Below are 144,179 nucleotides of genomic sequence, written 5' to 3' on the forward strand. Positions count from 1 at the left end.
GTGGAGAGAGCGACAGGAGCCACAGCTGGAGAGGCAGGACACTGGAAAGAGTGGAACACCAAGGGCTCCCACACCCATAATTTAGCAAATGCCTCCAGACGAGACTGACATCTGTAAGGCCGTGGTGTCCAGAGCTTCCACCATGGCTGGGAACCCTCAGGCTGCCCCGGGCTTGTGGAGTCCTTTGGAGCCTGTCCCAGTTCTTATTACATGTCACAAGGTAGGCTCAGACCACCTCGCCTAGGGGTCTGGGCTAGAGCCTACCACCCCCATCCCTGGACTGGATCAGGTAGAGCTGTCACCCACACAGAGAGCTCTGAGAGGCCACGGGACAACCTGTAGAGATACATGGAAGCCCAGCCTCATACTAGGGGCTGTAGAGCCAAAAAAATGGCAGTTGGCCACAGGGCGGGCTCTAGCCCCTGGAGCTGAGCAATCCCAGCATCCCAGGGAAAGTGGCCCTGGAGCATAATGCCTTTAGTCTCCTGGCTCTGAACCAGCATTCCTTGATACATGGTGGTCCAGTCTTTCCTTGAACCCTCCTCCTGTTATGAGAAATTCTCCTCTCTGAATGTGTGATTAGAAACAGGCCTTTCTGACTCCAGCGTCTATCAACCAGCAAGGGGCCCCCAAATCACTCAGGGGAAACCTACTCCCTTTTCCTGCACATGAAAGGCCTTTGGCTGTCCGAAGGCAGATTCCATGCCTGCCCTCTGCCCCTCCCCACCCTGCCAAACATGCACACATTTTCTGAGCTAAGCAGTGAGGCAAACAGGGAGGGGGCCAATCCAGAGGAGGCCTCAGGGGCTTGGGACAGGTGTGTGGCTGGGCAAGTGAGTGGGAGCTTCTTCAGTCATACTGTGAGGTCAGTTGCATGCTCTGCCCTGACCAGCATCTACGGGAATGATGAGTTTCTTTCTCTTGTTTCCTCTCTCCGCCATATCCCTTGATTTTCCTAGATGTACATATGTGATTAGAATCCACTGACTATAGTAGAACTGACAATTAAGGAAGAAGAAATTGCCAGCCCTGGCTCAAGAGCCATCTTTTCCAACACTTTGCGGCAAACAGATCACCAGACCCCACAACATGACTCGACCTGCATTTAGAATGAGGGCAAACACAGTCACCAATACTTTCCTATTCCTGCCAGGATGAAGGGACTGAGAGGTACAATCTGGCCTCTGACTGCTAGGCATAGTCTCCCTGATTTGCCCAACAACCTGATGTTTGTTGAGGCCTTTGGGTGTGGCACCCCCAGTCTTAACTTTGCCAAGTGCCTGCTTTCCCAAGTGTGAGGTAGGGCCCCGGACGGTCTTTGAAATGAGTGCACAATCTGGAGAGCTGGCTCCCTTCAGTTTCATGGATGTGAAAGTTTCATGGATGTGTGGTCAGGAAGGGCAGACCAAATAGAACAACTTGACCCTGGGAACAAGTCCCACATGCTTGGAGTGCTCATCTTGGGTGTACATGCAATTAGAAGGAAGCAGAAAACTCCCAGTAGAGGCCGTTACTTGACTACTCAGGAAGGCACCAAGGGCCCAGTACAGTGAAGCCTTCATGTTTCTGTTGGAGAAGGAGCACTCAGTTCAGGCTATCAATCAGCCTGAATAGTCAGAAAACGTGTGTCCAACTGAATTGATTCAGCCTTAGTAGGCCCATTGATAGAATAGGGGTGGAGGGATGGTGAGGTTTGATGGTTTCTAAACCTCTGGTGATCTATCACTAGAGTCATGTTTCCAAAGGGCATGCACTTACCTAGGAGGATCTTTTCACAGGTCAAGTAAATAACGGTCCAGTTGCCAGGCCTGAAGTCCTGAGGCCCAGGCCTTGGAGTTACTATTGACAATGGAGCATCCTCTTTTCAGACCGTGTAGCGAACACTTTTTAGAATGGCTTCCTCCATTTAGAAGGAGAGTGAGAATGCTGCATCCAAATACCTGAGTCACAGGGCAGCCGTGTGGACCAATAACCCACGCAGGAGGAATGGGCAGGTGTTTGGAAAGATCCAGAGTTCTGTTCAGAGTTAGGCATTCTGCTTAAAATTGTGTGCACAGGGTCCTTTTTCATGCATGCATACACATGCATCCGTGTGTGTCTGTGTGTGTGTGCATGTGCCCTGTTCGCACAGGGCCCAAGCTCACTGCACTCATGGGATGGAGAGGCTAAAACTCTATAGAGTATGAAGTTATATGGAGAGTGGGTTTTCGTGTGGGAATTAGGCACTGGCTTGGAGAATGGCCCTCTCCAGCTCTCAAGGAAAGGAGCCCTGTTCAGCATGGTAAATGCTGTGGCTGCTGTAGTGTGCAGGGACACTCAGCAATTTGCTTCTGTCCTCAGAGCCTCAGTTTCCTCAGCCATAAAATAAGGGAGGACAAGTGATGTCTAATGCCTCACAGCCAAGCCAATCTGGGAGTCCATATTTAGGACTTGCTTATTAGTCATCTCTCCCCTGTGCCCTGGGCTGTGTGTCCCCCATGAAAATGGCCAAATGAGGCCACATAAAACTCCACATCCAGAAATACTTTGTCAGGCCCCAGGCCTTCTCTAAGGGAGAGTCTCAGCTGTGATCCTGGGGGGTAAGAACAAAACAGGAGCCTGAGCCAAAGGCATGGCTTTTGAACACTACTCACTTTAGCCCAGGTTTGAAAACAGGGTCTTCAAAACAGAGGTCCTTGTAGCCTGGTCCACCTAGCTCCAGTAAGGGGGGCCTGGTACCACTCTCTGGGATCCTATTGTGTGTCTTGTGCAGAGATCACTGAAGGGAAAGGCAGTCCCCTGGGGAGCTGGTTGTGGGAAGAGCTCCATTTTCACAAAACATGGCAGAAGTGATGCTCTTTTGCTGACTGCCTGCAGAATGAACCTACAGAAAAAAAAGCTGTCTCTGCTACCAGAAGGTTCAGCTAGACATTTAATGCTGATGACTCAGTTTCTTAAGTGCAAAATTTCTTTATTACTTTCTAAGTAAAAGCTTCACTCCTTCTTAATGACTTTATGACCACCAGCCAGGCTCTGGGAGAAAGAAGTCCCTCAGTAGCCACCACCTAGGGCCCAGCAGGCAGCGTGCAGTCAGCAGGCACACATTTCCACTTTAAACTCCCCAGGATAGACAGTGACAAAGTGCCATAAACAGAAACCTCCCTGCTTGGAAGGAGGGGCTTGCCCATTTAGCCAAGCTAACATCCCCCAGGGAACACCTGGGGCTTGGCAAGGCATTTCTGGAAACGGAGTTGTATGTGACCTCACCTAGCCCCTTTTACTGGAGGGCATTTGTCTCTTTCTGAACCCCAGTTGGAAGTCTATATTCTCTTGGAATAATCTCCAAGATGCTTCCACAGCATTTTGAATCCACACATGTCTCCTGTGAGCTGGGACCAATAACCTCTGCTCCTACAACATGGCACACCTCTTCCCCTGCATTGCTTGGCTTCATCCTCACAGCACAGTGAAGGATGAAAGATAATCATCCCTGTCCTACAGATGAGAAACTGAGGCAACTATTCAGCGGCAGTGCCGGGCTTTGAGTCCCAGTCTATGAGGGTCCGCAAGTAGGAAGCTTTCTCCCATCACCTCTTGGTTAGCCTGGGAGGCTATCCCAGAAGCCTGATATTCTCAAGCTTGCCAAGGTCTTGGTCTTCACCAACAGCATCCCTCTGGGCTCTGCATGCTGGGGGTGGGGTGGATCTCAGCATCCTCTGAATAGTGAGGCCTTGCAGCTCTAATGAACCTCTAATGCTGGAGGCAGGGTCTGGAAGCCTGGCAGCAGGACTCAGGAAGCCGGGTGGGACAGGGGTGTGGTAGTGAAGGGCTGGGAGGTGGAGAGTCATGGTCAGTTTGGAGGAGGGAGGCAGCCCTGAGGAATGGCAACCAAGAGGGAGAAGATGGAACCCAGATAAAATACTTTAAGGAAGCGGAATTGGCAGAGCTCAGAAATAATTGTGGAAGAAAAGTAAATGGGAGATATCTTAGATGATTCACAGGTTTCTGACTCAGGGTGTTGGGCTGGGGTGTCAATTTGGCGGTCATTGGCTTCTAGACTTAATTTGTCCAATGTGGTGTCTACTAGCCACGTATTACCATTTGAATGTAAACTAATTTTAATTTTTTAAATGTTTATTTATTTATTTTTGAGAGAGAGAAAGAGAGAGGGAGACACCCTCTCCTTCAGACACATCTGAAGCAGGCTCCAGATTCTGAGCTGTCAGCTCAGAGCCCAACACAGGACTCAAACCCATGAACTGTGAGATCATGACCTGACCTGAAGTTGGACGCTTAACCGACTGAGCCACCCAGGCGCCCCTACATGTAAACTAATTTTAATTTTTAAAAGGCTGAGTACAGAGTTTCTGTTTGTGATGAAAAGGTTTTGGACATAGGTAGGGTGATGGATATACAACATCGTGAATATAATTAATGTCATTGAATTGTGCACCAAAAATGGCTAAAATGGCACATTTTATATCACATATGTTTTGCCACAACTTTAAATAGAAAAAAGATTGATTACAATTAAAAATTCATATCCTCACCTTAGCCATATCTCCAGTAATTCAACAGCTGCATATGACTCGTGGCTATTGTATTGGACAGTGAAGACAGGGGACATTTTCCATCACGGCAGAAATTTCTATTGGATAGCGCCACTGTAGAGAGTAACTGGAACCCTGGGGCTTGCTGGGATTGCTGGAGCTGGTGAAGGGAGAGGAAGACAGAGGAGTACTGGGAGGAGCTCCTGTGAGGAGCTCCACCTTTGAGGAGGACTTTGCAGTGGGGATCAGGAGACAAATCCAAAGTGAAAATCCAAAGTGCCAGAGATCCCAGGAGGAACAATGAAGCACATTCCAGAAAATATACATGGCTTGCTGTTGCCTCAAAATAGCCCATGCTTTCCTACCCCTGGGCCTTTCTTCATTGGGTGCTATCTGCTGGGAACATTCCTATTGCCATGCCCACTCCTGTCCAAATGTTGCCCAGAACCTATGGGCCCACATAGCCTCTCCCCCACTGGCTATGAATCCAGAATCTCCCAACCAGAGAGAAACTGAATCAGGCACTGGTGGTGTTTCAGATTAGGAGGACTTTTTACAGATTAAAACCTGAGAAGGGTTTGCACAAGGGAATCTGCTCTGTACCCTAGTGTATATGTGGTACTCTCTCCAAATCCAGGAATGCCGGGCTTCTGGAACCCAGCGGAGAGGAACTGCATAGTGGCCTTGGGACAGGCATGAAGCTCAGAGAGAGGGGGTGGGGATGAAATGCGGTAGGAGGGGAGAGTCCTGCAGGCAACGGTAGAGAAGAATGGAGCACAGTCAACCCAGTGACTGGGAGGGCTGAGTCCAGCCCTGGGCAAGGCTGTGCACATGGGAAGTGCCCTTCTGGCTGCCTGTGGCTGGGGGTGGAAGGGGCTGGGACTGGAGGATGGCCCAGCTGTGTTGCGCTGTAGGTACATCCCACACTTGCATTTAGAGCTCCACCATAGTGAGATGCTGCCAGTGGCGCCACAGAGGCTTGTTTGGTCGCATTGATCTTGCTTATGTTTCTTAGCAGTGCCCCACACATGTACCTGTGCCCCTGGAAGAGGCCTCAGTGAGCCTGCATTCAGCCCCTTGCTGATTGGGGCTCGGTGCAGACATGGGCTAAGCCTCCAGCTGGAGCCCCGGTGCAGGCAGAATCAGCCAGCAACGCCTAGAGGCACCTCCTTCTGCTCTGCCAACCTGGGCTGTACTTTCCGGAAGAGCTGCGCTCCTTGGGTGGGGTGGATGCAGCCAGTTCTTTTGCTTCCTTCACCTGGGCTGCAGGTCCTTGAGGAGCTCGACATGCTGCGGACATAGGGCAAGTCTCCACAAAGACCCCTGGCCAAGTTCAGTGCAACCGGTGCTCCCTTGCAGTGACTAGTTCTGAGCCTGTCCAGGTGCCGGCCGGAAAGGCAGGCAATGCTGGCAGGGTAGAGCCCGGGTTTGTCGGTGAACAGGTGGAGCACACTTGCGAAATGTTGCTCCATGGTGATCCAGCTTAGAGCCACACTCCATGCAGACACAGACTTCCTACCCACCAGCGGCCCTGGCTCACCCACATATCGGCTGTCATTTGGTGCAGAGGGGCTTTCTGTGCTGATCCGGGTGGTGGTCCCTAGCGGAGCTGTGCACACTGTAGATGCAGGCTGCATGTCTGCGAGACAGTTTGGTGTGTTTATGCAGGCGGGGGCTTGGCCTGTCCCGGTACAGGTTGCAGTTCCTTGAGAAGCCTCACTGTTTTGTGGAAGCTGTGTGGGTCTGCGGAGACACTGCCTGGTTCTCTGCAGACAAAACCTCATTCTCTTCAGACGCAGCCTTATTCAAGTTGGATGCAACTTCATCCCGGGCAGACACAGTCTTCTCTTGGATGGATGCAGCCTCATGCGAGAAATGCACCACCTTGTCCTGGGAAGCCATAGTCTGGTTCTGTGCCGACTCAACTCACACAGAGCTTTGGCTTAGGTGGACACAGCTTCTGTCTGCTCACAGAACAGCTGTCCACACAGCCGACTTCCTCTTGTGGAGTCTTGCCCCGTACAGATGTAGGTTGAATCCCTCCTAGACACAGTTTGTGCCTGGGCAGAGAGCCACCTTTCTTGTGGCTGTGGCCTGCCTCAGCCTGCCGAGGCTTATCCTGTACCAGTGTTGTCTGAGCCTCTCCGCTGGGGCTCCTTGCACGTGCACCCCTGCATCTCTATAGGAAGCTTCGCCCAGTGCTGACCCAGCCAAGCACCACCATGCAAAGCTGTGTGCCACAGGGAACCCTGGGAGGTCCTGAAGAGCCACATTTGTAGGTGATGCTGCCTCTGCTGCCGGGTACTGGCCTCATTCCCAGCTGGACCAGCCATCAGTGTATGGCCATGCTGTCTGCAATGGCAGTCTGCATCACCCAGAAGAGACATGGTCCTTGGTGTGGACACTGCCCGTGTCTCCAGGATGGGTGCTGTTCTGTTCGTCCCGCCCACCTCTTCTGGCAGATCTTGGCCTTCTGGGCTGGGCTCCATGTACACGGCACCTGCATCTCTTTGCAGAGTCTGTCCTTTGGGGACATAGGCCTCTTTTCCCCGGGGAGTCTCCTCCTGTGTGGACACCATCTACATCTCCTTAGAGGGCCCGGATCCACATGGATGCAGCCTGCATCTCCTGGCAGAACCTCATGTTATGTGGATGCAGCCATCATCTCAGCACAGAGGCTCCGTCTGTGTAGACATGCTCTTCTGGGGTGGGGCCACCTGTGGATCTGAGCTGCTTCTCATCTACTGCCTGCCTACTGCCCCAGATCTCTCAGGTAACCTGGTCCCTGCAGCTCAGGCCCCCATCCTGCCAGGCTGCTCTCCTTGCTGTGACATCTTCTCAGGCAGCTATAGGCCCAGCTCAGTGCTGGGGCCCAAGTGCCTGTTCAGGGCCTTCACACCCTTGGGGTCCGGACTGCTGCCAGCACAGCCTGTCTGCGTCTCTGCTTTCTCTGATGAGGCTGGAGGTGCTGGGATCTGCAGATACTCCAAGGCTTTCCAAGAATGAAACAAAGTGCTAGGGTGGGCAGCTGAGAGGGCCAGGGTTGCTGAGAGGGGCTGGAGGCAGGTGAGGAGGAGCCAGAGAAGGGAGAGGGAGAGGGAGAGCTGAGAGGAGGAGCCAGCCAGCCAGAAAGGTGGTGAGTAGGTGCCTTGGCTGAAGACTGAGTATTGATACAAAGAGAAAGGAGGTGGGGAAAATCTTGCGCGACTCCCTGATTGGCTCTAGCTCTGGTCAGAATGAAGCCTGGAGAGTTCCCTACGAGGGACTCTACTTCCCCAGCCTGCCCTGGAGGCAACCCTGGAGAATTGTTCCTAAGGAGTAGCCCCCATCTAAGCAGAGGTCCTGTCCAAGTCAGCTGGAGGCCACTGACTCCAAAGGAAGGACCCCCACAGAGAGCATAACAGGCAGTAGCTACACACGTGGAGCGCTCAGGGTTTCCAGCTGGAAGGGACCATAGAGGAAGTGCAGCCTGGCATAAGAGTCAAGACAGAGCCTGAAGCTCAGGTCTAACTCAACCACCTGTGCCCTGAGTCACCTTGGTTGGTCCCTCAACCTCTCTGAGCCTCAGTTTCCTCATCTGTGACAGTTCCATGACCACTAAGATCCCTCCCTGCTCTCACTTTCTAGGATCATTGAAGCTCTTTCATTCACCCCCTTGCTCTGTAGATGGGCATCTGAGCCCTGGGGAGGGGCAGGCTCAGACTCACCCAGCGACCACAGTGAGTTGGTGGTAGCAGGGCTGGAACTCCAATGCCCTGGCTGTAAGTCTGGGCCCTTTTCTTCTGGTCCTTTCCTAGAGCAAGCAAGGCTATGGGAAGGTGGAGTATAGTCTTCAAGAGAAAGGCCTGGGGAGCTTAATCTCTGTGGGCTTGTGATTCTTTCACTGCTGAATCCTCACCCTGCGATGCCAAGAAGATGCTGGCCTTCTTGCAGATCAAGTGGGTGGCAAGCTCAGAGCATCCTTGTTACAGTAACCATCCCCATCCTATGCTCAGGATCCAAAAACATGCCCTGGTGGCTCCCTGGTGCCCAGCCACCCAGCTTGAGGAGGAGGCAGGACGCAGGACATTGGACCCAGGTCAAAGCTGAGGAACTAAAGCCCGAAGAGGTAAAGGAGTAAAGGGGTGTGGGCCTGTGGGCATCTTATATGTTGAGGCAGAATTCCTGGATGAGAGAACCCAAAACACAGCTTCCCACCTCCCTGGCCCAGACCCCTTTAGAAGCAGTGGCAGCCCCCCCAATCCCTTTTGGAAATTAGGTCCTAGAACAGAGCCTTTCCACTACTCAGACACAAGCACCACTCTGTTCACACTACCTGGACCCCAGCAAGCCATGGCACATGTGTACAATTGCAATAGTGATAGAGTACCTAACTCATCCATGAACATGTGCCAAAAGGGATTTATTGCTCCCTCTTTGTTCCATAAGCTAGATATTTAGTATCTCTGTCTTTGAAAACATTCTCAGGAGTACATGCAGAGGTTTTGCTGTCAGCAGATTGCCAAAGAACCAAGGCAAACATCACATACCTCTCTTATAAAAATGTCATGACAGCCTTAACCAACTCTTAGGAGAACCTGCTCACTGTAGTCTCACACTCCTCAAGTCCTTCCCAGTCCTATACCTGGTCACTGGATTTTAAGTGGGCTTAAATGAATGGAGACCTGATTTCCAGTCTGAGCTTTGTCATACATTTGATGTGTCCCATTTACAGGTTCTTTGCACTACCTGGACCCCAGGTTCCATAGAGGTGGCATAAAGGCAGTCTACCCTATGTAAGGGTAACTAGCCTGTACTGTAAAGATAAAGCCATTTTTGGTGGCCTGAGAAGTAGTTATAAAACATGTCAATATCCAAAATAAATCCCAGTATTATGCAACTACTAAGTGGTGAGCAAACACAGAAGCCCCATCAGACAGGTTATATTATCATCAACTTAACATTTTTGATTGATGTTTCATAAATGATTAAATTATTTTGTCATGAATTATTGACGATAGTGAACCCTCTGTGCTAGACACTATTCTCTGTGTCTTATGTGTATTGACTCATTTCATCCTTATAACACCAACACCGACCAAGGTGGGTACTATTATTTTCATCCCCTTTTACAGATGAGACAACTGACTCCAAGACAAGTGCTTTGTGAGTGGTGGGGCTGAGATTCAGACAGGCCATGCACTTTATTACTGCTCTCTTCTGCCTCCAATTCAAACACTTGCCAATTTCTCTTTTCCCCATTACTCTGAGGCATGAAAGATTAAATCATTTAACCTCTTTGAGTCTTAATTTCTTTAACCATAAAATGGGAAGCCCAAAAGACCTACCTAATAGGGTTGTTGCAGGGATTAAATGAGAAAATGTGAGAAGACCCTGTTACACAGCACATGCTCCACACATTCTGACTGTTGTAAATGGAGTACATGGCAGTATTTAAATCCTATTCTGGCATGTGTGATGTGTGCAGGCACATGAATGGTTTATACTTGCTCTTTGGGGACATTCTAGGGACAGTAAAACTTGCTATTTGGGGACATTCTAGTAATGGCTACAAGAGTTTCTGATACAAATGCAACCAAACAAGTGTTGTCAAGCACTTTCACATACATCTTCTGTGGCAACCCATAGACAGCCTTTTAAATTTTATCATTCCTATTTTGCAGAAGAGAAAACAGAGGCTTGGAGAGGCTGTGTGGATTTCCCAAGGTCACCCAGCTAGAAAGTGGCAGAGCTGGAACTCTAACCCAAGTCCAGTATGCACTCTGGACCATCCCTGTCCCTAACAACCTTTCAGGTTTTCTGATAGACTCAGGTATTTTCACTGGTTGATGGTCAGGCTGAGCAAAGGCAGAGGGAAAATGGCTGAAAACCCCGTCCAACCAGTGAGAGCTGGACCCATATATTGCCAATGCATTTGCATCTCCCACAGTGTTCAGACACTTTACCATGACTTTTCTGAACCCATGCCAATGAGGTCTTCCTCAGGGTCCTTGTTTTAACAAAAGGTCTCTTTTAGAGATTAAAAAAAAAAAGCGCTGCATTTCAATTCCATGAGGTCACTCCATACAACAAGATTGGGATTGCACTATCCCTCTTGCCTCCCATTCCTATTGTCCAAAGAGTCTATGTGATTCAAAAATAAAAAATAAAAAATGATACAAAAAGCTAAACAAAAATGGAAATAACCACCCAGATTCATTTTTTTTCTTTTTTAAATAATGGCTTTAATGAGCTATAATTCACATTCCATAAAATTCACCCTTTAAAAAGTATACAGTTCAGTAATTTTAGTACATTCACAAAGTTGCACGACCATCACCACTATCTAATTCCACAGTATTTTCATTAAGCAGTCACTTTCTATTCCCCACACCCTCAGGCCCTGGGGACCACTAACCTACTTTCTGTCTCTATGGATATGCCTATTATGGACACTTTATCTAAGTAGAGTCATACAATATATGGCTTTCTGTGACTAGCTTCTTCCACTTCACATAATGTTTTCAGAGTTCATCCATGTTGTAGAATGTACCAATATTTCATTCATTTTGATGGCTGAATAATATTGCAATGTATGGATATACCACATTTTGTTTATTCATTCATCACTTGCTGGGAGTTTGGGTTGTTTCCATCTTTTGACTATTTTTTTAACGTTTATTCATTTTTGAGAGACAGAATGTGAGTGGGGGAAGGCAGAGAGAGACAGAGACACAGAATCTGAAGCAGGCTCCAGACCTGAGCTGTCAGCACAGAGCCTGACATGGGGCTCAAACTCACAAACCGCGAAATAATGATCCAAGCCAAAGTCAGACACTTAACTGACTGAGCCACCCAGGCACCCTTCCATCTTTTGACTATTATGAATAATACTGCTATGAACATTCGTTCCTAAGTTTTGTGTGAACATGTTTTCATTTTTGGGGGGCCTACACCTAGGAGTGTAAGTGCTGGGTCATATGGGAACTCTGTATTTAACCTTTTGAGGAACTGCCTGTTTCCAAAGTGGCTGCACCATTTTACATTCCCACCAGCAATGTATGAGGGTTCCAATTCCTCCACATTCTTGCCATTTTGAATTTAGCCATTGTAATGTGTATAGAGTGGTGTCTTAGTGGGGCTTTGATTTGCATTTCCCTGATGGCTAATGATGTTCAGCATCTTTTCATGTGCTTATTGGCCATTTGTATATCCTTTGAAGAAATGTCTATTCAAATCTGTTGCCCTTTTAAAATTTGTATTGTCTGTTTATTTGGTGATGTTCTTTATATGAGCTCTTTATATATGCTAGTTACAAGTCTTTTTTTTTTTAAAGTTTATTCATTTATTTTGAGAGAGGGAGAGACAGAGAGACAGGGAGACAGGGAGAGAGAATTTCAAGAAGGCTCTGCACTGACAGTACAGGGCTCAATCTCACAACTGCAAGATCATGACCTGAGCTGAAATCAAGAGTCAGATGTTTAACCGACTGAGCCACCCAGGTGCCCCTTGTTACATATCTTTTATAGAAAGTATGGTATGCAGATGACTTATTATGGTTTTGTTTTTCCATTCTCCTAATAGTATCTTTTAAAAAGCAGACATTTTAAAATTTGATGAAGTCTCATTTATCAACTTTTTTCCTTATAGATTATGCTTTTGATATCTAAGAAATCTTTACCTATTTAAGGTTGCAAAGGCCTTCTCCAATGTTTTCTTCTAATTTTATAGATCTAGGTTTTACATTTAGGTTCATGATGCATCTTGAATTAACTTTTGTATATATTATGTGGTATGGTTCAAGATTTGTTTTTTTACACACAGACATTCTCAGCAACACACCTGGGAGCTCACAGTGTATATGAAGTGATCAGTATGATGTTTTAATATTTACATGCCATTTTAATAAAATGAAAGGATCAAAGCCCCTACTTTTAATATATATTAAATTATATATATTACATATGAAATTAAATATTTATGTATATATTCCACTGAATTGCCTTTAATACCTTTGTAAAAAATCAGTTTTCCATATGTGTGGGCCTATTTCTAGACTCTCTATTCTGTTTCACTGATATATTTGTCTTCCTTGACACCAACACCACTCTGTCTAAAATATAATTTTATAGTAAGTCTTGAAATTAAATAGTGTGAGTTCTCCAACTCTGTTCTTTTTCCAAGTTGTTTCAGCTATACTAGGTCCTTTGCATTTCTATATGAATTTTAGAATCACTTTGTTAATTTCTACACAAATACATCCTAGAATTTTGATTGGTATTGTATTGAACCCATAGATCAATTTAGGGAGGGTTGACATTTTAATAATATGAAATCTCTGTCCTATGAACATGGCATATCTCTCTGTTTACTTAGGTCTTTTTTTTTTCTTAGCAGTGTTTCATAGTTTTTATTGTAGAGGGCTGTCATACCTTTTCACAGGTTCATCCCTAAGTATTTCATATCTTTGATGTTATTTGCTCATCAGTAGTAAAATAGGAAAACAACCAATTTTTAATTTTTTTAATGTTTATTTATTTTTGAGAGAGAGAGAGAGACAGAGTGCAAGCTGGGGAGGGGCAGAGAGAGAGGGAGACAGAATTTGAAGCAGGCTCCAGACTCTGTCTGAGCTGTTGGCACAGAGCCAGATGCAGGGCTCCAACTCAGGAACTGTGAGATCATGACCTGAGCCAAAGTTGGATGCTTAACCAACTGAACCACCCAGGCGCCCCAAACCAATTTTTGTTTATTCGTCTTGTATTCTGTTACCTTGCTAAACTCACTAGCTGCTTTTGTACATTTCATCGCACTTTCCACATAGACAATTATATTGGTTGTGAATAGGCAATCATTGGTTGTGAATAAAGCTAGTTTTACTTCTTCCTTTCCACTCTCAATTGCCTTTCCTCCCTTCCTCCCTCCCTTCCTTTTGCCTTCCCTTCCCTTCTTTTTTTTTTCTTGATTGCCCTGGCTATAACCTTCAGCACAATGTTTTATAGAAGTGTTGAAACTGGACATTCTTGCAGTACTCCCAAATCTAGGAAGAAAGCTTTTATTTTTTTATCATTAAGTTTTATGTTAGCTGTAGATTTTTTTAAATTTTTTTTAACGTTTATTTATTTTTGAGACAGAAAGAGACAGAGCATGAACGGGGGAGGCCATAGACAGAGGGAGATACAGAATCTGAAACAGGCTCCAGGCTCTGAGCTGTCAGCACAGAACCTGACGTGGGGCTCAAACTCATAGAACGCGAGATCATGACCTGAGCCAAAGTTGGACGCTTAACCAACTGAGCCACCCAGGCACCCCTGTAGATTTTTTATAGTTGCCCTTCTTCAGGTTAAGGAAGTTCCAGTCTATTCAGTTTTCTGAGAATTATTACCAATAGCTGTTGGATAGTGTCAAATGCTTTTTTGACCTTCATTGCAATAATATGAATTTTCTCTATTAATTTGTTAATATGGCAAACTAAAATTGATTGATTTTCAAAAATTAGACCAACCTTGAATTTCTGAGATAAATTCTACTTGGTCACCATGTATTATCTATTTTATGTAATGTTGAATTTGATTTGCTAAAATTTTATTCAAAATGTTTACATTTATATTCATGACGAATATTGATCTGTAGTTTACTTTCCTTACAATATTATTGTCTGGCTTTGGTATCAGGATAATGCTGGCCTCATAAAATGAATTGGAAAGTATTCCCTTCTCTTCCATTCTCTGGGAGAGGTTTTTATATTTTCTTTTATTTCATCCTTAAGTGTTTGATAAAATTCACTGATGAAGCCATCTGTTTCTGGAGTTTTCTATATGGGCTAGTTTCTAACTACAAATTCAGTTTCTTTAATAGATATAGAGATATTCAGATGATCTATTTCTTCAATAGTCAGCTTTGGTAATTTGTGTCTTTCAAGGAATGGAAAATTTTCCACTTTTTTTAAGTCACCAAATGTATTATTATAAAGTTGTTTATGATATTATCTTATCCTTTTAGTATCTGTAGAATCTGTAGTGACATCACTTCTTAATTCCCAGTATTAGTAATTTGTCTTATCTCTTTTTCCCTTAGTCATCATGACTAGAGGTTTATCAATTTTTTGATCTTTTGAAAGGATCAGTGTTGGTTATAATGTTTTTTCTCTATTGTTCTTGCGTTCTATCTCCTTGATTTCTGTTCTGATATTTATTTTTTTCCCTGTATTCCACTTACTTTGGGTTTAATTTGCTTTCTTTTTCTTGTTTCTTGAAGTAGAAGCTGAGATCATTGATTTGAGATTTTTTTTCTTTTCTAGCATAAGCATTTAGTGTTATAAATTTTCCTGTATTTAGCAGCTTTCACCAAATTTTTAGATGTTGTGTTTCCATTTTCATCCAATTCAAAATATTTCCTAATTTTTAAATTTCCTCCTTTATGTGTGGGTTATGGACTGTGTTATTTTCCAAATAATTGGGGAATTTTTCAGAGATACTTCTGTTATGGATTTCTATTTTAATTTCATTGTGGTCAGAGAACAGACTTTGTATGGTTTGAATTCTTCCCATTTTACTGGAACTTGTTTTGTGACCCAAAATATTATCTATGTTGGTAAATGTTCCATGTATATTTAACAAGAATGTACATTCTAATGTGGTTGGGTGGACTATTCCATAAATGTCAAATAGATCAAATTTGTTTATAATGTTTAGATCTTCTTTATCTTTAATGAATTTCTGTAAACTTGTTCTGCCGATTATTGAGAGAAGGACATTGAAATTTCCAGATTTAATTATATCTATTAATCCTTGTGCTGTGTAAATTTTTGCCTCATATTAGGTTCATAAGCTCATACATTCTTGGTGAACCAACCCTTTTATCATTATGGAATGACATTCTTTATCCCTATTAACATTCTTTTTTTTTTAAGTTTATTTATTTAGTTTGAGAGAGAGACAGTGCAAGCAGGGGAGGGGCAGAGAGAGAGAGAGAGAGGGAGAGAGAGAATCCCAAACAGGCTCTGCACTGTCAGCATATAGCCCAACATGGGACTTGAACTCATGAATGATGAGATCATGACTGAAATCAAGAGTCAGTTACTTAACTGACTGAGCCACCCAGGCACCCCCTTGTTAACATTCTTTTTTCTGAAACTTACTTCATTCTGAAATTTAATTTGTCTGATACTAATATAGCCATTCCAGATTGCTTTTGATTAGTTTTGGCACTGTATTTTTCATCCTTTTACTTTGAATCTGTTTATGTCTTTATATTTAAAATTCATTTCTGTAGGGAATATACAGTCAGGTTTTGTTTTTAAATCCAATCTGACAATCTCTGCCATTTTATTGTGGTGTTTAGATGATTTATATTTAATATGGTTATTGATATTATTAGATTTAAGTCTATTATCTTGTCATTTACTTTTTATTTGTGCCATATATTCTGTGTTCTCCCTTCCCACACTCTTTTTTATAAACTTCTTTGGGATTACTGGAGTATTTCCTAGATTCCATTTTATCTTCTTTGTTATTTTTAAGCTATCATTGTTTGTTTCATTATTTTTAGTGGTTGATTGAGGATTTATAGGGTGCATCTTTAACTTCTGCTCCACCTTTAAATAATATTATTAATAATATTAAGTAATACTATACCACTTCACATATAAGAATGTCATAACAGTATACCTCCATTTCTCTTCTCTTGTCTTTTGTGCTATTATCATAGGATTTATTTCTACTTATGTTATAAACCCCACCACACTCAATTGTTATTTTTATTTAAATACTCAATTATATTTTAAAGAAATTTAAATAATGAGAAAAATCTTATATATTTAGCCATGTAGTTTCCATTCCCAGTGTTCTTCATTCCTATGTGTAGATCCATTATTTCCATCTGGTATCATTTTCTTCTGTCTGAAGGACTTCCTTTAAAATGTATATTGCCTGCATGCTGCTGCTGAATTCTTATAGTTTTTGTATGTCTGACAAAGTCTTTACTTCACCTACATTTTTGAAATATAATTTTACTGGGTATAGAATATGAGGTCAACAAGTTCTTTTTTTTTCATCCAATACTTTAAAGATATTGATCCACCACCTTCTTATTTGTGTTGTTTCTCACAAGAAATCTGCTATAAATCCTTATTTTTATTCCTCTATACATAAGATAACTTTTTCCTCTCATTGCTTTTGAGATTTCTTGTCTTTATCACTATTTTGGAGCAATTTGATTATAACATGCTTTGGTATAGTTTCTTCATGACTCTTGTGCTTAGAATTCACTGAAATTTTTGAATCTGTGGGTTTATAGTATTCATTATATCTAGAATTTTCTTATCCTTTATTTCTTCAAATATGTTTTCTGTTCCTTATAATTTTCAAGGACTCTTATTACACATATATTAAGTCTTTGAAGTTGTACTACAGCTCAGTAATGCTCTAATTCTTTTTTTATATAATGTTTTTGTGTTTTATTTTGACAGTTTCTATTACTATGTCTTCAAGCTCACCAATCTTTTTTCCTACAATGTCTAATCTTCCATTATTTTCATCTAGTATATTTTTCACTTCAGACATTGTAGTTTTTATCTCTAGAAGTTCAATGTAGGTCTTTTTTAGATCTCACATGCTCAACTTAACTTATTGAACGTATGGAATGCAATTATAATAATTGTTTTAACATTCTAGAATATCTACTCATTCTAGCATCTGTTTCAGTTCTGGATTGGTTTTGATTGATTTATCTCCTCAATATGTGTCATACTTTCCTGCTTTTTTTGCATGCTTGGGGTTTTTCTATTGGATGCCAAACATTATGAATTTTACCTTGTTAAGTGCTGGATACTTTTGTATTATTATAAATATTCTTGAATTTTGCCATGGGACACAGTTAAGTTACTTGGAAATAGTTTGAACTTTTCTAATTTGCTTTTATAATTTGTAAGCAGGACTAGAGCAGTATCAGTCTATGGCTCAATATTTCCCAGTACTGATAAAAGAATCACATGTATGCTCTACCCAATGCCCTGTGAATGAGATTTTCCAGATTGGCAGGTGGGAACAAGCATAATCCCCAGAATTGTGTAAGTGCCAGACACTGTTTCTTCTAATTGTTTCTGGGTGGTTCTTTCCTATGCCTCGGGTAGCCTCTCACATGTATGCACTGATCAATACTCTACTGGATACCCAAGGGAGACTTTTGGCAAATCACTGGAGCATCCTGTCTGTTCAGCTCTCCAGTATTCTTCCCTGTGAAATTTAGCCTCATTTGTCTTCCTGGATTCCTAGTTTTGTTTCCTCACCTCAGGGAAAACAGCTCTTGAGGGAAGGGGCTGTGTTTGGTTTATCTTATATCCCCCAGAGCCCAGCACAGAACCTGGTCCTGAGAACTTTGAAATCCATTCTGTGCTGGGGCCAATGACCCATATCAGCTTTTTCCAGGACTGTTCAAACAGCCTCTGTATGGGTCTCCTAGTCTCACTGCCTCCATTTCAGCGCCATTATCTACACAGTCCCCAGTGTGACCTAACACACCAAGTTTGCCATGTCACGCCTCTGCTCTTAAATATCAGTGACTCTGTATCACCTATAGGATGAAATCCGGAGCCACAACCAATTCCAACCCCACCTCCTTCTGCCTGTTCTCTTGCCATTCACTGCCACCTACTTTACCACAGTAGCCATTCCAAATCTCTTACTCTTCCCTTTAACCCTTCCATATCATCACACAAGCTATTCCTTCTGTTTGACAAATTCTCTGCATCCTTTCTGCCTGGCCATTGTCAGCCATCCTTCAAATGTCATATCTCTTGCAAAAGCTTTCCCCTACCCCTTCCAGTAGAAACTGGGGACCCCCACAAGCCTCTATTAAAGTGTGTTTCCTGACTGTACCACAGGCACTGGCTCTCTGTCTTCCCCCATGTAACCATGAGCTACTGGTGGAAAAGGACCGTAGCTGATTAATTTCTGCATCCCCAGAGCAGAAGCTCAGCAGATGCCCTCTGAATTGGCCAATTGCTGAATCAGTGTTTGTCAAGAGGAATTACTTAGCACGTATGGATCCCTGACACATTTCACCTTCACTTAGCATCAGCAAATGTATCACATTCTCTGTTTTTTCCATTGCCTCTCCAACACCAGGCTTGAGGGGCTGGTGGATTTATCTGAGAGGATGCCCAGCCCCTGCCTGATTCTGTTTATTGATCTTAGTTAGGCTACGATCTGTTACCCAGCTCTGGATAAGTGCCTTTACTAGTCCTTCTCTTTCCTCTCTCACTTCAGATCTGTCAGCCACAGAAATGTTGTTCTTTCCTTCTTTTTGCTTAGTTCATGCCATACTGATCATTTGTTTACCATTCTGGAAGCCCTTGAATCTCTTTCATGACTCCATGGAAGGCTTTAGCAAAAGAGCTATAACACCAAAGGAGAGAGCATGCCCAGCAACTAGCACAGTGCCTGACACACTGTAAGCACTCATTACACAAATGTCTATAAGCAGCAGTTCTCAAATGTAAGCATACATCAGAATCATCCAAAGGCTTGTTAAAACACAAAGCTCTGGGTGCCACCCCCAGAGATTCTGATTCAGTAAGTCTAGAGTGGGGGACAAGAATTTGCATTTCTAACAAGTTTCTGGGTGGTGGTGATACTGTTGGTCTAGGTACCACATTTCAAGAACCACTGGTCTTTGGAAAGTATGTAAATGAATAAATGAAAGGGAACTTGTAAAATTACTCACTGTACCCTGGGGACTGTATAATTGCAATTAGTTGGCAAGGAATGCACATGGTTGCTGAAGGTTGGAGGTAGTTCAAATGTTAAAGAATGGAATCTTGATGAATGCATATGGGACAGGGAGGTTGGGGGGATACATAGAGAAATAAGGGCAGACTAAGGAACAATATAAAGACATGAGGTGACTGTGTGTGAGTAAATTGGCATCCCATATCCAATGTCTCCAGTGATGTTTAGCCAACTCTTACAGATTAGCTGCTTGGTTACCTGCGCCTTAATCCAGATCTAGCCACAAATTAAGGAGTCTGCAGAGCAGAAGAGGATCTAGGCAAGAAAAAAGATACATGCTAGTAAGGAAGTGACATACAGGGCTGCTGGATTAGGTGAAGTAGGTCTAGCATCCTAGAGATTTGTTAATGCAGGGAAGAGAAAATATAAGCAGAAATTTTCATAATTTCTAATTGGTTGTTTTTCATATCTACTGATTCTTATTTCCTTTATGCCTGGTTGGATATATGGGGTTTTTTTTGTTTCTTTTTTAAAATGGATGTTATTTATTCATCTCTTTGAGCATCCTAAACATATCTTTTATTGAGTCATTCTTATTTTGTCATGAGCAAATTCATCTCCTGAGTGTTGACTTCTTTTTTTTTTTTAGTTGACACTCCTAGTATAGATTTCTTCATGTGTTTTGAAATTTTGGCTTATCTCACATAGTTCCACATTTTCTTCTTTTCTCTGCTCACATCCTTTCTTATTTAGCAATCTTTTTTTATTTAAAAAAAATTTTAACATTTATTTATTTTTGAGAGAGAGAGAGACAGACAGAGAATGAGTGGGGGCGGGGCAGAGAGAGAGGGAGACACAGAATCCAAAACAGGCTCCAGGCTCTGAGCTGTCACCACAGAGCCCCACGCGAAGCTCAAACTCATGAACCATGAGATCATGACCTAAGCCAAAGTTGGACACTTAACTGACTGAGCCACCCAGGCGCCCCTCCTGTTTAGCAGTCTTGCTAATAATGCCTCCACCTAGAACCCGAGGGCCCCCAGTCAAGAATCAGGTGTGAAGTTTGTGGCTCAGGGCCTCCATCCTTCTGCAATTTTTGGAGTGCCACGAGGTTTACAGGCAGCTTGAGCCAAGTCCTGTGTTTGTTTCATCCTATATCCATAGGTTTGTAGCTTGATGTAAACCATTGCTCCAGTCAGGGAGTAATTGTAATGTTTATAAACCCTTTTATGAATGGGGAAGCACCACATTAATTTGATTTCAAGCAGTAAAATCCAGTCCGTTCTCATTACCCCACAGGAGCAGAATACCTGATTGTCTCTGTCTGCTTCTAGATCCAGACCTCAGCTGGCTGTGGCTTCATTCCTACTTAGCAGGTATTTTTTATGTTCCATTTTTGGTGCCCTGAGATATTTATTTTATTTTTTTAGTGTTGCTGTGCCTTTTAAATTGTCTCTTTATAGTATATACTTGCCATGCTTTGGTGTGGGTATCTCAAAATGTGAAATTAAAAGACATCTTAACTAGTAGTCCAAAGTGGTTTAGCTCTCAAGAGTCCTTTACTAGTGTTGTTTGGACTCTTCAGTGATTTACAAAAGACTGTATTAGTTTCCTAAGGCTGCCATAACACAATGCCACAAGCTGGACAACTTAAAACAACAGAAATTTCATTCTTTCACATTTCTGGAAACTAAAAGTCTAAAACCAAGACATCAGCAGGGACATGTTCTCTTTGAAGGCTATAGAGGAGGATCTTTCCTTGCCTCTTCATAGCTTTTGGTGGTTGCTGGCAATCCTTAATGTTACAACCACTGCCTCCATCTTCACATGGCATTCTCCCTATATCTGTGTCTCTATTTTCACTTCTTCTAAGGGCACCAGTTATTGGAATGGGGCCCACCCTAATCCAGGATGACCCCATCATAACTAATTACATTTGCAAAGACCCTATTTCCAAATAAGGCCACATTCACACGTTTAGAGCAGCATGAATTTTGGGAGGACACTATTCAACTCAGTACACTAGGCTATTGGCCTAGTGGCCAGCCCTGCTCCTGACTGAGGCAAGGAGGTACTTAGTTTACCTCCCTATTCCCAGCTCTGGCTGAAGCCGTTTGGCTCCCCCATTAAATGATATATTCAAATGTCGGATTGAATTAAGGAATGAGAAGCCATCACTTAACCTTGCTTCAGTCAGAACATTGGAGTTCATGTCCAACAGTGGATCAGTAGCAAATCCCCATGTATGAAAGATGGCAAATGGTTTTTTCCCTTTGTACCCTAATACTCCTGAGCAAAGTGCTCAGGTCCAGAAGGACAGGCATAGTTCTTTCAAGAGGTAACCTGGGAATTCATAGTTGGAAAAGGAAGTCCAAGAATACTTCATTTACCTAGCATCATTTTACCTTTTGTTCTGGCAATAAACAATCCCAAGTGGCTAAACTTCCTGCATTTGAACCTGCTTTGTACTGTATTGCTGTTTCTGCCCCACTGTCAGTGGCCATTTCTGATATCTGTCAGCCTCATTTCTAGTAGCTCTGGTCCTCTCTAATGTGCTGCTTCTACGTGCTACAGGCAGAGACTTGGCAGCAGAACTTGTTAGACATGTGAGTGTAAGACAGAGAGACCGTGTGCAAAGCCTGCAGAGTTCTCTGGCAGAGGAAGGGCAGAAGATATAGGATTATTTCAGCTCTTCAGAGATCTTTCTGAGGTTGATAACTTTATGATTCTGTTAGGTGACCTTGGAATAACTGAAGCTTCACTGCAATCTGCAGCATTCACAGACTTTAAGTTTGGACGCAGGCTCCCATTTGTACCACTGGAGGCCTAGGAAGGTCAGAGTGGTGAAGCTGCGACCAGCCCACAGATTAGGCTCTTCCTGCCATTCCATCTTCCTCTATCTTGCCTTACTCAGTGGTTTCCTCCCAGATGCCTAGGGCAGAGCAAGGCTCCAGGTATCGGACCCTGGGTATCACAGCAGGTAAATTCTAGGGGATACTACAGGCAGTATAGCATGGTAGAAAGAAGGGCCTTCAAACCAGCCAGACCTAGGTTCGAATCCCCACTCTGACCACTTATTAGCTTTATGACTTGGGAGAAATAACTTAAACTCTCTGGTCTTGATTTAAATGTGTATAAAATGAGAATAATAATAATGTGTACCTTGCATGGATGCTTTTTGGGTATAATTAAGACAAAGCAATAAATGCATTTAACATACTGTAGACACTCAATGGTAGCCTAGCATTCATATTATTGATGTTAGTCTTTTTTTTTATTTATTTGTTTATTTTAAAAGAGAGAGAGCATGCACGCAAGCAGGGGAAGGGCAGGGGGAGAGAGAGAGAGAGAGAGAGAGAGAGAGAGAGAGAGAGAGAGAGAATCCCAAGCAGTCTCCTCACCATCATCGCAGAGCCCGACTCAGGGCTCAAACCCATGAACCATGAGATCATGACCTGAGCCGAAACCAAGAGTTGAATTCTTTACCAACTGAGCCACCGAGGACCCCCAGATGTTAGTCTTTTAAATAAAAACTTATTTTATTTTGATAAGAACACTTATAATGATATCTGTCTTCTCAACAAAATTTTAAGTGGACAATATATTATTGCTGACTATAGGTTCAATGTTGTACAGTAGATCTCTAGAACTTACTTATCTTGCTTCACTGAAAACTTTATGCCCCTTGATTAGTAACTTCCCATTTGTTCCTCCCATCAGTCCTGGTAACCACTATTCCATCCTTTGATTCTGTGAATTTAACTATTTTAGATACGTCATATAAATAGAATTGTGCAGTATTTGTTTTTTTCTGTTACTGCTTTATTTCACTTAGCATAATGTTCATTATGTAGCATAAGTTTCATCCATGTCATTGCATATTACAGGATTTCCTTCTTTTTAAAGGCTGAATAGTATTCTTTTGTATGCATATACATTTTCTTTATCCAGTCGTCAGTGGACATTTAGGTTGTTTCCACCTCTTGGAAACTGTGAATATTGTTGCAGTGAACACGGCAGTGCTAATATCCCTGTAAGATCTTGGTTTTGATTTTTTTTGGATAAAGACCCAGAAGTGGGATTGCTAAGTCATATGATAGTTCTATTTTAAATTTCTTGAGAAACCTCCATATTGTTTTCCATTGCAGCTATATCTTTTTGCATTCCTACCAACAGTGTGCAAGGCTTCCAATTTCTCCACATCCTCACCAACATTCACTGTCATTAGCTTTCTTGGTGAAAGCCATCCTAACAGGTGTGAGGTGATATCTACTGTGGTTTTGATTTGCTTTTTCCTGATGATTAGTGATGTTGAGCATTTTTCATATGTCTGTTGGCCATTTGTATGTATTCTTTGGAAAAATGTCCTTTCCAGTTTTTGGCCCATTTTTAAATAGAGTTATTAGAATTTTTGTTATTGTTGTTGTCGTTTTGTTTTGTTTTGTTTTGTTTTGCTATTGAGTTGTGGGATTTCCTTATATATTTTGAAGATTAACCACATATCAGTGATACAGTTTGCAAATGTTTTCTTCCATTCTGTTGGTTGTCTTTTCACTCTGTTGATTGTTTCATTTGATGCACAGTTTTGTTTGTTTGTTTGATGTAGTCCCATTTCATTATTTTTGGCATTGTAGCCTGTGCTTTTGGTGTCATATCCATGAAATCACTGTCAAGACCAATGAAGCTTTTCCCCTATGTTATCTACTAGTTTTACAGTTTCAGGTTAAGTCTTTAATCCATTTTGAGTTGATTTTTGTGTATGTGTAAGGTAGGGGTCAGTTTCATTCTTTTTAATGTGGATATCCAGTTTTCCCAACACCATTTTGTTGAACTGACCATCCTTTCCCCATTGTATATTTTTGGTACCCACGTCAAAGATCAGTTGACTGTATATGTGTGGATTTATTTCTGGGCTCTCTATTCTATTCCATTTTTCTCTGTATATGTCTCTATGCCAGTGCAATACCATTTTGATTACTGTACATTTGTAATATATTTTGAAATCAGGAAATGTGATGCCTCTAGCTTTGTTCTTTCTCCAAATTGATTTGGCTACTTGTGGTCTTTTGTGATTCCATATGAATTGTAGAATTTGTTTCTTCCATTTCTGTAAAAAATGCCACTGGGATTTTGATATGGATTACATTGAATCTGTGGACTGCTTTGGGTAATATGGACATGTTAACAATATTAGTTCTTCTGATCCATGTATATCTTTTAATTTATTTGTGTCTTCTTTAATTTATTTCTTTTTTCTTTTTTTAATCTTATTTATTTATTTTGAGAGAGAGAGAGAGAGTGCACATGCAAGTGGGAGAGGGGGAGGGGCAGAGAGAGGGAGAGAGAAATCCAAGCAGGCTCCATGCTGTCAGTGCAGAGCCCTAAATGGGGTTCAAATTCACGAACCATAAGATCATGACCTGAGCTGAAACCAGGAGTCAGACACTTAACTGACTCAGTCACCCAGGAGCCCCTAATTTATTTCTTTTTTTAAAAGTGATCTCTATGCCCAACATGGGGATTGAACTCACAACCCCAAGATCAAGAGTTGCATACTCTACTGACTGAGCCAGCCAGGGACCACTAATTTCTTTCGGTGTTTTTTAGTTTTTAGTATGCAAGTCTTTTACCTCCTTAGTTAAGTTTATTCCTAGGTATTTTATTATTTGTGGTGGAAATTGAATTGTTTTTCTAATTTTCAGATAGTTCAGAGTTAGTATATATAAACTAAACTAATTTTTGTATGTTGATTTTGTGTCCTGCAGCTTTATTGAATTTGCTCATTAAAGTTATAACAGGTTTTTTTAATGGAGTCTTCAGGGTTTTCTACATATAAGATCATGTCATCTGAGAACAAGGACACTTTTACTTCTTCGTTTTCTATTTGGATATGCCTTTTATTTCTTTTTATCACCTAATTATTTTGGCTAAGACTTCCAGTACTACACTGAATAGAAGTGGCAAGAGTGGGCACTCTTGTCTTATTCCTGGTCTTAGAGGAAAATCTTTCCATTTTTCACCATTGAGTATGATGTTTTAGTTGTGGGATGTTCATATATAGTCTTTATTGTGTTGAGGTTCTTTTCTTCTATTCTTAGTTTATTGAGAATTTTTCTCATGAAAAGGTGTTGAATTCTGTAAAATGATTTTTCTGTATCTATTGAGATGATCATGTGATTTTTGTCCTTTATTCTGTTACTGTGTTGTGTTACATTACTCAATTTGCATATATTGAACCATCCTTGCATCCCAGGGATAAATCCCACTTGGTCATGTTGTAAGATCCTTTTAACGTGCTGTTGAATTTGCTAGTTTTGGTTTGCTAGTATTTTGTTGAAAATTTGGCATCTATATTTATTAGGTATATTGGCCTGTTGCTTTCTTATGATGTCTTTGTCTGGCTTTGGTATCAGGATAATTCTGCCCTCCAAGAATGTGTTTGGAAATATTCCCTCCTCTTCCATTTCTTGGAAGAGTTTAGGAAAGCTTGGATTAGTCCTTTAGTATTTGATAGAATTCACCAGTAAAGCAATTTGCTCCTGAGTTTGTCTTTGTTGAGAGGCTTTAAATTATTTTTTAAAAATTTTAATGTTTATTTTTGAGAGACAGAGCACGAGTGGGGGAGGGGCAGAGAGAAAGAGAGACACAGAATCCAAAGCAGACTCCAGGCTCTGAACTGTCAGCACAGAGCCCAATGCCAGGCTCAAACTGTGAGATCATGACCTGAGCCAAAGTCAGACACTTAACCAACTGAGCCACCCAGGCTCCCCAGGAGAGGTTTTAAGTTATTAATTCAATCTCCATACTAGTTATAGGTCTGTTAAGACTTCTTTTTCTTCATAACTGAGTCTTGATAGGTTGTGTGTTTCTAGGAATTTATTTATTTATTCCAGGTTATCCAGTTTGTTGGCATTTAATTGTTCATAGTAGTTTCTTATGATCCTTTGTATTTCTGTGACATCAGTTGTAATATCTCTTCTTACATTTCTAATTGTATCTACTTACTTCTTTCCGTTTTTCTTATTTTAGATAAGGGTTGTCAGTTTCATTTATCTTTTTAAAAAACCAATTCTTAGTTTTGTTGATTTTTCCTTTTTTTATATTTTTTTATATTTTCACTTATTTCTGCTCTAATCGTTATTTCATTCCTTCTGCTAAACTTAGACTTAGTTTGTTCTTCTTTTCCCAGCTCCTTGAGGTGCAAAGTCTTTTACTTGAGATCTTTCACTTTTTTAAATGTAGGCACTTATTGCTATGAACTCCTCTCTTGGTACTGCTTTTGTTGCATCCCATAAGTTTTGGTATATTGTGTTTTTGTTCTCATTTGTCTTGAGATATTTTCTAATTTATTTTTTATTTCTTCTTTGACTCAATGCTTTTTCAAGACTGTAGTGTTTAACTTCCACATATTCGTGAATTTTCCAGTTTTCTTTCACTGTTGATTTCTAGTTTCATTCCATTGTGGTCAGAAGAGATATTTGGTATGACTTCACTCTTAAATTTATTAAGACTTGCTCTGTGATCTAATGTGATCTATCCTAGAGAAAGATTTGTGTGTGCTTGAGAAAAATGTTTATTCTGCTGCTGTTGGGTGAAATGTTCTCAGTATACCTTTTAGATCCATTTGGTGTGTAGTGTTGCTCGAAGTCTCAGTTTCCTTATTTATCTTCTGTCTGTATAGTCTAGCCATTATTGAAGGTGGAGTACTGAAGTCTGTTACTATTATTGTTTTGCTGTTTACTTCTGCCTTCAGTTATATCAATGTTTGCTTTCCACCTTTAGGTGCTCTGATATGGGTACATATATATTTATAATTATATTTCCTTGGCAGTTCAACACTTTTATCATTATATAATATCCTTCTTTGTCTCTTATAACGGTTTTAACTTTAAAGTCTATTTTGTGTGATAAAAAGCATAGACACTCCTGCTCTCTTTTGGTTACCATTCACATGGAATATCTTTTTCTATCCTTTCACTTTCAGCCTATTGTGTCTTTAAATATAAAATGAGTTTCTTGTTGACTGCATATAGTGGGATCTTCTTTTTCTTATCCATTTTAGCCACTTTTCACTCTGTGTCTTTTGATTGCAATTTAATCCTTTTACATTTAATGTAATTATTGATAAGGAAGATTCACTATTGCCATTTTGCTAATTGTTTTCTGTTAGTTTTGTAGTTCATTTTTCTGTTTTGTTCTCTCTTTCCTCCTCTTCCTCTCTCTTCCTTTGTACTTTATTGATTTTTTACATTGATATGCTTTGATTCCCTTCTTTTTTCTTTTGTGTAACATCTATAGGTATTTTTGTGTGTGTGGTTACCTTGGAGCTTAAATAAAATATCTTATAGTTATTAAAGGCTATTTTAAGTGATAACAAGTTAACTTCAGCAATATACAAACACTCTGCACTTTAATTTCTCCCAATATGCTTTGTTATTGCCACAATTTACATCTATTCAGATTGTGTATCTTTAAATAAATTCTTAGTTATAGCTGTTTTTTAATACTTTTGCCTTTTAACTTTTATAGTATAATTAGAAGTGATTTACCTATCACTATTACAATAATACAGTATTCTATATTTGTCTATACATTTAACTTTACCAATGAGTTTCATACATTCTTATGTTATTATGTTGCTGCTTACCATCCTTTCATTTCAACTTGAAAAACTCTCTTTAGCATTTCTTGTAAGGTAGGTCTAGTGGTGATGGATTTTCTCAGCTTTTGCTTATTTGAGAAAATCTTTATCTCATTTTCATTTTGGAAGGACAGTTTTGCCTGGGTAGTAGTCTTTGTTGGAAGTTTTTTCCTTCACAATTTTGAATATATCACCCCACCCTTTTGTGGCCTGCAAGGTTTCTTCTGAAAAATAAGTTCATAACCTAACAAGAGTTTCCTTGTATGAGACAAATCACTTTTCTTTTGTTGCTTTCAAAATCCTCTCTGTCTTTGATTTTTGACAATTTGATTATAATGTGCCTCAGTATGGATTTCTTTGGGTTCATCGTATTTGTTGTCTTTTGGGCTCTTTGGATCTGGATGTCCATTTCCTTCTGCAGAATTGGGATGTTTTCAGCCATTTTTTAAAATGAGCAATATAGATAGATAGATAGATAGATCTTCTTAATTGTTTCTCATAAGTTCTTTAAGCTTTCATCATTATTTTTCATGCTTTTATTGCTCCTCTGGCTAAATTGTTTTCAATAACTTTTGATTCAAGTTTTTATTTCTTTCTTCTGCTTGGTCTAGTCTGCTGTTGAACCCCTCTAGCAAAATTTTCAGTGCAATTATTTTGTTTTTAGGCTCCATTATTTCTGTTTAGTACTTTTTTTATATTTTCTATTTCTTTATTGAAATTTTCACTTTGTTCATGCATTGATTTCTTGGCCTCAGTGCACATCTTTATGATAATTATTTCGAATTCTGTCAGACAAATGATATAACTCCATTTCATTAGGGTCAGCTTTATCATGTTCCTTTGTTTAGAACATCTTTGTCTAATTCTTCATTTTATTTAACTCTCTGTGTTGGTGTCTGCACATTAGACAAAGCAAGCACCTCTATTAGTCTTCACAAACTGGCCTCAGACAAGAGAAGACTCTCACCAATCAGCCTAGCCAGAGATTCTGAGGGCCTCTACCAACTTTTTCCTTCCCCTACCAACTGTGCTTTTTTTACACTCACTCTGTGCTGAGCAAGGAACTTTGGAGCTATGGCACCTACCAGTCTAAACCACCATCTCCATTTCCCCTAGATGGCTAAACTGCACTGGATCCATCCAAGTTCCACATCTAGCAAGAAAGAAGCAAGTCCTCTGGGTAGATTCTTTAGAAAAGCTGGAGTGCTGGATGCAGAAACCTACCTCCTCCTTCCCCTGAGAGAATCTGGGTGCCAAGGGGTTTCTCCCTGATCATATAGCACTTTACTGGATGCAGGGACTCTGGTAAGAGGGTGTCCCAAGCCTTCCTACTGGCCTTAGAGAGTGTGGTTTTATGTTCACCTGGGATACAGGAGCCTTTCAATTCATTTCTGGATTTCTAACAGAAGGGAATTTGTTCATAAATTGTTGTTGAATTGGTGTGTTTGTGAGGGGAAAACACGGCACAGGGCTTCCTACTCCATCATCTTATTTACATTACTCTGGATGTTAATCTTCTGTTCATCCATTTACTCAGCATCAGAAAATTCTTATAGTTTCCTGTCTTTTCCTCTCTTTTCAGACACAGTAGCACAAGAGACAAACAGCCTTCTGTTCCTGCTGAGAGATTGCTAATAAGCACTAGTCCTCAGCTCCATGAGTTGCAGAATGAGTCAGTAATACAGCCGCAGGCTTTAGGACAGTAGGCATATATGACCAGCTCTCCCTCACTTTGCCTCTGGCCCCTTTTCTCCTAACACTATGACTCTCAGGGCTGTAGACAAGCAAGTCCAAATTGGCAGCTCACCCCTCCAGGGGGACCCAGGGGGCAAGAAGCCCTCAAGCTCAGCATCTCACAAGTACTCAGAAGATATAGGTACAACTGTGTTCTCTACCCTTTGAAGAACTTCTTGAAGACCTTCAGAAGCAGAAGGAAGGTGTTATTCCCTTCCCTTCCTCCTATCCACATCTTCCACCTGCCCCTTTACCACCTCAGTCAGCATCTGAGGAAACAGATGGATAAGCAGCTACTGTTATAGAAAGGCCAACATGAAGATTCCAATACTGGGGCCATGTTGCTGGTCAGAATTCATCAGCCATTTGCAATAGCATTTTTGATGTTTTCAAATCATTTCTTGACTATTTTTTAATCCAATACCCATTTTAGAGATGAAGAAACTAAGGCAAAGAAGGAAGTGGATCCCTGAGTGAGTCAACAGCTGAAGTGGGGCCAGAGCCCTGGTTTCTTGCCTCTTTTGGCTCCTTCCATTCTATGTGAGCCCTGAAAGTTTGGAATGAAGGATTCAGAAGATGGTGACCTGTATGTCTACTACCTGTTAATTAGTCAGCCTGAACTTCTTTGGAGGCCCTAGAAACTCAGGGCTTCACTCTAAACAAAGGACTGGCCAAGATGTGGAAAGGGAAGGCCAATGTCTTCATCCTAGTTTTGTCACTCAAGCTCTAGACTCCTAGATATCACACACTGGCCATGTATGAAGAGTGATCCTGGAGAGAAGGGCACCCAGGGAGGTCAGGAGCAGAGCTTGGGTGAGAAACCAGACCCTCACCTTCTCTGGGTCACTACAGGGCACTTATACATTCTGCCCTGCTATGGTTGCCTTTCTGAGCTTCACTTTCCCCATCTGTAAAGTAGATTTAACATTCTCATCAACTGTCTTATAGAGGCTATTAGAAGGCTCAGAGGTGATAGGGTTAAGTGAGTCATCTGTGATCTCTGAAGTAGTATCTGCACCTGACTTGGCACTCAATCCCATTCATGGAGCAGCTACTGGGAGACAGGTGCCAAATTAGGCATTGTATGTGAATCATCTCCAACTAGGCCCCAGAGGACAAGTGACTTATCCAATGACACTCAGCTGTTCACTGACAGAAATGAGATGAGAGCCTTTTCTGATCAGTCCCAGAGGTCTGACACTAAGCTGGAGGTCATATTGCTGTGTGCATAAGGTTGTTAGATTTAACAAAGAAAGGACCCCAGTTACATTTGAATTTCAGATAAATAATAAACAATTTTTAGTGTAAGTATATACATTGAGATATTTGGAACACAGTTATACAAAAAAATTATTTGTTTATCTAAAATGCAAATTTGACTGGGCATGCTTTATTTTTTTCAGCAACCATATGTGTATATGGAGTTGGCATTGCAGGAGCAGCAGGTAGGCAGGCTGTCTATATATTCATTTTGAAGCATCTAGTCAGCAGGCAATATGCCAGGGAAAGAAATGATGTCCCCACCAAAGCAAGTCACTGGTACTGTTCTCAGCTTGGGGCTACAATAAACTATGGTACTGATGAAAAAGCCTGATACTTTGTCCTGATGAAAAACCCTCACCTAGGCTTAGGGCCCTTCTTTTTCCTTTCCTAACTGTTCCCAAGACCCTATTTTTTCCATTCATTGGGACCCATTTGGGGGTTATTTTTAAAATATTTTATCAAGGATAAAAAGGATATTTTAAAGATAGGCAAAGGTTTAAATTCTAAGTCCATCTAAAGATGAGGACTAGGATTTTTAAAAAGTGTTGCTACCTGTTTCTGGCCAAGATGAAATAACAGATATCAAATTTACTCTCCTTCCTAAACAATCAACAGACAATATATATTTTTAAAAACCAGTATTTTTCAAGATGCTGGATATCAGGTAATGAAAGACAAAGATGGGACACAAATTAAGTGAGTGCTACAACTGTCCCAGCTTATTGCCTAGAGAGAGATGCCAGGCTGTGGGACAGGGAGGGAAAATCCAGAAAAGAGCTTGGTGCTTAGCATATGGAAGGAAGCCTAAGACAAGTACACGATGCCAGAGCAAGTGACTTCTTTCACTTTATGTGTTGTACTAGTTTCCTATAGCTGCTAAAACAAATTGCCACAAACTTAGTGGCTTAAAATAACACAAATATATTATCTTACAGCTCTGGAGATCAGAAGGCAGAAATGATTTGGCAGGACTCCATTCCTTCTGGAGGTTCTAAGAGAGAATCTATTTCTTTGCCTTTTCGAGCTTCTAGAGGCGCCCATATTCCTTGGCTTGTGGCCCCACATCACTCCACTTCTGCTTCTTTCATCACATCTCCTTCTCTGATAACAACCCTCCTGCATCCCTCTTATAGAGACCCTGTGATTACATTTAAAGCTAATCCAGAAAATCTAGGATTATCCCTCCATCTCAAGATCCTTAAGTCAGTCACATTTACAAAGTCCCTTTTGGCATGCCAGGTAACATACTCCTAGGTTCTGAGGATTAGAACATGGACATCATCAAGGAGCATTATTCAACCACAGTGAGAAGGGTGCTTATGTTTTAATGAATAAATGATGATGATAAGGCCATTTTCTTTTGAGTACTTACTATCTGCCATAGAGTTTTGCATTTAACTCTTGCAGGGACCCTAAAAGGGTATTATTCCATCCTTATCCTTTCAGTTGCCAAAACAACCCAGCTAGGAAGTGGGGGACCTGGGGGAAGCTTCTATTCTGAGGGGTATACGTACTCCCTCATGTCTGTTCCTAAACAGCTGACCACTTATGTTACAAAGTTCTATGTTAATATTCCATCTTCTGCATTTCTTTTTTTGAAAACAGCTTTAATGTTTTTGCAGAGAAAAATGATACATGCCCATTTAAAACTGAAAACAATAGTGAAAGTGCAAAGAAAAATTAGGATCACACTAAATCTCATTTTCCAAAGATAACTATTGTTAATGTTTGGCGAACATTCTCCAGACTGCTGTCTATGCATCATAGATATGCTGTTCTATAAAGCACTTAATTTCCACCCTACATCGTGACTATCTTCCCATGTCAGTACTTGTCAACTCCTTAAAACAGGCCAGCTGAGTCAAAGGCTGTGTACATTGTACATGTTAGTACACATTGCCAAACAGCCTCCAAAATGTATCAATTTGCAGTATTTACCAAAATCGCAAGATCTTCGCTGGTTTAGTAAACCTTTTATTTTATTTTTTTTCTATAATTTATTGTCAAATTGGCTTCCATACAACACCCAGTTCTCATCCCAACAAGTGCCCTCCTCAATGCCCATCACCCATTTTCCCTCTCTCCCACCCCCTATCCACCCTCAGTTTGTTCTCTGTATTTAAGAGTCTCTTGTGGTTTGCCTCCCTCCCTCTCTGTAACTATCTTTGGCAATTTGATGGGTGAAAAATAACATCTTTTCTTGGCATTGCTTTGATTATTATTGATAACATCTTTCCACACATTTATTGGCCATCTATACTTATTCTTTTGGGGAATGGTCTATTCAGGGCCTTTCCCTATTTTTCTATTGGGATGTTTGCTCTTTTCCTTATGATTTGCAAGAACTCATTGTGGAGAGGGCTATAAGGCCTGTGTCATATCTGTGGCAAATATTTTTCTCACACTGTGTTATTTTATATATTTTTTATATATCGTGTATGACATAAATAATCTGGTTTATGGCATTTTCTACCTAGAAGGTTTTCATGTATATGCAGTCAAATTAATGACCTTTCTCTCTATGGCTTCAAGGTTTTCTGTCACATTTAGGAAAACCTTCTATAACCCCAAATGAGAATTTCTATAATGAAAAGAGCTCCATGTGTTCTTCTTGTACTTTTATGGCTTCATATTCAACATGGGAAGTCTATGGCACATTTGGAGTTTGTTTTGTGTAAGGATTGAGGTAGAGGTGTGACTATAGTTTTCTAAATAGCTATCACCATTTATGGAGTAATACATCCTTTTAACACTGATTTTAAATAGCACCTTTATCATACACTAAACTTGCATATATACTTGGATATATTTTTGGACTTTCTGCTCTAATCAATTGATCTTTTTTTCCCCCTGTACAGGAATTTTTTGCTTCCCTAGCTGATAGGGAGAGTTTGTCCTCATTGTTCTTCTTTCTGAATATTCATGGCATGTGCTTATTCTTCTTGATGATCTTTTGAATAGTTTTATCCAGTTCTGAAAATCCTTTTACAATTTTTATTGAGATTTTATTGAATTTACAGATCAATTTATGGATAATTGGTGTATTTTCTTTTTTAAATGTTTTTAAATATAATTTATTGTCAAGTTGGTTTCCATACAACTCAGTGCTCATCCCAACAAGTGCCCTCCTCCCTGCCCATCACCCACTTTCCCCTCTCCCCTACCCCCCATCTGCCGTTAGTTTGTTCTCAGTCCTTAAGAGTCTCTTATGGTTTGGCTCCTTCCCTCTCTGTAACTTTTTCCCCCCTTCCCCTCCCCCATGGTCTTCCATTAAGTTTCTCAAGATCCATGTATTTTCAATGTTGACTTTTCATACCCAAGAACAAAGCATGTTTCTTCATTTCCCCATGTCTTCCTTAATGCCCCTTCATAGAGCTTTATAGTTGTCTTTCCTGTGGTTGCTGTAACAAATTATCACAACCTGGGTGGTTTAAAACAACCAGAATTTATTCTATCACAGTCTGAAGACCATAAGTCCAAAATTCATATCAGCAGGCCAAAATTAACGTGTCATCAGGGCTGCAGTCCTTCCAGAGGCTCCAGGAGAGAATCTGTTCTTTACCTCTCCCAGCTTCTAAGGCTCTGGCAGTCCTTGGTTTATGGCTACATCAAGCCAATCTCTACCTCCACAGTTACATTGTCTTCTCTGTGTGTTAGTGTCACATCTCTTCCGGCTACCTCTTAAAAGGATACATGTGATTGCTTTTGGTCCCCCCTAGATAATCTAGAATAATTTCCCTATATCAAAATCCTTAAATTAATCATACTTGCCAAGTTACTCTTTCCATATGAGGTCACATTTACAGGTTCCAGGCTGGGGGCCATTATTAACCTACAACACTACTTTTTGCTACCACTTAGGTTTTGAAGCAGTGTATTCCCATGGCTGTAACTCTTCTTTAAACACCTACTAGTCTCTTTTTTATTAAGCAAATCATGAATAATAAATAAAATTAATCGATTGATTGATTGATCTCTGCTTGATCTAGAGATGGGAGTAAGGAGAGGGTCCTGGAGGGGTACTGTGGAGCAGAGGACAATTAAAACTATGCCAGAACTCACTATAAAGATCTGACTCTTTGATTCCTGAATTCACAAACCTGGAGGTCTCATCCTCTGCCATAGTTTTGAGACCCAATTTCTCAATTGCCTCTGAAAGTGATATACTAACTGGTATGCATTGAACACAAATTCATGTTTTTGTTGTTTTTTTTTTTTAATTTTTTTCAACGTTTATTTATTTTTTTGGGACAGAGACAGACAGAGCATGAACGGGGGAGGGGCAGAGAGAGAGGGAGACACAGAATCGGAAACAGGCTCCAGGCTCTGAGCCATCAGCCCAGAGCCTGACGCGGGGCTCGAACTCACGGACCGCGAGATCGTGACCTGGCTGAAGTCGGACGCTTAACCGACTGCGCCACCCAGGCGCCCCTATAAATTCATGTTTGCATATGCTGAGTGAACAGGGAATTGTGGAGACAGATTCCCTAACTTGTGCCCTTACCCTGAGACAACCTCTTAAAACTGTATTCTTTGCCAGCTTGGAATGCAGAAGGCAGAATAGCAAGGTGGCTGAGTTGGAGTCAAGAAAGCTGAATTTTGACCCAGCTATATTCCTGCTAGCTGGATGTGACTGATCACTTAGCCTCTCTGGGCCTCACTTTCTTTGTCTTTGAATGGGGATGTCAATATCTTTGTTGCCTACCTCACAGGGCAGAGGCCAAGCATGCATGACTTTTACGCACCCGCAAGAGTACAGCTTGTGCAGAGTGAACACTGATGGCCATCTGAGCATGTACTCCCAGGCGGCAAGTGGTGGACGGACCCAAAGTCTGGGCAGGCCGTGTAGAGGAACCAGACCCCTTGGAGACATCAAGGCAGGCCTGCAGTGAGGGACATGTGCTCACATACCACCCCTGTCTCTTAGCAGCCCAGACCTGGGGCCTGGTAGCTGAGAGATTTGCTGCTCATGTTGAGCCTTGTAAATGAATAAAGCAGGTAATTTCACATTGATATGACAACTACAGGAGAGATTTTGCCCATGGTTGCTTTGTTGCCTGGGGTTTCCTTGTAGCCAACTTTAAGGCCACAATTTCTATATTCTTTCTCATCTCTCTCTACCTCCCCATAGAGGTGGGAGTGGTAGGTGGAAATTAAGAAAAATCTACATTCCTTGGGAAGATTAGTGAGTTTGGCTTTTTGGAATAAATCTTAGTCCTGAATGAACACATTGTTAATGTGGTATCTAGGGGAGAGCAGAAAGAAAAATGGCATACTGTGCACTATCTTGGATTCCAGAAAGAGAAAGCCAGTTTGTGAGTGCTAAGGCCTCCTGTTAGCTGGCCTTCTGCTCTAAGGCATCCCTGTGGCCCCTCCTCTGCCCCTCTGGGATAGGCCACCTGAATCCTCAGTCCTCAATTTCTCCAGTGTCATGCCCTGATGCTCCAACAACCACATAAAAGGGCTGTCTTCCCCACCCCAAGCCCAGTGCCCCTAATGTTCTTCTTCCTACCCTGACTCACAACTGCATCCTTCCCTGCTCCCATGCTGGCCTCTGCACTCACTGAGAAGCCACCACAGTGCTTTTAATAGCACATGGCTTCAGCATCTGTGGAGAATAGCAGTGAGGACCATCCGAGTGCTGGGGTGCTGAAAAGCACAGGCATTCAGATCCCATTGCCCATGGAGCATGCAGTACTCCAAGGATGATGCAATCCATATCATCCCCAGGCTAAGTTCCCAGAGGTCCCTAAGACCAGCAAATAAGCTGCCCCAGAGCCCTGTTGGCTGCCTACCTCACCCTCACCTGCTGCCATTCTCCATCATCACATATACCAATCTGCTTCTGGCGCACTGTCCCCATGGGTGCCCTTTCTGTACAGAACAGGAAGTTACTCCCTTCCCACTTGAGTGAACCTTGGGGCCGGCCAGCTTTCTGTGTGCTATGTGATGATTTCTGTCACCCACTCAGGGTAAAATTGTCCCTTGCCTGTTTCCTTCAGGTCCCCAGCCCAGAACAAGCCTCTCTAAAGCAAAGTGAATTGGGTAGAGTCTCCTCAAGGGTCCAGGAAAGTGAACATTTAGTGGTTGTTCCCTGACTAATGCTGACTCAAATCCAAGAATCCACAGTTGGTCTAACTTCCTCATTCCTTAATTGGGGAAACTGAGGCACAGGGAGATCACATTTCTAGTCCTCATCAGGGTTGAATCCAAGTCTCTTGATTTCCAGTCCTGTCCACTCTGTACCTCACCACCCTGCTTGCCCTTTGGGCACGTGGCTGACAGGGCCAGCCTTCCTCAGCTTACCACTCTCAAAATAACTTTGACAAGAACTCAGATTTCACAGTCATGTCAGTGGGGTGTTAAATGTGGGCGTGAAGGGTGGCTGAACAGTGGCATCTTTAACTTATTGGGAGTCAGCCTATAACTGCGAGGCTCAGAGCCAACAGCTGCGAGCCTGACAGGCCTGGATCCCGTGGCAGTGGAGACAGATTCACCTTAGGGAGCCCAGTAACATCCGAATGGACTCCAGTAAAAGAACATGTTTTTTTACTTTGATAAACAAAGGCGTTGTAGGGGGTGGCCATGGGGAACTACCAAGCAGGTATAAGAGTACCTCTCAAGTTTGAGCCCCTAGGGCCTTCCCAGGGTATCTTGGAAACTTCCACCTGCCAGTTGTCAAAGTGGCCGTTAATCCTGAGTACAGAACTGGGGGACTGGAGTGTTCCCTGGGGCTGAAACTGAGACAGGCCTGTAGCAAGAATACTTAGTGTAAACTTATTTGCTCTTCCAAAGCCCAAGCAACCTGGGCACAGAAAGCAGCTAAGCAAAGATGAAGGCCCCTTAAAGCGCTGGGCAGACTGTGCTGCCGTGATCTTGTAATCTCCTGTGAAGAAAGGATTATGGGTCCACCATGCAAACAGCCAGAGGGAGGGCCAACTGCAGTGGTGGCTCTTGAGCTACACACAGTGTGAGAGCCAAGAGGTACAGTGTCGGCATTCTTGTCAACGTCCTTGTTATCATTGTGGCCCTCCAAATGACTACCTGCCATTTAGTGCCTTCTATGTGCCGAACATGTAGTAAGCATTCACTTCTACCCTGATTCTCTCAACCACCCTGTGAAATGGGTATTGGAGTTAGCTATCTTTTATAGATAAGGAAAGCAAGGCTCAGAGAGATGAAGTTACTCACCAGCCTCCCAGCTGGTAAGCAAATGGCAATGAGGTAAATGGGACCTGGCTCTTGTTCTCAAGATATCAAGATAGAGATGGAGTAAAAGGCGAAGAACTCCCATTTATTGGGTATCCACTATGCTCCAGGAATGGTACATGCATTTTTCCGTTTAATCCTCAAAATAGCCCCACGAAGATGTTACTATTAATATCTCCCAGTTTAGGGGTCAGGAAAATGCATTCTGCTAAGTTAAACAACTTGAACAAGGCATCACAGCTAATAAAAGGAGAACTGGGATTCGAACCACTGAGCCAGTGGTTCTCAAACTATTTGGTCTCTTTTGTATTCTTAAAACTTATTGAGGGCCAATCCACAGACACAGAAAGCAGATCAGGGGTCGCCAGGGGCTGGAGGGATAATAGAATGGGGAGTGACTGCTCAGTGGGTATGGAGTTTCCTTTTGGGGTGCAAAAAAATGTTCTGGAACCAGATACAGGCGATGGTTGCACAACACTGTGAATGTAATAAATACCAATGAATTGTAAAATTTTAAATGGTTACAAAAATAAAATGGTTAATTTTATGTCATGTGAATTTCACTTCAATTGAAAAAGAGGTAAATGAACAACAACAAAAATTTGTTGTGGACCCCAAAGAGTTTTTCTTTACGTGGGTTATAGGTCTCTGTGTTAGCCATATTAGCAACACAACTGTTAAAATATTTATTTATCTATTTATTTTGAAATTTTGAAATAGTAAACTTATTTCCTGTGAATATAAATAATATTTTAGGGGCACCTGGGTGACTCAGTCAGTTAAGCCTCTGATTCTTCATTTTGGCTCAGGTCATGATCTTACAGTTCATGAGTTTGAGCCCCGCATCAGGCTCCATGCTGTCAGTTTGGGATTCTCTCTTTCCCTCTCTCTCTGCCCCTCCCCCACACGCACACGTGCATGGCACTCTCTCAAAACAAATAAATAAACTAACTAACTAAATAAATAAGTAAATAAATAACATTTTAATGAAAATAACTGTATTTTCCAAAACAAAATCTCATACTGAAAGGAGTTGCATTATTTCACATTTTTTTCAAATTTCTCTAATATCTGGCTTGATAGAGGACAGCTAGATTCTCACATCTACTCAATTCAGTAATGATATATTCTTATGGTTGAAGTATGTGAAGGAAATCCAGCCTCATGCAGATAGCAATTGGAGAAGGAAGGAATATTTTAATTGACTTTTCATATAATTATTGACACTCTTCTTTGATATGACACCGTTACTCGACCAGTAGTTGTTTCTTACAGGTTAAGTGCAGTGTGGAATGTGAAATTATATTAATGAACTTCCCATACCTGATTCCACTGACCCCCACAGGACTCTCTTATCCTTTGAATGGATCCTTTACACAGCTATGGGTTAGTAACATCCTACTTTAGTCACCTGGGAAATATAAGTGCCCTTGACTTATGCAGAACTTCCCATATGTTGATACATTTCACTCTACAACATCAAAAAAATCACATTTTGTTACCATAACCATCCATCTCATTGGAAGAAGTCTTTTTGAAGTATTGGGAAGCTGTCAACTTGGATACAAGTTTTTCAAATTTTTAATTTTGGCTTTAAAGCTGAAATTTTATCATTGGCAAAAAATACTATCAGTTGTTTTCCTTGAAGTGATGGGCTCACTTTGTTCATTTACGAGAAAATGTCTGCCAAATACCCAAATCTGAATAACATTAGTTAGTCATTCTTTCAAGTAAATATGATGTTCTATGAAAAATCAGCCAATTCAGTTCACAATTCAAAACAATCACACGGCTGCTTTGCCTTGAGTCAACTGTTGGGCTTTGATTTCCAGCAGAAGTGCTTTAAGCCTATTTCCCATTTTGTCACATAGAATTTTTAAAATATGGGTAGTCAAGGGTCAATATTTAATAAAGTTAATTATTACTGCTTTGCTGACAACATTCTTAAGTGAAGCTGGTTTGTTGTTTTTTTTTTTTAACTGCAAGCACTTGGCAGTGAAGAATCCAATGACAGCTAGTACAATTTGGTGCCACTGCCCTGATTCACACTCAGGCATCTGCTGTTTTACTCACTACTGCTTTTTTTTTTTAAGTATAATTAACATGCAATGTTATTTTAGTTTCAGGTGTATAACATATTGATTCAACAATTCTATACATTACTCAGTGCTCACCACAATAAGTATAGTCCCCATCTGACACCATACAAGGCTATTTCAATATTATTGACTATATTCCCTATGCTGTACTTTTCATCCCCATGACTTACTCCTTTTATAACTGGAAATTTATACCTCTTCATCCCCTGCACCTATTTTACCCATCCTCCCACCCACCCATCCTCTGGCAACCATCAGTTTGTTCTCTGTATTTAAGAGTTTGTTTTTTAGTTTGTTCATTTGTTTTGTTTTTTAGATTCCACATGTAAATGAAATTATTCAGTATTTGTGTTTCTTTTTTTAATTTTTAATGTTTATTTATTTTTGAAAAACAGAGAGAGACACAGAAGGAGAAGGGGAAAGGCAAAGAGAGGGAGACATAGAATCCAAAGCAGTCTCCAGGCTCTGAACTGTCAGCACAGAGCCCGATGAGGGGCTTGAACTCACAGACTGTGAGATCATGACCTGAGCCAAAGTCAGACACTTAACCAACACCTAGGTGCCCCTGTGTTTCTTTATCTGATTTATTTTACTTAGCTTAATACTCTCCAGGTCCATCCATTTTGTCACAAATGGCAAGATCTCAGTAATCCCATTGCTGGGTATTTACCCAATGAAAGCAAAAACACTAATTCAAAAAGATATATGCACCCCTATGTTTATTGCAGCATTATTTACAATAGCCAAGATATGGAAGCAGCCCAAGTGTCCATCAACAGATGAATAGATAAAGAAGATATGATGTGTATATACACAATGCAATGTAACTCACCACTGCTTTTGCACTGTCTGTACCAATGTCAGTCCAGTAGAAAAGTCAAAGAACATTTGAGTGTTATTGTGAAAATAGTTTTGACCTTGAAGATCCCCTAAAGGGGTCTTACAGACCTCCAGCACTCCATGGATCTCACTCTGAGAACAGGTGTATGAGGCTATGCATACATCTGCTCATGCCACCTCCCTTAATTAGGACCTTTGATGGCTTCCTATCACCTGTAGAATCAGGCCTGACCTTGGCCCACACTGTTGGCCCAGGACACAGGGTTATAGCCAAATAAGCCCCTCACCATTTTCCAAATATGTCCTTCCATGCTCTTGCCCATGCTTTCCCCTATACCAGAATGCCCTCATCACCATCTCTGGCTATTGAAATACTACTTACCCTCCAAGATCCAGGTCAACTATTGCCTCTTCCAGGGAGCCTTCCAAGGTTTTTAAGTGAAAACAATCATGTTTTCCTCTGAACTTCCTGATCCCACTCTCAAGACATCTTCTCTAGCACTTTGCAGGCTGGTGTTATATTAGAAGGTGGTGTGTCCTCGTCTGTGAGCTCCCCAAAGGCGGACACTGAGTCTTTCCTCTCCGTTTCCCCACAGGACAGCCTTGTTCATCACTGGGGTGGTAGATGTTTGGTGACTTGAACTCCACTGCAGGGATTCAGCTCTAGTGCCCAGAATGTAAAACTTGAAAATGCCATGTGGCTATAGCTGTGAATGCTCAAATCTCAAGGAGTGTGTTCTGACTTGCATCCCCAAGGAATGTCACCATCAGTATTGACACTTGCCCATGCTTCTTAAAAATGATCTTATTGCAGGGGTAGGTACTAATTCTGGGCTACTCCAACCCCATGATTCTTGGCTCCTAGGGCAGGAAGAATCCTCAAAAGGGAGAAAGCCCCCTGGGACCAGATTCTCCTGAAGGTGCTATGTCTCTTATCTCCTGTTTCTCATGTAACACAGTTCATGGCCCTGTGCTGTACCATAGGTCACACTGGAAGCCCAGATGCTCCCCTCCCAGTTTTCCTCAATGGCTTGCAATTCAAACAGGATCATGCTAATGGCTCCCAAAGATCACCCAACACTCTGCTCCCATGTGCCCAGCCCTACCTGGGCTGGAAGACTTTATCTCATTTAGAGCTCACCTTAGGACCTTGTAGAATCACAGTTGATGCCTGCAGAGATGCACTTGTTTGTTTCAAAGGCCAATTTAATTTTGATGCCTTTGGCCTCAATAGTTGTTTCCTGATTTCCAGGAATTGCTCTCAATTTAGCAGTTGCCAGCTCACAGCTCTATGCACCAGCCCTTTGCCTGGCTGTTGTGTTATAACTTCTTTCTCCTCATTGATCATGTTGGCTGGCAGGGGGGTGGAGGGGAGAAAGAGAGACCTATACAGGCTGTGTGTAGCATGACTCATTTGAAGGAGGCGACCTGGGCAGTGGTGACCGAGGGACTCTGAATGAGGGCCCAGAGAACCCAGAGGGCAAGACATGGAGACAGGCAAGGAGTATAGTCAACTGCTCAGTATGAAATGGTGCCACAATGGCGGACTCAGATAAATAATCAGGACCTTGGGCTGCATCAACAGAGGCAAAGTATTCAGAACAAGGGAGGTGAGTGTGCTGCTCTCTTCTGTAATTTAGTGTATAAGGCATGGACTCTGTAACCAGAATGTCTGATTTGACTTTTGACTACCACTTATCTCCATGCCTTTGGGCAGGTTACTTAACACCTCTGAGACTCAGATGATTTGTTTCATCTTTTCAATGAGTATAGTAATAGAAACTACTTTAAAGTAGCTGTCAGGAGGGTTCATTGGGATGCTAGATGTCAAGTGTTTGGCAGTGTCTGGTCTGTACAGCCCCCCTCTGCTGTGCTCTGGCCAGTCACCAACCAGATATTCTGGCTAGTTCTGGGCCCCGCACCCAGAAGGACCCTGTCAAACTAGAGCATATCTGAAGGAGGAAAGGCTGGGAGCAGAAGAACTCCCATTTGTCTAGTGGGAGAGAGGGCATCTACTGATGTGGCTCGCAGGTTCCTTGAGGACGGGGATGGGTGGCAGAAGTGACTACGATGCAGGTTCTGGTGCAATAGAGGGAAGAAGACCCCTCAAGGATTCAGAATCATGCTAGTACTGGCTGCTTTAGCAAGGAGGGAAGTTGAGACTGAGGCTCCTTTTGGCAGAGGCATACCACAAGAGAGTAGATGGCCACAAAGAAATGTTGCAGGAGTGGGAGAGTGTTGAATGGCAGCCAGGCTCAGGCCTCCAGGGTGTCTGGAGTGCAACTTTGTTCTGTGCCTACCCCAGGCTGCAAACTGCAAAGGCATTCTGCTCTGGATCAGCTTACTTTGAGGGGTGCAGACCATTCCTAGGGACCCACGAGTTGCACAGCAGCCAAGGGCATCCCTGTTGGAAGTGCAGAGGAACACCACCAGTGTGTTTGCTCTCGGTGCCACAGCAGCTGGAATCTGGTATATGCCACCACTGCCCCTCAGGGCCCTCAGCAGCCATACAGAAAACAATGTACCACCATAGCTTCCTGAGCAGCTGTGGGCACCCGAGCCGGAAGAACCCCCTGCATTCTTCACTCCAGCCCTCTCCTTTTCCAGTTGAGGGGCCTGGAGCCTGTGGGGAGCAAGGCCTTCCAGTGTCACACTGAGATGTAGGAATGGAGTCACGAACCCTAAAGTTTTGTCCTGCCTTGTGCCCAGGGACCCTGAAGGCTCATTCCCCTTGCAAATGTAAATGAGATGGGCTGGGCCTTCACCAGGCCCTGAGTGCAGCAGGCTTATCCGGGCAATGAGAACCTAGGGGCTGTGTGCCAAGTCCCTGCTCTGTCCCTCACTTGCCAGGAGACCTTGAGGCAGGGCAGCTTCCTCCCATGAGGCCTCAGGTACTCCAGTTCTGAAAGGAGAAGGTGGCAGTTGGTCTTGTCAATGGCCTCTGTGCCCTGATGGCCAGGCTTCTAGGAAGTCAGTGACCTGTGATCCATTGGTGGGGATGGATGGAGTAGGGTAAACGTGGCTCAAAAAAGATATGTCCAAGCCCTAACCTCTAGATACTGTGAATGTGCCCTCATTCAGAAAAAGGGTCTTTGGATGTAATGAAGTTAAGAATCTCGAAATGAGATCATCCTGGATTATCCTGGTGGAGCCCAAGTCCAATGGCAAGTGTCCTTATAAAAGACAGAGGAGGAAGAAGACACAGAGCAGAAGGGAAGGCCATGTGAAGTAGGAAGCAGTGATTGGGGTGATACAGCCACAAGCTAAGGTACACCAAAGATGCTGGCTACCACCAGAAACCAGAAGACACAGGACCCGCCTCTAGAGCCTTTGGAGAGAGTGCAGCCGTGTCAACACCTGGATTTTGGACTTCTGGCCTGCAGAACTATGAGACAATACATTTCTGTTCTTCTGAGTCACACAGTTTGTGGGAACTTGTTGCAGCAGAGCTCCGGGAAACTCATACAGTGCACCGTGCTACTCCTGAGACCCTGAGCCTATGGACCATGCAAGGGCCCAGCCCCTGCCAACTGGACCCAAGGAGCTCCTAAGTGGCTGACCATTGCCTGGCTGGGGGGAGCCCCTTTGCCTTCCACTGAAGGCTGAGACAACATGATGCCCATCCCCTGCAAGGCCCACTCACTGACCATGAGCTCCCAGCTTTGTACTTAACTGCTTTGGAAGGGGAGGTGGGCATATGAAGCCTGTGCATCGACAATAATTAGATTAATAAAAACAAATTTACCCAGCACCAGAACAGGCACAGAAAGGCACATTAGGTGTGGAGCTCTCAGAGGATCCTCCTGCCTGAGCTACCCCGTCCCCTTCTGCTTGACAGAGGCCTTGGGTAATTTGTGTCTGAGGAGAGGAAATTTGCCTACGTTATGAGTAGCAACCTTTGTCTTCACTCTCCCTGGCTAATATGGGCTGAATATTTGTGTCCCCACACTTTTATACGTTGAAGCCATACTTCCCTATGTGATGGTATTTGGAGGTAAGGCCTTTGGGAGGTAATTTGGGTTAGATGAGGTCATGATGGTGGGATCCCATGATGGGATTAATGTCCTTGTAAGAAGAGGCCCCACAGATTCGTCTTCGCATGCGCATGCACCAAGGAAAGGCCACATGAACACACAGCAAGAAGGTGTCTATTACAAGCCAGGAAGTAGGCCTTCACCATGAGCCAGATCTTCTGGCACCTTGATCTTGGACTTCCAGTCCCCAAAACTATGATAAATAAATGTCTGTTGTTTAAGCCACTGTGGAAGCCCAAGCAGACGAAGACACTGGCCTGGTGATTGCTGCACGGTGGCTCACCAAGTCTGAAAAGGAGGCATCACAATCACTGGGTACCATACAGTGTCCCCAGGAGTGGAAGGCAACCTGGCCTTGGACAAGTCCCTGCTGGGGATGCTTGACTTCAAATCCTTTGCCAGGCCTGGGATGGTGAGGTGGGGTGGTTGACAAGCTTTGTCACAGACAAGGTTGTCTATGGTCTTGTGTTCTTGAAGTGGCCCTTCTCCTCTCTGGGCCTCAGCTTTTTCCTCTTCAAATGGGATGATACCCTTCTCCAGGACAGCTGTGAGGGTCAGAGTTCAATCATTCACACTGGGTAAACACTCAGTAAGCCAGAAAACTTTGGGCAGAGTAGTGCTCTTGACCTGGAGGGGGAGGTGCTGAGGAGGAGAAGGCAGAAGGATGAGCCCCTCCTGGACCTTTGTGGGCAAAGTGAGTCTAGAGAGGAAATTCCAGCAGTCCAGGGAGGTTTGATTTGGGTGCAGAGTCCCTGATCCCAGGCCACCTCCCAGGAAGCTAACAGTGACAGTGGCAGGTCCCAGCAAGACAAAGGATAGGTCAGGTGTCACACCAGCTCATTGACGATAGCTGGCAGTATCCAGTGCTCACAGCTCCTGCTAATTCCTGCTTTGCTTCACCATGGCTCCAGCCCAAGTTGTAGCAGTAGTAGAGAGATGCTATCCTGCCCCCACTGGTGTCCTCTTTGCCTGAGATCAGCTGCCCAGCATGTGGCAGGAAGTATCCAGAAGGTGGGACCAGGCCTTGGCTATGAGAGCCACACAAACAAACATAGTGTCCACAGGCCACTGCAGAGGGGAAGAAAGGGTAGAGGAGTCAAGCCACAGGTAGCAGGTGGCAAGCCAGAGCTGCCAAAGAGCCAAGGCTCCTGGACTGTCTTTGTACCAGCTTGGTTTTGAAAACAACACCTCTGATCCCTATTGGTTCAGTCACACTGGTGCCTACGATTCCACTTTGAGGCTTACCCATAACAAAAACCACTGACATTTGGTGGTATATCCAGGGTGGTCAGGGAAGAGAAAACCACAAAAGATTTTCTTGATCTTCAGAGTGGGCTTTTACCACCTCTTCTCATACTCTTTTAAAATTCTGATTACATCATTCACAGTTCTTCAATTGCTCTTTATTCCTGAGCCTTCAGAGCCTCCTGCAGAGGCAGAGATAGCATAAGGGTACATGGAAGGAAGTTACTCCTTGTGCTACAGGAACAATATCCAGCACAACGTCACCTTGAGTGAGGCTCAGGTAAAAATCATTTTCAACTAAGTTTACCAGTTTATTTTTTGTTGTCCAGACACATTCTGGGAGGTGCCTTTATTTACCCAGAGGTGGAGGGAGAAGGAGGCCAAAGCCATCCTTCTGAACTCTCAGGTCAGCTGCCCTTGACCTTTTGGGGTGCTCAAGACTCATATGTGCCAGTCCCCAGGAGAGCTGACAGGCCACCTAGTAAAGGAACAGTGTCAATCTTCCAGGCCACACCAATCCCGGGGGCAGGAAGTCATCTCGTAAAGCTGCTGGGCTTCTCACCTTCAATTGGGCCTGTCCATGGAGTGGGGCTGCCTTTTAGTACAGGGCCACTCTTCTCAGACAACTCAGTATGGAGTGCGGCCTGAGTGAGAACTCTGGGCTTCTAGCTGCCACTTCCCCTAGAGGACAAGGCCACATTTTTTTCTGCCTTATATGTGATTGCTCTTGTCTCAATCCTCCAAAAATCATTGTCCTATAACAAGACCCTGGTGTTCAGAGGAAGCTCTGAAAGGAGCTGTTATCTGCTGCTTTTAGACTTTTCTGAGTCATGAGCAGTAACAAGATTCCCTACACCAGCCCAGAGGCACATCGAGCTAGGCAGGACACCAAGGAAATGGATTCCACCCAAAAGCATGGGGGAGTACTGTCTACATATGTTGGAGCAGGCCAGAGCATGAAAACTCTGGGTCAAGGTCCAAGGTTCAGGCAGGAGTGAGGAGTGAGTGAGGGGAGCTCTCTGCTGCTCCCTACCTTCCACAGAAGCTAGAGAAGCCCTACTTGGACAGCTTTAAAAGTTGATCTACTATGTAAGGTTCCCTTTGGCACAGAGCAATATGCTACTGTTAAACACTTACAAACCATGCTGTTGAGAATAGGGGCACTTTGGCCCAGGGAGAGGAAGGACTTTACCCAGCTGCTGGGTGAGCTGAGGTAGAACCCAGCCCTCCTCACTGGCCAGTGGCCTCTGTAGAACACGCACATGTGGTCTGCACTAGCCATGTGGGAAACAGGCTTGAGTCCATGTGGGGTAGGGAGGGCTCAGGTGTAGACTGGGACCATTATATGCAGGCACGGGTTCCCCGAGAGTGTTCACATTTCCCATGCATGGTGGTGTCTGCCACATGCCTGCCCGGCCAACACACTTCACTCACTCATCTGCTGTGAGAGATGAGAGGTGAGAGAAAGAGACAGAGACAGAGAGACAGAGGGAGATTTATTTTAAGGAGTTGACTTACATGATGATGGGGACTGGCAGGTCCAAAATCAGCAGGGCAGGCCCATACGCTTGAGTTGAAGGCTAGAATCTCAGGCAGGATTTCTATGCTGCAGTCTGGGCTCAGAATATTTTCTTTCAGGAACTTCGATCTTTGCTCTTAAGGCTGTCAACTAATTAGATGAGGCCCATTCATATATGGAGGGTCATTTGCTTTACTCAAAGTCTACTTATTTAAATGTTAATCACACCTGAAAAATACCTTCACAGCAGCATCTAGACTGGTGTTTGACCAAACAACTGGCCACCATGGCCTAGCCAATTTGACACATAACATTAACCATCACATTCACAGCCCCTCTTCAGCAGCCCAAGGAAGCAGCTGTTGGCTTTGGGCCCAGCAGGTTAAAGGCCAGACCTGGAAGAGGAGACAAAAGGGTGGCAGAGCAGGGAAGGGTAAGGAGTGGAAGGTCAGCTGCTGGAGGGCACAGCCCGGGGGACTGTGAGGCTCAGCAAGAGGGTGTCCCCTACAGGAATAGAGGAAGAGCAGGTGCCCCTGTGTCCTGGAGATAGGGCCTATTGGAAGTTACTCCTGCAGAAGTTCTTAGTGGTGAGCCATGGGGGAAGGGCCCCAAGCCTGGATTTCGGAGCTGGAACCAAGATTTCTCCTGGAGCCAGGACAAGCATGGAGGATCCCGACAGATGACTTGGTTCACATGTAGTTTGGAGGCATCCACAGAATGGGGGGTGGTGTTCATGGGGCCTGCAGGCAAGGGCCTGGGACTGCTGGTGGCCCTGAGCATGGGTCACAAATCAGAGACCAAGACGGACAGAATATGCTGCTGAGTGGTGGCCTACCTGTGAGGGGAGGGGAGGTGGCCTTGACTGGATTCTGGCAGCTGTTCCCCCACCTCTCCACCTCCCACAGCTGCCCTTGGCCTAACATTCTGGCCTCTTCTCAGAGATCAGTGATCCATGAGGTGAGCTAGGTGGGAGCAATGTGTCTGTTGGAGGCCCAGGGTTTGGCCTAATTCTGCCTTCCTCTCTGGGGATACATGTCTTTGCATTTGCTGCCCCCTTCTCACCCAACCCATAATGGCCACACCCTTGGGTTTAAACCCACAACTTGACCTTCCATAAAGACGAGGGAGCAGTGTCTAGCAGCTTCAAGGCTCCTGAGAGCAGGCCAAGGCCAGATAGGGGCAGTTTACTCATCAGAGGGAACTGAGATTTGTGCAGATCCCCCTCCCACCCCCTGTCCACTATCAGTTTTGTCACTTCCCCTGGGGGTCCCCTTCTTCTGGCTTTCCCCTTGTCTTCTGTCCCAAATGATGAAGCTTTCTTTGGTGTTCTCCGGTGTTCTGGGTGTCCCTTTGGTGCCAGCTGACAATGGCTCTCTGAAAGCTGCTTCTCCTCCTACTGCTCTGGCAGCCTTGCCTATGTATTCTCTCCAGCCCTTCCTCAAGACCCATCTTGGTGGAGTTCTTTGCCCCAGTGGCATGGTTGGAACTCAGCACTTCAGCTTTGGCCACCAAGTCAGCAGGTCTGGTGGAGTTTCTCATCTGCCATGAAGAACAAGAGGGTGCCCAGGCTTTCTGTACAACCTCTTATTTAGGGTCATTCAAATCCTAAGGCAGATACTAATTGTACTCTCATTTCATGGAGGAGCAGACTGAGCCTTAGAGAGGATGGGTGGCCTGCTCAAGGCAATGGAAGGGGTAGAGACAGTCTGGGAATCCAGAGCCCTGCCACCCCTAACCACCTTGGGGTTGTGCTAGCTCCTCCTCCGGCCACACAGCCTAGCAAAGGCCCCTTCCCTGCTCTAAACAGAGAGCCAACAGGTCAGGAAGGAGGCTGGCTAGAAGCCTCAGCTCAGGCCTGAAGTCATTAGGACTGTCCCAAATGGGGAGGGGATGTCTTTCAGTGCATACTGCTTGATGAGGGGCCATCTAAGGAGAGACTCAGAGTTCAGTGCAGGGAGGGCTTCTATCCCCAGATCCTCCCCAGTGCTGCAGTCTTGAGCTCCCAAAGCTCCGGGTTTTTTAATAGATGCTTATTTTTTAATTTTTAATCTTAATCTTAATTTTTTTATTTTGTATTTTAATTTTATTTTATTTTAATTTTTAATTTTAATTTTTATTGTTGAAGCATAGTTAACGTACATGCTATTTTAGTTTCAAATGTACAACATAGTGATTCCACAATTCTGTACATTGCTGAGGGCTTGCCACTTTTATTCTCCATCCGTCACCATGCAGTTATTATTACTCTAACATTGACTATATTCCCTATGCTGTACTTTTCATCTCCCTGACTTATTTATTTTATAACTGGAAGTTTGTACCTCGTCATCCCCTTCACCTATTTTGCCCATCCCCACACTCCCTTTCCATCTGGCAACCACCAGTTTGTTCTTTATATTTATGAGTCTTTTTCTGGATTTTTGTTTGTTGATTTGTTTTATCCACATGTAAGTGAAATCATATGATATTTATCCTTCTCTGTCTGACTTATTTCACTTAGCATTATACCTTCTAGTTCTGTCCATGTTGTTGCCAATGGCAAGATCTCATTTTTCTTTATGGCTAAGTAATATTTCATTATATGTAAATACCATATCTTCTTTATCCATTCATCTATGGATGGACACTTAGGTTGCCACCACATCTTGGCCATCGTAAATAATGCTGCAATAAATGTAGGGGTGTATAAATCATTTTGAATTGGTGTTTTTATTTTCTTTGTGCAAATACATAGTAATACAATTGCTGGGTTATAAGGTAGTTCTATTTTTTATTTTTTGTGGAACCTCCATACTGTTTTCCACAGTGGCTGCACCAGTTTGCATTCCCACCAGCAGTACACAAGGGTTCCTTTTGCTCCACATCCTTGCCAACACTTGTTAGTTTTTGTCTTTTTGATACTAGCCATTCTTGACTAATGTGAAGTGATATTTTGTGGTTTTGACTTGCATTTCCCTCATGATTAGTGATGTTGAGCATCTTTTCATGTGTCTGTTGGCCATGATGTCTTCTTTGGGAAAATGTCTGTTCCCATTCTCTGCTCATTTTTAATCAGATTATTTGTTTTTTTGTGTGCTGAGTTGTATAAGTTCTTTTATACATTTTGGATATTAACCCCTTACTGGATATATCACTTGAAAATATCTTCTCCCATTCAGTAAATTGCATTTTCATTTTCTTGATGGTTTCCTTCACTGTGCAAAAGCTTTTTATTTTGATACAGTCCCAGTAGTTCATTTTTGCTTTTGTTTCTCTTGCCTTAGGAGACATATCCAGAAAAATGTTGCTAAGGCCAGCATCCAAGAAATTACTACTTATGAGTTCTTTGAGGGTTTTTATGGTTTCAGGTCTCATATTTATGTCTTTAATCCATTTGGAGTTTATTTTTGCATATGGTGTTAGAAAGTACTCCAGTTTCATTCTTTTGCATGTAGCTGTCCCGTTTTCCCAGCACCATTTATTGAAGAGACTTTTACCAGTAGCCCATGCTCCTGGGCCTGTCATGGCTCCCCAGGGACAACAGGATCTATATCAGGCTCCTTAGGTGCCCTGCCACTATCCCCCACAGCCCCTGTCAGCCTGCCACCCTGATACTCTAGGTCCTCCAGGATATGGACATGACCACTCCTCTGACGTCATAATCTAGAACCTTCCTTTTCCCTCCACAGTGCTTCTCCTGCACTTCCTGCCTTTGCCTCCTGCAATAGAGGGCTATAAGCTGTCACCTCCTCCTCAGTATACTTCCCAGCAGTACCTGCTCCCACTTCCAGCTTTCCTGAAGTGCCCATCAGGAGGGGTTTTTCCATTTACCCCTGCCTGCCCAACACCCTTGGATTGCACCTCAGTATTCTAGCCCTTGTCACAGAGTGTTTGTGGCTTAGTGTTGCAGGTGGAAGAATCTGTCCACCCTAGAAGACTAGAATCTACTGTAGGCCAGCAATCAACCAGCCTGGGGCTTGGCCCAGAGTTGGTGCTCAGGGAGCAGTAAGGGAGCTGGCCCTTCCTTCAAGGAGCTTCTTGGAACTCATCCAGCAAAGACTATGATGGAAAGACATTCTAGAATCCTAGAACCGAAGTCTGGGACAGTGGGCAGGGCCCTCAAGCAGCTTGTGCAGAGTATCCAAGCCAGGTTGAGCATCAGGGACACAGGAGCTGCTGATTAAAATGCAGATTTCCTGGGCCTTATGCCAGAGCCACTAAATCAGAATCTCCGGGTGGAGGGAGAGGGGGAGAGCCAGCTGCATTCTGAAAAGAGCTCTACAGGTGGTTCTGATGTGTGCTGCAGATTGGGGAGGCCAAGGCTCCAGGTCCTGCAGCGAGTCATTGCAGACTGGGACTGGAACTCTGGCTCTTGCCTCCCACTGTGGGGCCCTCTCCCCTATGTCATCAGGCCTAGTTGGCTGCCAAGGCTGAGGAGCTACGTCCATGAGTCACTTGCTGACAACAGACATGTGCCTCAAGGGCATGAGTCATAACAGACCACAGCTGACGATGGGCAACTCCAGAGATGTCAATGGGAGATGTTTGGGGATGCCTCGTCTGTGCTGCCAGCCTAGGACTGGGTGCTGAGGGCAAAAACAGTCTAAGATAGAAATGTCTGTGCTCCTGGGGCAGCAGTGCCCATCATTGGCAGGAAATCTGCACATCCTTCAATCCTTCAGTCCAGCCTTCTGTCCACTGCTTTGGACCCATAGTGTTTGTCTAGTGCTCAGCTAGGAGCTGGAGCCATGGCAGTGAACGTACCATCAGGAAACCACAAGGAGCAGGAAGACCATCCCTCAGATGAGGTGTAGTGAGGGGCAGTGCATGGTGACACTCCGTGCATGTAGACAGGGGTCAGCCTAGTCTGGTGGGCGGGGCAGACAGAGGATAAGGAGGCACCCCGCAGGGATGGGGAACCAGAGGAAGAGGGCAGTTGCAGGCAGAGGAGACTGTGTGTGTATAGGCTCTGAGGCACATGAGGAAGAGGGAGGCCTATGGGGCTGGCGCCCAGACTGGAAATGGATGACCGGAGGGAAATGTGGTAGGGCATGGGGAAGCTGTAAGAGGGCAGGGGCAGGGCCTTTGAGGCTCTGGTTTGGGTGTTTTTTTCTATCTTAAGAACAATGAAAAGGGCAACAAACATATGAAAAGATGCTCAACATCACTTGCAATTGGACAACTACAAATCAAAATCAAAATGAGATATCACCTTACACCACTAAGATTTTTAAAAAAACAAACAAACAAAACGCCAGAAAATAACAAGTGTTGGTGAGGATGTGGAGAAATTGGAACCCCTGTGTATTGCTTGTGGGAATGTAAAATGGTGCAACCTCTGCGGAAAACATTTTGGTCATTCTTCAAAAGGTTAAACAGACAGTTACCACATGACCCAGCATTTCCACTCCTGGGTACATACATACCCAAGAGAATTGGTGTTCAGAGAACGAATGTCTATAGCATCATTATTCATAATAGCTGAAAGTGGAAACAACCCAAATGTTCGTCAACTGGTGAGTGGATGAATAAAATGTAAAATGCGGTCCGTCCATAATGGACTATTATTCAGCCATAAAAGAGAATGAAGTGCAGATCTATGCTACAACGTGGACGAACTCTGAAAACATTGTGCTAAGTGGAAGAAGCCAGTCACAAAAGACCACATGCTATGTGATTCCATTCATGTGTAGTGTCCACAATAGGCCAATCCATAGAGACAGAAAGCTGATCAGTGGGTGCCAGTGGCTGGGGGGAGGGGAAGAATGGAATGACTGGTTAATGACCTGGGTTTTTTGGGGGGTAGGGTGATGAAAATGTTCTGGAATTGGATTGTAGTGTAACTTCATTAATATAATTCATGCCACTGAATCATACACTTTAAAATGGTAATTGACAGATTTCATCACACACACCCATATTAAGTACAGTTTTTAAAAGCAGGGGCAGAATGATGGGAGGGCCAGTTGAGGGTCCAAAGCAGCAGATGGGCTAGACTGTAGGACTGGCAGGAAGCCTGCCAGTCCTGAGCACTTGGGTATCTGTGCCTCTCTGCCTTCCAGCACATCTGAAGGCTGCTCAGCTTCAATGAGACAGTATGTGGAGGCCCCGGTACACAGTAGGTGTGCAGCCAGTGCCATGCAGGGAAAAGGGAGCTCCGAGGGAATGAAGTAACCTGCTCACGGACATCCAGTTAAGTGAGCAAGTCAGGACTGTCTGGAGTCACACTGCCCGGCTCCTTATCTCAATTTCACCCCTTGGAACTGCTGTGTCCTTGTACATAACATGCAGCTGATAACAGCAGTCCTGTCTTGCTTCGAGTCCCACTGCACCACTGGGCCCACCAGCCCTGGCTCACTCCCTTTGGGAAGACTTCCCCACATGGGTCATCCTAATTCAGTTCAAGAGAAGGAAACATATAAAATATGTTCTTATTTGATGGCCTCTGTTGTTGGTCTGGGGAGCCACTGAGAGAGGAAAACCAGAGGCAAGTGCCGGCTCTTTTCCTGAAAGCATTAATGAAAATGTTAACTTTTGCATTGGGTTCTGTGCTGTTCCAAGTTTATTAAACCATCAGAAAAAGTGGCTCCCAAGGGCAAATCTTGAGAACATGGGGAAACCCTGAGGGTCTCTTTCCCAGTCTCTTTCCCCAACTGGTCCCTTTTCCTTTATGCCCTTCACTGTCTGACCCTCCCCCACCCCTCACCAGCCTGGTGCCCCAAACTTCCAGCCCCTAAAATGGGGATCATGTGATGCTTAGCCTCATGTGTGGCTTATAATAAGTGCTTGAGGGGCACCTTGGTGGCTCAGTCTGTCCAACTCTTGATTTCAGCTCAGGTCATGATCTCACAGTTGTGACATCAAGTTCCATGTCAGGGTCTGCACAGAGCATGGAGCCTGCTTGGGATTCTTTCTCCCTCCCTCTCTCTGTGCCCCTCCCCTGCTCGTGCATGCACTCTCTCCCTCTCTCTTTCAAAATAAATATATAAACTTAAAAAAAATAAGTGCTTGGGGCTCCTGGATGGGTCAGTCGTTTAAGCATCCAACTTCAGCTCAGGTCATGATCTCACGGTTGGTGAGTTCAAGTCCTGCATCAAGTCTCTGCACTGTGGTGCAGAACCTGCTTGGATTCTCTCTCCATCTCTCTTTCCCCGTCCCCACTTGTGCTGTCTCTCTCTCTCTCAAAGTAAATAAATAAACTTTAAAACAATAAGTGCTTGATAGAGTCAGTGACAATTACAATGATTTTAATTAATTTTTTAAAAAGCACTGCTCATTTTTCTCAGGGACCTTGCTTTTTCCCATGTAATTGATGATCTAAATTGTAAGACTGTCTTTTTCCACACGACTCAATAGACTTTTTTAATGACAAAGATGAAAAGCAGCTGTCCACCCTATTCTTTGTGCTGACTCAGCTCTTCCTGGGGAGAAGGCTACTCCTCCATGGCCTGGACATTCTCCAAGCCCCTCCTAGGACTGGCAGGGGTCTCAGGGCCTACGTCTCCATTAGGAGCAATAGGTACTAGGGCCATGATACTTTCTGGGGCTCATGAAAATATTTTAATTTCTTTTCAAATCAGAAGGGAAACAATGAGCTTTTAGGAGGAATAAAATATTTTAATATGTACTATTAATGTGAATTAATATACATTAATATGAACTAACATACTCATCTTTTTAAATATTTATTTATTTATGTTTATTTATTATTTATTTATTTATGTTTATTTATTTTTGAGAGAGAGAAAACACGTGTGAGGGAGGGGCAGAGAGAGAGAGAGAGAGACAGAGGATCCAAAGCAGGCTCCGCACTGAGAGCACAAAGCCCAATGTGGGGTTTGAACACATGAACCATGAGATCATGCTCTGAGCCAAAGTCAGACGCTCAACCGAGTGAGCCACCCAGGCACCCCTGCTTATTCATTTATTTTGATAGAGAGAGGGAGGGGCAGAGAGAGAGGGAGAGAAGGAATGCTAAGCAGGCTCTGTGCTGTCAGCGCAGAGCTGAACACCAGCTCGAACTCATGAACCATGAGATTGTGACCTGACCCAAAATCAAGAGTTGGATGCTCAACCCACTGGGCCAGCCAGGCACCCCAACATAATCATCTTTATATCAACACAGTCGTAAACTATAATTGTTATTTATTCTGCTACTGAGGAAGAGGCCCACAAGGCGGAAGTGTCCATGGCCAGAGGGGTCAGTGCAGCCCTGAGCCCCCTGCAGGAGGGCACTTTCCCTCTGGTCATCTCATTTCTGATTCTGATCACTACCACCAACCCCGCAGGTAGACAGGATGGCGGGTATTTCCCTGCTTTCCACACAAAGAGGCTGAGGTTTGGAAATAAGAGGTGACTTGTTTGATGTCACCCAGTCCTGAACTTTCTGATGTCCCTTATTGCCATTTCGGGTCCCCTTTCTGCCAGGGAGATATCAGGTGGAGGAGCCCCTACTGCTGAGAGGAGAGCCCCTCACCCTGCCCCCAAGCCTCATCTGCCATCTTCTCCAGCTGCCTCCAGGCCACCAGGAAGAGAGCTACACTGTCGGGACAGTGCAGGTAAATGTTAACCATTAATTCTGGTCAGAAACATCATTGCCAAAACCTCCATAAAGCTGTGAGGCTATAGTTGATCAGTGTCCTGGGAGTGAGCACAGAGTAATCACTCAGCTTATCCAGGTTCTTCAGAGAAGCAGAGCCAAGAGATGAGATAGACAGACATAGATAGATGGATAGGTGGATGGGTGGTGAGTGGTTGCATGGATGGATGGATGGATGGATGGATTTTAAGGAACTGGTTCACAAAACTGGGTACTGGCAAGTCCCAAATCTAGAGGGCAGGCCACAAGGCTAGAGACTCTGTCAAGGGTTGATGATGTAGTCTGGAGGCAGAATTCTTTGGGAAGCCTCCTCAGAAGGCCTTCCACTGATTGGATGATACCCACCCACATTATCAAGGGTTAGTAGTCTTCTTTACTTAAAGTCAACCAGTTGTATATATTCCCCACAACTACATACCAAAACTCAGATTAGTGTTTGACTAAATAACTGGGGATCATGGTCTGGCCAAGGTAACACATAAACTGACCATCACGGATGGCACCCATGCCACATTGGTAGAGGTCAAACCTTGCTGGCTTATTTAAGTACTTGAATTCTCTGTAATTTTCCTCCTGCCTCCCCAATCAGGAAGGCCCAAGTCACATTCTCAACTAGAAGGACCTTGAACTCCCCAGTCCAGTGGCTGGCCTTTTACCTAGGTCAAAGTGATGCTCTGTCCCCAGAGTTCCTTAGCCCAGCTCATGGCCTCTTGCTGCCAGTGCCTACTTTGTCACAGCAGTTGTAAGCAATGGCCAAAAGTGAGTACTGTCAATGCCTTCCCTGGGGAGTCCTGGTTTCCTGGGCTATGTAGTCCCAGGCACAGCGGCAGATAGGACCAGCCACAGGGCCCAATCCTTAGGGTCTTGGGCTCTTCCCTCTGCAGGGGTGGGGTGCAGGGAATGAATGTCTTTGCCTTTCCAACAGAAGGGAAAACACAGCCCCCTCTAGGCATCCACACTCAGAGGAAGCCACATGGAGGTAGGCTACCAGCACAAGCCTCTAAAATCTCCATGGTGTCCTGGAGCTTGGGAGCTGGCTGAATGCACTAGAAGCATCTAGAGTTAGTTGTTCAAATTGCAACTTGTGAACCACATGTGGTTGTCCTAAAATCAAGTTTGTGAGTCTCAAACAGCATATTTGGAAACATGAAACAGAATAAAAAGAAAAAAATAATATTCAAGTACATTGTCTTAGTCCATTTGAGCTGTTATAACAAAAATACTATACCCTGGGGGGTGGTGAGGGGGGCTTAAACAACAAACATTTATGTCTCACAGTTCTGGAAGCTGGGAAGTCTAAGATCAAGGCACTGACAGATTTGCTGTCTGCTAAGGTTCACAGATGGCCGTTTTCTCACTGTGTCCTCACAAAGCAGAAAGGTCGAGGCCACTCTCTGGGTCTCTTTTATGAGGGTACAAATCCCATTCATGAGGGCTTCACCTCATGACCTCATCACCTCCCAAAGGCCAGGTTAGGATTTCAACATATGAATTCTGGGGGGGCACATTCAGTCTATAGCATTCTGCCCGTGGCTCCCCAAATTCATGTCCTTCTTATATGCAAAATACATTCTTTCCACCCAACAGCCCCAAAGGTTTTAACTGGTTCTGGCATCAGCTCTAAAGTCTAAGGCCAAAGGCTCATCTACACCTCATCTAGATCACCTATGAGCAAGACCCAAGGTCTGGTTCATACTGAAGCCGATTCCTCTCCAGCTGCGAACCTGCAAAAGCAAACAAGTCATAGTAGTGGGACAGGCATAGGATAGACAGTCCCCTTCCAAAAGGGAGAAATGGGAAAGAAGGAAGGGGTAAATGGGCCCCACGTAAATCTCAACCCAAGAGGGCAAACATTAAACCTTAAGGCTCTAGAATAATCCCCTTTGGCTTGATGCTCTTTTAGGCCCACTGGGCTGGCAACAGTACCCTCTGGCTCCTTGAGATGGCCCACAACAGCTCTCTGCCTGGACCCTGTCCCCAAGGTAGCTCTCCGCTGGTGCTCTCAGGCTCTCCAGGGCTGGATCCCCAAGCCATGGCTCCTCATGGCCTCCCTGTCCTTTGAAACCCAGGTAGAGACAGCCATTGTCTGGCGTGTGCACCGTGAACCTGTGGGAAGAACACTGCATGTTTGCAGATGAACAGCATTATGGTTCAGTCCTGAAGGGTCTAAGAAGTCCAACATTCTTCCTTCACTTTGACCTCCCTTTCTCTGTCTCCTTTAGTCCCAGCTGGCTGTGTTTCTGCTGGTGACACCCCATCTCTATGCCTACCTAGCCTTTGTTGATTATGGTCTGTAGGTTACATCCCTGCTAATCTCCATATTAAAGGGTTGCTTAGCCACACTCTTAGGGTTCTCATTTTTTCCAATTTGGGTGGGCTGAGAATTTGCCTAGTCTTTGAGTTCTGCTTCATTTTTGCTGAACAATTCCATCTTTGTGTCCCTTCTCCCTTCTCACATTCCTCTATAAGGCATCAGGAGGAGCCAAGCCTCACCTTCAACACTTTGCTAGAAATCTCCTCAGTAAATATCTTATTTCATTACTTACAAGTTCGACCTTATACAAAACACTAGAACATGAATACAATTCAGCCAAGTTCTTTGCCACTTTATAACAAGGATCAGCTTCCATTATATTTAAGGTGCATAACTTGATGTTTTGATACATATATACACTGTAAAATGATCAGCAATACTGTACCATAATACTTGAATGCAATTGCCAATAACATGTCCTCATTTTCATGTGAGATCTCATCAGAATGGCCTTTTGCATCCAGAAATCTGAGGCCTTCTCTCCAGCGCCCATCTTTCCCACTCACGACAATAGAGGCTCCAACCTCCACCCATTATCTGTTCCCAAGCTGCTCCCATATGTTTAGAGCTTTATTACAGCAGCGCCCCACTTCTCACTACCAATTTCATAGTCCATTCATGCTGCTGTGACAGAATACCATAGACAGAGCAGCTTAAACAACAATTTCCTCCTCCTAGTTCTAGAGGCTGGGAAGTCCAAGATCAAGGCACCAACAGATTTGGTGTCTGGTGAGAGTCCACTTCCTGATTCATAGACAGCTATCTTTTTGCTGTGTCCTCACAGGAAGGAAGAGGCAAGGGAGGTTTCAGGGGTCCCTATTATAAGGACACCAATCCCATTCCTGAGGGCTCCACCCTCATGAATTCATTGCTTCCCAAAGGCCTCTTAATACCATCACTTTGGGAGTTAGATTTCAACATATGAATTTTAGAAGCACACATTCAGTCTATAGCAGCATCTTAAGTAGTAATGCTAAGTATTGGTTCGTGAAACTTTTGTTACGCTTTATAGTGATTTGTATGTATACTTGTATTGGGTCTTGATGCAAAACATATTTCTTACTATCAAAATGTTTGAGGGATGCCTGGCTGGGTCAGTTGGTAGAGCATGTGACTCTTGATCTCCAGGTCATGAGTTTGAGCCCCATGTTGGGTGTAGAGCTTATCAAAAGTTTTTTTAAGATAAAAAATTAAAAAAATAAAGTAAAAAGTGTTTGAAAGTCACCAATGTATCCAAACAAGCCATTGTGCATGTGGGAAAATTGAGGCCTAAAATTAGGGACAGGACACATGTTAAGATCTTATAATGATAAAGAACAGAGAAGGATTAGAATTCAACATGTGATCTCCTGACCTGAACCCACACACTCCAAGCTGGCTGCTGGGCTGTGGCAATTGCCACCCAGGACTCCATTCACATGACCATGTAAGCTCAAGATCCTCTAAACAATCCCAAGCACACCTTAGAAGAACAAAAGCTATTTTTACTGAGAGTTGGGCTTTGTAAAGTACATTCAACTACACAGTACAGTATTGGTGATCATTTTATAGCATATACATGTAGGAAAACATCAAGTTAGGCACCTTAAATATATAAACAAGTATTTGTCAATTAAACCTCCATAAAGCTGAAGAAGAAAGTCACAAAAAAAAACTGCATGCACCTTTGGGTTGAGGTGACAAATACAAAGTAATTTTATTCCTTAGGGGATGCTGTGTTTTTGTATATTTCTGCCTGCCCACCATCCACTCTTGTGACCTCTAAACACTCTTTCTTTTGGGGTGTCTATGCACCAGTCAGGGTTCAGTTGAAGCAGCATGCTTCAAGATGCTATACAATGACAGGGTTTTCATAGGATGGGACCCGCTGCCCTGGGCAGGGCGGGGGGGGGGGGGGGGGCGCTGGTAGAGGGCTCTAAGCATCAGGTGTTCAGCTTTAAATCACCCAGACCGACAGGAGGGAAAATGGGCATGAGCAAGAACAAAGACAAACTGGTAGTCCCATCTGTCCCTGACCACCTCCAACCTGGATACCATGGGTGACCTGTAAGGGAAGCTGGCATCCCTCACCAAGAGCTGCAGTCACACTTGGCCCTGCTGAAGGAGGAAAGCTGGCCGGGGCTGAGGCAGCTGCGGGGCTAGTACCCACCCCATGTCAACAAGAGTAGCCACCAGATCAAGGACACTGTGCACAAGCTGCCACAACACTGGCTTCTGCTTCACTTACATTTTCCAAAAGTCACTTGATTCTCATGTGGCCCCCACTGGCCAACAGTTGTACCAAAAGGGGTTCTGGGCACCGAGGTGCTGGTTTCACTCAACTGGCACAAAGCAAAGCCACTGTTTATAACCGATTAGTTCAAGAAACAGCAGGAGTTAAAAATCTAGAAAATTCCATCATCCTGAGCAGGCTGTGTATTCACTTCCTCCTCACTGACTTCACATCACCTTGTAATCTGTGGGTTCAGGGCCTCACCTGCCTTTAGATATAGGGTCCCAAGAACATTACTAAGCCAGAGGCCCTATTCTTGCTCCTACCTGTTCACATAGTCTCCTGCCTCACCCCCTGTTAGGGACTGAATGTTGGTGTCCTTCAAAATCATTTGTTTAAGCCCTACCTCCCAATGTGAAGATATTTAGAGGTGGAGCTTTTGGGACGTAATTGGGTTTAGATGAGGTCATGGGGATTGAACTCTGTGTTGAAAGTAGTGCCCTTATAGGAAGAGGAAGGGACCAGAACACTCCCTCCCCCCCACTCTCTCTCCACCATGTAAGGACATAGCAAGATGGCAGCTATCTGCAAACCAGGAAAAGGGCTCTCAACAGGAACCAAATCTCCGAACACCTTATTCTTGGATTTCCAAGCTCTAGAATTGAGAAATGTTTATTATTTAAGCCACCCACTCTGTGAGATTTTGTTATAGCAGCCCAAATTGACTAATATACCCCTTGAGTATTTCTGGGAATCCCCAAAGGAACTCTTATTAGTTTACACACGTCTGTCCATTTATCACTATGCGGAGTTTGCCATTCTCTTCCTCTCCAGATCCATTACCGTATGTTGATATCTGATTCCCAGGGAGCCCCTTATAGAAACCACACTGCTACCTGGGCAAAGGCCATGCCAAAGGTCTGGTCCTGATACTGCCCAAACTGCCCACACCTCCTCATGACACAGTGGACTGGGGTGGTAGCAGGAAAAGGGGCAACAACCTTGACTCGGGCTCTGAGAAGCAAGACACATTGGGCCCAGAGGCCACAGGTCTCTCAACAGAGCTGTAATTCATGCTGCTTTGTACAAAGTGGTTGCACCTGGGATTCACAGCCCCAGCCACTTAACTCCTCCTCCCTTCTTCTACCACCTGGTGATCCCAGAGGGCCTCAGGCCTATGAAATACCTCCATGCTCTGCCACTGTGTGTCTGGAAAGATCTGTGCACTGTTTGGAAATCCTTAAGCTAAGCCCCTCAGTAACTGACTTGGAGTTTGTGAGTTAACGTACCCACTTATCCCCCTTTCCTGAACTCAGCCCCCAGCAGGAAGAATGTCTCTCTGCCCCTCACTCAAAAGCAAAGTGGTCCTGATTTCCTCCCAGCGTCCTTCTCTCAGCTGGGATGGAAGTTCAGCCTAGGCTCTCAGGAGGGACAACCCCCTCCCAACACTGTTCATCCTTTTCCAGATGGGAACATAAAAGTTCCAGGTTTTTATACCCCAACCACGAGCCTGTCTGTTCTTATAACCTTCTGACAACTTCCATTTCGAAAGGGAAAAACCTGCCAGAATAACGCAAACTAGGTTGAGTGGCATCCACAATTTGGCCAAATATGAGCATTCCATATATTGTGCTATGGAAGATAGAGATTGTCAAAACAAGAGGAGTGTCTTGCAGCTTGGTATGGGACCCTGGTAGCAGGGCCTCACAAGAGATCATCAACAGGGGAGTGGGATACTTCACAAAATGGCAACCCTTCCTGGAACAGTGTCTCCTTGGAGTTTAGAGAAAGGATGGTGCCTTTATTTCCATGACAAACAAATGTTACTGAGACTAGTACTTATTAATGTAGCCCATCTCTTGTGCCTTCTCCATCCCATTCCATATTACCATCATAGTCATCTCTTTTAAATTTGACCTCAACTCAGATGAGAGAACATGCCAGAACAAAACATCTATGAGTGAACAGGCCAACAGCACTCAGTTTCACAAAAGGTAGGGATCTGAGTTCAAGTCCCTAGTCTCTACTTTTGGTGATGATGTGTGGTCATGTGGGATGCTGGGCAAGTAAGTCAGCCTTCCAGGTTACAATTGGACAGACATATGGAGTGAGGAATTTTCTGCTAAGAATGTGTGTCATGAAGGGCTTGTAGGGACTGTAGGGACCTTTGGGGACTGCAGGAGGTGGTCCTTTCCTCAACCTGCTATATGGAAGGAGAAGGCACTTACAATGACTCACAAGGTGCTTATTAGCACTACCTGAAGAATGCCAGTCACAGGCAGCATGGCCTCAGAAGAGGTGGGAGTTCTTTTGGGAATCCATGCTTGAATGGGTCTTGACTACACAGTTAAGGGTGTTCCTGGGACCTGGTTTCTGTCTAAGGAATTCCTATAATCTTCTTAGGGATCACCCTCCCAGGGATTTCAGGTACAGGGCAACCCTAGGAAGCCCCTTTGGGGCTGGCCTCCCAATTCACTGCCTTCCCCACATTACTGGAGTTGATCATCATTAATGGGCCCCCTAGTGAAACCCTTGTTGGGCAGCCATAATCAGTAGGTGTTAGCACTATCTAGCAATTTCCTTGGGCTGCCAACAGACAATTGTCCAAGGCAGGCAGCTTGAAATAGAACCCAGCAGAATAACTTGGTGGTCAAGGAGTGCCCTGGGGTCAAAACGGGGGTTCCACCAAGGGCCCCCTGTCTCCCTTATCTAGACAAGAAATTCTCCTCAAAGTTGCTTCCCTCATGCTGACATTGCCCATCCTTTGTCAAAACAAGTTAAAAATAAAAAAGTACAGGGATGCCTGGCTGGCTCCATTGGTAGAGTGTGTGACTCTTGATCTAGGGGTCATGAGTTCAAACCCTGCATAGAGCTTTTAAAAAATAAATAAAAGAGAGGGAAAAAATTAAAAAGTAGAAAACATTTTCTTAATAGTAAAATAAGCTAGAAGACGCTAAAGGGAAAGTAGGTTGAGGGGCAAAAAGTAAACAGTGCTGACGATGAAGGTGAAGGCCAGCCAAAATATGCCCACAGGTGGCCCAAAGAGGTAGGTGACCACAGTTGTGGGTAGCAGCTACCCTGTGGCCAGCCAGCGCCAAGCTACATTCCCAGCAGTGTCCCCAGAGGTAGTGTCCTAGAACTACATACACCCCACCCTGAACCTCAGATGGAAGCCCCTTAAAGCACAGCATTGTGCTTGGATGACACAGTAGCTCTGGAATCAACAGACATCTCCTCTAAAGCAGGTCAAGGACAGCACTTCTTGAGAGAGGCCTCCTAATTCCATCAACCTGAGGGGCTACCCTGAGACGTGGCCTGTGCTAGCACCTGGAATTCCACTTGGCCTCACTGCCCATGGAACTCCCAGTCTGATGGGGATACTTTTTCCTCCCAGTTTTATTGAGGTATAATTGACAAATAAAAAACTGTAATATATTTGAAATGTACAATGTGGTGATTTGATATACGTAGACATTATAAGAGGATTGCCACAACTGAGTTAAAAACATATCCATCACCTCACTTATTTACCTTCTTTTTTTCTAATGAGAACACTGAATTTATATTCTCCTAGCAAATTTCAGTTATACAATCTGGTGTTATCAACTATAGTCACCATGTTTTACATGAGATCCGTAGACCTTACTCATCTTAAAACTGAAAGTTTGTACCCTTTTACTAACCTGTCCTCATTTTCCCCCACCCCTCATTCCCCTGGCAACCACATTTCTACTCTGTTTCTGTGTGTACAACTTTGACTTTTCTCCCCTCATTCTAATGTAGTCCAGCTTGTCCACCTTTTCCTTATGCTTCGTGTTTCTCATGCCGTGTTTAAGAAATCTCTCCCTGCCCTTAAGTCATGAAAATATTCTCCTTTATGATCTTCTGAAAGCTTTATAGTTTTACCTTTCACATTTAAGTCCTTAACCCACCTGGTCTTGATTTTTGTGTGTGATGTGAAGTAGGCACCCTGTTTCATTTTTTATCCTTATGGATACCCAATTGTCCCTGCACAATTGATTGAGAAGGCTATTCCCTCCCCACTCCTGTGCACTGTCTCCCCTATCATAAATCAGACTTTATCTGTGCATGGGGCTGTCTCCAGGCTCACGATTCTATTCCATCAGCCTGTCTGTCCAGCTTTATACTAAGACCACAGCATAAAGATGTCAACAGCTACTTACCCAGGCTATGCTCATTAAGGATTAGAAGGCTAAAGGTTGGGTATAGCTACATTAGTTAAGGAACTATAGGTAAGGATCTTGAAAATCAATTGGAAAGGCTTGGAGTTGGCATAGGAGGCAAAGGGGTTCCCTAGCATGTCAGGGAATGGAAGAGATTGATTCTTAGGAGAGTGAATGGGCAGTCAAGTCAGGGCTCAATAGGGGAGCATGGGGCTGAAGAAAGAATGCATGGGATTATTGGAGTGTTCAAGGCTGAGATCACAGAATCATAGTGGCCTGGATGAAGGAGGTGGCAGTGGAAACAGAAAGGGAGGGATGCGTCCAAGAGACATTTAGAAGAGGAAGTTAAAATGATGGCACTTTGTTATGAGTCAGGGGAAGAAGAAGGGAGTTGGAGACTGAAAGATGATGCTAAGCTTTCTAGCCCAGAAACTGAGAGATGATTCTGGTTTGATGAAAGACACCCATAAAGTAGTTGGGGGAGTGTGTTTTTCTGCTACGCAGTCCTGAAAGTTCAGTTGGTATTCCAGAGAGAGCTGGAGTGGTCCTGACTGCGCACAAAACCCCCAAGCCAGGCTGTTGAGCACTAACACGCGACTTGTGGCTTTGGGCTTTGGGGTTGAAGGGGGACTTTGAGCCATATTCAGACCCCCTAGGCAGTGTTGAATGGATTCACTTTGCAGTCTGAACCAAGTTGTATCATAAGGACGTCCTAAAACACACAATTTGTTAAGTAAGCAACTACCTTTCCAATGGCAAAAGTCACCCAGATTAAAACAACAGCAGCAACGTGGGGCGCCTGGGTGGGTCAGTTGGTTAAGTGTCCAACTTCAGCTCAGGTCATGATCTCATGATTTGTGAGTTTGAGCCCCATATCAGGCTCTGTACTGACAGCTCAGAGCCTGGAGCCTGCTTCAGGTTCTGTGTCTGCCTTGCTCCCTGTCCCTCCTCCACTTGCACTCTCTCTCCCAAAGAATAAATAAACAAACAAAAAAAAATCCAGCAGCAACAAAAATAGTGACCAAAACTAAAGGAAAAACTAACTTAAGCTAATTCATGGAACACCATGAAATATATCTAATATTGAGGGGCGCCTCGCTGGCTCAGTCAGTGGAGCGTGTGACTCTTGACCTCAGGGTTGTGAGTTCGAGCCCCACATTAGGGGTAGAGCTTACTTTAAAATAAAATCTTTTAAAAAATAAATAAAAGGTATACTGAATACTTTGTAAATGCTTGAAATATTTTTTCTATTGGCCTGGTCTGTTTAAATGCATAGCAACCTTTCTCTAATAGTATTACTGAAAAGCCAAAAGCATATTTACAGAGACTGGATGTGTATAAAGAGCAGATAAATCAAGTCTCTTGAGAAAATCAAGTCCCACAGCAGATTGTATCAATTGTAAGACGACTACAATAGTGTTCACAACTCAATTACACCACCAGTTGGATTTTTAGAAAGACACCATTCACATTTTAGGTCATAAAATCATTCCCTTAATCCCTTAAACATCAAATAAAATGAAGATTTAAGATAATATTCATTTGGTTAGCAATGATATGAAAATCTTTGGCAAATAATTACAAAGGATTTGGCAACATAATAACTAGCTAATTCCAGCACATATTTAACAAAGAATGTGTTGTGGGTGTTTACTTTTCCTTTTTCTATATGAAAATATAAAAGCTTTTCATTCTTTTTTTAATGTGTATTTATTTATTTTGAGAGAGAGTGCACATGAGCAGGGGAGGGACAGACAGAGAGGGAAAGAGAGGATCCCAAGCAGGCCCTTCCCTGTCAGCATGGGCCCCAAGCCAGGGCTCAATCCCATGAACTGTGAGATCACAACCTGAGCTGAAAGCAAGAGTTGGATGCTTAACTGAGTAAGCCACCCAGGTGCCCCTAACAGCCTCTCATTCCGAATACTGTTGATGCTTGCCAGAAAGCCAAAAGTGCTGTGAGAGCATGTCCTGGGCATGAGGGGCCGAGTCAGTAAGGCTAGGCCCCTGGAAATGTCTTCCCCTGAAAGACAGTCAGAGTCCATCGTCCAATCAAGCTAAAATGTGGCACAGGCCACAAAGTTGTCATCTTGAGTTTCTGTAGCCAACTCTCCTTTGTTCCCTGGCATGAGAGCCAATGCTGGCTTCTGGGCCTGAGAAACCCTACGCCCAAGCCATCCAGCTTTCAAGTGCAGAAGTCTTGTTTCAGAAAAGCCAGAACAATACAAGTATCCTAACCTAGATACTCATCCCTGTCATTCATTCACTCCCTTACTCACTTATCCATTCGTCCACCCACACAATCACTCATCCATTCACCCATTCACTCACTCATTCACTTGTTCATTCATCCACTCATTCAGTCACTCATTCACCAATTCAGTCATCCATTCGGTCACTCCTTCATTTACTCACACACACACACACACACACACACACTCATTCATTCATCCACTCACTCACTCACTCATCCACTCACTCATTTCACAAGCATTTCTTGAGTGTTTGCTGTATGCCTGATGCCAAGAGGGCTGCAGAGTGTATCAGGCCATGGCCCCTCGTATCAAGGAGCTCACTCCTAGTGAGAGACAGAAGAATAGACAAGGGAACCACACCACAGGGCAGAAGGAAATAAGGGTAATGTGGAGATAGGAAGAGCCAGGGAGTGCAGAAGGAGAAGTTAATTCCACCTCTAAAATACTACATCATTTACTTCTTTCGTTTATTGCCTCTCTTCCCCACTAGAAGGTCAGCTCCGTGAGAGCAGAGGCTTTTATTGGTCTTCTTCACTGCTGTAGCCCCTGTGCCTAGAACACTGCCTGCCACACAGTGTGTGCCCATTAAAATATTGAATAAATGAGTAAGTTGTGGGGGGAGAAGGGAGAAATGTGGTAGAACTCTTTGGAAATGCTTCACAGAAAAGGGAATCCCAGGCATAGACCTTGTAAGAGAGAAGGGTGTTGGTGGATACCTAGAACTGAATAACATCTCGGTCTGAGGGAGTAGCGGGAGCCATAGCCTGGGGGTGGGAGATCACCTGGCATGTTCAGGGAACAGAGTTGTCTCGAATACAGGAATGCAGGACATCAGGAGAATGTTGCCAAATAAGATTGAGAGCAGATCACCAGGAGCATTCAAAGCCAAGTGCTGCTTGTTCTCCTGGCCGTGTCGGGGTCTAAAGAAAGAAATCTGCCATCCACTTACTGAGAAGGCTAAACACCTAGTGGATCCAAGCGCACCCTGGGAAATTGCAGAGGAGCTCTGATTCCCCTTCCGGAGTACCTATTGGGCACCTGCTGTGTCTGCATGAAAAGACTAACACAGAGGAAAAACCAGTAGCAGAAGGTGAAACAGCAAAAGCCCTGGCAGGGAAGGAGGCAGGGGTGGGCCCCAAGCTGGGCCTCCTAGTCTGGCTGTCACTTCTGTGATGGGGACAGACCAGCTGATCCCAAGGGCCCCTGCAGGCTTGACATTCTGGGACTCTAATTAAAGCCTTGGAAACTTCATTCCAGATAGCTGGGGAAATCCTTGGGTTCAATTTCACCTCCCAGGGCTGGTAGTTCAGCTGGCACTGAGGCAGTTAAAAAGGAATGGAATGGAAATCCAGAGGGCCTGCGTCAGCCTAATTGTCTCTCAGCAGACTTGTTTGCTTCTAGATGTCAGCAACTCTTATAGGAATGCAGAACAGTGGCCTTTTCACAGGTAAGGGTCTGGAGGTTGGTTTCCCAAACTTTTCTTTTTACATTGTGAAGTGGATGGGTCCCGTAGTCCAAGAAGAAATCAAAGGCCAAGCAAGACCTTTCCAAACTCAGCTTCCCAGAAACCAAACAAGAAAGGTGGGGCTGTGGTCCAATGGACTACAGGGCCACCCTTGTCATAAACAAGTCTCTGTTTTCATGGAAGTCGATCCCACAGGTGGCTGGGCTGTCCTTTCTGGGTCCATGCCACTAAGGCCCATGAGAGGCCAGCAGCACCGCGCACCCTTCCTGACACGCAGACTATGTCTGCATGGAGGAACCAGCTTAGGGTAAAGGGCTATGACCAGTGAAACAGCTGGTTACTAGAAAATCACCAGAACCAGTCACGAAAAGCAAAGTAAATACACACCTCAGACAAGCTCTTATCTCTTATTTCTGCGGTTTGACTGAGTTTCACTCTCTAAAAAGTGTGAGTGTAGCATGGTCCAAGCCAAACACCAACCCTAAGGAGGCTCAGCGAAGCCACTCAGTTTTTAAGGGTGAATGTAAGCAGCTTCCCACCAGCGCAGGGGGATATGATGAGAGTGGGTGGGGAAGGGAGGTGGGAGGCCAAGCCCCAAGAGGGGTTCAGCCTTGGAACCTGGTAGCTGTGGCACAATTGCTAGGTGGGAAGCCAGAGGTGAGATCCAAGGGGAGAGGCAAAAGATCCAGCTGTGGAACCTAAGACTGAGGAGCCCATGCATGAGCCTGGGGAAGGAGCCAGGGAAGGAATTAGGAAGACAGATCTGGGCTCCAGAGCCTGGGGGACTCCCTGCGGGCATCTCCTCAGTGGTATCCATATATGTGGGGAGGGGTGGTGATGAAGTTCAGGTTTGGTCATAGTCCACTGGAGAAGCTTAAGGAATATCCAGGTGAACGTGTCTAGCAGACGCTTGGACATACATCTTTGGCACTGAAGGGAGAGGGAGGGCCCAGGAGCCCCGGGGACGACGGCCCCTCACACACCCTCAACCGCCTCTGTTGTTTCTGGTTCACCCAAACCAGAAACACATTGTTTCTGGTTCACCCAAACCCCTCTGGAGCCCTGGAACCCCGAGTCTGGGGCTTCAGGCTCCTGCGCTGTCCCAGGGGTGAGGTCCTCTGGGGCCCAGGCGCCCACCGCGAGTGGGGCCCACAGCCCCTTGCCCGGCCAGCCTCTTCCTGCCCTCGTGCCTGCACCCTCAGGCTGGCCCCATGGAAGTCTCACTCTCCAAGGCTAGTCCTCTGCCCCTTAGCACCCGCCCAGTTGGCTCTCTGAGGAGGACCAGGTCAGGGCTTGGTGGGGAGGGGGGCCCCAGACTGCAGCCTGCGTCTGTCTCCTCTGTGCATTCCTGCCACACTGGGGACATGGGCCATCTCTGTGCTGGCAGGCGGGGTTCTGCCACTAGAGCCACTGGTTACCCCGGAAGCCCTGGGTGCACCTCCACCAGGCAGGGACCTGCCTGCGGCTCAACGAGTGGCCTGCTGTCCTTTGCTGAGAGGCCCAGCACCAGGGGAGGCTGGGGAAGCCACCGGCCTGCAAATGGCAGTGCCCTCCCACTTGGGGGGAGCAGCCCGCTCTTCAAGGGCTGTCGGGGACAGACAGACATTCCGGTAGGAGGTGAAGGGGACCCGGGGCTGAGGCCCCGTGCCTGGGTTCCTCTGACAGTCTGGGAAGGAAGGGAGAGGTGAGGGAGAGAAAGAGGGGCCACGGAAAGAGGGGAGGAAGGAGGGCACCCATGGTTTTCCTGGGCACCCATTGGAAAAGCGCCACCAGTCGGCACCAGGGCCAACCTGGGACCAGGGTGGCTAATTCTGAGATGTGCTCTGTGTTCTCAGGGCCCGTATGCTGGACAGATGCCACCTTCAGCAGGTGAGTGGGATCACTACACCAAGCCAACTGAATCCCTGAGGAGGAAATCTCCCAGATTTTCCCCAGCCTCGGACCCATTGCTCCTGGTGGTCTTGGATGGGACTTCTAGGTCCTCTCTCTGGAGACCGTGGGTGCCTGGAGAGACCCTGAAGAGAGCTCTGGCCAAGGACACAGAGACCCTGGGCTGGCCCTGACTTGCCTGTCACCTTGGCTACAGGCCCTGCCCCCTGTGGGCCTGGCCTCCCCCACCTGTCAGCAGCTTGGGCTGGGGACCTGGCTGACCTGACAGGCCCTGCCTGTCCCTCCCATAAGCTCTCAGAGACTGGCCGGCTCAGGGCTCCAGGTTTCAGGCATGTGAGGGCCCCCTGGGCCACCCTGGGTCAGCCCTGGCTGCCTTATTGATGCACAGGGATGGGAGGCCAAGCCAGCCTTGGGCCCATCTGTCTCCACCCCTTCAGTCCCAGTACCGCTCCAGGGACAGGGTGCCCCTTCCACTGTGGGGCTGATAAAGAGCTTCATCCCTAGCTTGTCCTCCCCCCCTCCACCAGGGCAATGCCAGTCCAAGGCCCCTCTAGTCTACCCAGTGTGGGCTTCTGGGGCTGAGGGTTGGTCTCTGGGCAGTGTCCTTTGCTTGTTTTCTCCCTCTTGTTCATTTTATTTTTAGCCCACTTCACCAGGCTCTGTCTGGCCTCGGCAGAATGGGAGCATGCCCAGAGAAACTGGTGAGCACATTAGCAAGGCAGGTGGGCAGAGGGTCCACTGAAGGGCTGCGAGGCCAGCTGAAAGATTGTTTGACTAGCTTCATCTATTTATTAGTGCGCTTGGAAACTGCTATTTATATTTTAACCCTCCAGGGACAGCCATGCATCTGTGGATAAAAAGAGTTGGTGTGTTTCCAGCCTTGAAAGTAAGAAATAATCAGTGGTCACAGACCTCGCTGAGACTGCTGGAGTGGGAGACTGTGCAAAGTGTGGCCCTGAGATGCCCTTATAGTAGGTGCCAGGGGTGGTGGGTGTCCCCATGCCTGCACCCCCTCAGTTTGGAGGGGTTGTGCGTGCTGGGGATCAGTATAAGCAAAGGACAGTACAAGCCCATGAAAAATGTCACAGCAATCATGTAAAGGTTTCACACCTGGGAAAATGGGGACACCAACCTCCCTTGCAGAAAGTGCTAGAGGCCACTGGGAGAGTCGAGTGAACAAGGCTAGAGCCAGGGTTCCTTCCCTCTATGCAAGAAGGTGGCATTCACAGGCCTAGAACTAGCCCCCTCTCCCCCTGCCCCATCTCTGAAGGTGTCTGTGGTCGGCACTGCACCCCGCCTCTGAGCAGGTGCCAAGCACCCGGGTCCAGCTTCTGCGCAGCTGCCAGGCCAAGGGCCCCATGGGATCCGTGTGGAAAGTGGAGCTAGATGAGCCTCTCTTTGAGGGAGGGCCATTCCAGCTGAATCCGCCCTGATCCTGCCACTGGGATCCCAGAGGGGCTGACAGGTGGGAGTGAGGCCACCAAGGGGTCAGCCTGGGGGCGGTCAGCAGGGGTTGGCCAGCTGGATACCGGACTCCTGCGCTCCTGCCTGAGCTCAGGCTCAGGGCTCCTGGCAAGTGTCTGACCCTAGCTTCTTGAAGCCGACTGGGAAACTTCCTAATATTAAGGCTTTTCCACTGAGAGCTGTTTGTGTCTCAGAGGTCCCTGTGTTTGGTCTGCTATAATGGCGATGTTTTGGGACGCTTATCAATAAGCATTTTAACAATTTGCCAGGGCCTGCTTGTTATTTTGGGTAGCACTGGCTGCTGTCTCTGCAGCTTACTAATGGGAGACAGTTTAAGGACATGTGTAGACATAACTGAGTTCTTCCTGGAGCAAGACTAGCTTGCAAGCATCTCAGAATTTAACAGGAGAAAAGCAACCCAAATCCAGCACCCCCTCCCAGGAGATCTCTTTGCCTTGCTAATGGCACCCAGCAATGTGCATTTCAATTCCTGGCAGGGCGTTTTCTGTGGAGTCTGGCAGTTCTAATGGTCTCCTTTGCCTTGCATTGTGCGTTCCGGGCCCCAGGCGTTCCGCCTGCTCGGTCTTGGCCTTCAGAGCTACTGGAGGGAAGGAAGCCGCCCCTGCCACCCCTGCCTGGGCTCCCCTGCACCTCCGCCCTGGTCCATCCAAGGGCGCCTGAGTACAGCTCAGGTTGGAGCTCAATTAACATGTCAAGCCGATAGTTTATGGCTAAATCTACATACGTCATAATCTAAAAGCAAACATTTGCCTTCGATAGCTCTAATTTACGCATAGACTCAGTTTACTGTTCGCGTCTTAATTATTTTTTTTGAATAGCTTGGTGGCAGAAAATCAAAGTCTGATGAGTTTTATATTAGACTCTGCAACTTCTTTTCTTGTGTGTTTTTTCACGTAAAACATCTCATTAATACAGGTAATCTGGAGGCTTTATATTTAAACTTTTCCTGCTCATAAAACAAACTGAATGAAAATGTAATCTGTAGAGAAACTTTCTCTCCTTTTGTTTTCTTATCAGATACATCAGCAAACACATGGGTGAGAGAGGAAGGCTGTGAAACAAGAAAATGAATAAAATTCCAATCAAAGGTATGTTAAAGGAGTTTTACAGGCCCTAGGAAAATGATGTTCCACGAAAGAAGTTCAGTTAACACAGTGCATAGGAGGGGCATGTTTCTTCTTCTTTCGGCCTTCATTTCAGAAAGCGTTCACTTGAGAGAGTCCTCTTGGGCCCCAGCACAGTTGGATGAGGGCCCAGGGGCCACAGGCCACAAGCCACAGGCACAGTAAAACCAGCGCCCGCCTGCCGTAAGCCTGCCTTTTCCCCGGTAGAGCTTTTGCTGCCTTTCTTCTTAGCGTCCGGGCCTCTGCAGACCACTAAGCCATGACAGGGCTTGTCTGCGGCCCCTCTGCTGGCCAGTCAAGAAGCCAGGAGGTCATCCGAGAGCTACCCGACTCCATATCCTTGACTTTTGGCCTCGGTGGCCAGAGGAAACTCCCGCCGGATCTCAGCCTAGAGCTTAAAACTCTTGGAGACGACTGTGAGGTTAGAGAGGGTGCTGGAGGCAGAGGAAGGCTCTGGGGTTCAGGCACATCTCTGGGCTTTGTAGAAGCGTCTCCCCTCCCTCCTGAGCCCTGGCCCTGTCAGTCCCATTGCCGGCTTTGGCTGGGGACCCAAATCTCAGGACACAAAGAGGCTATTTAGGTGCAAATATCCCTAATGAATAAAGAAAGGAGATTCACTTGCCAGATTATTTAAAGCAAGTTGTCTAAACCATTTCTCTTTAGCCAGCACGTTGGCCCCGGTGGTGGTGGGGGGGGGGAGTTGCTGTAAGACACATAGCAGCCCTCAAAAGCCTGTCTTCAGAATCCCTCCTGGAACCAATACCTGCAAGGAGGAATTGAGCAAATTACAAATTATTGCCATGAACTGAGTGCAAAGGTGCCTCTAGCGGGCCACGGGAAAAGCGCGTGTGAACCGGTTGATTTGACTAGACTCTTCCCAGCCAACAGATTCTCAACCAGCCTCGTCACCAGGTGACTGAAGGTGAGGAAGTGGCCAGATGGGACTGGAGACTCCTTGGACATTTCCTGACTGGCAGGGCTTCTCTCTGGCCCCTGCTGGCAGGGCTGCCAGTGCCACCACTGCCTGCCTGGTGAGCTGCCTTTGGCTGAGAGGGGCTGGTCGGGAGCCAGGTCGATTAGAAGCTGTGCTGGGCTTGATGGCCACGCCCTGGTACCCTTCCAGTTTGGCTTAGGAAAAGGCCATGATGGGAAGGAAGAATCACAGGGCTGGGCCTCATATCCTCATCTGCCATTCCTACCTCTACTCCAGTATTAAAACGTTTTGCAGACTTCATATAACAGCTAGCGATGCTTTATCATCCACCGATCAAGAAACACAAAAAGACAAATAGCCACATAAATATGCAAGGCAAATCTGTCTATAGACAGACAATGCTTGGTATACACATGGGTCCATGAACTCCTGCCAATAATGCCCCCATTCATTCACTCAGCCAACATTTACTGAAGACCCACTACGTGCCAGCCCTGTGTTCGATGCTGGGTCCAAAACAATGAGAAAGACACAGCCCCTGCCTTCTGTGTGTGTACACTCTACTAGCGGAGGCAGACAGGAACCACGTACACATGGTCTTTGAGAAAGTCAGTATCACTGGGCTGAAGTCCAGGAGTCGGCAGGTTTGTGATCCCTCTGAAGGCTCTGAGAGGGTCCTTCTGCACTTGCTCCAGCTTCTGGGGGCACCTTGGCTCATGGCCATATCCCTAGGTTCTGTATTGCTCCTCATCTTAGCACACTTATTGTTGGATTTAAAGCCCACCCAGATAATCTAAGATGAGCTCATCTCGATTAACTTGATTACCTCTGCAAAGATCCTTTTCCCAGATAAGGTCACATTCATAGATTCCCGGTGGACATATCTTTCAGAGGCCACCATTCAACCCACAACAGTATGAACATAGGGGTCTTGGGAAGCACACACCCCAATGTTGGGGGTCATTTCCGGTGCTCCCCACAGCTTGCTGCTACTGCTGTCTGTGGTGTTTGATCAGACCTTCCTGCTACATGAGTCACCTGACTTCTTCTAGTGTGTTACATACTGGAATCTGCATTTCCTCTGAGTTGGTTATGTCTGTCTCCCAACCACTATCTATCTATCTATCTATCTCTGTCTCTATCTCTATCTCTATCTCTATCTCTATCTCTATCTCTATCTCTATCTCTATCTGTTTATCCATTCAGCCACCAGAAGTGTTTTTCTAAAGGCTGGCTTGGCTCCTGCCCTTACAAGCCTTTGATGCCTCCCCAGTGCCTGTGGGATGCTCTCTGAGCTGCTCAGATGTTGAGTCTGGCCCTCAACATCGGGTGGACACAGCCTACTAGCCACCCTCTCCCCACTCCCCCACCCACCCTCATGAACATCCATGTCCCATACCTGTCCCGTTTCTTCTCCCCAGGATATCCTGGGCTCCTCTGTCCCCAGGCCTCTGCTCACGCCTTCCTTGCCTAGGATATTTTCCACACCTGCTCACCTTCTTTCTACCTTTCCAAGTTCAGCTCAAACCCCACCACTTCCTAGAAGCCTTCTCAGTCCTGCAGAACTGAGAATAACTCTCTCTAGTCCCTTCCTGAGGGTCCAAGGGTCCATATCAGGGTGGCCAATTCTCCTAACTAGGAGTCTCTTTCTCCCCCAGTGGGATAGAGTTGAACTTGCCTTCCAGTCCCCGACACCTGGTACATGGTAAGAAACGTAGTGGGTTTTTGCAGAAAGAATTTGAGGGGGATGTGTGCATCTTATTGCTTCTTCCATTGCTTGGTTGGCAAGGAAGCTAACCAATTCCCAGAGGGGTGGGAAGCTAGGAAAACCAGCTGAGATGGAAGGGGTGCCCTGGCCTCTCTTGCTGCCCCTTTTCTGCCGGATGCCCCCGGTCCACCATCTCCCAGGCATACCCGCCCTTGTCTTGGCACAGTTGTCTTGGCACAGGGATTTGACATTCATTCTGTTGACACCTGAGTGCAGATGTCCCCTGAGCCCCCTTTCCTGGTTCCTCCTTCTTTCAACCAAAGCCAGACCTCTCAGCTCCTCTGGCTGCTGAAATGTAAGGCCCCCCAAGGCCATGGCTAAACATCATACCCAAACCCCAACTCAGCCGCACCCCTGGAGTCTGTGCCCAGAACCTTTTTGACTTGGCCCTTCTCAGGATACACAGCCCCTGGTAGCCATCCTCAGCCGCCCCCTTGTGTCCTACCCACTCAGGGACTTGCTGGTTTTGTCCCCAGCTTCTTCTTGGCCCTCAGCCTCCTCACACCTGCTTTCATGGGAGCATCAGCCTAAGAACTCCATTCTGCCATCACTATGGTGCAGGGAGGGGACAGAGCATGAACCCTGACATCAGCCCTGGGGTCACATCCCAGCTCTGCCTTGTACTTGCTTGTGACCTGCTTGGAGCCTCAGTTCCCAATGAGCTGTTCATTCACTTAGAAAATTTTTATGGGTGCCAGACATACTAAGTGCTAGTGATTGAGGTTGCAGCACTGAAAAGGACAGAAACTATGCCCTCAAGGAGTTCAGGGCTTGGGCTTGTGAGGCGCTAGCCATGCAAATGATAATGATGGAAGGAGATCAAGGCTACAATGTTGGGGCCCCATGTTGTGCTCTGATGTGCCTGCAGAGCTCTAAACAATCTCCCACTCTCAAGCATTATATTATAAAAACACAGCGAAGAGCTAAGGGCTAGAGAATTCTGCAGTTGCAATAAAAAGTCACTTTTCTTGCAAGGATTTCAATAAGACAGACTTTTTTAAAAAATAGCTGTGGGTGTATTTGGCTATTGCCAGCTAAGATAATCAGCTGTTCCAAATGGACAGAACAGACATGAACACCACCAAGCCCATGCAGAACAGCACGCAAAACCAAAGTCAAGTTTCTGAACCACCAAAATACTGTGTGTCCTCAATTTTAAGATGGTGTCATTGAAAAGATGCAAATAATTTGATGTGTTTTTTTTTTTTCAGGAAGAAATAAGGCAGCAAAACCACGTCGAAGTTATCCCTGTATAGTGCCTAGTGTGACAGCATTAACGAGTGAGAAAGCACGGGCTCTGAAAATTCCCTCTGCAGCCCACCTCCCACCTGCCAGAGGCCTCAGGCGCACCAGCCACTCTGCACAGATGACACTTCCACCCCCTCCCATGTCTGTGGCCCTACGTCCCAGCTCCTTTCATAGCCAAGAGCAAGCCACGTAGTGCTACTCTGGCTGCCTAGCGATGTTTTTCTGTCCCATGGGACTCACAACAGGAGAAATGGTTGTGTGCGAAGGAGTGACAGGGGAAAGGAGCAGCCGCATCCCTCCCTGGGAGGGGTCCAAGACCTGGACCGCAGTAGCAGCTGACACATGGCAGGGAAGCCAGCAGAGGAAGAGAAATACTTAGCAAGTGAGTCAACGAGATTGCTTGTTGAGTGGCTGTGGAGAGAAGGGATCTGGGGGAGCCCAGGTTTCTGGGCAGTTACTGAGACATGCACCCCAGGAGAGAGAAAAAAATGGTGCCAGGTAGGATAACCACAGGGCTGGATGTACCAGGGCGCTGAGTGTGCCGAGGCTCCTGCTTTCCTGTGGGAGCAGCTCTGTGGTGTTGGGGAAGGAACTGGGGAGGCTCAGAGGTGGTGGGTGAGGCTGGCCATGCAGCCTCCCTGAAGGGCCATCTCCGGGGCCATCGCCTCCAGCTCAGAAACTAGTCTTCTCTCTCCTGAACTCATGGGCGGTCCAGCAAGTGACCCCCACCTGTGCTGCTCCGCCAAGTAAGGCCGGCCGGCCGGCAGAGCCACTGCCTGGGCTCCCAGCCAGTCTCCCCACAACCCTCCCCCCACCCCCTCAGCCATCCCTGCGCACCAGGGCCAAGGGAAGGGCCTGCTCTGTCCTGGACAGATGCTTGGAAGTGTTAGCTTCGGGGCTGGTGGTAGTTTCCTCTCAGTTCTTCTGTCTCCCTCCTCCTCCTTCCTCCTGCCTCTCTGTGGTACTGTTGCTAGAGTGTGTGTGCTGGCTTCCTATGGCTGCCATTACAAATGGCCACCAAGTGAGTGACTTAAGAGGATAGAAATGTATTTATTCATGCAGAAATGTATGTATGGTTGCATGTATTCTCTTCCAATTCTGGAGGTCAGAGGAGAAATCGAGATGTCCACAGTGCTCTGCTTTGTGTGAAGGCTCCAAGGGAGAATCTTCTGTCACCTCTTCATTTCTGGTGGCCCCTGACATTCCTTGGCTTGGGGCTGCACCACTCCAATCTCTGCCTCCAGCTTTACCATCACCTCCTTCCCTGTGTGGTTCAAATCTCCTTCCCTCTCTTATAAGCCCTGTCGTCATTAGATTTAGGATCCACCTGGATAATCCAGAATATCTCATCTGGAGATCCTTAATTTCATTATATCTACAAAGACACTTTTTCAAATAAGGTCACATTCACAGGTTCCAGGTAGACATATCTTTTGGGGGCACCATTCAACACACTATAGTATGAATATTAGGATTCTCCATCAACCCCAAGATCGCAGGCCGTGCCTCCCACAGGACACTCAGAGCGAAGTGCCCACAGCCACGACAGGAGGGAAGACCACAGCTCATATCAACTCTCCAGAACTCGTGGGGAAGGCAGCCCTGGAGGTCAGGTGACCCGACCCCATCGCTAGCCTGGCAGGGGAAAGGGAGGCTCTTCCTTGAGGTCTTCCTCCTGCTTTTTTTCTGCAGGTGTTGAGGGAGGGGACATCTCCCCTGCACCAGGGCTGCCCAGACTCCTCTTAGAGAGTCTCCCATTGCCCTGTGGGCCGGGCCAGAGTCACACACTGGCAGGAGGCAGCAGGCTCTGAAGCAGGGAAGGTCCCCACCCTGGTCCTGGGGCTAAAGACCCTGACATCCACGACTGTCACTTCAGGCCACTTTGAGGGCAAGTGGCAGCGGTGCGGCCAATCCGGTTGTGCAGCGCACACGGAGAGGTAAGTGGAGGCGTTTTGCAACCCGCAAAGGGCCATGCAAGAGGCATTCTTAGAGATGCGGAGCCATTCCTCCCACCGGTGTGGCCTTGGGGCCGGACTGGTCTGTCTCCTGCATCCGACATCAGACTGGACAAACTGACGCCCCTCCTGCTGAGAGAAGCCTGGACTGGGGAGAAAGGGAGGGCTGGGGGTGGAGGGCTCTAAGAGGGGGAGCCCGTGTGAAGCTCACCCCCCCTCACACATTTCTGAGAACGTAGTGATGGAACAGAACAAGAGAAAGACCATGTCTTTCACCAGAGGGGGGAGGGGACAACCCAGTGACCAATTTCGGTGATTAGCTGCAAGAAGAGGGTCCTTTATTCCAGGCGTGTGTATGCCTTTTAATTTCCTCTTGTGGGCTCCTGAGGGGGCCCAGTAACCACGCAATTGGTATTCTTCGCAAGCCTTGGAGGATGCGGGCACTCTCTAGGAGCCAGCTCCAGGTGGTAAGGACTGCCACCTGCACTCCCTGCCTCCAGATTAAGTGTTCCGCACAAACCTGCCCTGGGCAGGGGAGGGGAGGTGGCGGGCTGGGACCGGGTCTGCCACAGGGGTGCAAGTGGCACCCCGTCTAGAGGAGGCAGCAGTGAGGTCCAAGTTGAAGTTGGCACCTTCCTAGCTTTGTGCGAAACAAAACAGAAATGTCCTATTGGTGATAAAGGGACTTGGTCCCCTTAAGCAATTGAAGGCACAGGAGTTACAAAGCAGTCCAATTAGGGGGTGGTGATTTGCATGACAAGAAGACCCTTTGCTTCATAAAAGAAGTTCTCCGGAGGCTGCATTAGATGGGGGGGGGGGGTAGGGGGTGGGGGGTGGGGGGGGGTTTGAAGATTCCATTTGCTAAACAGTGTTTCACCCACAGCGCTGCCACAGAAAGCTCCGGTGTGAAACCAGTGCATCTGTACTGACTTCCGGGCAGCCTCCCAGCCCTGAGATGGGCCGGTCGGCAAAAGCACACGGTCCTTATACTAGCTCACGCGCACACACCCCTTCTTCTGCTGTGCTCTGGCAGTTTCTCAAAAACAGATGCAGCTTCTCCCCAGGCTGGGACCTGGCTTTGGAGGCAAACGTAGTGGCCTAGTGCCTGGGCCCAGGAGGGGGGCGGGGGCGGGGGAGGGAGGAGTAGGGCAGGCAAGACGGAATTTCTGTCCTGCTGGGCCGCCTGCAAGTTTCAGGGCCCCTTTCCTCTTTGGAGCCTTAGTGTCCACATTTATACAACAAGGGCATTTGCAGCTTCACCATTTCAGAGACTCCATTCCTGAGCTAGCTGGGTGGCCCTGGGGATGCCCTTGACCTATGAAATGGGATATGCCCAGAATAATGGCGAGGGAGGAAAAAAAAAAGGTATACATTTCTGAAAGTACTTTAGAAACTGTAATATTTGGGGCACTTGGGTGGCTCAGTTGGTTGAGTGTCAGACTCTTGATTTCAGCTCAGGTCATGATCCCAGGGTTGTGGCATCGAGCCCTGTGTCAGGCTCCATACTGAGTGTGGAGCCTGCTTAGGATTCTTTCCCTCCCTCTGCCCCTCTCCCCCCAACCCCGCTCGCGTGCTCTCTCTCTCTGTCTCTCTGTCTCTCTCTCAACAAAACAAAAGAAAGAAAAAAGAAAGAAATTGTAATGTTTACGGATGCTGGAGACATGAAGGGAGGATGGAACCCATGTCCCCATAAAAAAAGTGTCTTAAAAGTCACTCATGCACCATCAAAACACTCAGGTGGTCGGAAACCTGCTCAGTAGGTGTCTGTGTGCTAAGTGCTAAGGTGTTTCAGGGATCACCTTCAGGGCATTTCCATTCCAATCACTGCTCATTGGAAGAAAGCCCTTCCCCCTGCGTGGTAAAATGTAGAGTAGATCCCCAACATGCAAATCTTGAAATTGACAGAAATTAACTGGACTGAAGTTGGATATATAGTAGGAGCTTAAGAAAATGACTTGGAAGTGCTCACTAGAAATAGAGTTTTGGAAGAAAAATTAATTTCTCAAGCTTGTCTGGGACTCACAAAGTAGAGATGCTGGGGCTACTGTAGTGTGATGGATAGCAGTCTCTTCTTTGTCCCACCCCCACCCCCGACCACTGCTCAAAGTGAGCAGTTTGCACACACCTTAAAGATTCAAAGTCGTTTTTAAAAGCTCTGAAATCCAGGTGTCAACCAGAGAGTTGGAGGAATTTGAGGGCTATACAGTGAACCAGGAAAAAAGACAACAGAGGAAGAAGAATAGAGAGAGAAACTCAGGGGAGGGGAGTTGGAGTGGGGAGAGAAGAGAAGGAATGCCCACGTTTCCTGGTTATTTTAATTTTCACATCACAAAGTGCCACCCACCTGTCAACCATGACACTTCCCTGTGCCACCTACTGTGACCACTGGGAGGGAAGAATGTGGAACTCAATCCTTCCCACCCAGCCTGATCTGCCTACTGCTGTTAGACCACAAAGGAAGGAAGAGCCTCCAAAAGTTGCCAAGGTTCTCTCTCTCTGAGGTAAATGGCCAATTTCCACAGCCACTGGAGTGAGAACGCTGACCCCAACTCCCCTACTGGACTTACACCTCAATGCCACAGGAGCCTGGAGTCAGACTGTAGCTGCCTTGGGTTGGCAGGGACACCCAGGGTTCAGTGAAGGAGGCAGTACCAGAATCCAGAAGTCACCAGTCCAGTCTCAGTCAGCGATGAACTGATTCTCCGAACCCTTTGGGCCAAGGACAGGCCACGGCCTCCATGCTTCTAGTCCCTTCCTTGAAGCGATCGGGTAAATCACATGATGAGCCTCAAGCAAGGGACTTTAAGCTGGTGGCTTCCAGCAGCTTCCTGCTCCTGAACCACCACTGTCTCTCTCTGAAGTCCTTCCATCGTCCTGCCCCAACCTGTGCAGGCCCTAGGGAGGCTCTTACTCTGTTTGCATGGTGAGCACCGGCCTCTGTGCCAGCTTCGTCACTAGCCAACTGTTTTGGTTTCCTGTGGCTGCCGTAACGAACTACCACCAACTCAGTGGCTTCCAACAACAGAAATTTACTCTCATATAGTTCTGAAGGGTGGAACCCCACACTTGGTCAGCTGGGCTGGCTGCTCCTGTAGTCTGTGAGGAGAGAATCCGTTTCCTTGCCCTTTCCAGCTTCTGCTGGCTACTTGCACTCCTTGGCTCATGGCCCTTCCTCCAACTTCAAGGTGTGTCCCTCTGGTCTCTGCTTCCAGCATCATGTGGTCTTTCCCTCTTCTGTCATGTCAAACCTCCTCTGCCTTCCTCTGATCAGGGATGCTTGTGATGGCACTTAGGACCCATGCAGATAGTCTGGGATGACCTCTCCTTCTCGAGATCCTTAATCACATCTGCAGTGTCCCTTTCGCTGTGTCATATTTATAGGTTCCAGAGATTAGGACACAGACATTTTGAGAGGCCAGAATTCTGCCTACCACACCAGGTAGAGGTCTCTGGGCAACTGAGTCACCTCACCTCTCTGAACCTTGCTTGTTTGCTGACCTATTGCTTCCAGGAAGACGGTGGATGTCACGACACATTACACACTGTGAAGTGAGGACCAACACAAGTGCTGAGGCTGGTTCTTGTCCCTTCCGATGAAGCTGAGGGCCCCTTAGTTCAGTCACGTGTGGACTTCCCCAGGTGTGTCTTCATTAATGCTCTCCAAGTTGAAATTGTCCCTAAGCCAACTGGCTCCTCCCTCTCTGTCCCAACAAGTGACAGTGGACAGTAGAAGATCTTTGGGTGGGTGGCAGCCATTCTGGCTTTGATCCTAGGCAACCATTGTTCTGTGTGGTGGTTCCACGGAGATCCACGTATATATAAATAGGATCGTGAGGGTAAAGTTCTCTTTGTTCTCTGAGTAGCAGTTAAAGCAGTCTGTGCTTGTCACCCCTCTGCTGCCTCTGGAACCAGCCACAGTGCCATCCCGGCCCTCTGCCAGCTGCTGTCCACAGTCGCTTTGGTGGATCAGGCCCTACTGTCAACCTCAGCTGGCCAGCCTGCCTGAGGGCAGGTCACAGTTTGTCCAGTAGCTGATAGGAGGTACGCAAAAGACAGCAAGAGCTCCAAATGGAAAGATTGGTAAAAACCCCTGGGTGTATGACCACAGCTGCCACCCAGAGCTTAGCAGAGAATGTGGAAATTACCAGCAAGCTTTTAAAGGGAAACCATTATCTCTCAACCCAAACCCAGGGAAGTCACATCTGCTACCACCAGCAGATGGGGGCGGGGTGGTGGTGCTTTAGCTAAGCCTGTGAGAAACTGAGAACAGAAAGACACTTTCTGAACTTGGCCTTCCCACCCTTTCATTGTGCCAGCATGGAGACGGGATCCTTGGAGAGTGGGCAGGGAGGATGACTGGTGGGTAGAATTTGGACATTACTCCCCAAGAAAGCCGGGCTGGGGGCTTCCACAACGGGTGCTGCCCTGCCCAGTTCTGGTCTGTGGCCTCTTTCTGAGGGGCTCTGACATCTTCAGAGCACGCCGCAATCTCCCAGGGCCTTCTTCAGCCATCTTGGTGGCTGGGGTGCCCTAAAGCCCTGAGAAAGGACAGGGTGGTAACACTGTCCATTTTACAGATAGGGGGTGGAGCCAGGGGGAGCTCACTCGCCCAGATCACACAGACATGGAACTGGCAACAGAATTCCCCCTGCCCAAACCTGAGTCTTTGGATTGCAGTCCAGTACTTGAAGTACTCCACCGTCCCTCTGAATGCAGGAGACCGCATTGCGGTGTTGGCTGCATTAGCGGCCTGTTGTCCTTGTGTCCTTCTGAGCACAATTCCACAGCATACTGCTTTCCACTAAACAGCAGCCCCGCTGTTTAGAAAGCCCACTCCACGTGCCGTACCAAATGATCTTGATGTATGAATTAGTCATTCCATTTCTCTAACAGGAAACTAAACATACCTTTTGCATACTTGTTTGCTAGTTTCTATTGGTTTTTATTTTGTTTTTCTTTCCTCTGTATAGCCTAAGGCAATTTGGTGCCGGTTACAGACCCTGAGTTGGTAGGTAGACACAGTCATGTCTGTGGCCTGACCCCAGTGCAGGTAATGATTCTGAAAATAAAATGACTCACTTCTCTCAGGATTTGGGGGTGAGAAAGTGGCCCCTTCCCAAAGCAAGCTTAAAGATCAATGTGTAGACACCCTGTTGGGGGGCCAGGACACCTGGTCCAGGACCTGATCTGGAATGGAGGGATATGTATGGTCTTCAGTGGTGCAAACACGGAACATAGTTCTGGCGATTTCAGAGTGGCACGTCACACAATGTGGGTAGGGATCCCCGAAAGCCCACAGGATCAAAACTCTTTTCACGGTAAAACCAAGATGCATTTGCCTTTTCAACTTGCCTTCTCTCACAACCACACAGTGAATTTTTCTAGAGACGACAGCTGTGATATCACAGCAGGCTGGATGCAGAAGCAGATACAAGAATGTGGCTATCTTCTATTACGCCTGACTTTAAAGAGATTTGTAAAAATGTGCAAAAATGCCATTCTTCTCTTTGGTCATTTTTGTGTTGGAAAGTATAGTGATTTACATTAATATGTAGTGGTTATATTATCATTATTTTAAAATGAATTAATAAATACTTTAAAGTTTTCTCAATCTAAATTCCTAAAGCTAAAAATATCAATAGATAGAGCCTTCATAACCAAAAGTTCTGTGAAGTCCTCAATAATTGTTGGAGCATAAAGGCACCCTGAGACCAAAAGGCTTGAGAACTGCTGTCCTCAAAATTGGGGGACACTCCCATGGGACATTTGGGGACACTGTGTGGAGCAGGAAATTGCCCAAGGTCACCCAGTGATTTACTGGCAGAAATAGGACTTCAATCTGGCTTTGATTTCCAGGGCATTTTTTTTGTCAAAAGCTTCAGTGACTTGGCTCTAGGGCAAAGGCCTAAAGGAACCACAGTGGCCTGCCCACCCCACCTACCAAATACTTGCACTTCCAGTGAGTCTCAGCTCTCTAGCCACAAGGTAAAGGATTTTACCTGGCCACCACCTTGAAGAATTAAGGTAAAGCAGAGAAACTCACCTAGACCACATGATGAGCCAGTGGCCTCTCAGAACCAGGATCTAGGCTTCCAAACCCCCTGTCAATTACTCTTGTACTGGGGACTCTGGCCAGCAGAAAAGACCCTCCCTGGGCCAGTGAAAAGTATTACAATTGGCCAGAGCTCATCATTAAATTCTGCACAGCCTTGAAGAGGCTGATTGCCCATACATCAGCCCTCTCCCCAGCTCTGTCCACAAGAGATTTCTGCTCCAGCTTCCTTCCCTGCTTTGAGTTGCTCCTGCACCTACACAGAGTACCTCACAGTGCTCAGTGTGTCCAAAACCCAGGGAGTTTCCACAACTGCCACTGTTCTTGCATCAATTCCCAGGTCCCCACCATGCAACCTGTGTGCACAGATTGTTAAAAAGTGTTGTCTCCGTGCTCCATGGGCCTTTTAGTCAAACCCCATTTGATCTTAATAGCACTGGTGCCCTTGTATTATTCCATACATTAAACTGAGCTGTGGAATTGACATGCATTCTCCACGAATTGCTACTGGAAGGTGAGAGGGGAGGGACTGTGACTTGGGTGCTGCTGCTGATCTGTGTTAGTTAATGAAACCCCAGCCCCGCACTCATTTGTTAAAACCTTGGCTTTTAAACAAGCTTGACATTTGAGCATTCTTACTGGTGCTCTTCCAGCCCATCTGCAAACTGAGAAGGGAGCTGTTGAATCTTGCCTTGCGATAGACTTCCGTGGCATCCTGGCCTGGAGTCTTCAATTTCTCAGTCCTGGCAGTGGGTCAGGTAGAGCTCAGCACTGCAGGGAGGACTGGCTGAGGGAGGAAGGAGAACACACTCCAGAGAGGACAGTGCCCTAGCCCTACTCCTCCTGATATGTAGCATTAACTATTAACCAAGAATCATTATTTTTGTAGATTTGTCACAATTGCCTTCTACAACCAGCTTCCTCAGTGCTGTGCTAATTATCTGTATGTGCTCCTGTGAATGCCAATCATTTATTTCCAATTTACATAATCACAGAGGGCTGTTGATAACATGGAAATGCTTCAGAGTCAATGCATTAGCATTTGCCTCCAGATCATTTTATGCTCTGACTCGACAAGTTCATTCCTATCATATATGAATTTAACCTTTTACATCCCCGAAGCAGCCAGGGAAACTGCCTGCATCTCTGCAAGGGTCATTTACTTCACATGATGTCTCAAGTTAGGTGCTCTCTTGTGCTTAGAGGTTTAAAAAAAAATGATACAACTTCCAAAGCTGACAGAAGAAGAAACAGAAAATTTGAGTAGTCCAATATCTATTATTGATGTTGAAAATTAGTTAAAAACCATCCTGTAAAGAAACCCCTGGCCCAGATGGATGTGAATCCTTCTAAACATTTAAGAAATAACACTAACCTGGAGTGCTGGGTGGCTCAGTCGGTTGAGCATGGGTACTCAACTTCAGCTCAGGTCATGATCTCATGATTCATGGTTTCAAGCCCTACATTGGGCTGTACTGTCAGCATGAAGCCTACTCTGGATCCTCTGTCTTCCCCCCTGTCTCTCTGCCCCTCCTCTCTCTCTCTCTTAAATAAATAAACATTAAAAAATAGGGGCGCCTGGGTGGTGCAGTCGGTTAAGCGTCCGACTTCAGCCAGGTCACGATCTCGCGGTCCGTGAGTTCGAGCCCCGCGTCAGACTCTGGGCTGATGGCTCGGAGCCTGGAGCCTGTTTCCGATTCTGTGTCTCCCTCTCTCTCTGCCCCTCCCCCATTCATGCTCTGTCTCTCTCTGTCCCAAAAATAAACGTTGAAAAAAAAATTAAAAAAAACCAAACACTAACCTTACATTAAAAAAAACAACACTAACCTTACAAAAGCTATTGCAGAGAACAGAAAAGGTGGGAGCACTTCCTTTTTTTTTAATATATGAAATTTATTGTCAAATTGGTTTCCATACAACACCCAGTGCTCATCCCAAAAGATGCCCTCCTCAATACCCATCACCCACCCTCCCCGCCCTCCCACCCCCCATCAACCCTCAGTTTGTTCTCAGTTTTTAACAGTCTCTTATGCTTTGGCTCTCTCCCACTCTAACCTCTTTTTTTTTTTTTCCTTCCCCTCCCCCATGGGTTTCTGTTAAGTTTCTCAGGATCCACATAAGAGTGAAACCATATGGTATCTGTCTTTCTATGTATGGCTTATTTCACTTAGCATCACACTCTCCAGTTCCATCCACGTTGCTACAAAAGGCCATATTTCATTTTTTCTCATTGCCACATAGTATTCCATTGTGTATAGAAACCACAATTTCTTTATCCATTCATCAGTTGATGGACATTTAGGCTCTTTCCATAATTGGGCTATTGTTGAGAGTGCTGCTATAAACATTGGGGTACAAGTGGCCCTATGCATCAGTGCTCCTGTGTCCCTTGGATAAATTCCTAGCAGGAGCACTTCCTTTTTTGATGAGATCACTATAACCTTGACTCCAAAACCTGACAAGGATATTACAAGAAAGAAACATTATAGACCAATTTCTCTCATGAACATAGTCTCACAAGTCCTTAATGAAATACTAGCCAATCAGGGGTGCCCAGGTGGCTCAGTCTCTAGGGCATACAACTCTTAATCACAAGGTCATGAATTCAAGCCCCATGTTGGGCATGGAACCTACTTTAAAAAAAAAAGAAAAGAAAAGGGACGCCTGGGTGGCTCAGTCAGTTAAGCATCTGACTTCAGCTCAGGTCATGATCTCACAGCTTGTGAGTTCAAGTCCTGTATCGGGCTGTGTGCTGACAGATCGGAGCCTGGAGCCTGCTTCAGATTCTGTGTCTCATTCTCTCTCTCTGCCCCTCCCCCGCTCACACACACTCTCTCTCTCTCTCTCTCAAAAAATAAACATTAAAAAAATTTAAAAAACAAGAAAAGAGAAAATAAGAAATATTAGCCAATCAAATCCAATACATATACACCTATAATATATATTAATATGCTTTATATATGTTAGGATGTCCTTGGAACCACAGTAGAGGGGACGGCCATCTTGCCAGCGCAACCCAAGGAAAAGCCCCGAGTCGCGTGCTGGAATTGGAGGTCAACCAATCACCGAGTGACAGCACAACCTGACGCGAAAAAGGCCCATGGGACCTAAACCCTGAACCGCTGCAGCTTAAAAACCCCAACCCACCACACCCCTCTCTCTCCCTGAGTCATGGAACCTCGCCCGAGACCCTTGTTCCCAATAAAGCCTTTGACTGCTAAAATTTTTAGTTCTTGACTCTTACCTTTACCCTAGCCTACGCCTGACCCTAACAATATACACATATAAATATACACATGTATCTATCCCCAAATTACATTCATTATACATCCATGCATATATATTCATATATGTTTATTGCCCCATTCACGTGTGTGTGTGTGTGTGTGTGTGTGTGTGTGTTTGCAGAGAAACAGAGGGAAAAAGAAAAAGAGGGAGCACTTCTGGTGTTTTCAGGAATCACCTCCTTGTATTCCTGTACTTGACTCAGTGTCTGCTTGTAGGGAAACATAATTTAATTCAACAACCAATTGAGTTTAATTCCAGCTATGCAAAGGTGGTTTAATATTAGAAAATCAATCAATCTGATTAACCATATTAACAAAAAAGGGGAAAAGCATACAATTATTTAAATAGATGCAGAAAAGGGCCACCTGGGTGGCTCAGTCAGTTAAGCATCCAGCTTCGGCTCAGGTCATGATCTCACGGTTCAGTTCGTGAATTTGAGCCCTGCATCGGGCTCTGTGCTGACAGCTCAGAGTCTGGAGCCTTTCAGATTCTGTGTCTCCCTCTCTCTCTGTCCCTCCCCTGCTCGTGCTCTGTCTCTCTCTATCTCTCAAAAATATAACATTAATTTTTTTTAAATAAATAGATGCAGAAAAGCATTTGACAACATTCATAGGCACCCATAATCAAGCAAATGAACAAAAATCTCTTAGCAAATTAGGAGTAGAAGGGAACTTTCTAATCAGATAAAAAGAAGCTATAAAAACCATGGCAACCATCCATAATCAGCAGTGAAATATTAAAATCTTTACCCATATCCTGGGAATGAGGAAAAGTTGTCCACTATCCCCACTTCCATTCCACATTGTACCAAGTGTCCAATGTAGTTAAACAGAAAATAAATAAATCTATTATTCACAAGCTACATGATTGCATACATAATAAATCCAATGGGATCTATAAACTATTAGAATTCATAAAGTAGCAGGATACAAAGTTAATATGTAGAAATCAGTTACATTTTTAAAAATAAACCCACGAAATAAATGAAAGATGTGCAAAACTTCTACACAGAAAATAAGAAAACATTATCGAGAGAAATTAAGAAAATCAAAACGAAAGGAGAGATATGCCATTAGTAAGGGGCCAGAAGACCAAATACCGTATATAACATAAACTTTCCTCACATTAACCCAGAGATTTGACTCAATTCGAGCAAAAATCCAAGCCGGCTTAACAACTCTTTTTTATATAGCTAGATATCAAAAATGTTATAATAAATATGACAATGTGACATTGGTGCAAGGACAGTTAAAAGTGAATTTGAAAATGGAACAGAATGGAGTCCAGACACAGACCCACACATATATCATTAGCTGATTATGAAAAAGATTGTCTTTTCACTAAATTATTATGGATCAGTTGAATGTCATATGGGAAACATACAGTGTGACTCCTCCCTCATGTTACATACCCAAACCAACTCTAGGTGAAGTGTAAAAGGTAGAAAACCATGTATTTTAGAGGAAAAAAGGAGAACATCTTCAGACTTTAGAGTAGGCAAAGGTAGTAAACGGGACACTAAATGAACTAATCATATTAAAAACATAATACATTAGGCTACATTAAAATTATCAACTTTGGTTTATCAAACAAACACTAAGAGTGGGAAAAGGCCGTTCTCAGAGAAGGGAGAAGATATTTGCAATATATATATTCAGGTCCTCTGCCAATTTTTCTACTGAAATGTCTTTTTCATATTGATTTGTAGGAATTCTTTATATATTGTACATTCTGGACAGTTCTCTGAGATATATGTTCAGTATACATATCCAAAGGACTATCTAGGATATATAAAGTAATCCTCAAACTAGTAACAAAACAGATATCCCAGTAGAAAACTTGGCAAAGGACCCGAAAAACACTTCACAAAAGAGGCTATCCAAATGGCCAAAAGATGTGCAACCTCAGGGGTCACCAGAAAAAATGCAAATTCCAACTCCTAAGCAATACCACTACTGTAATAGACTCTGTAGTGTGCTACCCAGATTCCCCTTCACGACTGAAGCACCCAAGCAGAGAGTGTTGACAGCTGACAACTCTAGATGAGCTCCCCCTCCTGGTGATTGCCCTAGGCTGTAAAGAGCCACCTCGCCTGAAGTCACCTCCTTTTCCCAGGAGTAGGGTGCCTCCGATGACTGGTTGCTATGAGGTGCAAGACTCAGTCCCCCGGCCTCAGTGTGGGACAATTCTGAAGGGTCATCCTGGCTACAGATGTAGACTAATCAGACCGCTCATATTCTGCTAATGGGAATGTAAATTGTATAACCACTTTGGAAAACAGTATGGCAATATGGCTATATCTACTACAGCTGAACATACATGCATGATCCAACTATTCCACTGCTAAGTATTATAACTGAAATGCATATATATATATATACATATATATATATACACACACATATATATATATATATATATGTTCACCAGTGACATGTACACAAACGGTAATAACAGCAACGTTCATACTGCCCAAACTGGAAACCCAAATATTCATCAGGTGCAGAATGGGTACAAATCTCAGAAACATAATGTTGAGTAAAACAACCAGACACACAAAAAAAGCAAGTTCTTTATTATTCCTTTTAAGTAAAGTACAAAATTAAGCAAATGCGGGTAGAATTCAGATTAGTGGTTACCATTGGGGGGGTGGGATTAGTGATCACGAGGGACATCATGGGGACTTGGGGGGAAGTACTAATGTTCTGTCTCTTGATGTGGTTCTGATTCCACAAGTGTGTTCGCATTGTGAAATTTATCCAGTACACACACGATCTGGGCACTTTTCTGTATATAGTACTTCAATAAAACAATCTTGGAAAACATAAAGAACACATGCACATACACACACATGTAGAAACCAGCAGAGGCACAGTCCCTGAAGTGGCCTTTCAGTTGCTAACTTTCAGTCTTCATTCATTCATGGAGCCCCATGGGCTGTGGTCAGGCCAACATCTGAAGCAGACCATGGTTCAAGGAAGGCCAGACTTAACGTTTGAGAATGCTCAGACTCCCGCCGCCCCTGCCCCCATGCAACCCGACTCCTGAGGCCTGGGCTGAGCTTTGGCAGTTGGGTCACCTGGCTGAGGGTTGGGAGAGATGCTTGAACCAAATCAGAGGTTTTACACTCACCTGCCTTGGCCTAGTGACGGGAAATGTGGGGGGCAGGCATGGTTTTGTCAGTACTGAGTGGGTGGTAGCTTGGGAGGGGAGACAATTTTCTCTGATGAGTCAGTCGAGATAGAAGCGGGGTACTTGGTGTTGATGAAAATAAAAAGCCTTCTTCCCTGGTTATTGGAAAGGTTCAGCAGGTACACTCTTTGATAAATGGTCACAGTAATGAAATTCACACTCTTTAATCACAAGGGCTATAACTTAATTAAAAACACATCGAGGATTGATTTGGGTTGGAGAGCTCTCTCAGTTCCTGGGCTTTATTAAATTTGGTGTTTCTTTGCTCAGCCTCATCTGACACGTGTAAGTACGGAAGTCGATGGCTGAGGAGCTGTCACTGTCCTGATAAGATGAACCCAGCTCTGGGTCCTGGGCAGACCAGGCCGAAGGGAGACGGGGACCAGGATACCCAGCGAAGGGGGCCCAGGCTTGCAGCCTCTCCCTGCCTTTGCCCGCAGCATGTTCCAGGCAGACTATAGGAAACTGGAGTATTCACTAATCTGAGCCCAAGGCAAGGCTGTCCTTGAGCCCCCTGACTTGGGTCCCTTGGGAGAGATCTGATGCTGGGGAAGCCAGTCGAATTCTCAGAGCCAACTTGTGAGATAAAAGCTGTTGCTGTTTCCCATTTGACACCTGTGGAAACCTGGGAAGAAAGAGGGGTAATGACTTGTCAGGGGGTTGTGGGGTCTGAGGGCCCAGGCAGACACTACCCAGACCCCGCTTCCAGGTAGGCATCCCCCACACAACACACACATACACAGAGATCAACTTCCCTCGCCTCTACATCTGGGCAGATACACCTGCATACACGCACACATCTACACGCCTATCTGCACTGCCAACATATACACATGCATGCATACACACACACACCCATGTACAGATAAACCCAGATGTGGATGCACGTTTACACTCCACTGCACTCCCAACACACACACAAACATGCACTACAGTGCATATACCTTCACACACACACCTGTGCACGTACACCTGGATACAAGCATGTGTGCACACTCCCCCCACGCCCACACCCTCCCCACATCCGCACTTGTGAAGATACAGTCACAGACATACATCGATACCACTGCATTCACCCCCAACACGTGTATATAAACACGAACACCTGCTCAGAGGCTCAGATGTATGAACACACACGTGATGTGCATAGCCACCCTCACGAAGATATATTTGATACAGACACACATTCAACTACCCATCCCTTCCACACCACATACATCCACACTCATCTCTACACACGCACACCCATGTAGATAATACCCAGATACAAATACAAGCACATATATGCACATCCACACACATGCACACAGCACCAGTGCACTCATTTACCTATACCTACACACGTACACACACACACACACACACACTGCACCAAAATACAGACACATACACAACCAAACAGATCTGCACCCCTCACACACATACACTCATTTACTACACACACCTAAACACATCTGCGCACACACACACACACACACCCTGTGCAGATGAACTCAGACACATCCACATATCCATAGACATCCACACAATACACACTGACACACATCCATATACATACATATGCACACACCTACACGCACACTTTATACACACATATACACACCCATGTGTATATACCACGTGTAGACATTCACCCATGCCCAGACACAAACACACACATAAACACACATGCATGCATATACAGACACATATGGCGTATACACACATTCACACACACGTATCAATACCCTCAAAGATAAACATGTACACGTATATACCCACACACTCACACACAGACATGCACAAAACCAACAAACATGTAAGTGTGTGGGAGGTATAGGTACATACTTGCACACTCACTCCCATCCCGACACACATGTATAATGAACACATGCATATTCCCAAATATGTACACGCATATACCCACACACTCACACACAGACATGCACAAAACCAACAAACATGTAAGTGTGTGGGAGGTATAGGTACATACTTGCACACTCACTCCCATCCCCAGACACACATGTATAATGAACACATGCATATTCCCAAACATGTACACGCTCACACTCATTTACTTCTGGGGGCCATCTGTTAATGCCAAGCACTCATTGTGCTTGTGCTTTCTAGAAATGTGTGGCTGAAGGGCAGTCCTGAGAAGCCATGTCTAATTAGCATAATACACGCTCCCTGCCCACGTGAGCCCTGGAAACCTTGGTCATGCCCTGGCACAGCCAACTGTGGAAGCAGGGCCCTCTCCTTGCTCTCCTGAGAAGGCAGTGGGACCAGTGGCTACCTTGCACTAGCAGCCTACCTGTCACACCAGCGGTGCTTCCTCCAGCAGGACCCATGCCACCACTCCATGGGGCCCTGGGAGCTTTCCTGGATCAATGACAGCAAGTGATAGGAGACAGGAAAACAATGCTGGAGAGGATGACCGGGCTGCAGTCACACAGGGCCTTGTGGCCTTTGTGTTCAGAGTCACCAGAAGCCACCCAAAAGTTGGAAGTAGGAGGAAGCTGTAGTCAATCAGATTCACGTGTGTGAAGGACCCATCTGGTGCCCTGTGGAGAATGGCAAGAGGAGTGCAGTCTGGATGGGAAGAGGCCAGGGTGGAAGCTGGCGCAGCTGTCCATGTGGCAGTGAGGAGGTTAGGCCACAGTGGAGGTGGCATGGCAGGTGGTGAACTGGCTGGAAGAGGATCTGGCCAGGCTTGGTCACCAGTGGGACGGGCCCTGAGGAAGAGGGAAGGGGGGGTGAGGAGTGACATTCAGATTCCCGGGTGAGGGCCCCGGCGGCACTGTAGAGGTGGGCGGGCCCCTGTAGCCACCGAGATGGCAGGGGCTGGGCTTTATCTGAGGCTCAGTGAGGAGCCGCCGAGATTGAGGAAGGCCTTGTGTTGCCCTGGCGGACATTAGGTTACTGCGAGTGGCCAGATGGGGTATCCCGAAAGGCAGGCAGGGGCCTCAGGAAGTTTGCACCAGCTTGGGCGAGGTCTAGGGCTATAGGACCGGAGCCAGCAGAGCTAGTCCTTGCCTAGCACCTCAAGGCGGCTGAACAGGAGCGGAACAGCACTCACAGTCCTGGAACCCGCCCAGGTACCGGGCAGCGGCAGTGGAGGGGAAGCAACCGGCTCCAACCAGGCTGGGCCTGGGAAAGACGGGACCCGGGTCCTACAAACAATGGTCCGGATGTGCCCTTCACCGGAAGACCGACGCAGGACAGGAGTTGTGCATGGAGAGCAAGGGTTGTGGGCGGAATAGGGTGCCTGCTAGGAATGGTGATTTCTGGGCCAGTGGGCTAAGGACTCCAACTAGGTCGTCACGGACCAGGGCGCTTGAACGTGTTCACGGGTCTGTGCACGCACCACCGCGTGTACGTCGCCGCGTACGGGGCTGCATGTGCGTCGCCACATACGGGGCCACGTCTGCGTCTTCGTGTGTGCATCAGCCCGTACAGAGCCGCGTGTGCGTTGCCGAGGATGCGTCACCGCGTACAGAGCCGCGTGTACGTCGCCGAGTGTGCGTCGCCACGTATGGAGCCGCGCGTGTGCGTCGCTGCGTGTGCGTCACAGTGTACGGAGCCACGTGTGCGTCGCCTAGTGTCCGTCACCACGTACGGAGACGCGTCTGCGTCGCCGAGTGTGCGTCACCGCGTACGGAGCCTCGTGTCCGTTGCCGAGTGTGCATCGCCGCATGTGCGTCGCAGAGTGTGCGTTACCTCATACGGAGCCGCATCTGCGTTGTCGAGGGTGCGTCACCACGTACAGAGCCGCGTGTACGTCGCTGAGTGTGTGTCGCCACGAACGGAGCCGCACGCGTGCGTCGCGGCGCGTGCGTGTGGGTGAACAGTATATGCGTGCAGGTGGAAGGGTGCGCGGGTGCTGAAGGGAAGGTTTGCTGGGAAGCTGCTACCGAGATGCCCCTAAGCTTGCCTTTAAACCTATCATAAAATTATCAGGTGGCCTCCTGTGTCGCCCCTCTGCCACCTTAATTCCTTTCCACTTGTCCCAGCCCCACCCCCCCTCCACACTTCATCTTCCCCAGATGTGTTTCTCCGCAGGCTGCTGCGGCCGGCAGGAGGCCTGCTGGGTCCCCGATGGCTGGGCGTGTGGTTGCTAAGCCTTCGAAGGACAAATTTCAGCCGGGCACATGCTAGCAGTTTATTTGTTATTTGTTTCCTCACTCATAATCCAGAAAGAGTCTGGCTGCTAAATTGCACGTGCTCATTAGGAATAGAGGTTACCCGGGGTCTGGGCAAGATGCAGCCTGTGACAGCCAAAACTTGTTTTTTCAGTGAGGAGGGAAGATCCGAGCTGGAAACCCGTCAGTCCAGGTCTGGGTGCAGACAGAGTTCGGAAGCACACAGACACAGATGAGAGACAGAGAGGCAAGAAAAACTGAGTTGGCACCTGAGTTTTGGGATTAGGCCTGAAGCCTGCCTTTGGGGAAAATTCCTGCAAATTCCTTCTACCTTTCCTCCTTTCATGAAGATTGAAGAAGGGCATGGACACTGAAGCTTCCTGGATACCCTGTCCCAGCCTCACAGTAGGGTCTTGGGAGTCTCCTAGAGATGGAACTTCCTAAAAGCCCAAAGCCTCGAGGTAGGGTTCCCTGTCTCCCGGGCATTTCCATCTTAGCTCTAGCCCCTACATAAAATGCAGTGCCCTGCATAAAATGCTCTCGAGGCCCCAGGAAAGGTCTTCTTCCTCTTTTTCCTCCATATGGCTCACCCACCACATGATGCAGAGCCCAGGTCTGTCTCTGCTGACCCTTGGCCCTGGAAAAGCAGAGGGAAGCTCAGCTCCTGCCTGTTGATTACACTTCAGTGTGAACACGGGCTGGGTGCTTAGAGCCACCATTCTTCTCTCTAATGGACTGACAATGGGCTTGACATCTGGGTAAAAGTGTGCCAAGGGTCAATGCTAGGGGACAAGTAGAGCAGCCCTGGGTGCAAGTACCTTCTCAGCTGCCCAGTTTCCCATCCACAGACAGGGCCAGCCAACTCCCACGGTTGTTAGGAGGGTATGAGCAACAAGGGCTGGAGAAGCACTGTGCAAAGCGCTGAGCTCCATGCACACATAAGGCCTTTTTAGTGTTTGTAAAGGAAATTTCAAGGCTGGAGAAGTAAGCATGAAGCCCCAAAGAAGCAAATATTCGTACATTTACAGCAAGGCTCCCACATGCCTAGGAGCACATCTTCTAAGTAAATGAACCCCCAGGTGCTATGTGCCTCACTCTTACTGGGTTACCTGGGGTCTCCTAAAGAGGGGCTCCATTGCAAATTCCCATTTCTGGGGTCGTTACAACCTCAGCACGTTTCCCTTTTTCCAATGATATTTTGAAGGGCCCTTACATTGCCCATAAGGCCAGGGAGGCAGCTATTTTTTTTATATGAAATTTATTGGCAAGTTGGTTTCCATACAACACCCAGTGCTCATCCCAACAGATGCCCTCCTCAATACCCATCACCCACTTTCCCTTCTTTCCCACCCCCCTTCAACCCTCAGTTTATTCTCAGTTTTTAAATGTCTCTTATGGTTTGGCTCACTCCCTCTCTTTTTTTTTCCTTCCCCTCCCCCATGGTCTTCTGTTAAGTTTCTCAGGATCAGGGAGGCAGCCATTTTGAATGCTTACTGTTTTGACAACAGGGCATGTGGTACAATTATTTACCAGGTTGCTAGCAAACTTGTGGCCCCACTGCAACCTTCAAACTGTGTATATGCCTGATTGAAAATTCTCCATGTGGTTCTGGGTTCTGCCTGTATGTGTGTGGGGGGTGGGGGATGGGGAGTGGGGGTTGGGGGGGTGGGGAGAGAATCTATCAGCAAGGAGAGCTCTCTTGAGCTGGGGTGCCCTGGGAGTGTCTTTTAGGGGTCCATGCTTTTTTCCCCCCCACATTTCTCATGCCTGCCGTCAGAATGCTCATAGGGAATCAGGCTATGTCTCTAGAGGTGAGATTGATGGGGAAGAAGCCACAAGTCAGGGTTGGGGAGTGGTCTCCACCATCTGCAGTAGTAATTACCCTAGAGCAGAGATTCTCAAATATTTTTTTCTCTGGATCCCCTTTATAGTATATCTATTGATATTTAATATCTTAGAAGTTGAAACTAATTTAAAAATATTTGCCAATTCATTTAAAAATTAAAAATAAATCCTTTTGTGATGTTTGATTTTATGTGTCAACTTGACTGGGCCATCAAGTACCCAGATATCTGGTCAAACATGATTCTGGGTATTTCTGTGAGGATTTTGGATGAGATGAACATTTGTATTAGCAGACTGACTCAAGCAGATTGCCCACTCAATGTGGGTGGGCCTCATCCAATTAGTTGAAGGCCTGACTAGAACAAAAGTCTGAAAAGAAGTCTGACCCTCCCCCAAGTAAGAGAATTCCTCCTGCCTGATTGCCTTCCAACCACAAGGTAGGCTTTTTCCTGCCTTCAAACTTGAACTGATTCATCAGTAACCACTAGAAATAATATATAGATATAACACCAATTAACAAGGATGGAGGGGAGAGAGAATAGAGTAATAAAAAAACATTCCAAGAGAAAGAAGAAAGAGAGAAAGGGCTTGTAAGTCGTCTTTATATATTTTAGCTATAAACCCCCTATCAGGTAAATGATTTGCAAATATTTTCTCCTAGTTCATAACTTGTCTTTACTTCTCTTCGCAGTTTCTCTTGAAAAGTAGAACTTTCCATTTTGAGCCTTTTAGCCTTTGGACTGAAACTGCCATTATTTCTCCTGGTTCTCAAGCCTTCAGACTCAGACTGGAAGTATACCTGGGCTTTCCAGCTTGCTGACTCATCCTGCAGATCTTGGGATTGATCAGCCTTCATAATCACGTGAGCCAATTCCTTGTAATAACTCTGTCTCCCTCCATATATACGTGTGTGTGTGTGTGTGTGTGTGTATGTGTGTCTTGTTAGTTCTTGGTTCTGTTTCTCTAGAGAGACCCAGTACACAGTTACATGTCAACACAACATTTGTTTTATGAAAAATGACTGTATTCTTCTAAACAAAAAAATATAACATGAAGAGTGGTACCATTTTACAATTTTGCAAAACTGTTTAACGTCTGGCTTAAGAGAGGACAGCTAGGGGTGCCTGGGTGGCTCAGTCGGTTAAGTGTCCAACTTCAGCTCAGGTCATGATCTCACTCACAGTTTGTGAGTTCGAGCCCTGCGTTGGGCTCTGTGCTGACAGCTTGGGACCTGGAGCTTCTTTGGATTCTGTGTCTCCTTCTCTCTCTGCCCCTCCCCCACTTGTGCTCAGTATCTCTCTGTCTCTCAAAAATAAATAAATGTAAAAAAAATTTTTTTTAAAAGAAAGGACAGCTGAGTTCCCCTATCTGCTCCTGCATTCCATCTGTTGTGACATCACATGTCACATAGCCTCTGGAAACCTCCACTGTACCCATGTGAGAGGAGAGTGGCAAAGGCAACTCTCACCTTAGTGTTATTATGAAAATGGTTTGACTCTTTCAGACCCATTGGAAGGTTCTTGGAGACTCCTGGGGTCCCCAGACTACATTTTCAGAACAATTGCCCTAGAGATTATAACATTCATCCTTGACTTAGCAAAGTCTGATGTTAATTTCTGCCTCTATTCTCTTCCTTAAAATGCTTTAGTTCTATTTTCCCTCTTCCAATATAAATGCTATTGTACTAGTGTATTTTAATTCTGGATGTAATCTAAAACCTCCATAAGATAGCATTCTTATTGTTTTTTACAGCCTGTGTTCACTCAAATTTGCCCATACATTTACCCTTTTAGGTAGCTTTTTTAGTTTTCCTTGAGAAGAATGTTCCAGATGACCTAGTTTATTATTAGAAACAGAAATCAGTAGCTTTTGGAAGCTGTTTACCCCCTTTACTTATTTATCAAAGTCCTAGTTATCAAAGGCCTTCAAAGCCTTTTTCTTCATTCCACATTCAGAAGAGATGTACTGAGGGCCCACTGTGTTCCAGGCATTATTCTAGAGCTGTGCTGTTCAGTAGAACCTTCTGCGATGGTGGATATGTCCTACGTCTGCGCTGTCCAGGAGAGTAGCCTCATGTGGCTCTTGAGCACTTGAAATATGGCTGGGACAGCTGAGGAACTACATTCTTAACTTTGCTCAATTTTAATTAATTTAGGTTTAAATGGCCACCTGTGACTAGTAGCTGCCCCATTGGGCAGCATAGCTTTAGATACTACAGTGAAAATGACCTGAACTGGCAAAACTCCCTGTTGTCATGGGGCTTATGTTCTAGCAGAGGCAGACGACAGGGAACAAGTTCTAGTGTAAGAGTGTTCCCCCCCGCCCCGCCCCGGGCCCAGGCTCAGTAAATGTAGCTTGAACTAAACGGAGGAGGTCCGATGGCAAGGTCTGAGCTGTTCACTAAGGGTATTGGAAGGAACATGGGCTTTTAAGGTTAAACAATCTGGGTTGAATCCAGCCTTTGGCTATTTACCAGCTCCATGACTTCAGCAAGTTGCTGAACTTCTGTGAGCTTCAGAAATCCCATTTAGAAAGTGGCTGAGTGGCCCTGAGAGCTGAATGCAGTGCTGGCACTCTGAAGTAGCTCAAATGTCCCTTCGCCTTCCCCTCCCCCATGCCCATTCTGTTACTTGTGGCTGCCCTCCTGGCCTCATGGCTGATGCCCCAGGCTGTAAACCTGCAGGCCATTAACACAACCAGGGAAATTCACACTAGCTGCTTCAAAGGCACAGGACCAAGTCACAGAGGAGAAGGGGCCCAGTGGGGACAAAAGGGTGCAAATGACAATGAGAGGAATGTGGCTTTTTTCTGGACTGAGCTCTTGCTTGAGAGTGTGTGAAGGGCCCAGGCACTTGCCCCCTTGACCCAGTCTCCTCTCGCAGCTCAGAGCACACAGAGCAAGCGAGGGCCCAGCTCCTCCTTGTTGAACATTCCTTTCCTTCCATCTGAGCAGATGGATTTCTAGGGAAAGACAAGTTTCAGCCTTTCTTGTGGGTACCGCTTGGGGCCCAGGAAAGTGCCTTGTGATCTGGGGGTTAGTCCCCCAGGCTGTGTGGACTGCCTCTGCTCTTGCCTCTGACTGGGACCTTGCTGTTCCAGGGGACCCCCCCCCCGGGGGGGGCGGTAAGTCAGAGGAGGCTCACAGAGAAAGCAGGGAGCTAGGTAGTAAGGAGCCCCTGTTGTGTTTTTTTTTTTTTTAATTTTTTTTTCAACGTTTATTTATTTTTGGGACAGAGAGAGACAGAGCATGAACGGGGGAGGGGCAGAGAGAGAGGGAGACACAGAATCGGAAACAGGCTCCAGGCTCTGAGCCATCAGCCCAGAGCCTGACGCGGGGCCCGAACTCCTGGACCGCGAGATGGTGACCTGGCTGAAGTTGGACGCTTCACCGACTGCGCCACCCAGGCGCCCCGTGGAGCCCCTGTTGTTATATAAGTTCGTATTCCCAAGCTGCTGGAGGGAGAGTAGCCCAAAGCATTCTGGGAAGGGGAGAAGTCAGGCTGTGGCGGAAATACCCCTGCAGAAAACAGGAAAGCTGGCTTCAAAATCTGAATCCATAAAACAAAAATAGCTTGCATTTTATGAGGGCTTAGGGCAGTAATCTCTTCCCACCTCTGTGATCCCCCTCCTTCCCTGCCCCCTCGGAAGGCCTCGATCCCCACCACCCCAATCCCCAGTGTCCCCCTGCCCCCACCATGCCATCAGTGCTGCTGCTGGTGGCCCTCTGTTGTGCCTCAACTTCTGACTGCCCTCCACCTGCCCCACGAGCTTGCCGCCAAGAGCAGGTGTTCATTAAGTGGCTGATGGCAAACCTTCCTGAGACATCTGCCTTCAAAGAAGGAGGGCCGTGTGCTTTAGCTCCCAGGCAGACCTGGGGAAAGCACGTACTAGATACAAGGTGTGGGGCTCCCAGCGAAGGGAGGGCACACCACCAACTCGAAGGGCTTTCAGGCTGGCAGGGAGCTCCCAAATCCCAGCACAGTGTGGCAGCCACAGCCCAGGAACCCCTAGCCAGGAAGTGCCATGAAGGAAGAGTCTTGGTCTGCTTTACTTCCCACCAGATCCCCCGTACAAAGAAGGAACGTGGTAAACACTTAGCAAAAGCAGGCAAAATCCCAAACAGGGGAGGTCCTCCAAGATGAAGAAGCAAGGCTCCAACAAGGTCACAGTCACAGGAGGTCATTCGCAGCCTTACTCTGCTCTCCAGCCTACTCCCTGCCCTCTGCAGTTCTTGCTTCCAACACCCTTGTTCCACACCCAGCTGAAAGGACTTGCCCTGGGAGCCACACACACCCACGGCTCAGGACACATCTAATAGATGTCTTGAGGCCTCCTGCCAGGCATAGGGTATTAAATGAACTTTCCACTTGACGGAACAAACTGAGGCTCAGAGAGTTAAATCCCTCACCCCTAGTCACACAGCAGGGAAGTGAGGGACTGCTGAGATTGGAGCTCACATTTGCCTAAATCCAGAGCAGTGCCTCAGTCATAGAGGGTAAACAAAGGACCAGAAAGAAACAGCACAGGGAGCCAAAGAGACTCCAAACAAAACTCAAACATGTGCCGATGGGCCCTGCAAATGGGCAAAGAGCTTGGCAATGCTTCAAGAGGGGAGTGCAGGGGGATGGGTCATCAGAATTAACCTTCCAGTCGCTTCCTGAGAAGCCATGCCTCTCCTCTCTCAAGGAAGAATGAAGATATGTGATCTCCTGGATTGCAGTTTATTCATGGAAGTCCAGGGTGAGATCCATTTGGGAGCCATGCAGCACCTGGGGTCACACACTGGGCAGAGCAGGGTAGGCAATATCCTTGGGAGGCAGAAAGTGGGGGTCTAAATAGGGCTCTTTCTCCTCCTCCCAGGTGGGTGGCCTTGGGAGAGCTGCTCTGACTTCCAGAATATTCCTAGTTCCAGCTTTGTCCATGTCTGCTCCCTTGGGAATGTTGAATTCATTTTGGATGAGTTCTTGGGTGCTTTACAAAGAAAAGAAGATAGGTTCTGCCTACAACTATGCCAGAGAGAGAGCAAAGTAGCTCTGGGTGCTCTCTGCCAGCCGACACACTTGCCTGACACAAAGTTGCCCACCCACCATGCCCAAACCCATGGTCACCGAGCAGGACTGTGGTGAAGGGCAAGTTGGCTTTGGGTCTCTGAGGTAGGGACCTGGAGCAGGGGCAGGTCTGGCCCCAGTGTCCTTGGGTGTCCAAGTGTCCCAGTGTCCTTGGACACCCAGTGTCCAAGGGTGACTGCCTTGTTCAAGACAAGGATGCTGCAGAGAGCAGACCTTCCTGTGGGAGGAGTCTTTTCCCCTCACCAGGGATGCCCAGGCCTCAAATCCTAGGAGTGTGCAGGCTGTTGAAGGGGGGCAGAATCTACCACCCCAAAGTACGCCTTTTTGGCTAGGGATTACCTTGAGCTCCTATTTTTAAGAACCGGCAGACTCAGGAGAAGCATTGAAAACAGCGTACAAGTTACCCTTTTGTAAGAGACATTTACATTTATAAGGGAAATCTCCATTTGTAAGGGTGGCTGCCTCCCTGTACCAGGAAGAGGGGAAGACTCTAATCTCTAGAAACTCTTATCAATGGAGAGGGCCTCCGACTTAAACCTACATAACAACCTTACCCTTGTTTACCATGCTTTTCCTGATAGCTTCCCCTGGCTGGCTCCCCCACCCCCAACATCTTCTTTTGTTTTTAGCTGAAGATGGTATTGTAGGTGCTGGTGTGGGCCATTTCAGGGAGTTGCTCAGTCTTCCTAGGTCTCTCCCTTGGATACAGGAGGTATCCAGGTTATTAAGCTTCTGTTTGTTTTTCTCCTGTTAATCTGTCTTTTTAGTATAGGAGGGTCTCGGCCAGAAACCTGGAAGCCTAGAGGGAAAATGATGTTTCGACCGCTGCAGCGTGCCAGAGGGGCACCTCCTGTCAGCTGTTGGGGCAATCTGGCTTTCCTGCCACTCACATGATTTGTATTGTAAACGTTTCTTTTACTCCACCTGATGTGCGATTGGGACTGATGAGGATGCAAGCTGGCATTTGATTTCTAGGCAGGGAGCAGGACACCCCAGATAAATGACTGATCCAGGCTTCTGGGGACTGCTGGCCTGCTGGCCTGAGCTGGCTGTGTGGGAGTGGGTGGCAGAGCGGGTGGCTTGTGGTCTGATGTCACTAAGCAAGGGGCTGTTAATTGAAAAGTATCTGACACCTTGCACTTCCGTAAGGCTTCTTCCTTCCAACTGTGGCATGATGAGTGTTTGCACAGGAATTCAGCCAGCCCTGGGTTGCTTCCACTGCCTCCGGACCCATGGAGATTTCTCCAAGCAGGGCAAAGCGCTTCTTTGCCACCCTTGACTTTAATCAGTCTCAGGATGGGAAACGATTAGAAATTGAAGAATGATAATTTACAGATGTGGTACTGATTTCTGAGATCAGATCCCCCGTATCCTTATTTGGGATTGCTACAAATAAGTGGTTCACTCTCCAAGGCTTGGTTTGTGGTTCAGTGGTACCTGGTGACAATTCACAATGTGCTTTTCCCATCTCCGATTTGATGGAGATGGGGCACTGCTGTCCCTGGGGGACACTGCTGTCCCTGAAGTGTGGACGCTGAACTGACCAGGCCAGGAGCCTCATGAACTAGATGAGATGCCAAATACTTTTCACTTTTTGAAGGTCAGTGAAATCACTTATAAAACCACAATTGTTGCCTCTTTTGCTTGGCCTCAAGTTTCTTCATACATCATCAAATCTTTATTTGGTCTTTATGTGGCCTCATATATCAAACCATTACATGGTCTTTATTTGCCTTGGATAAATAATGACCGTGGGATCATGGGGATCCCATCTCACCCCAGGCTGGGTGGGGAGGTAATGTAGGCTGACGGCTCACGGGCCTTCCTGACTTTTAACCCCAAACTGGACCTCAGCCAAGCCTTTCCTGGGGTGGAGGGTGGTCCACCAGTGTCTAGGCAAGGTTAGAAGCCGAAGGGGTGTTCTCTGCTATGGGATCCCAGGAAGGTAGAGGTGGAGACTTCCAGGTAGAACCCAAACCAGTGCAAACTCGGGCAGGCAGTGGACATTCAGAGCCCACCGCACATGCCCTGACACCAGGGCCAACTAGGAGAATCACAGACAGGCCTTCAACACAATGGGGAAAGCCAAGAGGCACAAACCAGCATCTTTGGGTGCCAGGGCACTGGGGGCATCAGAAGGGGCAGAGAAATGGCTGCTGCAGAAGTGCAAGATGGAGCAGAATGGCCCAGCTGATTTTGGTTTTAAATGTGGCAAAAGGAGACATGGACACTGGAGTTTTCTTTTGCTTTTTCCTTCTAGCTTAGGTTGCCAAAGGGATTTATAAACACGGGAGAAACTAGCAAACGTAGTCAAGAGCTAGAGTGCTTTACTCTGTCTAGGGAATCCATGTCCTCTTTTGGCTGTTTGCCCCCAAGGTCCCCCAGATTTCTCACGTGACTGTAGTTGAGGTTGTGGAACTGATTTACACGGGAAGCTCACTCACAGCTGGCAGCCAGAGCACTACCACCTCTGGAGCCACTCATATTTCTGGGCATCCAAATGGTGTGTTCTGTTGGGGGACAGGTTTGGAGGATGACGGGCAACATGTGTGTGAGTAGTGCTAGAATTTTCCAAAGGAAATAAGAATACCTTTCCAAGTATTAGTATGCTTAATTCTACAATCCCATTTCCCCACTTTCAGTATGGACTTAGACAAGAAATATTCGTTTATGCTGTCATGACTCAATCTCAGTATAGTAGACTTGTCAAAATGACTTTTTCAGCACAATAAGGTTTGCTGTATTTTTGACACCTGTTTTGTGGGGGGACTCTTTTGCATAAATAGTTGGAAAAGCAATATGGTCATTGCTGTCTTTGAGGTGGCATTTGACTTTGTAGGGAGAGGGTTTCTTCTGGGGGCTGGAGCTGGGATTTTCCCTATACCCTCTGGGGCCAGCCCCACCCCCCTCCCCCAGCCTCCTCTCCCGTCTCCCTGGGGCCTGACTGGCACTCAGAGAGCAAGACTCCTTGAGCTCACATCTGCCTGTGTGGCTTCCCTGCCTAGAACCCTTCCATTGCTTCCCACTGTTTATGGGATAAAGGCTTAACCTGCCACAGAGGGCCCTCCCTGAGCCACTTCCAAGTGGTCAGTCTGCCCACATGACCCTGCTTCCTCTATGTTAACAACAACAGAGCTGGATCTTCCAGGTGCCTTGACCACAATCACTCATGAGGCTGTCTCAAATGACCACCTGTCACCATGTATACCACAGGAGCACTGGGACCGTGGCCATTCTCCATCCTGCCCTCAGGAAGTGGACCTGATCAGATCACAGCAGGCCAGGGGCAAAGCTGGATGGCCTCTCTCAGCCCTTTCAGTCCCTCTATTTCCCATTGTCATTTTTCTCAGAAGTGTGTGATTGTCCTGAAGCAGTGGGTACTGAACGAAGAGCCCTGGTGTAGAAGTCAGAAGTCTTGGGTTCTAGACTCCCACCCTCTGCAAGTAACTCCCAGGGAGTTGAGATTGGAGGCTACTAGGATACTGGTCAAGTTAATCTCCTTGTGTGTTGTTTCTCTCTCTTCTTTCTGGACCGGTTGGATGAGTAATCACTGAGGCTCAGGGATTTTTTTTTCTTTCACTTTATACTATATTTTGGGGAAGGGGGAACCAGGGAACCCCACGGAAACCTTCATCAGTGGGATAAAGAATAACACATACACACAAATGTGTACAAATGAGCACATACGCATGCTTCCACACACGCAAGCATGCATGCATCCACACACAAACACGCTCATATGTGCAGGCACCTGCACACATGCATGTGTATACATGTGCACGTTCACCCACACATGCTATCAAACACAGTCAACCTCATCTCTCATTTCTAGTGTCCATGGGCTGGCGGCCACCTCTCTCCCCACCTTCCTGTCCACCAGGCTCTGTGGCAGCTCTCCAGTCTGCAGGGGAGATTGTGTGATGGCTTCCTCTGCCTTTTTGCAAGCCCAGTCCAAAAATGCCTGGCCTTGGGTTTGACTCTTCCCTACTTTTCCTTTGATCATTTATATTGTTCTACTTCTGCCATCGGAGGGGGGGGGGCCCATTGGGCAGAATCAGGGGACTCCTTGGATGGTCCCGTGTCACTGGCCACTGGCCCTGTCATTTCATCATTGAGTGCTATCTTGGAGCCTGGGCCCCTAGGGCTGCAGCTGGGAAGGCTCGGGGCTACACACTCAGCCTTGCTGCTCGCCGCCTGGGTGACTGGCTGGAAATGGTGGCAGCTTCCCCCTCACTGGTACCTACCAAGGGAAGTCAAGAAGAACAACACTCCAGCCATTCCTAAACTATTGTGTCACTCTTGGAAATGTAGTCAATATGCCCACTTGAACCTGACTCTTGGTCTTCCTTTTTGTAGCTTGGAAAAACATTTGGGGTTCCAAGCCAAACACTTCTCCCACAGCCGTCTTCGTGAGGCACACACGGGTTTGGGGCTTTTTGGTTTTGTTTGATTCATTTGTTCTAGCTTTTTTGTAGCCTCACAGCAACATTCTCTACTTTTCTAGGGCTTTGGGGAAAGTGTCACTGGCGACCTGGGCATCATTAAGAGCACTGGGTTTGGGTTCTGATTCTGCCACAGATCCTAGGATCTGAGGCAAGCCAGTGAACAGGCGCCCAAGGCTCCTAGAGGATGTAGTGACAGAATTCGGGTGCACAAATGCTATACACTGTCCATCACCACCTAGTTTTGGTTGTTGCTATTGCTCCTGACAGTGCTCACTGTGTTTGAGGTCTGGTCTTCTGGGATCCATGAAGATAAGCCTTCCACCATCCCTGTGCAGAGGGGGCATGTTTTTGGTTGGGGAGAGAGCTAATCCCTGGCTATTGTCTCCTTTGAGTGGCCTACCTGGGCACCCTGATTTGGCTCAGGTAAACATCCTGACTTGAGACGTTTCTGCAGGGTGCCATGAGACACCAACTCCTTCCCCGGTGGGTGCCTAACTGACTCCTGTCCACATACCCAGGACCCTCGTGGGGCTTTGAGGGGGAATCTGGGAGGCCCACTTAGACCACAGAGCCTCAGGCCAGCCCTGGCATCCGTCTGAGAAGACTGGCTTTGCCCGATGTGGTTCTGACTCTGAGAGCTGAGCTGCCACCATGAGCTTTTGTTCTGTTCTCTGGGTTGTTATACTACTTTCCCCTAATCCTCAGTCCCATCCCCTCAGCGCCAGTGGGGCTCTCACCAGGAGCACTAGGGTCAGGCTCAGCACCCACAAAGGGTCTGTATTCCCATTCCTTGCCTGCCTTGGCCTTCAGCTTGCCATATCCCTGATGGGTACACATCTCTCATTTTCCCTTATTTTTCTTTTGGAAAAAAGCAACAGTTTCAAATGCTTTTAAAAGAGAATATGGGAGGAGAGCTGGGTTGTACTGTATTATGTATTTGAGAGGCATTTTGACATTTATTCCAGAAAATTCCTTTGGATGTTTAATATCCATCATCTGGCTGTCATTGCAGGGTGGCTGCAGTGGTTTGCTAGGGCAGCAGTAACAAAATCCAAGTTAGGAGGCTTAGAACAATAGAAACGTATTAACTCACGATTCTTAGCCAGAAGTCCAAGATCAAGGTGTCAGCAAGGTCATTTCCTCATTTCCTTCTACAGGTTGTGAGGAAAGGGTCTGTTATATGCCTCTCTCTATGGCTTATAGAGGGCCTGTGTCCTCACGTGGTCTCCCCTCTGTGCTATCTTTCTCTAAATCTCCTCTTCTCATAAAGATATCAGGGGGCACCTGGGTGGCTCAGTTGGTTGAGCGTCCAACTTCGGCTCAGGTCATGATCTTGCAGTTCATGGATTTGAGGCCCACGTCGGGCTCTGTGCTGACAGCTCAAAGCCTGGAGCCTGCTTCAGATTCTGTGTCTCCCTCTCTGTCTGTCCCCTGCTCATGCTCTGTCTCTCTCTGTCTCTGTCTCAAAAAATGAATAAAACATTAAACACTTCTTTAAAAGATATCAGTCAGATTGGAGTAGGGTCCACCCTAATGACCCCACTTTAATTTGATTATAAGACCGTGTCTCCAAATAAGGTCACATGTTCTGAGGTACTGGGGGTTAGGACTCCAACAACTCTTTTTTACAAGGGAGTGGAGGACACAATTGAACCTATAACAGTGGCTCTCAGAGCCTGGGGATTCTTAGCCCAGATGGAGTCTTTCTAGCTCTGTACGGGAGGCTCACTCCCTGCTCAGAGTTGCTATGGTATCAATTTGAGTGACCCCTCCAGAAAAGGGGAGGCTATTACTGTCCTCTAGGCCCAAGAAGAGGCTTGGGAGGCAGCTCCAAGGAAAGCACAGAAGTTGGGCAAGGGGCTGATGCCTTAGATGGTGGGGGCCTCAGTCTCTTCTTGGGGACCCAGCAGTGGCCCTGAGCAAGGAAGGACAAAGGGCAAGAACTCAGTGTGTGGCCAGCACCACAAGGGGCTTGGGACCAGGGGAAGGAGGGCGGATGTTGGATCAAACGTGGAAGTTGTTGGAAAATCAAAATTGGATACTCCACCATTTTTTGTCACGCTAAGTTTCCCAAGGCAATGCTACAAAGAGAGTTTAAATGTAATCCCTTCAGATTGAAACAGTTTGCACACGTTTGAAGGAAAGCTGTAAACAGCTTTTTGGTCTTCCTGTGCTCTGTGGCCAAGCTGGATGGATTTGGTTGAGTGAGATGCTCGGTGTGGTGTCTGCCTGCTGGGAAACAGCTCTGTGAGGCACACCTGCCAGTCAGCCTGCTTTCCCAGGAGAGAAGTAGTTGTCCATAGCCCACTAATAGCAGAGAAACCATAAAACTCAAACTTTCCAAGAGGGGCCCAGGCATGGCTGGCCCTACTTCCTTGGAGAAAATGGCTTTTTGTCTGGGACTTAAGCTCTTTCTGAGTTAAGTTTATAGTGTTGTTACATCATCGTGCCTATATGGTAGGCCCCAGCCACAGAGGTAGCAGCCATGAAATGTGCTCTTTGTTTACAGCAAACACACTTGAAAAGAAGTTGAAAATGGTTCTTCCAAACCACTCTCCAGTGGTTGAGATAGCAGTGCTGTGTTTTTCTCCCTCATGAGGAATACAGCCGAGATGGCCTTGTTGCAAGAATTTGATCTGAGCTCAGAAGACAGCCAGTCCTGGCTTGGCTCTCACTCTACTGTTGCTGGAGGTGCTGTTGCTCCTTCTGGGAGAGACTCCAGAGGAAGCGCTCCTCGTCCTCTGGGGGGCAGAGGGGCTGAATTTGCTCTGCCACTTTCTACTCGTTTGGCATGGCGCAGGATGAACAAGGCCCCTACACAACACCTCAGAACCAAACCAGCAAGTGTAGTCTCTCTGTGGCAAAGGTATGGCTCTCGATGGAGGCTCTAGGGGGCATCTTTGGCAAGACACAAGCTTTAGTGTGCCCTCGCATCTGGCTGACATGGGGTGGCTCTACACCCTTCAAAGCACAAACACACACTGTGCACACTCTAGGGGCCGGGCTGGGCCACAACAGGGTCTTTGGTGGCAAAAGGCCCAAGGCCCTTGCTGATGTGAACACTGGACTTCCAATCTTTTCCTTAGCCAAGGAGATCTGGCTAGAGGCAAGTGTGGGCCAAGAAGCAGAAGTGACTGGGGTGGACAGGTATTCCCAGGTGCTTTGTAGATTGCAGCACAAGTGTGAGAACAACGTGCTCGTTCTCCCAATATCTAGTGCCATTTTCTAGTTAGTTTGATATCACAGTCTGGGATTTGTACACAGCTGGTGAGACCTTCTTATTATTGCCAGTATACTGCTGTGGTTTTTCAACTCGGAGGCTTGTTTGGTGACTCGTTTTCAATGCAAGTGCTTCTTTTGTCAAGCAGGCCCCTTACAGCTTGACCATGCTTGTAATGAGCTACCAAGTGGCCCTGCCGGGGGGGCCCCCTGCACTCCTGAGGCAGTTCACTAAACTCAGCCTGCGGGAATGAACTCCCAACTCTGGGTGGACTGTTGAAATGGACTAAGCCAATTTGCTGGGACTTTGCTATGATCAAACACGTGTGTTTTGAATGAGGTTTTTTTGTTTTGTTTTGTTTTTTTGTTTTTTGGGTTTTTTTTTGTTTGTTTGTTTGTTTGTTTGTTTTAGAGAGAGAGATGGAACATGAGAGCAGGCAGAAAGAGAGAGAGAGAGAGAGAGAGAGAATCTTAAGTAGGGTCCATGCTCAGTGCAAAGCCTAATGTGAGGCTTGATCCCATGACCCAAGCCTGTATCATGACGTGAACCAAAATCAAAAGTTGCTTTTTAAGTTTAAATATCATTTGTGGGGCGCCTGGGTGGCTCAGTCAATTAAGCATAGGACTTCGGCTCAGGTCACGATCACCAGTTCATGGGTTCAAGCCTTGCATTGGGCTCTGTGCTGACAGCTCAGAGCCTGGAGCCTGCTTTGGATTCTGTGTCTCCCTCTCTCTCTGCCCCTCCTCTGCTCACACTCTGTCTCTCTCTCACTCAAAAATAAACATAAACACATACATGCATGCATACATACATACATACATTTAAATCTCATTTGTAATATCTCAGGGAGTAAGATCTTTCCAAACTGGAGATAAATGAGGTGGCCGTACCCTGTGTGACAAATGGAATTACTGCTTTGAGTGTTGCAGACTTGGTTGGGTGGGCTGTTTGTTTATTGAAGTTGGCTGTCTCTGGATGGTTGCTTTGCTTTGTTTTTAATCTGTTTTCCGTAGCAGACTGGGGAGAGGTTACTTTTGATTAAAAATGTTTTTTTTTCAACGTTTATTTATTTTTGGGACAGAGAGAGACAGAGCATGAACGGGGGAGGGGCAGAGAGAAAGGGAGACACAGAATCGGAAACAGGCTCCAGGCTCTGAGCCATCAGCCCAGAGCCTGACGCGGGGCTCGAACTCCCGGACCGTGAGATGGTGACCTGGCTGAAGTCGGACGCTTAACCAACTGCGCCACCCAGGCGCCCCTTAAAAATGTTTTTTTAATGTTTATTTATTTATTTTAGAGAGGGAGAGTGTAAGCAAGCTGGGGAGGAGCAGAGAGAAAGAGACAGAGAAAAAGGGAGAGAGAGAATCCCAAGCAGGCTCTATGCTGACAGCTCAGGGCCCAACTCAGGGCTCAATCTCACAAAACGTGAGATCATGACCTGAGCTAAAGTCAAGAGTGAGATGTTTAACTGACTGAGCCACCCAGGCACCTCTGTACTAAAAGTGATTTTTAAACAATTTTTTTTTAATTTTTTTTTCAACGTTTATTTATTTTTGGGACAGATAGAGACAGAGCATGAACGGGGGAGGGGCAGAGAGAAAGGGAGACACAGAATCGGAAACAGGCTCCAGGCTCTGAGCCATCAGCCCAGAGCCTGACGCGGGGCTCGAACTCACAGACTGCGAGATCGTGACCTGGCTGAAGCTGGACGCCCAACCGACTGCGCCACCCAGGCGCCCCACTAAAAGTGATTTTTAAGAGCAAATTGTTTTTGCCATTAGTATACAGCCTGGTTACCTGGTTACCATGACAGCAGCTGGTATTCTTGAAGGGACATTCAAGTACGGGGGGATCAAGAGATAAAGCAATCCCAGAAGATCCTCCCGACTCTGATGTTTCTGAACTGTATGAACCAAATGTCAATTTGTGGGAGAAAATATTTGCAAATCATATATTTGGGTTTTTTAAAACTGTTTATTTAGAGAGAGAGAAAATAAGCAAGGGAGAGAGAGAGAGAGAGAGAGAGGGAGAGAGAAAATTTCAAGCAGGCTCCATGATGTCAGTGCATAGCTTGATATGGGGTGTGATCTTACAAACAGTGAGACCATGACCCGAGCTGAGATCAGGAGTCAGGCGCTTAACCGGCTGAACCACCCAGGTGCCCAGCAAATCATGTATTTGATAGGGACTTGTATCCAGAATATGTAAAGAATTCAACAATAAAAAGACAAATAGTCCAATTGAAAATGAGCAAAAGATCTGAACAGACATTTCTCCAAAGAAGATACACACATGACCAATGAGGAAATCAAATCAAAAGCACAGTGAAAGAACACTTCACCCACTAGGATGGCTGGAAGTTTTTAAAAAGGAAAATAAATGGTGTGAGGGTATGAAGAATCTGGAACCCTCCTATGTTGCTGGTGGGAATGTAAAATGGTGTAGTCAGTTTGGAAAACAGTCTGGCAGGTCCTCAAAATTTACACATGGAATGACCACATGAATGAGCAATTCTACCACAAGGTACAGACCCAAAAGAGCTGAAAAGCTATGTCCATGCAAAAAGTTGTATGCAGAAGTTCACTGCAGCATGATTCATAACAGTAAAAAGCAGAAGCAACTAAAATAGCCATTAACTGATGAATGTATAAGCAAAATGTGGTTTATCCATATTACAGAATATTAGCCACGAAAAGATGGTTGCACGTTAAGCACACTGACAGAAGCTGTATGCGTCCTTTTATGCAAAATGTCAACAGTAGGGAAATGCACACAGACAGAAAGTAGCTGAGTGGTTGCTAGGGGCTGGCAGACGGGAAATGGGGAATCCCTGATGATAGTGGGTATAGTTTCTATTTGGGGTGATGGAAATATTCTGGAATTAGATAGTGGTGACAGTTCCACAGACTTGTGAATTTACTAAAAATTGTACACTTTCAAAGGGTAGATTTTGTGGTATGTGCGTTATATCAATTTTAAAAATACAATAAACAAACAAACAAAAAAGGCCAGTTAGGGACTTCTCACTGCCTATCAAAGAAATGCATGTTTGGTATTATCCTTGGTGACATCTGGGGATCTCTGCCCTTTGGCCTCTTTTTTTTCCAGCTTCTAAAACTTGCTTCCTTTTTTCTTTTTTTCTATTTTTTTAAAGTGTTTATTTTTGAGGGAGAGAGAAGCAGTCACTGCAAGTGGGGTAGGGGCAGAGAGAGAGGGCAACACAGAATCTGAAGCAGGCTCTAGGCTCCGACTTGTCAGCATAGAGCCCGACATGGGGCTCAAACCCACAAACTGTGAGATCATGACCTGAGCCGAAGTTGGATGCTTAACCTACTGAGTCACCCAAGGGCCCCCTAAAACTTGCTTTCTAAGGCCTTGTTGACGTTGATTTCTATGTTAATCTAGGAGTGGGGTCAGAAGTAACATACATGGTTGGGTCTCAGTTCTCCAGTAGCAAGGATGCAGTGTACTGAAAGAAGCACGTCTTAAAGAATTCTGGAGGGGCTGCCTAACTTCATGGTTAAGAATACGTGTTTCCAAAGCTAAACCATCTGGGGTTGGGATTCCAGGGTACCGCTTCATGGCTGTGGGAGTTGGGCAAGTCACTTGACCTCTCTGAGCCACCACACCCTCTTGTGTAAAATCAGGATAATCCCAGCACCCACCTCCCCAGTATTGTGAGGATTAAATAGAAACAGTCCTTCGCACAGTGCCTGATGTATAATACTTAATAAATGGTCACCTCCAGTTGACTGCTGTGGGGCCATAGGGGGCAATAAACCAGAGTGCTTGATTTCATGGATTCCGGTGTTTTCTCCGTCACTCACTAGCTGTGACCCTGGACAATCATCTGCCCTCACTGATCCTCAGTTCCTCCTCTGTAAAACTGGATACACATCCTGCTTTGTCTCCCTTTATCATCCTGCCTCTGGAGTCTTTTTACGGAGGAAAAGGGGTTCTATCTGGTTTAAGGGGAGGCAGTTTTGGCTCAAAATGGTCCCTCCTGGGCCAGCATCTGTATTTTTGTCTGGTACTCTCTTCCAGTAGAGCCTGGCATGGCCCAGACGCCCAAAGAAGGGCACTCCAGCCAAGCAAGGCTGCAGCCCTGTGGTGTACATCGGGCTCCGTCCTGACCCGCTGTGGCCCAGGTCTGTGGTTGTGGACTCTGTGGTCTTGCACATGGCCTCTGCTTTCCCACCGGTCAGAGACCTCTCCAGGCCCTCTGCCTGCCTCCCTCCCTATGTGAGGAGAGCCTGGGGCCACCGGCAGTCTTGTTTGTTTGGATTCCCAGTGGGCGAGGAGCCCACTTGTGCAGCTCTCCTGTGCCACAGCCCCCCAGTGCCAAGGCCCTGCTGAAGAGTGCTTGCAGAAAAAGTGCTCCCTGGCTAAAGTGAGTGTGGTGGGGGTTAACCTAAATAGGAGTTGATTCGCCAGTCCTTCTTCCTTCCCTGCAAGAGGATCCAAGTGGGGCTCTTTCTCGAAAATGTTGTCTTGTGGCAAAATATACGTAACATACCATTTACCATTTTAACCATTTTCAGTGGCCACTTTAGTGGCATTAAGTACATTTCCATGGTCGTACAACCACATCCACCACTATCTCCAGAATTCTTGTCATCTTCCTTAACTGAAACTCCATCCCCATCAAACAACAACTCCTTTCCCCCTGCCCCAGGGTGCCCCTGGCACCCACCATTCTGCTGTCTGTCTCTGCCATGCTGATGACTCTAAGTGCCTTTATCCAAGTAGGATCATGCTTATTTCCTTCTTTTTGGGGACTGCTTATTTCACTGAGTCACTGAGAATAATGGCCTCAAGTTTTATCCATGTTGTAGCAGGTGTCAGAACTTCCTTTTTTAAGGCTGAATAACATTCCATTTATATAACATATCACATTTTGTTCATTCATCTGGCAGTGGACATTTGGGTTCTCAAAATGATATCCTTTTATACAGAGTCCAATGGTGGGAGGAAAGAACACCAGGGAAGGGGTGAGAAATAGGGTGTCCACCTATCCCAGGGCACGTGCCCTTCCCCTGCTTCTCTGTCTCCTTGCAGAGCTTGGCCTTGGCTGAGGAAGAAGGAAATCAGGGGAGCCCTTGAGAGTGAAGGACACTGAGCTAAAATTTGAAGGGCCCTCTCACGTCTCTCCCCAGCCAGGCAGCAGTAACAGGGGCGAGCCTCCCTCTGGGAACCTTACTGAAGGTGGGTCGCTGTGATCCTCTCCATTTCAGAAGCAGGGCTACCAAAACCCATCCTTGAGCCCTCCATCTGGGAAACTTCAAGGTGAGTGGCCTGCCCGCCAATCAGAGAGCAACTTGGGAGGACAGGAAAGCTTCCATCTGCATCAGACTTTACAAAAGTCTGCAGTATTAGCACACTGCCAGGCTTGTGCCCAAGTTCAAAGGATGAGAACAATGCTTCCCAGGTCAGTGTGTGTTAATACATCACAGCCATTACACAATTTGCACTGGACTTTGAATGTAGCCCGTTGGCCAAATCTGAAATATCCAATTATATCCACCTTTGTTGAAGGACAGCCTTCTCTAAAACTATCTGCCCAGGATGTTGAACGTGCACGTATTTGTGGAGTTGCAACACCCCCTCCTTTCTTCTAACTCAGTCCCCCTCCAGCACAGCATGCTGACCCCGGCCTCCACATCCCCAGTTGATGGCCTTTCTGGAACATCTGCTGGTAATTCCTAAACCTAAGGAGTATGCCCTCAGTGGGTCTGTCTTGTGTCCTAGAGCACCCTTTCCCATATTTAAGACAGATGGGGAAGTGGTGGCTTGAAGGTCCCAGAGTTGCAGCCTATGTTTTCATAAAGCAGTTATTCCGCCTTGGGGTATTCCAGTTTATCTGGGAACACTTTCCATCATGGACTGTGAATGGCACAAGCATTCTGCCTGATGGGTTCAAATCTAGTCACGAGCTGCTAATTTTCTGATGAAGCCATCAGACTTGAGAGCTCTCTTAGCTCTCTTAGTTCCTCAAGTTAATCATGCTTGAAAAAGAGGGTTCAAGACACAAATCTGACAAATCCACACATGGATGGGCCTCTGGATAAAAAAAGCAAAAGGCTTTTCTTCTTTGGAGGAAATGTTTGATGGACATGCCCATCAGCTGCTTCAGATGGCTCATTCTCCTCCCAGGAAGGATCAGAAAGGAGAAGATATACTAAACACTAGACAGCAGAGAGCCGGGTCTCAGGATATGCTCCATGAGGAGGTGAACCACTTAACTCAGTAACATTTTCTAAGACCCTAGTGTGGGTTCAGCACCATGGTGGCATTGTGGGACACAAGACCACCATGACTGATTGGATGAAGATTGGGAAGTAGACTGGGGGATGAACGAGTAGGGCAGGCACACCTATGCTGTAACAGGCCAGGAACTCTGAAGAGGGCCTCACAGAGCCCAAAGCTTTGGAGCTCTGGAGATTTGATTCAAGCTTGCCCTTTGAAGCTGGCCACTTTTATTCTTCCTGACCCAGTGCCAGCCCAGGACAAGGATGGGTGATGTGACAGGGCTTGCTGTTTGGAGTCTCCTCCAGAGACAGGGGAGTCTAACTGCACTCCCCCCCATGCCTCCCCTTCTCTGTCTCCACCTTCTGCCCAGGACCTTGTTTTTAGGAGCCAGAAATGAGATAGCATTTGAGAGCAAGTCTACAAAGTGGGAGCTTTCTCCTGGCCTCTCTCTGGGGATGCTGATGGGGTGAGAGAAGAGGAAATGCAAGTTCAATGGCCCCTCAGAGTCTTCTAAAAATTTTTAAAAGGAAAAAAAAAACTATTGAGAAGTGCTGGGGAGAGGGCTAGTGGTTGAACGTGAGAAACAGATAAGGGGACCCCTAAAAGGGGTGAAAACAACCCCGTTCAGATAAAATGTAAATACAAGCCTTTGCATTAGTAAAATACTCAATGAAATGAATGATTTTGTCTAGCCACGCCTTTTGTTTGGATCCTAAGTGGGAAGACTGTGGCAGCTCTTAACAAGTGGCCCCCAGTGACTTCCTCTGTGGCCAGGACATGCCCCAAGTGGTGGACTCGGCCCCCACCCAAGCCTACTGCATTCCCAATTAACACTTTTCAAAATGAAATTTAGGGTGCTTTTTTTCCTTCTTCCTAATGAGGTTTCTTCCTTCCCTGCTGTCTTGCTACAAAGCTTGATGCTGTCTGAGTGTGTTCATATGGTGCTCGAGTGCGTTATCTGACCTTGATTGGTGTTTGGGGAGCCAGTTAAATAGATTACATGGGGGTTACCTTGGCAACTGTCTTCGCTGATTTAGCAATGCAGTTCATTCTTGGACACAGGACTCTCAGGCAACTCTGCGATCCCACCACTGTGTGTTAATCATTAACACCAAGTTGGACATCGACTCTGCCAGCCAGCAGCCAGGATGAAGCTGGGGAAGGGTTGGACAGTCTTTTTAGCTGTGACCGAGGTGGTCACCAAGGGGGCCCTACATGTAGGGCCCCAGAAGAAGGAGAGGGCCCTACATGTAGGGCCCCAGAAGAAGGAGAGGGCCAGGAGCTATCCTTAGATCTGTCTGTCCCTTTGCCCACAATCCTCAAGGGTGTCGAGGAAGATCACATAGCTTGATCCATTGGACTACGGATGTGTTTGTTACAGAAAGGCTGCCCAAGCCTACTTCTTCCCTAAGCTGGCAGGGTGACCATGCTGGTTGTGACTTGTGGCCAGTATGTGCCTCTGGCCCCAAGGGACTGCACGGAAGCAGAGACTGAAGCTCCATGGTGTGGAGGCACTAGTCCCAATCTGCTCCTCACTCATGGTATGACTTTGGGAAAGTCAGCTCACCTCCTGGAGCCTTGGTTTCCTTTTCTGTATATAACATGGGATAACAGTAGTGCCTCCCTCCTAGCACTGATAAGGACACATAAAGCACCTGGCACCCAACCAATGCTAGTGATTATTATTACCTGGCTCTGTGGCTGGCAGAGTGGATGTCTAGTCATTGTATGCTGAAATAATTTTAATTATTTAATCTGAAGCCAAAACTCACCCTGTGCCAAAGTAATTATTAAGTCTGTTTTATGTATGAGGCTGAGGCTCTGAGTGGCTAGCTAGTCCAGGTTGCACAGCTGTTAAGACACAGTGCTGGGATTAGAACTCAAATCAGTCTTATCCCTATCTTGGGCTCCAGAGGTGTGTCTGCCCAAGAGCAGTCAGGTTGCAGGGCCAGAGGCACCCATTGCTCTCCTGGAATGTGCGTTAGGAAAGTGGCCCCTCCCTGAGTCGATGGTTTGAGGCCCAGGGTAGAAAGCAACTAGAGAATTAGCCCACCAGGCCTACAACTTGTATAAGCTGACAAACTTAGATGACAAGAGACAATGTCACCACACAGCCATAGACCCGCAATGCCCCAGATGCGCTGGCTCTCTGGCTGAGGGGACTAGTCCTGGTCTTTTCAGTACCAACAGGAAAATGAGAAGGTTCTGTTCAATAAATCCACATACCTGTAACACACTACACGGTTGGCAAAAATGTTCATGTCCACTTTTTCCTTGACCAGTGCAACAGCCCAGGGAGGGAACAGAGCAGGGATTCATCCTCCCATTTCTTTAATGAGGGGCTGAGGGCAAGAGAAGTTACCTCTTTGATTGTGCACCTTCTTTTTTTTTTTTAATTTTTTTTCAACGTTTATTTATTTTTGGGACAGAGAGAGACAGAGCATGAACGGGGGAGGGGCAGAGAGAGAGGGAGACACAGAATCGGAAACAGGCTCCAGGCTCCGAGCCATCAGCCCAGAGCCTGACGCGGGGCTCGAACTCCCGGACCGCGAGATGGTGACCTGGCTGAAGTCGGACGCTTAACCGACTGCGCCACCCAGGCGCCCCTGATTGTGCACCTTCTGTACATGCACCCACACTTCATTATATATAGTTGATGCCTCAGTATTAGCGGAACTGAAAATGGGCCTCAAAGAGGACCCATAGGCAGACAAATGGCTTCCTGAGTGTTGGAGTTTGTGACTGTCTAAGCTGGTAGAGCCCTTACAGAGCCCTAATCTGAGCCCTGGGTTCTTTTCCTTGCTTCCTTCCTTGTCAGAGATGCTGGAGAATGAGCTAGATTGAGTGTGTTTTAGGAAAGAGCTTGCACTGCTTTGGCAAACTTCACATGCCCACTATCCCTCCCCCAGCCCATGTGGTATGGGGAAAGGGCATGGACTTCAGAGCCAGACAGAGCTGAATTCAAACCCTGGCTTTGCTGTGCTCTCACTATATTGTTTCCTCCCTGTGAATCAGTTTCCTGGGACAATAGCTACTTTCCTGGGTTGTTATACAGAATGGAGGTAATGTATGCAAATTACTTTATAATGTAGGTAATGGAATACTCTTGAACATTTTTTCAGCAAAAGTAGAATGAGATCTGTGTTTTAAGAGCACATGAATTGCTACTAAGAGGATAGAATGGGTTGGGGGAGGGAAATTTGGAATACTCCAAGCAAAAATGATGATGGCTTGAACCAGGGCAGTAGCAGTGGGGCTGGAGAGAAGTGGGTGTATTCTGTATTTTTAGGATGTAGAATGGAAAAGACCAAGGAGGGGAAGGAGTCAACATAATGGCTTCCTGACCTGACCCACAGCGGGGGCAGTGGTGTGACAGTGCCCTGTGACAAGATGGGGAGACCTGGGGAAGAAGCAGGTGTGAGGAAGGGGAAGGGGGGTGATGAGTTCCGTTTGTGACAACGGGTTTTGGGTTTGAGGAAACTGTAGAGTGTCTAGGGAAGATGTCGAGGGGACAATTGCTTACATAGACTCTGAGGTTTAGAGCTGTAGATAACTTGTTCAGGGAGAGTGGGAGCAACAGGGAGCCCCAGAAGAGTTCTAGGCCAGAGCGTAGCATGATTGTATGTGCAACTCAGAAAGATCATGTCATGAAACGTGGAGGACAGATTGAAGGGAGAGACCACAGGCAGGGTACCACCAGTCATGAGTTTATTATAGGCCCCAGATGGTGGTGGCAGTGGGCCCGGGAGGGATGAGATGGCTCCCAGACATGGAGGAATAAGATGGACCGGACCTGGTACTTGGTTGGCTGTGGAAAATGAGGGAGAAGGAGAAGTCAAGGATGACCCCCGGTTTCCAACTTGGGTGACATAGCAGAGGAGGGGCCATTTTCTGAGGTGATGAGCACTGGAGGAGGGGCAGTTCTCCAGGGACACTGCCAGAGTGATGGGACCTCCCAGAGGAAATGCCCATATCCAACACCCAGTGCCCAGGAGAGGGGCCAATGGTAGGTGAGAGGGCATCCTGCAGCGTTAGCATCTGCCCTCCCCTAGGGACTCAAACATGAGGCACCACAAAGAGAGACGCCTGCCCATGGCAGGTGTTGGCGATGTTGAGCCCACGGACCAGGGGATCCCTCCAGTGACCCAGAATGCTTTGCCATCTCCTGAGGAGGAGGTGGCAATTTGTTGGGATATCCAGGTCAGTTTCTGGGCAAAGGCCAAGTGAATTGGTGGGTCAGCTACCAAAAGTGAAGGTGCACAGTGCCCCACGTTAGGTGATGTGGGGGGAGGCCAAAGATGTTGAACCCCTCAGTCCCGCACTCCTTTCCAGAGGTGTCTGATATGATCAGAAACAGCTCTTCCAAACTTCTAGTGGGTACTGAGGCCTCCACAGCCAGACAGGTTGTGGTTGCTTCCCAGAACGTCCATGTTTTAAATATTGGGGCACCCAAAAAATGCCACAAAGGAGTTTGGCTGGCAAGAAAGTGATGCAGTTTGTGAACTGTAAATGTGGGCAGGTTTAAGAAAGAACACGGGGAGGTGTTGAGGACACTTAGCAGGGAGGTGGAGGGAAGGCAAGAAGCCTCTCTCACATGCAGAGCACCCATGTTTTCCGTGCACTTTCCTGGCCATTAGCTGTCACATCCCAGTGCCTTCAAAGCAGGCTCAGTGCAAGGACAATTCTCATCATTTGACAGCAAGGAAATTGAGGCTCAGGGTAGAAAATGTGAGTTCATAAGGATGATCCAATGAATCCTGCCCCATGAACTGGTTGGTCCTGGACCCAGAACTCTGGCCCCCCAGCCTGGTGCAGGTTCCATTTCATCATTTTGGCCCGAGGCAGTGGTGTGCTAGAGCTGGTTCTCAAAGAGGATCAATTTTCAGAAATTTTGGAGTCAGCTGACAGGTGGCATCGCATTGGTAGTTTGAAATCAGCTGCGAAGTGAACATTTACGCCATGGGAATCAACGAATGCTACCAGCTCATCGCTGCAGACCCATTTTCCAGCACCTAAGGCTGTGCCTGCTGCCAGGGGCTCTGAGTTGTGCTTTGGTAGCTGTGTGTGTGAAGAATGTCCAGCTTGGAATTAGATGATAAAGGGATTTTGGGTCAGCACTCATTCCTGAGCCTTACAAAATGTTTCTAGCACCTGCCCCAGGGATACCCAACTGGTCATGCTGATTTACCCCTGAGACTGAGAACTGAATGAGAATTTCCAGTCCCTGCACTTGCCCCACCAAGTCCTAAATTATGAGCCACTGCAAAGCGGGACTCTAGCACAGTGTCTCATTTCACTTCCACCGTATTATTTTGGTATTGAACACATCTGCCTTGGCCTTTTAGCCTGGCTTAGATCATTATGGAAAAGGAGAAACATGTCAACACCAAATCCCAAGGAGGAAGATTCAGGGATGTAAGAGTCCCAAGCAATGAAAGACACAATTTAAGAAAGATATTAGAGCTCCACAAAAATAGGTGTATTATTTGCTGTACATCATCTTATTTCATATGTGAAAGCAAAATGAATTGGGGGGTTGCGGACTCTTGGAGTGAAAGGAGTTACAGAGAAGGCAGTTTCTGCTGTTCACCCTTAAATAAATAGCTGCTGTTCTTGCTTGTTAAAATGTAAAATTTCCAGATCTAAATGTCAGAGAATTCTAGGAAAAATTGCAAAACCATTACTTCATAAACATGTAATTGTGCTATTACTGCTAAATGCGATGACATTCTATAAATATCACAGTTCAGGCCTCACAGTCTATAAATAGACCCAGTTAATCACCGGAAATAGATTTTATTTCTTGAATTATAATGGAGTAAATTACAGAGTCTCCATTTTCCCCTGGCATAGTCCACTCCCAGTTTTGGTGGTATCTTTCCCTCTACTTGGGCTCCTCAAGCTATAAATACTCTCCAGTGAATATCAGGACAAGGACAATGGGAGGAGGGGATCAGTTCTACTTGCCAGAGCCCTAGTCTAGAACCCTAGGAAGTGTTTAGACTACTTTGCTGAAGTCTGTCACCCAACACTGGGATAGATGGGTGTTGGCAGGGCTACCGCTCAGGGTACTATTGTTAGGGGTGCATGCAGCTGATTAGATAAGCATGGCATGCTGTAGACTCAGAAGCGGATGGAAGGGTAATCTGAAATGCCTTCTATTCAGCACCAAGATAGGCTGGAGGATCCCAAGTGGTTCAAACTAAAGGCCCTAAATCTGTTGATGCTTTCCCAGAATCCCCTGCTTATATCTGGCAGGGGATATAAACACCTCACTAGGTCACAGCTTTGGCTATATTATAGCTTAAACCATGCCCCTACTTATACAGTGGAGACTGGCTCATGGTTCACTACAGAAAAGAACGTATTCTCTCTTTCTTCCTTGCAATACACATGTCAGTGCCATAATGGGATTAGACCAAAAAGTTAGATATCCTTTGTGGTCTCGGGGATTCTGTGGCCAAGGGGAGTTATCATCAACTACTTGCTTTTTGGGGGCCTCAGTTTCCCCATATGTAAAACTGGAGGGCAAGAGGGATGTAGTGAGATAGAACAATAACTGAGCCAGGAGAGATTTATTCCAATTCTGACTTCACCTTGGGCCATGACCTTGGGCAAGTCTTCTTCCTTCTCTTGGGTTTAGTTTCCAACTGTATTGCAGAAAGGAAGAGGGAAAATCTTGGCCATTTGGTCAATGCTTCAGGTCTGCATGTTGACTCAGTCAGTCATCCACCTCTTCTAAGGGAGGTCCCGGAACCCTATTCTTTGAGCACCCAGCTGGGTTATGATTATTATTCTAGAAAGACTTTTCTGAAAGTGTGATTTGTATATCCCTACCCTAACTCTATAAAGTACTGGGGGTAGGGTGGACTTTGTCCAAGTTAATAAAGTAGGAACACTGAGAGAAAATAAAGAACCAGGGGAAAAGGGAAGAAACAAACTTGGTATTTCCAAGAGTTAACACAATTTGTGGAATAAACATAACATTTAGCCAGGATCTGACTTGTAGCCAGAGTTAAAAAGAAAAAAACAACAACAACATGTAGAACCCCAGAGTTTTTATCATCAGAAAGAAGAGAGCATATTTTTATCCTCAGAGAGACATAGTTTTCTCCAATGGCCCCAAATTCAGAAAGAAAGGCAATTTTTAAACCTGGGGATTTAGAATTAAGATACTCAGTGGAACACTAGTCAAGAGTTTCAAATTAAATTTGGAAGACATTCATAAGACTGTTTCTAAGATCAATTTTTAACCAAGCCTTGGCCTCAGTATTCAAGCAGAGCTTCATGGGTGTAGTTCTTCCAGAGGCTGGCCTTTTTGGCTTGGGGTCAGATGTGTTGAGATATGACTGTCTTTGTAGAGTGCCCCCAAGTAGGTAATTATTTCCCCTTGACAAATGTATCCCCTTCACTTTGGGTTAGTAACTACTAGCAATTTGTTTCAATGACTGGAGTTGCTCTGCATTTGAAGGGTCAGCAGGTCCTATGGGCTGAGAGGGGGAAGTAGACAATGGGTTAGGCTTCAAGGGGTTTGTGCTCAAGGCAAGAGAGAAGACTTCTCCCAGGGAGCTGTCCTATGGTGTCCCAGAGGCTGCAGGCTTCCTGAGGGAAGAAACTGTCTCTCTGCCCGATGCTGACCAAAGCCAGAGGGAAAGGAAAGGCTGGCAGAAGGGTCAACAGCACTCAGCACCCCACACAGCATGTGGGTGAGCAAGGACTTGGCAGAGGCTCCCACCCCATGATGGACAGCAACTGGGTGTCCACAGGTTTAAGTCGTGCTGCCTTAGGCATTGGCTTCGTCTTGCAGGGCATGACAATAAGCCTCTCATACAGGGTGCTCATGGGGCTCAGGGAGTTTAGACTCCAGGGGCCTCAATTCATGTGTGTCTCAATGAGGTCCCAAGCCCGTTGGGTTGGAGAGGTGATGTGAACAGCAGGCCTTTGGTGACGTGGGCCTGTACTGGGTTCTTTTCCTGTGTCACTCAATTTGTGTCCATGCAGAAACATGGTCCCTGAGATTCATTCCATCTCTGTGCCAAGCAAAGAAAGGTCTGAGCATAGATGAAGCCACTCAGTGCCATCACACTTCACAGTCTAATGGGGAAGACAGCCATAGGAACAGTGTGGTGGGAAACATGAAAAGAATATTAAAGAAAGAGTGGGAGCCAGATGACTAGCAGGACTTGGTGGGCAGATAGTGGCAGAGTATGAGGGCCAAGTTGTTGCAGGGCCAGATCCTATAGGGCCTTGCAGGCCATTCCATGGGACTTAGAATTTATCCTGATGACAATGGGAACCTGTGGGAGAATTTGGAACAAAGAAGGGACATGGTCAAGACTATGTGGGGGGCACACCTTGGCTGCAGTGTACAGGACAAGCTGGAGGAGCAAGCCTTCCTGAAGAAGAGTACGGAAGTAGACCTAAGAGATCCTGCAGGTAATGTGGCTTTTCTGTTGGTTGAATGGGTAGGAAATGAGAAGGCAGTATTGGCTTCGTATGGACTTGAACCATACTTTGCTGGATGCCCGTACACAGCCACTGATGGCTATGAGACTCTTGTACCTCATGGGCACCGCCCTTAGGGCTCCCCAAATGTGTCATGAGCCCCTCTCCCTCTGCTGTTTACCAAAGACCTAGGAATTTGGCTGGGCAGAGTTCAAACCAGAGGTCAAAGGCCCTGCCAAAGTCACACAGCTAACCAAGACAAGAGAAGGGATGGTGGAGCCAGGGTTCACTTCTAGATGTTCAGATACCCCAGCCAGGTCTCTGGGTCACTTTGCCCTGCCACTAGATGTCAGACCCCTCCTCATTGGGTATGCTTGCCTGTGCGTGTGAACCCAGTAAAGCTGTAAAGAAATTGTTTAGAAAATATTTAGAAGACAGTTCTTAAAGTCAAGGAGTGAGGTGCACCCATTCCTGACAATGCTCTCCCTCCTTGTCCTCCACCCCCTTGCCCTCCCCCCAGCCTGCCTGCCCTTCTCATGCCTGGCTCGTGGAAGACTATGCTGTGGGTGTGGGTCTGTTCACTTTCATCCAACCTGATGCACTTTTCAGTTAGAAAATATAAGTGTCCCTGGAGGCCCAGCTGGCTCTTTGTTCTCTTTGTTTGGAAATTAGTTTAGAGATATCAGCTAGCAGATTAAAAAGCCCATATCAGATCTGTTAAAATCTCTTCCCTTCCAGATTTCATTTCTGCTCCTTCCGGAAATTTCTGCTGTTCTTTTAGAATGATGGATTTTCTTTCTGTTTGACTCTGGGAGAAGATGGCTTTTCTTACAGAGAGGGTCTTGTGAGGCTCTGTGCTGGGGGTGGTGATGGGCTGCAGCAGGACTTACCTTGCCCTCAAGGTCTGGGGCCTCAGTGGGCCTGATCTCTGAAGTGTGCAACCCCCACTCCCTTCTCAGTTTGCTCTGCTTCCCAGCAAGGCTGTCCTTGGCAGTGGCCCCTTCCTCCCATCCTCCCTACCCCTGCCTACCCCTATCAAGACCTCCAGGGTCTCAGTGCTTTTGCTCAGGGGATCTGAGATGCAATCTGGACTGCTGCTGGGAGTGCCATCCGTGATGCTTGAAGTGGGAAATGGCTGGGCAGGATGCATGCCATTGTCTAAAGCCTTTGAGCAAACTCACTTCATGATGCCCCAGACACACACTGGAGTGTATTGCTAGCTGGATGCATGTCCTTCCTCTCTCCTGATTTCTGGGGATGGTAGTGGAACAAGGCCTCACTGGCCACAGGCGCATCTTCCATCAACTGTTCCTTCTACCGAGAGGCTCTAGCCAGGTGTAGGGTTCATAGAAGGAGGGACCTAGATGCCTTGCAATTTGTGGTTCTCTCTGAGAACCATACTCAGAGGGAGAGCATATACTACTTGATCAAAGACCCAGAGCAAGGAAGATGCCACGCTGTGATTCACAGCCAGGTCTGCCTGGTACCAAAACTTGGCCTTGTTCTACTACACCACAGCTGAACACTGGTGATCATAGGATGGGTGCCAGGGTCTATTTGCAGACTGGGTGGGCCTTCTGAAAACTCTATTGAGGAACACCTAATGCCAAGGAACAGTAAGGAACTGCATATGAGGTCCCCTCATGGACCAGATGCATGAAATCACCCAAGAGATCAACAGGTATGGCACCAAATAACATGGGGGCAATGGGGAGGCTGGGCGCAGAGAAACCCAGAGTTTGTAAGCTTGCCAAGGAAGAAGCTGATGGAAACTGGTTGCTTCTTCCAAAGAGGTTTGGAATGGGGGATAGCAGAGGCTGGGGACCTTGTGGGCAGGTGAGGCGAGGTGCCTAATAGAGAGCCAGTCAGAGATGGGTAGGGGGCCCTATAGGGTGGGCACATAAGCCAAAGATCAGAGGTTCAACTGCATCTGGTGTATCCCCCCTTCTTACTGAGCAGCTTTGGCCTGCTCATCTGTAGAGTGGGACTAGAAGCCCTGCCTGGCAGGCTGTTGGAGGGTTCAGATTATGGAGAAACATACTGAACATGGGAATGGACACTGCCAGTTTGCAAGGCAACTATCCAGTCACTCAAGGAATCTATTTTTGAGCCCCTGCTACACACACTAGGCTGGGCTTTTAGGACACTTCCAGCTCTCAGTCCTCCATTCTGTCTTTAAGAGAAGATATGCCCATTGGCCAGAGAGGTTGAACAATGAAGGCAGAGGTGAAAGCAACTCATTCACTCTTTCTGGTTTGAAGAGAGGCCTTTGGCTGGGACAGGGAATCCAGGTTCTTTGGAGGCCCCATCTCCCCCTCCCTCTCCAATCCTCCCAGCATGTGACGGATTGGTGCTGTGTGGTGCTGAATCTAGGCCCACTCCTGGGCGGGCTCTGAGTTGACTACCCTGGACGTCCAGCCCCCCAGCCAGCTCTGCAGTCCCTATCTCCCTTTTCTCTCCAGGAATTGCACCATTCCCAATGTTTCGGCCTGTTATTTCAGTAATCTGAAATTATCACATCTAGTCAAAGGTTTAATACTATGTATTCAGGAACTGAAGTCTTCAGCTTACATAAAACTGCACTTCTCAGAAGCCAGAAGCCACAGGCAAGAAGACAGGCTTACAGCTACCCACAAGACCATGTTGACCTTGCATCTGACCAGGACCCATTGTTCTTGCTTCTCATTTTCCAGGTGCACTCAGCCCAAGCACCTTGCACTCAAGGCCCTCTGTGGCTTGGTCTTGCTTCAACTTCTCCACCTGTATCTCCCCATTTTCCAGCTTCCCCAGGGTGGCCTCCATTCCCTGAGTTCTTCCTGTGCTTTCCAATCTCTCTGACCTGGCTCATGCTGTTCCATCTACCTATAATTTCTTTCACTTCTTTCTCTGCCTGTAGGAATCCCACTTATCTTTTAAGGTCCAGTGCAATGCCAACTCTTCTAGAGAGCCTTCCCAGATGGCATGATGCATAAACTTATTAATGCAATGCTTGTGCTGAAGTAGATGCTCAAGAAATGTTTGTGCTCATTCCCTTTGCTGAGCTGCTGCTCCTTCCCTAGGAATATTCATCTTACTTCTTCTCTGTTCCTGCTGCAATTTGCTTGTTCTTGAATCTAAGAAGCCTTTCATCACTGAGGTTAATGACAGGGCTCAGTCACCAACTAGCTGTGTGATGGCTTAGGCAAGCCATCTCAATCCTGAGACTCGGTTTTCTCACCCGTCAATGAGAATGCTAATACCTGCTTCACAGCATTGCATATGGATAGAATGGGATGATATACAGAAAGCTTTCAGAAGACAGAATACCTGGTCTATAGCAAGCATTTAATATGGGTTTGTCATTCTTATTACTTTAATAAAATATAGGGACTTCCATGTCCGCCAAAGATGGAATAGTCCCATTCCTCCCAGGTCCTCTCTATGACAACTAATAAACCCTGGACATGATGCAATAAACAGCATAGGAAGACCCACCCCCCATCCCCCGCAAAGGAGAAAGAAGATAGAGGACTGTCTAGTGACTTTGGGACATGAGGAATGACATGGTGGTGAGTTCCCTGGGTTTCTTCACTGCCTCCTACGTATCCCTGACAGCACACTATAGATACTTCCAGCCTGGAACTAGCAATAGGCATGGATAACATGACCCAAGAAAAGTCTTCTCCCTCTAGCCAAAGAACTGGGAAAAGGTGACTTAGTGGAACAGAAATTTTTGATGTTACCTGTCCTACTCCAGCCAAAGAAGAAAGAAAAAAACTACTCCCTTCTTGCAGTATCAGCAAGGTCAAGTGGGAAATAGAATTTCTGGCCTCACTCCAATAGCAAAGAGGTAGAATGAGACAGTGAGAAGTGGTGCTAGTTGGTACTAAACTGTTCCAGACATGGTAGTGTCAGTGGGGTCCAACAGGAAGATGCACTTCCACTTCCATCTTATGGCAACAAGGCAATGCCAAGGGTGTAATTTGGCACTGCTCCTTTGCAGAGATGGTATTATAAGGGTGCACTAGGGAGCAGAGCATCCACCACCAACTGGACTCACATAGTATGTTTCCACAGGGTGACTATCTCTGCAAAAATGAAGATTAAAAAGATCCAAAGTTTCACAACATGATTCCCAAATTGTATGGAATATGTATGAAAATCACCTGTCATACCTAGAATCAGGAAAATCACAACCTGAATGAGAAGAGACCATCAACAGATGTCAACAGTTAGATGACAGAGATGTTGGAATGATCTGACAAGGATTTTAGAGCAATCATAGTAAAAATGCTTCAGTGAGCAGTTATGCATATTCTTGAAGCAGATGAAAAATAGCAAGTCTAGGTAAAAAGAACAAAATTAAAAATTTTAAACTGCAAAATACAATAACTGAAACAAAAAAAAATCTCAGTACATGGGCTCAACAGAAGAATGGAAGGAGGATATGAAAGACAGTGAATTTGAAGATAGAACAATAGAATTTACCTAATCTGAACAATAGAAAGAAATAGATTGTCAAAAAGAAAAAAAAATGAACAAAGTCTTAGGGATATGTGGGACTATACAAAGATGTAACATTTACATCATCAAAGTCCCAGAAGGAGAGGGGGGAGAGAGACAGAGTGGGACTGAAAATATTGGAAAAAATAATGGATGAGAAATTCTCAGATTTGGCACAAGATATAACCCTCCAGATTCAAGGATCTGGGCAAAACCCAAGAGAGATGAACTCAAAGAAATCCATGCCAACACATCACAGTCAAACTTCAGAAAACTAAAGACAAAGGGAAAAGAACCTTAAAAATAATTAGAGAACTAATTCATGGCCTACAAAGGTATGTCTGAGTCTGCTCAGGCTGCTATAACAATACCATAGGCTGGATGACTGAAATAACAGAAATGCATTTCTCACAGTTCTGGAGGCTGGAAATCTGAGATAAGGGTGTCAGCATGGTCAGGTGAGCCCCCTGGCCTGGTTTGGAGAGGTCTGTCTTTTTTTTTTTTAATTTTTTTAATGTTTATTTATTTTTGACAGAGAGAGAGAGAGAGAGAGAGAGAGAGAGAGAGAGAGAGACAGAGAGAGCATGATCAGGGGAGGAGCAGAGAGAGAGGGAGACACAGAATCCGAAGCAGGCTCCAGGCTCTGAGCTGTCAGCACAGAGCCCGACACAGGGCTTGAGCTCACGGACGGACAGTGAGACCATGACCTGACCTGAAGTCTGATGCTTAACTGACTGAGCCCCCCAGGCACCCCAGAGATGTCTGTCTTCTTGCTGTGTTGTCACACGGGGCAGAGAGACATCATCACTCTCAGATCTCTTCTTATAAGGGCACTAACCCTCCAACCTCAGGACATGATCACCTAAACACCCCACCTCCTAATCCCATCATTTTGGGGATTAAGATTTCAACATATGAATAGGGATGCATGCATTCTGTCCAAAGCAAGGTACAATGCTTTGAGTGGCAGTGTATTTCTTTTCAGAAACTCTGGAGGTGAAAAGGAGGTGGCACAACATTTTTCCAGTGCTAAAAGAAAAGAACTGTCAACCTAGAATTCCATACTCAGAGAAAATCACCCTAAGGAATGAAGGCGAAATGAATAAATTCTCAGGAGAATTTATCACTAGCACACTTACCCTAAACAATGGCTAAAGAAAGCTGGTTAAACAAGAAGTAAATGTTAAAAATAAGAAAACCCAGAACTCAGGAATGAAGAACAGAAAGAATAAGAGTTTAAGTTTTCTAAATGATGTTAGATGATTGAAGCAGAAGTTATGACATTTATAGAGAAAATATTTAGGACAATTAGACTATAAAGTGAGGGAAGGCAAAGGGACATTAATGGAGATGAGGTTTCTACACTTTATTCAAACTGGTAAAGTGTTGATATCAGCAGACTACAATACAACCACTAAGAAAACTATACAAACAGATATTGTCAAAAACATTATAGATAAATCAACATGGAATTCTAAAAAGACAGATATTGATAGAGTGGATTGAAAAACATGACCCAACTATATGAGATCTACAAGAAAATCATTTCAATATAATGATATAGGCACATTGAAAATAAAAAGACAGAAAAACAGTATCATGCAAACATTTATCAAGGGAAAGCAGGAGTAACTATTTTAATATCAGGTAAAATAGACTTCAGAGCAAAGAAAATTACCAGAGACAGAAAGGAACATTATATAATAATAAAAGGGTCAACCCAACAAAAAGACATTGCAGTCCTAAATGTGTGCACACCAAACAATAGCACTTCAAAATATGTAAAGCAAGAACTAATAGAACTGAGAAGAGAAATAGACAAATCCACAATTGTAGCTGAAGACCTCAACAGCTCTCTCTCAACAATTGATAGAATGACTAAACACAAAATCAGCAAGAGACTAGAAGAACTCAACCACACCATCGTGCAGCAAGATCTAATTGACAGTTATAGAGTGCTTCACCCAACAATAGTGGAACAAGCATTCTTCTCAAGTGCCTACAGAATATTCACTAACCTAGACCATGTTCCGGGCTATAAAACAAACCTGGACAAATTTAAAAGAATTGAAAATATACAGAAGGTGTCCTGTGGCCACAATAGCATCCAAGTAGAAATGAAAATAAACCATCTTGAAATTTGTGAGACACGGCTAAAGCAGTGCCAAGCAGGAAATTTATAGCACTAAATGCATACCTTAGACAAAAGGAAGAGTCCCAAATAAATAGTCTAAGTTCTTATTTTAAAAACATAGAAAAGAAGAACAAAATAAACCCAAAGCAAACAGAGGGGAGAAATAACAAATAACCGAAACCGGTGAAATTGAAAACAGAAAACAAGATAAAAATCAATGAAATAAGGAGCTAGTTTTCCAAAAATATCACTAAGGTTGACAAATATCTAGCAATACTGACCAAGAAAAAGAGAAGAAACAGGGAATACCACTGCAAATCCCACAGGCATCAAAAGAATAACAAGGAAATACTATGAAAAACTTCACACACATACATTTGACAACTTAAATATAATGGGTCAAGTCTTTGAAAAACACAAACTACCAAAGGTCTCTTCACTATGAAAAAGAGAGTATGAATAGACACATGACCATTAAAGAGATTGAATGCATAATTTTGAAAAACTCCTGAGAAAGAGATCTCCAGCCCCAGATGGTTTAATTGGCACATTCTACCAAAGGTTTAAAGAAAAATTAACACCAATTTTACACAGTATCTTCCAGAAAATAAAAGTGGAAAGAAACTCCAAACTAATTTTATGAGCTCAATCTTACCTTGACACCAAAGCCAGATAAAGACAGTACAAAAAATGAAAACTACACACTGATATCCCTCATGAATGTAGAGACATATACATTCTTGAAACATAGATTAGGAATATAATTCAGCAATATATGAAAATAATTATGTACCATGACTAAGTGGGATTTATTACAGGTATGTAAAGCTGGTTCAATATCTGGAATCAATGTAATCCATTATATCAACATTCTAAAGAAGAAAACTTGCACTGAACAATGCAAAAATATGTGGCAAAATCCAACAGTCATTTATGATAAAAAATATAAGCTCATAGTAATTTAGGAATAGAGGATATTATGGACTGAATTATGTCCCCCTAAAATTTCTGTGTTGAAATCCTAACCACCGATGTGACTATATTTGGAGATAGCGCCTTTAAGGAGATAATTAAAGTTAAATGAGGTCAAACAGTGAGACCCTAATGCAATAGGACTGGTGTCCTTATAAAAGGAGAGACACCAGATCTCTATCTCTGTCTCTGTCCCTCTCTCTCCCTACCCTGCATGTGCATGGAAGAAAGCCCATGTTAGGACATATTAAGAATGTGGCATTTGCAACCCAAGGAGAGAGCTAACCCTGCTGGTACCTGGACCTTGGATTTCCAGTCTCCAGAACTGTGAGAAAATAAATTTCTGTTGGTTAAGCCATCCAGCCTATGATATTCTGTTATGGCTGCCCAAGTATGGGGGGATCTTGCTCAACTTGATAAAGAATATCTATTTTTTAAAAAAACCCTACAGATAATATCATAGTTAATAGTGAAAGAATGAATATTTTCCCTCTAAGATCAGGAACAATTAAACTTTTATTCAACACAGTACTGGAAGTCCTAGCCAACCCAATAAGGCAAGAAAAGGAGGTACCAAGAATATAAGGTTGGAAAGGAAGAAATAAAACTGTCCCTATTTGCAGATGGCATGATTATCTACACACACAAAATCCCAAGGCATTTACAGAATGAGTAATCAATGAGTTCAGCAATATCATGGGATATAAGAAAAGACCCCAAAAAACAATCCTAGTTTTATATACTAGCACTAAGCATGTGGAAACTATATTTAAAAACACAATACCATTTACAATCATTCCAAAAAAAAAGAAATACTTAGCTATAAACCTAACAGCACAAGTACGGTACTTTTATGCTGAAAACTAAGAAAATCTAAATAAATGGAGAGACATACCATGTTCAGAGAACTTTTAGTCTTTTAACTCAACATAGTGAAGATGTCAATTCTTTCCAAGTTGATATGCAAGTTAAATGCAAGTCCAATCAAAATATCAGCAGGATTTTTTGGATAAATATAGACAATATTATCCTTAAGTTTATATAGGAAAAACAAAGGAACTTGAATAGTTAAAACAACTTTGAAAAAGAAGACTAAAGGAGGAGGTATTGCTCTGCTTGTTATTAAGGCCAGTTGTATAACTGCAGTAATCATGACAGTGTGGTTTGGGCAGAGGAATAGACACGAAGATCAATGGAACAGAACAGGGAACCCAGAAATAGACCCACACAAATATGCCCAACAGATTTTTGACAAAGTTGCAAAAGCAATTCAACAGAGAAAGGACAGTCTTTTCGAAAAATGGTGCTGGAGCAATTGGATATCCGTAGGCATAAATAAATAAATACAAATTTTTAAAAAGTAAGAAAGAAAAGAAATCTAGACCTAATCTCCATAACTTGTACAAAAATGAACTCAAAATGGATCACAGACTTAAATATAAAATACATAACTATGTAAAACTTTTAGGAGAGAAGATAGGAGAAAATCTTCAGGACCTAGGGCTTAGTGAAGAAATACCAAAACCATAATCCATAAAAGAAAAAAACAGATTAATTGAATTGCATCAAAATGAAATACTTTGCTTATGAAAGACCCCATTAAGAGGGTGAAAAAACACATTACTGAGTGGGAAAAAAACAATTACAAACCACATATCTAACAAAAGGCTTTTATCTAGGATAGCGCTCAAAAATATCAACTAACCACTCCCAATAAGCACATGAAGAGCTGCTCGATATCATTAGCCATCAAGAAGTCCTAATTAAAACCAAAATAAGATATCTTTGCATATCCATCAGAATAGCTAAAAAACAAAACAAAACAAAACAAAACAAAAAAACAGTGATAACACCAAGTGCTGGAGATGATACTTACAAACTTTATCACTCATACATTCCTGGTGAGAACGCAGAATGCAATTGCCACTCTGGAAAATAGTTTGGCAGTTCCTTATGAAACTAAACACAAAACTACTGCATGACTTATTTCACACACAAAAAAATCTATACACAAATATTCATAGCAGCTTTATTGGTATATGGGACTCAGACTTACAACCCCGAGATCAAGAGTCACATGGTCTATTGACTGAGCCAGCAAGGGGCCCCATAGCAGCTTTATTTGTAATAAATAGTCCTAAACTGGAAACAACCTAACTATCCTTCAGTAGGTGAATGGTTCAATGGTCCATCACACACCATGGGTACTGCTCAGCAATAAGCAGAAATGGACCAATGATACATGCGACAACTTGGAAGGGTCACAAGGATATTATTCTGAGTGGAAAAAAAACTTAATTTACATAAAATTCTCAAAATGAAAAAATTAGTGATTAGGGATGGTGGGATGGAGAGGGAGAGGGAGAAGAAGAGAGAGTGTGAAGGGGTAGCACAGGGAAGATCCTTGTAGGAAGAAATAGTTCTGTGTCTGGATTGCAGTGGTAGTTATAGGAATCTGCACACATGACATAATGACATCAAACTATACATAATCTACACCAATATCAAATTCCTGATTTTTTTTATTGTGCTTTAGTTACGTGAAATGTAACAATAATTGGGGGAAACTGGATCAAGGGTACACAGGACCTCTCTGTAGGTAGTATCTTTGCAGCTTCCTGTGAATCTATAATTATTTCAAAATTCAAAGTGAAAAAGGAAAAAAAATGTCTTCAAGGTGTGCTATGGGGGGAAGAGCATGGGCTTTGAAGTTAGCCAAGCCTGGGTTTGAAGCCCATCTTGATTTCTTACTAGCTAGCTGCAAACTTGAGAAAGCTACTTTGTTTCTCTGAGCCTTGGTTTCCTGCTCTGCAAAGTGAGGGTAATCATAGGGCCTACCCCACAGGATTTTTGAGAGGATCCCAACTGATGTGAAAGTGCTTGTCTCAGAGCCTGGCCTTCATGGTAGCCTGATTTATTGTGACTTGCACTTATTTCATTCATCCTGGGATGAAAGAGATTGGATGGCTGGGCCACTCTTGCCACCAGACAAAAGTACCTTAGATGTTGAGCGGGCCCCATTTGGTTCTGTGTGCTGCCACCCAGGCTATAGCCCAGGCCCTGCTCTGTGGCACATGCACCAGGGGCCTGCTCCTGCAGCATGGCCCCTGAGGCAATGGGTGCAGAACTCTTGAGCAGGAGGTCTGGTATGCTCTGAGGCATGGGCACGACCTGGTATGGAATGTCCGCTTTCACAGAGTCCCTCGGAATCTGCACCCCATGACTCGCCTGGGCCCAGATCATGGCAGGGTTTCAAATTGCTTGTCTGGAAATGCACAGTGATAACAGATGTTATCAAAGTGTTTTCATGAAGGATGGTCAGGACTAGAAAATAATCCCACTGTTTGCTTCCTCTGGTGATGTTGCTCCCCCCACACCCACTTTTGCTCAAAAATGCTTTTTTTCCCCCCAAGACCCCTTTTCCCCCAAGACCCCTTCACCTAGCCTTGGCCTTGCAGGTCTTCTCCATTGAGGCTCCAGCCTACCTGCCTGTGCCTGCCACTGCACCTCTCACATGCTAGTCTCCACTGTGGACGAAAACAACTGCTCCTTCCCCCCCAATTTAGCTCTCCAGGCATTTGCTGCAGCTATTCCCTTGCCCCAGATTGCTTTTCCCACTCCAAATATGTTCTGTACATGTCCTGTCATTCCTTCCAGTGCTGCCCCCACAAGCTCTTCTCCCCTCCCCCAAGGTCTGGCTGGGGTCTGTTCCCCCCTGAGCTTCCCCGGCCAACCATGTTGTGCTTATGGATCCTCGAGTTTCCTTGAATCCCCCCTGCCCCCCAGGCTGTAAGCTCCTGGACACCTATTGTATCGGCTTCTCAGTAAATGTTTGTGGAGCAAGTGCCTGATGCCCATGGCTTGCATACAATGAAGAGTGGCCCGAGCCCTGCCAGCCTACAACTATGCTTGCAGTGTCCCCACTTACGCTGTGGAAGATGGAGACTTTCCAGTCAACATGAAGGGGGAGAAAAGGCCGGAGAGTGTGAACTCTGTCATTGGCTTGGCAGTTACCCAGCATGCCCCTGGCCAGGAGGTGGCTGGGCAACCCTGGGCTCACAGACAGCCATTGAGTGAGCCTCATAAAGGGGGTCTGTGTCCACAGGCCTGACACATCTGGACCGTGTACTTGCAAAGCCAGTTGATATGCTGGATGGCACAGGCAGTTTCCTGTGAGTTGTTATGGCCAAAGACCTATCCCTGCCCCCACCCCTGAAAACTTCAAGCAGACTTGAAGATATTCTGTTGGGCTGCTGTGGGCTGAGAGGCAGCAGCTGGAGAAAGAGCACTATCTGGAGAGTCCAAAATTCTCAACTCAGGGTACAGCTCTGAATTTTACAAGCCACATGTAACTCATGTATGTCAGTGCCATTTGGCTGAGCCATGGTACCTTGGGGCATTGATCCCGGGAGTCAAAACTTACGTTCATGCTTGTCCATTGCTGCTGTATTTGTAACAGCCAAAGACTCGAATGTCCCTCGATAGGAATGGTTAAACATCCTGTGGTACATCCATCCATATCATGGAATATTACTCAGCAATAAAGAGAAACAGACCACTGATACATTTTAGATGCCTCGCCGGAGAATGCCACCGCGGGAAAAGCTCCCCAGGCTGAGGCATGGATCCAAGGCTTGGGTTCTGTCCCAGGGACAGAAGCAGCACCGTCTTGTCTCGGTGGCCCATCTGTGCCCCACGGAGGGAGAATGAGGTGGTTTCAGGGCTCCCTGTCTTGCCAGGCCTCCAGGATGATGTGCTCAGCATTGGAAACTCTACAAGTGGAGCAGTTGAAGGCTGTTTGGGGGGTTGCCAACAAGGTTCCCTGTTCTTTAGCTGGGCTAAAGAATACCAAATAATACCAGAAGGCATTATTTATCCTGAAAAGTATTCTCTTCCCTCCCACAGGGACTGCACATGTAGGTGTGGAGCTGCAGTCAGGGAAATTAAAATATGCAAATGAAACATGCAAATGGAAAAAGCAAGGCATTGCTTGCCCTGGTGTTCCCAGGGTTTTCTTGAATAGCAACAAATTAAAGAAATGCTATGTAATCAAAGTTTATATCAGGCCTTAAGAAAGAAAAATTCCATTATCTCTAAATATAGCGACATGTTTCAATGTGTGCCTTTGCGTCTTGAAATTGTGTCTGCCTCGCCTGGCTGAGCCAGTGCACACACAGCACTGGCTTTCGGGGAGTGTTGGGGGTGGGGAGCCTCCCCCTTTTCTATGTCCTTTTTGAATGTAATTAACAGATTACAATTAGCAGAGAAATGTAATTTGCACTACAAACCCTTTTGGCCCAGATTTGGTCCCAGTTTTTCTCCTGTGCAACTGGGTTTGCCAATTCCCACTTGAAATTCCAATCTGAGGGAGGGGCTGCATCTGGAGCAGGGAGCAGGAGTCCTTTGTGAACTCGCCCCCCTCTACTTGGCCCTTGCTTGGCAGGACTGGATCTCAGTGCCACCTTCTTGGGACCTCCTGGGCCGCTTATACTGCCCCCGGAGGTTTGCACGTTGTCACTGTTGTTACGTTGGTTTGGAATTTGCAGGTGTTACAGTGAACAAGCCTTGCATTTCACTTCACATCATGGACTCAAGTTAACCAAGATTTTCACCTCCAGTATCCTGATAAGAGATGGAGCTCTTATCGGGGAAGTTGAGCCACAAAGGCTGTGCTGCAGAAATGAGTTCACCCCACTTCCCCCGAGGTGAGCATTTTGCTTTGGACATTTCATAACGCCTGATATAAACAAGGCTGATGTTTTGACTAGGGCTTGAAATGTCAGCAGCATAGTGGAGGACTTTCAATGCTGCACTGTCAGGAGTGGCTGTGGGCACAAGGGGATGGAGAAGGACCCAAAGCTTAAGAGTCAGGGAAGAAACTCCTGACAACGTTCCTGCTGCTAAAACAAGAGAAGGCTGGAGAACAGGGACCATTTACAAGCATCTTTTCACTTGCCCTAAATAGACAACACAGCCCCTCTGAGAGGGTTTATACAGCTTTCTGATTTGGAGACCAAGCTCCAGTGATCTGTCTGCTGATCAGGAAGCAAGTTGTGTTTTTTTGTTTGTTTTGTTTTGTTTTGTTTTGTTTTGATTGCTGCTTTTACAAATCCAAGGTGAAATACGCACCTCATTTATATGTTACTTAACCCTTATATATTGCTCTTATATAGCAATTAGTGGGTGCACAGTACCGTTCTAAAACCTTTGCAAGTAATAACTCATTTAATCCTCACGACAAGGTGAGCACTGTCATCACCTTGGTCTACAGAGGGGGAAAGTGAAGCACTGTGGTCCTCCACCCCATGGAATACTACCCAGGAACAAAAAGGAACAAACTAGTGATATTCACTAACTAGATGGAGGTTCAAAGAATTATGTTGAGTGAAAAACCACAATCGCTAAACATTACCTGCTAGATGATTCCATTTATGTAATACTCTTGAGATGCCGAAATGACAGAAATGGAGAACATGTTAGTGGTTGCCAGGGGGCTAAGGATGGGTGGGCCAGGGGAAGTAGGTGTGGTTATAAAAGGGCAACAAGAGGATCCTTGCAGTGGTAGAACTGTTCTGTGTCTTGACTATATCAGTGTCAATGTCCTGGTGATGATATTGTACTGCACTTTTGTAAGATTCTGTGGCAGACTAGGTAAAGGGTGCAAGGGATCTCTCTTATAGCTGCATGTGAATCCACAATTACCTCAAAATAAAAAGTTTAATTTAAAAATTCATCTCATGTGTGATCTATCTTTTCCATAAATCTTACCCAGGAGTGTTTGGCCCACCTTCACCCCTTATTTAACCCTTCCTTAGCCCCTCTGTGCCTCAGTGGCCATACCTGCAAAATAGGGATATTAGTAGGATCCACCTCAGAGGAATGTCTGTGGAGCCCTGTGGGATATGGCTTCTCCCTTGAGTGCTAAGAGCTAGTGATAGGGCTGTGCTCACACAGGGGTGAGTTGAGAGCAAAGATCTGCTCTGTTGCCCTTCTAGCCTTTGCTAGATGGGACTATGGACAGACCCCTTCCTCTCTCGGGCCACGGCCTCTTCCTGTGGAATAGGAACACAGGGGCATTGGGTGAGTCAGTAGCATGGGAAGGAAACTGCTTTGCACGGAACAGTGCCTGGCCAGCGCTCATACGACTTGTCCTGTTGCTATACCATCTTGCCACAAGACTGCTCCCAGCATTAAAGTGTTGGCTAAGTCTAGGCACTTGAATTGCACATCTGGCTCAAGCGAGCCTTATAAAGATTACTTATTTTTTACTTTTATCAGGACAATACTTGTAAACGGTTTAAAAAGCCAAATAAATCACCAGGTTTCTATTGAAAATGGCATCCCCTGCCCCGCCCCTCACCCCCCATTCCTCCTCCATGGAGTATGCCTCTTCCAACTCTTGTAGCTCTTGAGCTTGTAGTAGGTACTTCAAGTGCTCTGTATAACATGTTTAGACTACAGTTGTTTGGTTTCACCATTTTAGAAAATTATTTGACTTACTACTGTGGGAAATAAGGATTTATCTCTCTTGGGTCATCCCTACATACTCTACCCTTTCCTCCCCCAAACTGTCAGTATAAGCATATCACCATTTTCACTTACATCAGAGTGTGACATTTCCATCATTGAACTGGCCATTTCCCCCAAAAAGGCATCCCCCCATCTCGTAAACCTGGCTGCTGGCATCCACCAGTTCCAAGGCTTCCGAGTAAACTCTGTTCTCAATAAGCTTCACCTGCATGCCTCCCCAGCAAGTAGGCCTCCTGTCCTCTGTCAGAGTGCTTGAATCCAGTTAAGGGATGAGGTTTGAGGGCTAGCTACTCTTGATACACGTTATGAATCAGTCTTCTTGACCTCAGTCCTATCTCATGCTCTGCGTTTAAGAAGACCCTGGTGCCTCCAATTCCTGAGTCCTCACAGTTTACATTTCCACTCTCCTCAGTCTGCAAACTCACCCACCACTCATCCATTCACTTTCCAGATGCATCTCTGACTTAAGGTTGCCTCATTCCCCTCTTTTCTGCCCCTATGGGTGTAGCCCCTTCTGTATTTCTTTCCTGGCATCTGAGTGGGCTTTGGGGAGGGAACAGAGATAAATGCGGGTGTTGAGACCCTTGAGGCCAAGAGTTTGGCTAGAAAGGGAAAAATTTTGCAGTTTGGTCTCAACAGCTGCTCCTGCCCCTACACAGCACCGCCCTTCAGTCCCAACACTGGCATCCCCAGTGCAACACATTCAGGCCAGACTGGTCACTTGGCCTTTGTGGAATTCTAGGCCACAAACCTGGCTGATCACAGCATAATCACCGGGGTAGGGATCAGCAGTGGCAGCCACTGAGAGGCTTTTGATCAGGAAAAACAATGGTTTCAATCAAGGGATAATGATCTTCTTTCAATTCTAAGAAATAACTTTGGCCTCAGTTGCTACAGAAGACTGAGGCCACAGGGGGATACAGGAAGAGGCATCTTATTGTGATAACTCAGTTTTCTTTCCTGCAGAAAAATGCCAACCCTCTTGCCTAGTGTCACTGTGCCTTTGGGGCCCAGAGCCACCGCTACCATAGTGATGAAAACACAGACCCATCTGGCATTTTTGGAAGCAGAGATTGCTGGTAAACACCTGTCTCCCATTTGCCTCCACCACAGAATGAATATGGCCTGGGAAGTGGTACTGGGGGGCAAGGCAGCCTAGACTAAGAAAGCCAATGAGATTTTTAAACAAAACCTGTTCCATCCTCCTCTTTTCCCTCCTTGGCATTCCTGCACATCCCTATAATTTCCCCTGACCAGGGATGGCAAGAACCCTAAACACCTGCCATCGCCCTCTTCCTCCTGGTATGGCAGACATTGCTAATCAATCATGGTGTTCGTCCCACTGAGCCAGTCACTTCCAGTCTGTCAATGTTGGAACACAAACAGAAACCCATGTGCCATCCTTGTCCTGGAGTCTAAGGGTCTTAGTCACTGAGAGGACCTGCTCCAGTTGGCAGGCGAAGTGCTTCCCAAGTGTGCGGGGGCTGCAGATGTCTGCCACATGGTCTGTCTGTCCCACACTCCTTGAAGGGTGAGCCACGCCAGAGCTAGATCATTGCTGAGGTCAAATGGGAGTAAGTAGAATCCTCTATCATCTCAGCCTCCTGGGCACCATGGGCCCCAAACCCCCAAATCTGGGTGTGGTGGAGTGACAGAGCAGACTCTCTGAGACCTGCTCGGTGCCCTCAAGAAGTTAAGAGGTAAGTTAGGGATATACACCAGGTCTAGATAAAAAGACCCATCTGTGCCCTGGCCAAGCTTGTCAATATTTGGATGCTGTTCTTTGTCAAGAGTTTAGCCGTGACTTTTCCACATCAATGTGTGGCCCTAAGATGGTCACCAGCAATTTCCCAGGCTGATGTGGTGGGTTCCTTCAGAAACAAAACTCCAACCCCTGAGCCCCAGGTGGTATTGCCTGAGTGGGTGTTTGTTGTTTTTCTTCTGAGAGATGAGCAAGAGCTTACCTGACATGGGATGGGAGGGCCCCTCACTGGAGGATCAGGGCTAGAAACAAGACGAGAAGACTGGCATCTTGCGTCCCACATTCTGTCTCTCATCCTCTCTGTTTCCCAGGTCACCCTGAATGCAGGTGCATGGAGGAATCCTGCAGCACTGGGCATGCACTTGCCTGTCCACATACAGTGGGTTCCAGCAGGCAGGGGCCCCAGGGACCAGGCGGCCTGGCCCGTGTCACAGCTGCAGGCACCAGGCCAAAAGCAAAAAACTGCCAGCCAGTGAGTCAGCCCTACGCCAGAGGGCATTAGCAAGCTGGCCAGCCAGGCCACCCAAGCTTCCCCCCATCTCAAGAGCTAGGGATGCAGCCCAACAGAGCTTGGGGCTGATAAATGGGCATCCAAAGTCCAGACAGAGGTCAAGAGATAGCCCAGAGCCCTGAGGTTTCATTGGTGGCATGGCTTCTCAGCCTGGTCCCCAGGTCCTCACAGGCACCCATCCCTAATCCAAGGTCCCATCTATGAGAAGACCCCTGGTGAGTCTGCAGTTCCTGCCCCACCCCCAGTGGGAGACCATGCCTAACACAGGGCTGGGCCCAGGAAAAGCCCCACGTTTCTCGAGGCTTCTTATTGAGAGCAGACCTTGCCCCCGTGGTTTGGCCAAAACTGGCAAGGGAGCCTGGGTTGGCTGGGGAACTGGGGCTCCATACCTTCAGCAGCCCTGTCAGTTCTGCCTCCTTTTGACAGACTGGAGTGGGGCCCAAAAAGGAAAGAAATTGTCAGCTGGTTAGGCAAGACTCAGGCATTGGGAAAGTGAGGCAGGGCAGAGGGCTCCAATTTCTTTTCCATTTCCTGTATATTCTGCACTGCTTTCAGTGTTTTAATTGATTACATCAACCATGCTCATTTCCCTGGACAAATTGGTCTTTACACAGAAGAGGCAATTACCTGGGCTTGTTCCATCCCAATCAGCAGAGCAGGCGGGAGCCTCTTTGGGGCCCCACAAGATTATATTATCTCAAAAGACTCAGAGACTCAAAATGAGGGCAATTATTTCAGCCTCATAACCGTTTTGTTTGCCTAAAAATATCTGGTCCTGGTGTGGGTCCTATAGGGCAGGAAGAACAGTGACCTAAGTCTACCTGAAGGCCCTGAGCTCAGGAGACTTTGCCCAGTGGCTGTGGACAATGGTGGGGAAACAGAAGATCTGGGAAGGAGAGGGTTGGAGGATGAAGAAATTGGGCAGAGTGAAGGGCTGATTCACTTCACAGCTCTGACGCCTGTAGGTTGTGTGGCTTTGGACAAGCCACTGACCCTCATGGAGCCTCACTTGCCCAATCTAGAATGGCTTACTAAAATTCTCTGCCTTGACATCATGGATGCCAATGTGTTTTGTCAACTCCCAATGCTCTGCCCTTGGGAGGGTAGACCAGGCACCTAGAGGCATCTGTGGGAGCAGGAGTCCCCAGGTCTGATGGAGGAACCCTCAGAACCAACGTGGAAGCCACTGGCACTCGGGTCTGGGGTGGGACTAAGGGTAGGCCAGTGAGAAATCTAAGAAGGCCTCACCTCAGGGTTGTACAAGTACAGAGTCAGCACCCACGAGTGTGTGCCTCAAGATACTTTGCATTTCACGTGGCTCACTGGCCTTGCCTTGCCCCCAGCCTTGTTTGAGGCCTTCACTTTCAGTCATCTTGGCCAGGCAGGGCTTGAGCTGAGACAGATATGGACCATTTGCTTTAGATCCTGGTGGTTCTAGAAAGACTTCTTGGGTCCATCAGTGTTTCTATAGTAAGCAGATATGGCCCTTAGTACATGAGGCAGGGGCAAGCAAGAATGCAGAGCAAGCACTGAGCTGGGAGGAGGATGCTGGCTTTTAGGTCACATTCTGCCACCTGTTCACACCATAAGCGGGGCCAAGTTATGGCCCCAATGTGCCCATTGCACTGTTGCACT

At 46.0% G+C, this 144,179-nt stretch overlaps 1 long non-coding RNA gene across 1 annotated transcript; it reads left to right on the forward strand.

The window, feature by feature from the left end:
* Positions 1-20,368: 20,368 nt before the first annotated feature.
* Positions 20,369-88,466, forward strand: LOC122476926. Its single transcript, XR_006295625.1, has 5 exons — positions 20,369-20,610; positions 56,225-56,355; positions 73,216-73,286; positions 77,236-77,654; positions 88,247-88,466. It is a non-coding gene; the product is annotated as an uncharacterized LOC122476926 (long non-coding RNA).
* Positions 88,467-144,179: the final 55,713 nt, after the last annotated feature.

This window comes from Prionailurus bengalensis, chromosome X (assembly GCF_016509475.1).
Source record: "Prionailurus bengalensis isolate Pbe53 chromosome X, Fcat_Pben_1.1_paternal_pri, whole genome shotgun sequence".
NCBI classification, from domain to species: Eukaryota; Metazoa; Chordata; class Mammalia; order Carnivora; family Felidae; genus Prionailurus; species Prionailurus bengalensis.